General features: G+C 44.9%; 1 protein-coding gene across 3 annotated transcripts; it reads left to right on the top strand.

The window, feature by feature from the left end:
• The first annotated feature begins 40,468 nt into the window (after positions 1-40,468).
• Positions 40,469-115,450, top strand: LOC143766451 (oocyte zinc finger protein XlCOF8.4-like). 3 transcript variants are annotated; one of them, XM_077254160.1, is made up of 8 exons: positions 40,779-40,995; positions 62,264-62,347; positions 66,533-66,682; positions 66,812-66,991; positions 67,080-67,203; positions 67,286-67,380; positions 67,579-67,669; positions 114,202-115,447. In XM_077254160.1, exons 3-8 carry the CDS (start codon positions 66,605-66,607, stop codon positions 115,134-115,136), a joined length of 1,503 nt encoding a protein of 500 aa, XP_077110275.1. In that variant the 5' UTR covers positions 40,779-40,995; positions 62,264-62,347; positions 66,533-66,604; the 3' UTR covers positions 115,137-115,447. The 3 variants fall into 3 exon arrangements, with proteins under 3 accessions (XP_077110273.1, XP_077110275.1, XP_077110276.1); XM_077254158.1 differs by lacking the exon at positions 62,264-62,347 and having other exon boundaries at positions 40,469-40,995; XM_077254161.1 differs by lacking the exons at positions 40,779-40,995; positions 62,264-62,347 and adding an exon at positions 42,396-42,564 and having other exon boundaries at positions 114,202-115,450.
• Positions 115,451-144,179: the final 28,729 nt, after the last annotated feature.

Below are 144,179 nucleotides of genomic sequence, written 5' to 3'. Positions count from 1 at the left end.
ATACTCAGCCCCGTTTGTATCGCACTCCAGAGCAGGCACGCTGCAGATGTTAAAAATATCATCTGAGAGGTCCCTGACAAGTTCATCTTAAACAAGAAAGAATAAAAACAATATAAATATAATATACATAACAGCACTTACTTAGAATGGTACACTAACATGCATTTATATAAAGCTTGAAACATACCCAATATCGTTTCCTCAAGTAGGCCGGAAAAAGCCGAAAAATTTTGGGATTCCATCTAAAAATAAATTATCCGTGTAAATTTTTGTACTGTCTATATTAATTTGACACCACAAATATTGTCTATACTAACCAAACATAAGTGATAAGTACGCGCTGAATACGCTAGTTAGGATGTATTAACAGCTATTAACTACTGTATTACACAAATTATTAAACAAGTAACAACCTTAATTATGTTTTAGAGATGCATAGTTAAATATAATTAAGCATTTGCGAATAATAAGACAACTGTCTTATATACTTACATTTCCGAATAGCTCAGAGATTAGACTGCATCTGACTTCTGGTGGCTGTAGAGGACTACAGACAGCTGTATTTATTCTGCGGGTCAGAAAGCAAGCCGAGTGTTAACACCCAGAAACACACCCCAGTTACGCCCCGTCACAAGCCTTTATACCGACGATAAATACAGATTTAACTATATAACAAAATTATACTATATATGAATTAGTGCTGACAAAAATTACCTAACAAGGTATGAAGTGACACATTAGTAAATAAAAGTAAAAATATCTTTATTGACATATTATTTTAAAAATTACATATCTTTAAAAGACAGGGTGTTGGAAGAAATAGGACCTCCAACGCCTCTTTAGAAGAACCGCATGTCAGTCTTATATCTGATTGAAGGGTATAACTAAAAACAGGCAATCGGAAGTATAAATATATACACGGCAATGCCCTCACATCAAAAATGGCTTTGGTGATGGTGTTGATAGATTCTATAATGGCACAAATGTGGGAATAATAATTGCTGCTAAGCAAGAGAGAGATAGTAAAATACTGAAGTTAAAGAGATGGCCACTAGATGACCGTGTGATACCGCAGAAGGAAACTTAAATTCCTAAGGCAGACGGCCCATGAAAAAGACAGAAAAACACTGATCACAGAGCCGTGAGGTATTTACCTGAAGCTGAGTGGGGACGGGTAGAGATGAACGTGGGAAGGCAGGTCACCTCCTGTGCCCGACAAGTGCTGTTTCGCTTTTCGGATTCTTCAAACAAGAGGCAACAACTATATATGAATTAGAAAGATTCAGTGTATAACTATCGCAGATATATATTGTACATGAATTATAAAAAAAAAAGATAAATATAACTAACTAGACATTGCAGCGCCAGATATATATTGTACATGAATTATAAAAAAAAGGATAAATATAACTAACTAGACATTGCAGCGATAGATATATACTGTACATGAATTATAATTTAAAAAAAAAGATAAATATAACTAACTAGACATTGCAGCGATAGATATATACTGTACATGAATTATAATAAAAAAAAAAAGATAAATATAACTAACTAGACATTGCAGCACCCCGATATATACTGTACATGAATTATAATATCGGGGCACAAATAAATCAGTTAGCACTTACCTTTTAAAATAACAGCTATTCAGGCTCGCAGAAAAGGTGTCTTCTGTGCCAAAGCTGTAGCAGTCTGACCTGTATTTAAAGAGAAAACAACGTGTCTGTGTCCGCCTCTTCAGCGTTTTCAACCAGGCAGTATCGGATTACACTAATGACTCGCAGCTGTTGTGTTAAAATCTAAATAACATCTTGGACTGGAATATTTGGGGTAAATACAGCGTTTAATATGAAATTTTATACAGTTGAATTTCTGTAAGAAGCAGACGGATATTGTTCATTGGGACACAATCGTTTTATTCAATCATGGCTTCTAATTCTTATGAAATATATTATTTAGGGCTGGAATGTTTGGTATAAATACAGCGTTTAATATGAAATTTTATACAACTGAATTTCTGAAAGCAGGAGGCTGCTGATTATCGAGACACAATCATTTTATTCAGCCATGGGTTCTAATACCCGGGATCACATATTAGAAAAACAATATTTTACAGCTAGCAATTCCGGATCGTTCGGAGGAATTGACAAATTATTTAGAGCGACAAGAGACCGCGGAATAAAGAAATCTGACGTGACTGAGTGGCTGGATAGACAAGACGCTTATACGCTGCACAAGCCTATTAGAAAACGTTTTTTGACAAATAAAGTTTACGTATCGAACATTGATGCGCAATGGCAGGCGGATCTCGTAAGTTTAATCGACTATTCAAGGGAAAATGATAATGTCAAATACATCCTGACGGTGATTGATACTCTATCGAGATACGCGTGGTGTGTGGCTTTGTCAAACAAAACGGGCGCTAGTGTGGCTAGATCGTTCGAATTAATATTTGAAAATAAGCGCATTCCGAAGAAATTGCAGACGGATCGCGGCAAACAATTTATAAATTCGTCAGTCAAGCAACTATGTAATTTACATAATATTCACCACTTTATTACCAACAACGCTGTGAAAGCAGCTATGGTAGAGCGCTTTAATCGCACATTAAAAACTCGCATATGGCGCTATCTCACGAAGAATAATACCTTTAGGTATATTGATATTTTACCGGATTTGGTGCATAGCTACAATCATACTTATCATTCTACCATACGCTGTACTCCCGCTGAAGTGACTGAAGTGAATCTGGCGCAATATTTACAGTTCTACTATTACTAATAAACCGATTAAACCGACTTTAAAGGTCGGGGATCATGTCAGGATATCGACCTATAAAGGTACATTCTGTAAGGGGTATGAGAAAACGTACAGCGAAGAGATTTTTTTAATTGCCGGTGTCTCCGTTAAATTTCATAAACCTCTTTATAAAATTAGTGATTTAGCCAGGGACCCTGTAGAGGGTTCATTTTATAAGGAAGAACTGCAAAAAATACCTGCGGATGAGAATCACGTCTACAGAGTGGAAAAGATTTTGAGAAAAAAAACGTGTCGGGGGTGTAAGTCACTGCCTCGTCAAATGGCTGGGGTACCCCGAAAAATTCAATAGTTGGATCCCGGCTTCGGAGTTGTCAGATATATAGCTATGGAAGCGCGCTCCTTTTTCATGACCCTGCCCAGTAATTCGTCAATTAATATCTACCCCGATAACACCATATCCAATTACAACACCAAGTTAGCGAGGTCCGTTCATCTTTCAGACGCTTATGAAGTGGCATTAACGGAAATACAGTACCCCCATACGTGGAACACGTTTGTGGCTTTTGAAGGGAACTTCTACGCCGCGAAACATGGCGAATCGTTAGAACATTATCACATAAAATCAGGGTTTTACTCGAACATTCATAAGCTGGTTACCGCGGTCAATGCCCGAATAGAAGCGCTGAATTTATCCGCGCCTGCCTACAGAATACGGTATGATGAGCTACGCTGAGAGGTGATCCTGCCCGACCCGGCCCCTATACAGTTTGCTCTGGGTACTAAGCTAAAATTTATCTTCGGCCTACAGACCGTCGATGACTCCCCCGTTGCTTTAATGCCATGGAATCAACGCTTTTACCCCGATTCAAAGGCTGGTTTTTATTCGCTTTTTGTATACACCGATATAATTCAGCACCAGCTTGTAGGCGACAGTTACATTCAACTGTTACGAACCGTAGAAGTTAGCGGCGATGATAATGATATTGTCACGGTGCGCTACACGCGGCCCGATTACATACCGCTGTGCAAACAACACTTTGACTCCATAAACATTACAGTCATGTCGGACCAGGCTACGCCTGTTAAATTCAGATACGGAAAGTGTATAGTGCGATTACATTTCAGACCGCGACAGTATTGACACGATAAAATGGTGTCCCAAAGGGTGTATGGAGATCCCGCTGTTTATACCCGCTACTATACTGCACCGTCGGGGCACGGGCTAGAGGGATTCCGCGGGAGCGAGTACATGTATGGCTCCGGCCTGGCCGGGATATTTAAAGGATTATTTCAACGCGCCATACCGCTTTTCAGAAAAGGCTTAGAATTAGTAAAACCGCACATAAAGACGGCGGTCCGGAACATCGCGATGGACGCCGTCACGACCGCCTCAACGGCCCTTATGAAACGGATAAATACACAACCGCAGCAAGACGGGTCTGGGTTAATTTATGTCGCTAAAAAAGCGCAAAAAAGAAAGAGGCGCGCTTGCCCGCCTTTACCGCCGATGCTCATGAATAAAACTACCGCCAAGAGACGTCACCGTCAGAAACGCGTAAGACGCTCTGCGGATGACATCTTCTAATCAGTTATCATGGCTTTCCTGCATGACGCTTCTGTAGAGTGCGCAAAATCTGAACTGGATATTTTTGACGTACCCCCGACACAAACAAGTATAGAGAAATCTCTATTTGTAGAAGTACAGCCGGTTGTGGCTCTGTCAGACAACGGACCGTTGGAATTTTTCATATCTGGGAGCGGCGATTATTATTATGATCTGAACAATACTCTGTTGTACGTAAGCTGTTGCATCGTGAAGCAAGATAACACGGCTATTGGCGATGGTGCCCGGGTGGCTCTCATAAATTTTCCTCTAGCCACCCTTTTTAACCAGGTCGATATTACTCTGGGAGACCGACTTATCTCGCAATCGGACAATCTCTACAGCTATAGAGCGTACATAGAGACCCTTTTAAATTACAGCTCGCAGACGTTGGCATCACAATTTACAGCCGGTTTGTTCTATAAAGACACTGCGGGCCATCATAATGACCGGAGCTTGGATGGCGCAAATGCGGGGTTTATCAAAAGAGCCGATGCAGCTTCTCGCTCAAAACCCATCGAACTCTTGGGGCCCATCTTTGGGGATATATTTAATCAGCCAAAGTTAATATTGAACGGGCTTGACCTTAAGGTTAAGCTAACAAGAAATAAGGATGCTTTCTGCCTCATGTCCGCAGAAGCCGAGCCGCTGAAGGTGCAAATCTCGCAAGCGGCTCTCTACGTGAAAAGAGTGCAGGTGTCTCCGGCTGTCCGAATCGGCCACAGCCAGGCCCTCCTATCCGCAACCGCCAAGTACGCTATTGACCGAACATGTCTGAAAGTGTACAGCATCACCGCAGGGACACGGATCACGAACCACGAGAACCTCTTCCTAGGCCAGATCCCAAAGACTGTTATATTGGGCTTTGTGGATAATGAATCGTTCAGTGGGGCTTATGCAAAAAATCCCCTTCAATTCCACCACTACCACATCAACCACGCTGCCTTATATCTGGACGGTCAGCAGATACCCGCGAGGCCTTATAATCCTAATTTTAATGATGGATTAGCCATCAGAGAGTATATGGCGCTTGCCCATATATCTGGTAAGCAAAAGGCTGATTGTGCCATGGCGATAGATCGTGAAGAATTTATGGATGGATTCACTCTGTTTGCTTTTGATTTATCGCCTGATCATGAGCCTGGAGGACATTTCTCGCTCATTAAAACAGGTAACCTACGTGCTGAAGTCCGCTTTGCGCTAGCGACACCCCACACGATAAATATGATTGTTTTTGCAGTCAACCACACCATTCTGGAAATTAATAGGAGAGAGATCTTGTACGATTTTAATTAACGATGGACAGTCTGCAGCTTACAACGATACTGAAGTCTGATAATTATACAGACCGCATATTCGCCGGCGTGTTTCCGTGTGATTTGCTTCCGGAGGAAAGAGTGACTCAGAGACCCGCGGCATATATCGTGAATACAGACCCGGCGAATCAAGCTGGACGTCACTGGGTATTAATCGTACTCTGCGATGATATTTTTTGATAGTTACGGCCTTACCCCTGAAAATATAATCTTCCCACGCGATTTTGTGACATTCCTGAACAAGAATTGTGACACGTATTGTTATCAAGATGCCCAAATCCAAGATATGTATAGTCACACATGCGGACATTACTGCTTGTATGTATTGCACCATTTAGCGCGGGGATTACCATTCAAGAATGTTTTACAACGTTTCAGTTCTGATGTACAAAGAAACGATAGAACCGTAACAGATTTTATTTCATCAACATTTTCAAATTTAACTCGTTCTAATTGTAATTATCAATTTAATCAAAAATGCACTTGCTATTACCAGCTTCGATGATCTAAATAATTGTCCAGGTCCTAGTTAGAAGGCCTTCAAGGGTGACAGCTGCTAGCAGTTAGCTCTGTTATGCTTTACTTCACACAAAAGATTTTAAACCATTCTGTGTTTGCTCAGCTAACTGGGATACCAGAGAAACAGCTGTTGGGACCCCCCCAAAAAAAAACATCGGTGGGAAGCAAATGCAGCCAGTTTTTGCTGTACTGATTGATGAACCATGTGGCTGATGATGTTTTGTGAATGCATGTTCTGTGTGTGTGAACAGGCTTTGCAGCCATATCCCAAGCATCATGATCACAGCTGCTTATGTGATTATGTAGGAGCCAGCTCCTGCTTGTCGTTTCTGCAATATTCACTATAGAATGTGTTCATTGTAAGAAGTGTAATGCTGTATATTCAAGCGATACTATTTATTTTTGTAAGAAGTGTAATGATGTATAATCATCGTGCTATTTATTTTGTACGATGCAGCATTGATATTTATTTTGTAAGAAGTGTGTTGCTGTATATTCAAGCGATACTATTTATTTTGTATGATGCAGCAGCGAAATGTCTTTGAGATGTGTTCATTTTACAATAAAAATCTTTTACATTTTTACAATACCGTGTCTTTGCTTTTTATAAACGTATAAAACACCACGCTTCATACTTGCGGGTGTTGTAATATGGCCGCATACATAATGTGCCCATTATAAATCACATATAAATGAGAATACCACTAGCCGATAATACTGCAGAAACACAGCCTCACTCTCCCTATCATCGGATTATCAAATAAGAGTAATCTTAATACAGCATATAAACAGCTAATATAAAACAATTACCGGGATAACATTCACTGCATCAAATACTGTGATAATAATATTAAACTATATCAAAAGGGGACAGCCAGACAAGGAGGGACAGCTGGCTGACAGGGAGGGGAGGGGTTACACACTTTGATACATTTTGATAGGGGCGGGTCCACCTGTCAAATTGAGTTTGACGAAAGGTCCCTATGCTCTACTACTCATTCAGATTGATCGGCGCCTGTGTGAGCACAAGGTGGTGCACCATATGGCAGTGTCCTCTGAGCAGAGTCCTGAGCCTATGCAATGTGATAGGATTTTGACTAGAGCAGAAAGGCAGAAATTCAGACGTCAGAATGGCCTGTGTTTTTACTGTGGTGATTCTGCTCATGCTATTTCTGATTGCCCTAAGCTTACTAAGAGGGTCCCTAGGTCTGTTACCATTAGTACTGTACAGCCTAAATTTCTCTTGTCTGTTACCCTGATTTGCTCATTATCGTCCTTTTCTGTTATGGCATTTGTGGATTCTGACGCTGCCCTGAACTTAATGGACTTAGAATTTGCCAAGCACTGTGGTTTTTCCTTGGAGCCTTTGCAGAGTCCTATTCCCTTAAGGGGGATTGATGCTACGGCATTGGCCAAGAATAAACCTCAGTACTGGACACAGTTAACCATGTACATGGCTCCAGCACATCAGGAAAATATTCGCTTTTTGGTGTTGCATAATTTGCATGATGTTGTTGTGCTGGGTTTTCCATGGTTACAGGTACATAATCCAGTGCTGGATTGGAAATCTATGTCTGTAACTGGTTGGGGTTGTCAGGGGATACATAGTGATATTCCTTTGATGTCCATTTCCTCGTCCCCTTCTTCTGAAGTTCCTGAGTTTTTGTCGGATTTCCAGGATATATTTGATGAGCCCAAGTCCAGTTCCCTGCCTCCTCATAGGGACTGCGATTGTGCCATTAATTTGATTACTGGCAATAAGTTCCCTAAGGGCCGACTTTTCAATCTGTCTGTGCCAGAGCATGCCGCTATGCGGAGTTATGTAAAGGAATCCTTGGAGAAGGGGCATATTCGCCCGTCTTCATCACCGCTGGGAGCGGGATTTTTTTTGTTGCCAAGAATGATGGCTCCTTGAGGCCCTGTATAGATTATCGCCTTCTCAATAAGATCACGGTCAAATTCCAGTACCCTTTACCTTTACTTTCTGATTTGTTTGCTCGGATTAAGGGTGCCAGTTGGTTTACTAAAATCGACCTTCGAGGGGCGTCTAATCTCGTGCGTATTAAACAAGGTGATGAATGGAAAACAGCATTTAATACGCCCGAAGGCCACTTTGAATATCTTGTGATGCCATTCGGGCTCTCTAATGCTCCATCGGTATTTCAGTCCTTTATGCATGATATCTTCCGGAATTATCTGGATAAATTCATGATTGTGTATTTGGATGATATTTTGGTGTTTTCCGATGATTGGGAGTCTCATGTGAAGCAGGTTAGGATGGTATTTCAGGTCCTTCATGCTAATGCGTTGTTTGTGAAGGGGTCTAAGTGCCTCTTTGGAGTTCAGAAGGTTTCTTTTTTGGGTTTCATTTTTTCTCCCTCGGCTATTGAAATGGACCCTGTTAAAGTCCAGGCCATTCATGATTGGACTCAACCCACATCTGTAAAGAGCCTTCAGAAATTTTTGGGCTTTGCTAATTTTTATCGCCGCTTTATTGCTAATTTTTCTAGTGTAGTGAAGCCTCTGACCGATTTGACGAGGAAGGGCGCTGATGTGATGAATTGGTCCTCTGCGGCTGTTGAGGCCTTTCAGGAGCTTAAACGTCGTTTTACTTCTGCCCCTGTGTTGCGTCAGCCAGATGTTTCTCTCCCTTTTCAGGTTGAGGTTGATGCTTCTGAGATTGGGGCAGGGGCCGTTTTGTCTCAGAGAAATTCTGATGGCTCTTTGATGAAACCATGTGCTTTCTTCTCCAGAAAGTTTTCGCCTGCTGAGCGTAATTATGATGTCGGCAATCGGGAGTTGTTGGCTATGAAGTGGGCATTTGAGGAGTGGCAACATTGGCTTGAGGGAGCCAAGCATCGCGTGGTGGTCTTGACTGATCATAAGAATCTGATTTACCTCGAGTCTGCTAAGCGGTTGAATCCTAGACAAGCTCGGTGGTCTCTGTTTTTATCCCGTTTTGATTTTGTGGTCTCGTATATTCCGGGATCTAAGAATGTAAAGGCTGATACCCTTTCTAGGAGTTTTTTGCCTGATTCTCCGGGAGTTCTTGAGCCGGCTGGGATCCTCAAGGAGGGGGTGATTCTTTCTGCCATCTCTCCTGATTTGCGGCGGGTACTTCAGGAGTTTCAGGCTGATAAACCTGACCGCTGTCCAGTGGGGAAACTGTTTGTTCCTGATAGATGGACTAGCAGGGTAATTTCTGAGGTTCATTGTTCGGTGTTGGCTGGTCACCCTGGGATTTTCGGTACCAGAGATTTGGTGGCTAGGTCCTTTTGGTGGCCTTCCTTGTCGCGGGATGTGCGTTCGTTTGTGCAGTCCTGTGGGACCTGTGCTCAGGCTAAGCCTTGCTGTTCCCGTGCCAGTGGGTTGCTTTTGCCTTTGCCTATTCCTGAGAGGCCCTGGATGCATATTTCCATGGATTTTATTTCTGATCTTCCTGTTTCTCAGAATATGTCTGTCATCTGGGTGGTTTGTGACCGGTTTTCTAAGATGGTCCATTTGGTACCGTTGCCTAAGTTGCCTTCCTCCTCTGATTTGGTTCCATTATTTTTTCAGCATGTGGTTCGTTTGCATGGTATTCCGGAGAATATTGTGTCTGACAGAGGTTCCCAGTTCATTTCTAGGTTTTGGCGGTCCTTTTGTGCTAGAATGGGCATTGATGTCTTTTTCTTCAGCATTCCATCCTCAGACAAATGGCCAAACGGAGCGAACCAATCAGACCTTGGAAACCTATTTGAGATGCTTCGTGTCTGCTGATCAGGATGATTGGGTGACCTTTTTGCCGTTGGCCGAGTTTGCCCTTAATAATCGGGCTAGTTCGGCTACCTTGGTTTCGCCTTTCTTTTGTAACTTTGGTTTTCATCCTCGTTTTTCTTCGGGGCAGCTTGAGCCTTCTGACTGTCCTGGTGTGGATTCTGTGGTGGACAGGTTGCAGCAAATTTGGACTCATGTGGTGGACAATTTGACGTTGTCTCAGGAAAAGGCTCAACATTTTGCTAACCGTCGTCGGTGTGTTGGTCCCCGGCTTCGTGTTGGGGATTTGGTCTGGTTGTCCTCTCGTCATGTTCCTATGAAGGTTTCTTCCCCTAAGTTCAAGCCTCGCTTTATTGGGCCTTATAAGATTTCTGAAATGATCAATCCGGTGTCTTTTCGTTTGGCCCTTCCAGCTTCTTTTTCCATTCATAATGTGTTCCATAGATCCTTGTTGCGGAGATATGTGGTACCTATGGTTCCCTCCGTTGATCCTCCTGCTCCGGTGTTGGTTGAGGGGGAATTGGACTATATGGTGGAGAAGATTTTGGATTCTCGTTTTTCGAGGCGGAAGCTTCAGTATCTGGTCAAGTGGAAGGGTTATGGCCAGGAGGATAATTCTTGGGTTGTTGCCTCCGATGTTCATGTTGCCGATTTGGTTCGTGCTTTCCATTTGGCTCGTCCTGATCAGCATGGGAGCTCTGGTGAGGGTTCGGTGACCCCTCCTCAAGGGGGGGGGTACTGTTGTGAATTCCGTTCTGGAGCTCCCTCCTGTGGTTGCTAATGGTATTTTTGTGAGTTCTGCCCTTGGGCTCCCTCTGGTGGTTTCGAGTGGAACTGCTGCTCCTTTAGGTGGCTGTAGCAGCTGCCTTCACTAATCGCCTTGCCTGGGTTTGTTATTTAAACCTGCTCTGGGCTTTAGTTCATGCCAGCTGTCAATGTTCTTGGTTGTATTTGGTTCTCTCCTTGGATTTCTCATATGGCCTGTCCTTGTCAGCAAAAGATAAGTTTTTGCTAGTTCTTGTTTGTCCATTTGTTTTGGACTTTATTGCTTTGCAAATATGTCTCTTTTTGTCCAGCTTGTCACTATGTCATATTCAGGCTAGCTGGAAGATGTGGGAAAGCAGATTTGCCCCTCTACACCGTGAGTCGGTGTGGAGTTCATTTTTGTAAACTCTGCGTGGATTTTGTAGTTTTTAATACTGACCGCACAGTATCCTTTTCTCTCTGTCTATCAAGTTTAGTATTGGCCTCCTTTGCTGAAACCTGATTTCATTTCTGTGTACGTCATTTCCCTCTCCACTCACAGTCAATATTTGTGGGGGGCTATCTTTCCTTTTCGGGTTTTCTCTGAGGCAAGATAGCTTTCTATTTCCTTCTTTAGGGGTAGTTAGTTCTTAGGCTGTGAAGAGGTGTCTAGGGAGAGTCAGGAACATCCAACGGCTATTACTAGTGTTGTTGTTAGGATTAGGGACTGCGGTCAGTAGAGATACCACCTTCTCAGCTCGTCCCATGTTGCGTTTTAGCCACCAGGTCATATCAGTGCGGCCTCTTAACCACCAGGTCATAACACATAAGGACCCAAAAACACCCCCAGGTAGGCCCATAGTTTCAGGGATTAATAATACTTCTGATCCCATCTCCAAACTAGTTGATTTTTAATTAAAATCATTGGTGGAAACTTTGCCCTCCTTTCTCAGGGGTACAACCGATACCTTGAGGAAAATTGACGGCATTCAATTGGAGGAAAATATGGTCCTCGTCACTTGTGATGTCGAATCGTTATATACTTCGATTCGCCATGAGGATGGCTTGAAAGCAGCTATGTTCTACGTGGGCTTGATGAAAACCTATGTGTTTTTCTCATCAAAGCTTTGAAATTTGTCCTGACGCATAATTTTTTTATGTACCATGAATCGTTTTACCTTCAGGTACAGGGTACTGCTATGGGGGCGTTTTGTGCGCCCTCATATGCAAACTTATTTCTTGGACTCTGGGAATGGGAAATTTTTCAAACTGGTGGAGGTACATTGATGACATCCTAATGATTTGGCAAGAAACTCAGAGCGAACGAGAAATTTTTTAGTGTCTTGAATGATAATTCAAAAAACATCAAACTAACATATAAACAGGATGCTAAGAAGATTGAGTTTTTGGATATTTCCATCATGGTAGACGAAGAAGGATTTCTATAAACAGATCTGTGTCGTAAGAGCACGTCCGTTAATTCACTGTTACATGCCTCCTCACAACACCTCCGACATCTTATTAGGAACATCCCAATGGGGCAATTCCTTCGCGCTAGGAGGATCTGTTCAAATAATGATTTTTTAAAAAAACAGGCAACGGATCTTCATAAGCGCTTCAAGGATTGAGGCTGAGGGAGGAAAACAATCTGTCGGTCCTATCAGTGTGCCTTTAGAAGCCATAGAACTGAATTGCTGCAAAAACAGGAAACTGAAGAATATCAAGATCATGTACAGTGCATCCTGGATTATAGTTCCAGGAGTAGTGAAATTAGGGATGCAATTACTAAACATTGGCACATTTTACAATTGGATGACACTATTTCCAAATTTATTACTAAGACCCCTATGATCACATTCAGGAGGTCTCAAAGTCTTAGAGATCAATTAGTCCCCAGCTACCATAAAGGGGAAAGCTTGGGATTCATTTTTGGATCAAAAGGCCCAAAATGGGGCTGCACTAGATGTGGTAAATGTATAGCATGCAAAAATGTCTGTGACACCACCAGCTTACTACTTGTCACCATGTACTTTGTTAAGGGACTGAGCCCGTGTTTTACTAAAATGTACACATATGTACTGTTAATTCATTATTAGATATTTTTTCATAATGTATACTTATTAAATATGCACTTGGCACTTTATATTTATACCTATGGGTGTGCACGGCTGTTGTCATATGTCTTGCACGCACATATATATATGTTGCTGTTGCATTATCATGATTGAATGCATTGACCCTTTGTAATCGACATTATGCAAGTTTCTTCCCTGGGGTTATTTTATTGCCTGTTTCTGGATGTCACTATGTTATTTATAAAGGGATTAAGCTTGTGTTCTTATTATAATGTACACTTATGTATTTAGTATTGTTACCATGCCATACCATATGGACAGGGAATGAGGATGTCGAGTCCATATGGGTCGAAATTCATGGAGGGAAAAATGGTAACAAAATTCTCATTGGGGTCTGTTACAAACCCCCAAATATAACAGAAATCATGGAAAGTCTACTTCTAAAGCAGATAGATGAAGCTGCAACCCATAATGAGGTCCTGGTTATGGGGGACTTTAACTATCCGGATATTAACTGGGAAACAGAAACCTGTGAAACCCATAAAGGCAACAGGTTTCTGCTAATAACCAAGAAAAATTATCTTTCACAATTGGTGCAGAATCCAACCAGAGGAGCAGCACTTTTAGACCTAATACTATCTAATAAACCTGACAGAATAACAAATCTGCAGGTGGTCAGGCATCTAGGAATCAGCGACCACAATATTGTACAGTTTCACCTGTCTTTCACTAGGGGGACTTGTCAGGGAGTCACAAAAACACTGAACTTTAGGAAGGCAAAGTTTGACCAGCTTAGAGATGCCCTTAATCTGGTAGACTGGGACAATATCCTCAGAAATAAGATTACAGATAATAAATGGAAAATGTTTAAGAACATCCTAAATAGGCACTGTAAGCGGTTTATACCTTGTGGGAATAAAAGGACTAGAAATAGGAAAAACCCAATGTGGCTAAACAAAGAAGACAGGCAATTAACAGTAAAAAGAAAGCATTTGCACTACTAAAGCAGGATGGCACCATTGAAGCTCTAAAAAACTATAGGGAGAAAAATACTTTATCTAAAAAACTAATTAAAGCTGCCAAAAAGGAAACAGAGAAGCACATTGCTAAGGAGAGTAAAACTAATCCCAAACTGTTCTTCAACTATATCAATAGTAAAAGAATAAAAACTGAAAATGTAGGCCCCTTAAAAAATAGTGAGGAAAGAATGGTTGTAGATGACGAGGAAAAGGCTAACATATTAAACACCTTCTTCTCCACGGTATTCACGGTGGAAAATGACATGCTAGGTGAAATCCCAAGAAACCATGAAAACCCTATATTAAGGGTCACCAATCTAACCCAAGAAGAGGTGCGAAACCGGCTAAATAAGATTAAAATAGATAAATCTCCGGGTCCGGATGGCATACACCCACGAGTACTAAGAGAACTAAGTAATGTAATAGATAAACTATTATTTCTTATTTTTAGGGACTCTATAGCGACGGGGTCTGTTCCGCAGGACTGGCGCATAGCAAATGTGGTGCCAATATTCAAAAAGGGCTCTAAAAGTGAACCTGGAAATTATAGGCCAGTAAGTCTAACCTCTACTGTTGGTAAAATATTTGAAGGGTTTCTGAAGGATGTTATTCTGGATTATCTCAATGAGAATAACTGTTTAACTCCATATCAGCATGGGTTTATGAGAAATCGCTCATGTCAAACCAATCTAATCAGTTTTTATGAAGAGGTAAGCTATAGGCTGGACCACGGTGAGTCATTGGACGTGGTATATCTCGATTTTTCCAAAGCGTTTGATACCGTGCCGCACAAGAGGTTGGTACACAAAATGAGAATGCTTGGTCTGGGGGAAAATGTGTGTAAATGGGTTAGTAACTGGCTTAGTGATAGAAAGCAGAGGGTGGTTATAAATGGTATAGTCTCTAACTGGGTCGCTGTGACCAGTGGGGTACTGCAGGGGTCGGTATTGGGACCTGTTCTCTTCAACATATTCATTAATGATCTGGTAGAAGGTTTGCACAGTAAAATATTGATATTTGCAGATGATACAAAACTATGTAAAGCAGTTAATACAAGAGAAGATAGTATTCTGCTACAGATGGATCTGGATAAGTTGGAAACTTGGGCTGAAAGATGGCAGATGAGGTTTAACAATGATAAATGTAAGGTTATACACATGGGAAGAAGGAATCAATATCACCATTACACACTGAACGGGAAACCACTGGGTAAATCTGACAGGGAGAAGGACTTGGGGATCCTAGTTAATGATAAACTTACCTGGAGCAGCCAGTGCCAGGCAGCAGCTGCCAAGGCAAACAGGATCATGGGGTGCATTAAAAGAGGTCTGGATACACATGATGAGAGCATTATACTGCCTCTGTACAAATCCCTAGTTAGACCGCACATGGAGTACTGTGTCCAGTTTTGGGCACCGGTGCTCAGGAAGGATATAATGGAACTAGAGAGAGTACAAAGGAGGGCAACAAAGTTAATAAAGGGCATGGGAGAACTACAATACCCAGATAGATTAGCGAAATTAGGATTATTTAGTCTAGAAAAAAGACGACTGAGGGGCGATCTAATAACCATGTATAAGTATATAAGGGGACAATACAAATATCTCGCTGAGGATCTGTTTATACCAAGAAGGTGACGGGCACAAGGGGGCATTCTTTGCGTCTGGAGGAGAGAAGGTTTTTCCACCAACATAGAAGAGGATTCTTTACTGTTAGGGCAGTGAGAATCTGGAATTGCTTGCCTGAGGAGGTGGTGATGGCGAACTCAGTCGAGGTGTTCAAGAGAGGCCTGGATGTCTTCCTGGAGCAGAACAATATTGTATCATACAATTATTAGGTTCTATAGAAGGACGTAGATCTGGGGATTTATTATGATGGAATATAGGAATATAGGCTGAACTGGATGGACAAATGTCTTTTTTCGGCCTTACTAACTATGTTACTACAGTGGGGCAAAAAAGTATTTAGTCAGTCAGCAATAGTGCAAGTTCCACCACTTAAAAAGATGAGAGGCGTCTGTAATTTACATCATAGGTAGACCTCAACTATGGGAGACAAACTGAGAAAAAAAATCCAGAAAATCACATTGTCTGTTTTTTTAACATTTTATTTGCATATTATGGTGGAAAATAAGTATTTGGTCAGAAACAAAATTTCATCTCAATACTTTGTAATATATCCTTTGTTGGCAATGACAGAGGTCAAACGTTTTCTGTAAGTCTTCACAAGGTTGCCACACACTGTTGTTGGTATGTTGGCCCATTCCTCCATGCAGATCTCCTCTAGAGCAGTGATGTTTTTGGCTTTTCGCTTGGCAACACGGACTTTCAACTCCCTCCAAAGGTTTTCTATAGGGTTGAGATCTGGAGACTGGCTAGGCCACTCCAGGACCTTGAAATGCTTCTTACGAAGCCACTCCTTCGTTGCACTGGCGGTGTGCTTTGGATCATTGTCATGTTGAAAGACCCAGCCACGTTTCATCTTCAATGCCCTTGCTGATGGAAGGAGGTTTGCACTCAAAATCTCACAATACATGGCCCCATTCATTCTTTCATGTACCCGGATCAGTCGTCCTGGCCCCTTTGCAGAGAAACAGCCCCAAAGCATGATGTTTCCACCACCATGCTTTACAGTAGGTATGGTGTTTGATGGATGCAACTCAGTATTCTTTTTCCTCCAAACACGACAAGTTGTGTTTCTACCAAACAGTTCCAGTTTGGTTTCATCAGACCATAGGACATTCTCCCAAAACTCCTCTGGATCATCCAAATGCTCTCTAGCAAACTTCAGACGGGCCCGGACATGTACTGGCTTAAGCAGTGGGACACGTCTGGCACTGCAGGATCTGAGTCCATGGTGGCGTAGTGTGTTACTTATGGTAGGCCTTGTTACATTGGTCCCAGCTCTCTGCAGTTCATTCACTAGGTCCCCCCGCGTGGTTCTGGGATTTTTGCTCACCGTTCTTGTGATCATTCTGACCCCACGGGGTGGGATTTTGCGTGGAGCCCCAGATCGAGGGAGATTATCAGTGGTCTTGTATGTCTTCCATTTTCTAATTATTGCTCCCACTGTTGATTTCTTCACTCCAAGCTGGTTGGCTATTGCAGATTCAGTCTTCCCAGCCTGGTGCAGGGCTACAATTTTGTTTCTGGTGTCCTTTGACAGCTCTTTGGTCTTCACCATAGTGGAGTTTGGAGTCAGACTGTTTGAGGGTGTGCACAGGTGTCTTTTTATACTGATAACAAGTTTAAACAGGTGCCATTACTACAGGTAATGAGGGGAGGAAAGAGGAGACTCTTAAAGAAGAAGTTACACGTCTGTGAGAGCCAGAAATCTTGATTGTTTGTTTCTGACCAAATACTTATTTTCCACCATAATATGCAAATAAAATGATAAAAAAACAGACAATGTGATTTTCTGGATTTTTTTTTCTCAGTTTGTCTCCCATAGTTGAGGTCTACCTATGATGTAAATTACAGACACCTCTCATCTTTTTAAGTGGTGGAACTTGCACTATTGCTGACTGACTAAATACTTTTTTGCCCCACTGTATGTTACCATATTGCGCTAAATTGCACATGTTGCACAATAGTTATATTCACTATTATGTACCTGGCACTTTTAATATTTTTAACTATTGTCGTTCCTGGTTTGTTGCATTTTTAACACATACCGTATATATGTATACTTATATGTGTTTATATTTATGTTGTATTTTCCTTTCACAGGTTATCACTAATAGGGTATTTATATTCCCTGGAGCTCATCCATGGATAACGGACCGTTGTTTCTTTTTAGGGTTTTTTCCTTTTTTTCGGTTTTATTGTCCGTTCACTCATTCATTTTTTACATAGTTAATGGCATTATATATTTGCCAATCTTTATTCCTTCTTTTTTCACCTATCTTGGGTGTGTATTTTGTCCTCCCTGGGCTGTTAAATAACCCTGGTGAATGCGGGAAGTAACTGACTTGGCGCATATCTTTTATCTTTGTTATGACTACGTTCATGTCGGGTTTGGACCTTGTGCCGGGCTTCCTGGGGCCTTTGTTGCCTTAGTGACACATTATGTACTTGCAGGAAGTGACGTTACGGGCTAATGATCGAACTTAGTATCCGGAGTCCAATCGCTGCTACTGCTATGGTAACATATATCACGCCCTTACATCGGGCATATGCGCATGCGCCAGTTCCGCGATGCCAGGAAGAACTTTGTCTACTACCGGGTGAGCACTGATCTCTCGCTGATAACTGAATAAATAGGGATCTGACGTCAGTACCGCAGCGGCCTTTATCCAACCAATGTATTCCAGGACAGGTTAATGGGAGGGTGACAATTGTTTCTGCCTTTGCTATTGGTCATGACTCATAAAACTCTATCTGGCCAGTACCCAACCACCCCTGGACGAAGCATTTCAGTCTGAAACGCGCGTCGGGTGTGGTGGGTCCCCGGGTACGTCTTCTGGTAACTATGCCTTATTTACATCTACACAGTCTTTTTACATTTATGTGCATGTTGGTAGTTTAAGTTGGATAGTGTCTACTTTTTACTATTTGTCTCCTTAGTGCAAATACGGATGCGATTGTACCCTTGATTGTCTGATATATCTCTGTTATCACTAGATTTTCATCTACTTTTATACTGTTACTATGCATCCTGATATGCATTTTCAGACAAATTACTTTATATATTTCCTGTAATACTGCCATATTTGACATTTATATTGTTTTTATACTTTATGGTGTACTTTAATTGTGTTGGGGGCATTCCTGTTGGTGTCCCACCATTTCATCTGTACATGTGGTATTTGTCCTGTTTGTATGGTTATTTGTAGTTTAATAAAGATATATACTTTTTTTTAACACAATTTGGCCTTATGTGAAGGATTGTTCTTTTTGGTTTTCATTCTCTTGATGAGCTTCAAGAGGTAGTCACTTGGAATGGTTTTCACTTCACAGGTGTGCCCTGTCAGGTTTAATAAGTGTGATTTCTTGCCTTATAAATGGGGTTGTTTCCATCAGTTGTGTTGTGCAGAAGTCTGGTGGATACACAGCTGATAGTCCTACTGAATAGACTGTTAGAATTTGTATTATGGCAAGAAAAAAGCAGCTAAGTAAAGAAAAACATGTGGCCATCATTACTTTAAGAAATGAAGGTCAGTCAGTCCGAAAAATTGGGAAAACTTTGAAAGAGTCCCCAAGTGCAGGGGCAAAAACCATCAAGTGCTACAAAAGAAACTGGCTCACATGAGGACCACCCCAGGATAGGAAGACCAAGAGTCACCTCTGCTTCTGAGGATAAATTTATCCGAGTTACCAGCCTCAGAAATCGCAGGTTAGCAGCAGCTCAGATTAGAGACCAGGTCAATGCCACACAGAGTTCTAGCAGCAGACATATCTCTACAACAATTGTTAAGAGGAGACTTTGCAGCAGGCCTTCATGGTAAAATATCTGCTAGGAAACGACTGCTAAGGACAGGCAAAAAGCAGAAGAGACTTGTTTGTGCTAAAGAACACAAGGAATGGACATTAGACCAGTGGAAATCTGTGTTTTGGTCTGATGATTCCAAATTTGAGATATTTGGTTCCAACCACCGTGGCTTTGTGCGACGCAGAAAGGGTGAACGGATGGACTCTATATGCCTGGTTCCCACCGTGAAGCATGGAGGAGGAGGTGTGATGGTGTGGGGTTGCTATGCTGGTTCCACTGTTGGGGATTTATTCAAAATTGAAGACATACTGAACCAGCATGGCTACCACAGCATCTTGCAGCGGCATGCTATTCCATCCGGTTTGCATTTAGTTGGACCATCATTTATTTTTCAACAGGGCAATGACCCCAAACACACCTCCAGTCTGTGTAAGGGCAATTTGACCAAACAGGAGAGTGATGCGGTGCTACGCCAGATGACCTGGCCTCCACAGTCACCAGACCTGAACCCAATCGAGATGGTTTGGAGTGAGCTGGACCGCAGAGTGAAGGCATAAGGGCCAACAAGTGCTAAGCATCTCTGGGAACTCCTTCAAGAGTGTTGGAAGACTATTTCCGGTGACTAACTCTTGAAGCTCATCAAGAGAATGCCAAGAGTGTGCAAAGCAGTCAGCAAAGCAAAAGGTGGCTACTTTGAAGAACATAGAATATAAGACATAATTTCAGTTGTTTCACATTTTTTTAAGTACCATATTTTCCGGCGTATAAGATGACTTTTTAACCCCTGAAAATCATCTCAAAAGTAGGGGTTCGTCTTATACGCCGGGTACGGCGTGTGCAGGGAGCGGTCCTGTATGGTTCCCAGGATTTGGAGGAGAGGAGACTCTCCTTCAGGCCCTGGGATCCATATTCATGTAAAAAAAAGAATAAAAAAAAAAAAAGGGATATACTTACCCTCCGACGGACCGCGGCTCTCAGCGGTGCAAGCGGCGGCCTCCGTTCCTAAGAATGCATTGAGCGAAGGACCTTCGATGATGTCAGTCATTTATCACTCTCTCACATAATGGTAGTTCTGCTTCACATCACCTGTCTTATCTAGATTTTGTGTTATTGTATGCCTGATAAAGAGACCTAAGTAGTCTCGAAAGCTTGCAATTTGTTACCATCTTTTCAGTTAGGGCTCATACTCACTTGCGAGCAAAACGGACGAGTTCAATCTGATAAAAAATTGGATTGCACTCAGACCAATGTTATTCAATAGGTGACATCTCATTTGCGATTTTTTTTCTCAGCCGAAATCTGACTGAGAAAAAAAATCGCAGCATGCTGCGATTTGCTGTGAGTCTCGGATGAGACTCACCAATGAAAGTCAATGGGTGTGAGAAAAAAAACGCACAGCACTCGCACCATGCGAGTGCTGTCCGATTTTTATGCATCGGTGTTCTTTGAAAAGCCAGTAATTCAGTGCGGTGTACAGTAAAATCACACTGACAGGTTAGAATAGAATAGATATACGTATACACACAGAATAGGTACATATACATATATATGTATATATACTAGATGGTGGCCCGATTCTAACGCATCGGGTATTCTAGAATATGCATGTCCACGTAGTATATTGCCCAGCCACGTAGTATATTGCCCAGTCACATAGTATATTGCCCAGTGATGTAGTCTATTGCCCAGTGATGTAGTCTATTGCCCAGCCACGTTGTATATTGCACAGCGACGTAGTATAGAGCACAGAGCCACGTAGTATACAGCACAGACACGTAGTATACTGCCCAGTCACGTAGTATACTGCCCAGTCACGTAGTATATTGCCCAGTCACGTAGTATATTGCTCAGTCACGTAATATATTGGACAGTCATGTTGTATATTGCACAGTTACATTGTATATAGCACAGAGATGTAGTATATAACAGAGCCCACGCAGTATGTAACACAGCCCACGTAGTATATAGCAATGTGGCCACTATATGCGTGGTTAAAAAACACTTAAAATAAAAAATAAACATATACTCACCTTCCGAAGGCCCCTTGAAGTCCTGGCGCCTGTGTGCGGTGCACACGGCAGCTTCCGGTCCCAGGGTTGGTATGAGCGCAGGACCTGTGATGACATCGCGGTCACATGACCGTGACGTCATGGCAGGTCCTTCTCGCATAGCATCCTTGGCACCGGAACCTGCCGCTTGCACTGCAGAGGACAGCCGCGACGTCGGAAGATGAGAATATCCTTTTTTTTATTATTCTTATTTGTAACATTAGATATTTTTACTATTGATGCTGCATATGCAGCATCAATAGTAAAAAGTTGGTCACACAGGGTTAATAGCTGCGTAACCGGAGTGCGTTACACCGCGCTCCGGTAACGCTGGCATTAACCCTGTGTGAGGGCTGACTGGAGGGGAGTATGGAGCGGGCACTAACTGCCGGGAGGAAAGAGCGGCCATTTTGCCGCCGGACTGTGCCCGTCACTGATTGGTCGTGGGCGTTTTGCCAAGACCAATCAGCGACTTGGATTTCCATGACACAGAGGCCGCGACCAATGAATATCCGTGACAGAAGGACAGACAGACGGAAGTAACCCTTAGACAATTATATAGTAGAATATATATATATATATATATATATATATATATATATATATATATATATATATATATATAAAAAATGGAACAGCATCCAGTACTACCTCAATGGTGTGCAAAGCTCTCCCAACCAGCAGTCCAAAAAAGCCTCCAGTAATAAAGACAAAAAAAGAAAAGCAGCACAAAAAATGATAAAGTGGACTTTATTGCCTGAGCGGCGTGGCAACATTATTTTTTGTGCTGCTTTTCTTTTTTTGTCTTTGTGTGTGTGTATGTGTATGTATATGTGTTGTAAGGTTTCTCTTACTGAGAGTGTTGGGGGACACTCACTTGGCCGCGATATTCAAGCACACGGGCACGGGTTTATAAAACAAAGCAGTCCATGCGGTTTATTAAGCGTCATAAACCGGGTTACGCACAGTTCATAACATGAAACACAACAGGCACCAACTGGTGATATTTACTTGCAGCTTCAAACACTTCAGTGTATGGCTTTGTCTCACGGACACTAACGTGCTGGGCCTCTCACTTCGCCCAGTTACCAGGGTGTCCGTACGCCGTACACTTCACCAATGTCCCAAGTCGCAAACAGCACATACGACTCTGGGTCACAGTCTCTTAATCACGCTGGTCCTCCCTTAACCAGTTCCCAAGGGAGACCACGCAGTACATAGAACTTCACAAGCACTACCGGCCTGTATCGTACCTGACGGGAGCTCCGGCTCCACCTGCCGACTCTTCTAACAGCCTTTGGGTAAGCTGCCTAACGGGGATCACCAACTCGCCTGGTCAATACACAGTAGTCAGTCCAGACCTCTCCGAAGGACTCCAGCTTCCCCACACTCTGTTAACACTCTTCCGGGTAAGCTGCCTAACGGGGATCACCAACTTGCCTGGTCAGCACCCAGTAGTCAGTCCAGACCTCACCGAAGGACTCCAGCTTCCCCACACAGTAACAGTCCCTGGCCCCGCAGATCCCGGTCCTCACCTCGTGCTATTCAGGGATCCGATCCTCGTCGCAGGACCTCCCAACACCCAGGTAGCCAGGACCCTGCCTGGTGGCCTAGTCCGGCTATTCTTCAGGACGTCCTTCCCCAGCCGGGAACGTCCAATACCCAGGCCACCCGAAGCCAAGTCTCAAGGTCTCAGGTGCTTGCAGGACCCTGGTCATTCCCAGAACAGTCCAGCACCGACCATCTCAGGTGCTTGCAGGACCCTGGTCATTCCCAGAACAGTCCAGCACCAACCATCTCAGGTGCTTGCAGGACCCTAGTCATTCCTAGGACGATCCAGCACCTTCATTGGTCAGGTCCATACACAGGTTCCACACAGGAACCACACAGGACCTACAGGACACACCTCTGAGCTCCACACACAGGGAGCTCACATCCAACACTGACCCACACCCTGGTCACGTTACATACTGGTAACCACTCCCCTGGGTGGGAGTGTATGTGTGGCTAGTCTGACCCTCCCATCTCTCATGACTAGCCTAGTAAGTCACCCAAACTTAACTATACACATTACACAAACTCTTGAGGGACTACAGGTCCCAGCATAATCACAATACATCAGACTTACCACGCAGACTCCCTCTGCGACACATATCGGCCATTCACAACACTGCCGATTACAGGTTCACCACTATTACCACAACAGATACGCCTCCATGCATCTCACAGAGCGCACAGAGCGCCCCCTAGCTGCCACAGGGGTCACTACACCACATATCCTCCCCCTCTGTTCACACCTGTAGGGTTGAACACCTGTCAAACACCTGGAATCTCGAGACAGGTCACACACACTCCCTTGCCCTACCAGTCGAGAAGACCGTCTCAGTCGGTTTTGGACAACACTCATAATCATACCCATGTTGGTTTACCCCGCTCCCAGCGGTCAACACGTAGGCCTTGAGCTTTGGCCCTTAAGTCACAGTCTGCCTGTGTCACCAAACCTTTAGTCACCACATTTTTCTACCAGGTCTCCCACCTAAGTCACTCACCACTGTTTCGTCTCTAGTGCCTAATGCACACTACACGCTTCTACTGCCTTTTGAAGGCTTCATGCACACCCTCAACGGTACATGCATCTTGCGCCTCTTCGGGTACATCTATCACACACTTGACGAGTGGATTCTCACTTTCTTCAGGAACGGATGGCCCTTGTTTTGCCATCGACCTTTCCGACAAGACATCTGCCACAACCGGGTGACTATCTAGTTCGGCTCTTTTATATCTTCGGCGACGGGAGGAAGTTTTTCTCCTTATACCAGAGTCAGTCTTACTGCCCTCTTTACCGCCTTCGTCACCGTCTGATTGGGAGTCACCACTATTACCACAACAGATACGCCTCCATGCATATCTCACAGAGCGCACAGAGCGCCCCCTAGCTGCCACAGGGGTCACTACACCACAGTGTGTGTGTGTATGTATATATATATATATATATATATATATTTTCATACAGAGCTAGATATTATAAAAGCCAGTAATTTAATTGCCGGCTTTTGCTATCTCCTTATCAAACCCGACAGGATATGAGACATGGTTACATACAGTAAACCATTTCATATCTCTTATTTTTTTACATATTCCTCACTAATAATGTTCCAAGTGTATGTGTGGAAAATTTGGGAGTTGTAGCTGTTAAAAGGTTAATTCACGGAAAAAACTGGCGTGGGCTCCCGTGCAATTTTCTCCGCCTGAGAGGGAAAGCCAGTGACTGAGGGCAGATATTAATAGCCTAGAGAGGGACCATGGTTATTGGTCCCCCCTGGCTGGAAACATCTGCCCCCAGGCATGCCAGAAATGGCAATTCTGTAAGATGCGCCTATTCTGGCACTTAGCCTCTCTCTTCCCACTCCCGAGTAGCGGTGGGATATGGGGTAATAAAGGGTTAATGTCACCTTGCTATTGTAAGGTCACATTAAGCCAGATTAATAATGGAGAGGCGTCAATAAGACACCTATCCATTATTAATACAATATTAAGAAAGGGTTAAAAAAAAACACATACACACATTGGGAAAAAAGTATTTTAATGAAATAAATACACAGGGTGTTGCAATATGTTTATTATACGCTCAATCCAAATGACGACCCATGTCTTCTGTAAAAAAGGTAAAAAAAACAACAATATCCCATACCTCTCTGCCGCTTCAGTCATGTCCCACGATGTAAATCCATCAGAAGGGGTTAAATAATGTTACAACCAGGAGCTCTGCTAATGCAGCTGTCACTCCTGGCTGTAAAACTGGGGAATGAATGGAAAGCAGGAGAACGTAGCTACCTAGATTTGTGGTGCTGCGCCCCCTGCTGGCATAACCTCATATGAACTCGAGCGTGAGAAAATATTCTCAAAAATCCCCACGCTCGAGTTCATATGAGGTTATGCCAGCAGGGGGCGCAGCACCGCAAATATATGTGTGTTTTTAACAATATTTCGTTGTAAAACAATGTGTAAATGTTAGAGAACTGCTGTATGTAAAAGCTCATGTTAAAATCGAATTGCACACAGATTGCATATGGATGTAATACGGATGTCAATTCTAACAATTCTAAATATTTTTCTACTTCAGTGTATCACTGTGACAGTGTCCTTCCTGATCACTGAGAGAACTGATCTCTCTTCTTCAGCCCCACACTTATCTAATTGATTGGTGCAGAGCAGGAGAGGAAAGTACCGGGTGCTGCACAGAGGCTGCATGTCCTGAGTGAGCTGCTGAAGGACCTTCCACTCTACTAGCTCAAGGACCTTTCAGATCATATACTCAATCACCTTACCTGGAAGGAACTGCAACATGGGGTAATGTATGTACTATGTATGTGTATGTCAATGTGCATATGTAGCAGACATGTCTGTATTCAAATACACAGCGCTCTGCTGCATATGCATATGTAAATATTTGTTTGTACCAGAGCTGTGTGTGAATATAAATGTGCTAATGTAGCAAAGATGTGTGTGTGGAAATGTGCATATGTAGTAGAACTGAGAGTGTGTGCACTGTCTATGCAGCAGCATTGTGTATGTATATACAGGTGCTTCTCAAAAAATTATTATCAAAACTATAATTTATTTCAGTTCTTCCATACAAAAAGTGAAACCCAATCAGACCCAAAGAGTGGTCGTAAATGGCTGCACATCCAGTTGGAAGAATGTCTCAAGTGGGGTACCACAGGGTTCTGTCCTGGGCCCTGTATTGTTCAACATCTTTATCAATGATTTAGATGAAGGAATTGAGGGTACACTGATTAAATTTGCTGATGACACAAAGCTAGGAGGGATAGCTAATACTAGAGAAGAGAGAGAGGATTCAAACAGATAACCTGGAGCAGTGGGCAGCAACTAACAGAATGGGTTTTAACAGGGAAAAATGCAAAGTACTACATCTGGGCAATAAAAATGAAAAAAGGGAGGAATAGGGCTAAGCAACAGCACATGTGAAAAAGACTTGGGTATACTAATGGACCATAAACTGAACATGAGTCAACAGTGTGATGCAGCAGCAAAAAGGGCAAATACAATTCTGGGATGTATGTAGAAGCATACAGTCTAGATCACGTGAAGTCATTATTGCCCTCTACTCCTCTTTGGTCAGACCTCATCTGGAATACTGTGTCCAGTTTTGGGCACCACATTTTTAAAAAATACATCAACAAACTGGAGCAAGTTCAGAGAAAAGCGACCAGAATGGTGACCGGTCTGCAAACCATGTCCTATGAGGAACGGTTACAGGATTTGAGAATGTTTAGTTTGCAAAAAAGAAGACTGAGAGGAGACTTAATAGCTGTTTACAAATATCTCAAGGGCTGTCACATTGTAGAAGGATCATCTTTATTCTCATTTGCACAAGACTAGAAGTAATGGGATGAAACCGAATGGGAGGAGACACAGATTAGATAGAAAAAATTTTTGACGGTAAGGCCGGCCTCACACTCAGCGTATAAAAATACGGTCCGTTTTTTACGGCCGTAATGCGCAGAAAAGTCCCCAAAATAGTGGTCCGTATGTCATCCGTAGGCAGGGTGTGTCAGCGCATTTTGCGCATGGCATCCTCCGTATGTAATCCGTATGGCATCCGTACTGCGATATTCTCTCGCAGGCTTGCAAAACCGACATCTAATGGATTTATGTGCTCAAATGTTCGTTAAAACGTGTATATATATATATATATATATATATATATATATATATATATATATATGTCATTGAGACACATATATATATATATTCTGAATTTATATTTAATTCAGCGCGATATATGTGAAAAGCCGGTAATTCAATTGCCGACTTTTCATTTCTCCTTCACAAACCCGACAGGATATGAGACATGGTTTACATACAGTAAACCATCTCATATCCCCCTTTTTTTTTTGCATATTCCACACTACTAATGTTAGTAGTGTGTATGTGCAAAATTTGGGCGCTGTAGCTGCTAAAATAAAGGGTTAAATGGCGGAAAAAATTGGCGTGGGCAATTTTCTCCGCCAGAGTGGTAAAGCCAGTGACTGAGGGCAGATATTAATAGCCTAGAGAGGATCCATGGTTATTGGCCCCCCTGGCTACAAACATCTGCCCCCAGCCACCCCAGAAAAGGCACATCTGGAAGATGCGTCTATTCTGGCACTTGGCCACTCTCTTCCCACTCCCGTGTAGCGGTGGGATATGGGGTAATGAAGGGTTAATGTCACCTTGCTATTGTAAGGTGACATTAAGCCAGATTAATAATGGAGAGGCGTCAATTATGTCACCTATCCATTATTAATCCTATTGCATGAAAGGGTTGAAAAACACACACACATTATTAAAAATTATTTTAATGAAATAAACACACAGGTTGTTTTAATATTTTATTGCTCTCTCAATCCACCTGAAGACCCTCGCTTGGCAAAATAATAAACCAACAATATACATACCTTCTGATGAACTGTCACGTCCCACGAAGTAAATCCATCTGAAGGGGTTAAATCAATTTACAGGCAGGAGCTGTGCTAAAGCACTCGCTCGTACCTGTAAACCCCGGGTGCTGAAAGGAAAGCTGGATGATCTGTACTTACATTGAGTCACGGTGAGGCGCCCTCTGCAGGATGAACTCACATGAACTCGAGCGTGGGAACTTTTCCAAGGCTGCAGTTCATGAGAACATCCAGCAGAGGGCGCTGGATGTTAATTGGTTAATTGATTTAACCCCTTCAGATGGATTTACAATAGCAAGGTGACATTAACCCTTCATTACCCCATATCCCACCGCTACACGGGAGTGGGAAGAGAGTGGCCAAGTGCCAGAATAGGCGCATCTTCCAGATGTGCCTTTTCTGGGGTGGCTGGGGGCAGATGTTTGTAGCCAGGGGGGGGCAATAACCATGGACCCTCTCTAGGCTATTAATATCTGCCCTCAGTCACTGGCTTTAGCACTCTGGCGGAGAAAATTGCGCGGGAGCCCACGCAAATTTTTTCCGCCATTTAACCCTTTATTTTAACAGCTACGGCGCCCAAATTTTGCACATACACACTACTAACATTAGTAGTGTGGAATATGCAACAAAAAGGGGGATATGAGATGGTTTACTTTATGTAAACCATGTCTCATATCATGTCGGGTTTGTGAAGGAGAAATGAAAAGCCGGCAATTGAATTACCGGCTTTTCACTAAGGCTACGTTCACATTTGCGTTGTGCGCCGCAGCGTCGGCACCGCAACGCACAACGCAAACAAAAAACACAGCAAAACGCATGCACAACGCTGCGTTTTGCGCCGCATGCGTCCTTTTTTTATTGATTTTGGACGCAGCAAAAATGCAACTTGCTGCGTCCTCTGCGCCCGGACGCGGGCGCCGCAGGGACGCATGCGGCGCAAAACGCTGCGGCGCACACCGCAAATGTGAACGTAGCCTAACACCGCTGCGTATTTCTCGCAAGTCACACTGCTGGTCCGTGTGGAATCCGTATTTTTCTCGCCCCCATAGACTTTCATTGACGATTTTTTTGCGCAATACGGTGACAAATGCAGCATGCTGCGATTTTCTACGGCCGTACAAGACCGTATATTACGGAAGCGTAATATACGGCAGATAGGAGCTGGGACAGAGATTCATTGGGCCGTGTGTAATGCGAATTTTACGGACGTAGTTTATGCGCTCATACGTCCGTAAAACTCGCTAGTGTGAGGCCGGCCTTAGAGTGATCAATGAGTGGAACAGGCTGCCAAGAGAGGTGGTGAGTTCTCATTCAATGGAAGTCTTAAAATAGAGGCTGGACAGACATCTGTCTGGAATGATTTAGTGAACCCTGCTTTGAGCAGGGGGTTGGACCAGATGACCCAGGAGGTCCCTTCCAACTCTACCATTCTATGATTCTATGTAGAGTTATTACAAACAGGATAACTCCCAGCAATTGGCTGGAAGCCATTTTACAGTTGTAGTAATTATACTAAATAGCTCTGAACAACAAGCTGAGGGCATTTAGCATATGCTTGCGCTGCCCCTTTAAGAATGGAGAAGTGTGTGCATGTGCATACTAGGTGCGCCACTGGGTGCTGCAGAGCTCACACAACCAGGAGAATGCAGATGATTGCGCCAAGTATCTGGGGCAGTGAGTAATGCATGCTCCTCCTGCATGGAGGGGGAAGGGGACACCATGCAGGGACAGCAGTAGGAGCGCTACAAACACACTATGCCATCATGGATTAAAATCTTTCAGGGCATGCAAGGTCCTGCTGCTCATGCCAGCACATGTCAAGTAGTTCACCAATGGCCATCTGGATGATCCAGAGGAGGCAACGGAGAAGGTCATGTGGTCAGATGAGACAAAAATAGAACTTTTTGCGATCAACTCCTCTCGCCATATTTGGAGGAAGAAGAAGGATGAGTGCAACTCCAAGAACAGTGTTCCAACCATGAAGCATGGTGGGGGAAACCTCATTCTTTGAGGGTGCTTTTCTGCAAAGCAGACAGGACGACTTCACTGTATAGAAGGGAGGATGGATGGGTCATGGATCGCGAGATTTTGGCCAACAACCTCGTTTCAGTAGGAGCATTGAAGATGGGTCGTGGCTGGGTCTTCTAGCATGGCAATGACCCGAAACACACAGCAAGAGCAACTAAGGAGTGGCTCCATAAGAAACATTCAAGGTGCTTGAGTGGCCTTGCCGGTCCCCAGACCTGAAACCAAAAGAAAATCTTTGGAGAGAGATGAATATCAATGTTACACAGCGACAGCCTTGATGTATTAATTATAGGGGATAACTCGGGAGACTCTTTGCGTGGAACAAGACAACTACAGGACACAGTTTTATAAGTGGTAAAGTCTATATTATCACACGGTGATTCAAACAGGTGCAGAGAGAAACTCAAGTCCACAACACTTGGAGTAAATATTAAATGCAGCTTAGCAGTCTATAGGAAACTTCAGAGGAAAATGCAATTACGCAGTAAGTCTATGAAGCACAATTATTCTTGAGGATACTTGACACGAATAAGTCCTTGCTTAGTCCAAAACACAGATAGATATGCTTATAAGGCAGTTCAAATAATATCTTAGCTCAACCAGGGAGGCCTGGGTAATGGTCTCAGGTTCTTGCAGAGCAGCAACAGCTTACATGTCCAGCAAATGCAGAAGGAAGTAAACACGAGCAGCAGATGAAGGAGGATTACTGGAACTGGTGTATGCAGCAGGAACTCAGAGCAGAGTAGCAGGATAACCCCACAGGTTCACAGGAGCAGGTATATAGCCAGGGAGTAACCAGAGGTCAGGATCTGGATGCAAGGCAGAATACTCTAGCACAGACTGAAGGCTGGGGTGGAGTTTTATAGCAGGAAGACACAGTGCACATGAGACCAAAGAAGCCATCTTGGAAAAGGGCAGTAATGCACAAAAAGTAATAAAAAATGTTAAGAGTCCTGACACTTGAAACCTGAAAGATTTGGAGAAGATCTGTATGGAGGAGTGGGTCAAAATCCCTGCTGCAGTGTGTGCAAACTAAGTCAAGAATTACAGGAAATGTCTGACCTCTGTGATTTCAAACAAAGGTTTCTGTACCAATTATTAAAAAAGCTATCCACTACCCTAATTTTTCATTTTTTATTCACTAATCTAGTATGTGCCAGTAAATCATCCATACTCTTATTATAGATATATACCTTTATCATGCAGATAGCATCACTTGTGTCTGCCAGATGCAACTCTGATGTTTATCAATGACTTCTTGTCCCCAGGCATACTGTGTTCTAATACTACAAGCTCCATCATGCGTTGCAGTGGCCCGTGAGCCAGCACTTATCACGGCTTCTCCATTTTCCACACAAACTCCTCCCTGCCTCATCACCATATATATATGTGTATACGTAGACATTTGCACACACATTTCCTATTGTTTTGCATGTTTGTCACACTCACATGTGTCAGATCACCAAACAAAATTAAATATTAGACAAAGATAACACAAAATACAGTTTTTAAATGAAGGTCTTTATTATTACAGGAAAAATAAATCCAAACCTACAGGGCCCTGTGTGAAAAAGTGATTGCCCCTAAACCTAATAACTTGTTGGGCCGCCCTTAGCAGCAACAACTGCAATCAAGCGTTTGCGATAACTGGCAATGAGTTTCTGGAGTTCTTTTGGCCACTCATCTTTGTAGAATTTCCAAGCATGAACCACCTTTTTAAGCTCATGACACAGCATCTCAATCGCGTAGCTCCCAACCGGTCTGGATTCAGCTGGACTGTCCTGTCACATCTCAGCTGTTCTCCCAATTTCTATACTCACCTCTCCGACGTTTTCATTGCTTCCATAGGTCCTCCTCGGAGGGAGGGGCTGCTTCTCTCTGCTGAGTGCATAAATTAAATGTAATATTCACTTCCTCTCCATCCAGTGATTGGTCTCCCCAGGACTATGAACTTCCATCTCAGTGTCTGCAGGCTGTTGCTTTACCAGTGAGCCAAAGCTCACAATGCTGGAGATGGGAGAATTTGGTCATATTGACCGCTATATTGCCGGCAATGCACTCAGAAGAAGAGTATACACATCCATAGCAATACATTGTGTATACAGTTGTACTCAAAAGTTTACATACCCCCGCAGAATTTTTGCTTTCTTGGCCTTTTATCAGAGAACATGAATGATAACACCAAAACCTTTTCTCCACTCATGGTTAGTTTTTGGGTGAAGCCATTTATTGTCAAACTATTGTGTTTTCTCTTTTTAAATCATAATGACAACCCAAAATATCCAAATGACCCTGATCAAAAGTTCACATACCCTGGTGATTTTGGCCTATAACATGCACTGAAGTTGACACGAATGGGTTTGAATGGCTACTAAAGGTAACATCTTCACCTGTGACCTGTGACAAATGCCAGGAAAATTGTTTGGGATGCAAAGAAATACCCACAAATAACATCAACTGAAATACAGGACTCTGAAAACAAGCGGTGTGGTTGTTTCAAGATGCACAATAAGGAGGCACTTGAAGAAAAATGGGCTGCATGGTCGAGTCGCCAGAAGAAAGCCATTCTCGCCTATAATACGCATAACAGCCCAGAGACAAGCCTGAAAACTTCTGGAACAAGGTAACTAGGACTGATGAGACCGAAATTGAACTTTTTGGCCACAACCATACAGTAGGAACACCATTCCTACTGTAAGGCCGGGGTCACACTAGACCGTAATACGGACGAGTGCTATGCGATAAAAAATCGCATAGCACTCGGCCCAATGTTAATCTATGGGGCAGCTCCCATCATCCGATATTTTATCCGCCGTATTCAGGATCCGAGTGAAATCGCAGCATTCTGCGATTGTCAGCGTATCTCGACCGAGAATCGCCAATGCAAGTCTATGGGTGCGATAAAAAAATCAGATTACACACGGACCATGCGTGTGCATTGCGAGAAATACGGAAGTCTTTCCCAGGTGACAGGAAATTGAATCATCCATTATCAGGAAGCTTTGGCATGCTAATTTCTGGGCCACGCTGGATTGCAAAGCAGGAAGCACGCCTCCACGGAGTGTACTGTGTAGCAGCATGGCCAGGCATAAAAATGTGGAGATGCTGATTGCTCTAGACCAGAATTTTGGGACCAACGCGATGCACATTATGCGGACCGTGCACGTAAAGACGCAGCATGGAGGGCAATCTGTCGCCACATGTTCCCCGATTTTGATGATCGACCTCCTGATGTTCAGCAAGAAATTTGTAAGTACCATCCTTTATCAAAATTGTGTTTAAAATTGGGTTTGTGAGACAAATAACCATGAACATATCATATGTGGTGTGTTTATGAGTGATGTAAATGTTCAAAGCTCTTGGTTGCGGATGCCAAATCAGCAACATGACACACAAATATGGTTGAAATGTACTAGCTATAGCCCTTTAATATAGGCCAAAGGGATTTTTATGTTCCCCTAGGCTCCAGGGCCCGTGTGTGATTGCAAACCCTGTACCTGTTGGAGTTATGTGCTTGATATTAAACCTAAATCTTGTGTTTCTTTGCAGTGAATGATGTCACTAGACGCTGGCGGAGTTGCCGGGACCAATACCGGCGTGAACGTCAACTTTCTGGGCGGAGTGGTGATGCAGCAACCAAGAAACGAAAATATATTTATTTTGATCGGATTAATTTTCTTGCATCGGTGATGGAGCTCAGACCGTAAGTGCATGCATGTCACAAAATTTAAACACATCTTATAACGTGAATATGTGTTAATTTTTTTTTAAACATCCATTTTAAAATACAGAACAGAGTCTAATCTGACCGAACGGGAGACTGCATCTGACTCTGAGGTGGTGATTGACCCCGTTGGTGAAGGTGGCGAAATGGCTGGACCATCTGGCCAACCAACAAGCAGCAACCAACCACCACCACCACCAGCAGCAGCATCTTCGGCCACACAGGAGGCCAATCCAGAGGTGGAGGAAGAAGCCCAGAGCAGCAGTCCAACCTTGGCTCTGGATACATCACCACAGCCTAATACAAGACCAAACCGTGGTCGGCACAGAAGGGTGGCTTCTACCACTGGCACAAGGAGGCAAGTGGATACAGGGGTGTTGGACTATTTGTCCAGGGCTGCCCATGACGATGGGGAGGAAGCGTACTTTCGCAGTCTTGCACGCTATTTACGGACCATTCCGCGCTCGCTCAGGCTGCGGACCAGAGGTTGTATCCAAATTGTGATAGATGCGGCAACACCCCCAAACAACCCAACTCATCTGTTTAACTATGTCGAACGGTGGCAAATGTCATCTACAAACCTTCTGGCGGTGCAAGACCTTTCACCGGAACAAACCCAAACAGTCGCAGCACCACCCCCACCACATATCTCCACAAAAACAGCCTGGCCAAAGCAACCAACAACCACAACTTAGGCCAATTTATGATTATCCAGCAACTGCCCAATCTGACCACTTGAACAGACACACGTTTGGAGGCTGGTCCCATCATGTGTCTGCTCGACATGGCCATATTGGGGGTATGACCAAATGGGACAATCCAGTACACAGGACTTGATGCACTTCTACCCTCAACATCAAGTTTTACCTCAGACACAGGATAGATCCATGCAACAACACCCTTTATATATATCTGGCATACCACAGGTTGCCAGTCTGGTTGGTCAGCCACCTAGGCCAAGTTCCGCACATGCTGGACACCCGCCATCACCATCGCCACCCCCAACCTACCAGAACCTGTAATTTCTACAAACCAGTTTTTGGCCTGTCAGTTATGCTGTGTTATGTGTTCAGTTATTTGCAACCTTGGCATGTTATGCTTTCTTTTTGGCTCTGGATTATATGCCAACAATGACATATGATGTTAATATGTTTTGGCATACAAGATATATGCTTTGCGCAGTAAAAATGTTTGACCAAATATATGTGTTATATATTGTTCTGACTACATACATGATGTGACAACGTTAAATAATTTTTTTTTAATGACAAACATACTACACAATTCAAACAGGAACATTATGCTATTTATGAAGTTACAATATAACTAAAGATTAAACCAAAACAGCATTGTCTTGCCAGACAGTCGCTCCCTCTGGTGACACAAAATTATTAGTTAAGACATCACGAACTTTTAGGCCCGAGGGCTGATGACGTGAAGGAAGAATACATGTATTAGACAAGACAGTATTTGCATAATCAACTTCATCATCAGCAGATGATGAGCAATCATGGCTTCTTGTAAAGTTGTGAAGAACAACACATGCTTTGATCACGCCATTGACATTGCCTTCACTCAGTTGAATTGCGGACAGAAGTACCCGCCATTTTGCAGTGAGAATGCCGAATGAACACTCTCGACCAGACGACGGGCACGGGAAAGACGTAAATTAAAAATTAGCCGCCGGTAGTCCTGGCCTCTCCGTGGATATGGCCTCATGACGTTCCTTGATAATTGAAACGCCTCATCTGCTACCATCATGTAAGGCACCGCATCCAAATTAGCCCCTGGTATGTGACTTGGGGGTGGGAGATCCAAATCATTGTTGCGCAGCCGCCGACCCATAATGGAAGAACTGAAGACTCTAGAGTCTCCAGTTCTCCCATAGGACCCAATATCTACAATTATAAACCTGTAGTTGCTGTCAACCAGGGCCAACAGCACTACAGAGAAAAACTGTTTATAATTATAGAATTGGGTCCCTGAGCCCGGCGACTTACGCACACGGATGTGCTTTCCGTCCAGAGCCCCAATACAGTGCGGAAACTGGCACGTGTCCTGAAATCCTTGTGCAATACGTAACCAGTCTGACATTTTAGGCTCAGGCATCAACTCTTGATGGAGTCTGGTCCAGATTTCAGTGCATGTATCCTGCACAATTCCAGAAATTGTTGATTTGCCCAGTAAAAACTCTAAATGCAGTGCCGCATATGAAAGGCCAGTGGCAAGGAAGCTAAAAGAAAAGAGTATGTTTAAAATAAAATAAAAAAAAAAACAGTGTTATATTGACAAAAACTAAGATTAGATAACTAAGATGCCATGTTTAATCAAACATTAAAGGGGTTGTCCACTACTTTCAATTAACCCCCCAATGTATCCCCCCGGGGCCCCTGATGATTTGTGTAAATACCTTCTTTAGCCGTTTTCGCCTGTGAGCGGCGCTATGCTAGTGGCTGAGTCCGGGCCACGTGACCCCCAGGCTTCAGCCACCGCTCATTTCCGCCGACGTCACGTCAATTTCCAGACTCTGGAAATTGACGTGACGTCAGTAGCAGGCGTGTCCCCAGGCTCCACAGACAGCAGTCACTCATAAAGAGTGACTGGGCTGTGGGCGGGGCTGAGGCTGACTGCGGGGCTGTGCTGGGGGCGGGCGGGGCTAGGCAGGGATGTGCGTGCGGTCCCGGGCGCCAGCGCTGTGCGGTCCCCGGCACCGGTGCTGTGCGGTCCCCGGTGCCGTGCGGTCCCGGGCGCTGGCGCCATGCGGTCCCGGGCGCCGGCGCTGTGCGGTCGCCGGCGCTGTGCGGACCGGCGCCGGTATGTGCTGGGGGGTGGGGTGTGTGTGTGTGTGTGTCTGCAGGCATCGTCCGATAGGACAACAAGTCCCATCGGGCTCTGCCTGCTACAGTGGCAGTGAGTGACACATTAGCCGATGATGGGACAGTAGTAGTCCCATCATCCGGCTAATGTGTTGAATGTAATAAAAAAAAAATAAAAAAAATACACATATACATATACAGTACGTACGTACATACATACATACATACATACAACACACACCATGCGACGACACTCACCATGCGGCGCCATGCAATGACATGCGCCATGCGACGACATGCGCCATGCGCTGACATGCGACAACATGCGACATGCAGCATACGACGACATGCACCATGCGACGACATGCGCCATGTGACAACATGCGACAACATGCAACATACAGCATGTGACGACATGCGCCATGCGACGACATGCGCCATGCAACACCATGTGACAACATGCGCCATGCGACGACATGCGCCATGCGACAACATGCGACATGCACCACGCGACGACATGCACCATGCGACGACATGCACCATGCGACGACATGCGCCATGCAACACCATGTGACAACATGCGCCATGCGACGACATGCGCCATGCGACAACATGCGACATGCACCACGCGACGACATGCACCATGCGACGACATGCACCATGCGACGACATGCGCCATGCGACATGCCACGACATGCGACATGCAACGACATGCAACTACATGCGCCATGCGACAACATGCGACATGCAGCATGCGACGACATGCGCCATGCGACGACATGCAGCATGCAACGACATGCGCCATGCAACGACATGCGCCATGCAACGACATGCGCCATGTGCCAACATGCGACGACATGCACCATGCGACGACATGCACCATGCGGCGACATGCACCATGCAACGACACTCACCATGCGGCGACATGTGCCATGCGACAACATGCAGCATGCGACGGCATGCAGCATGCGACATGCACCATGCGACGACATGCGACGACATGTGCCATGTGACAACATGCAGCATGCGACAACATGCGACATGCCGCATACAGTACATACATACATACAGTACAGACATACAGTACAGACATACAACATACATATAGACATACAGTACATATAACATAGAGTACATACTCACCATCACTTGTCACTTTGCCATTGTCATCTGTAAAAAATATTAAAATAATAAACAAACACTATACTCCCTGATCCGCAGAAATCCAATAAAAACGAGTGTTCCTCGACGATCTCCCGTGGAGAGCAGCAGCATCAGATAATGCAACCACTCTCCAGGGGCCCCAGGAACACAATGAGGGGAGGAAGGTATCCTTCCACAATGTATTCCCCACAATGTATTCCTACGCCCCTGTGAGAAAATAGTCCCTAGTCTCACTTTATGGCATTGCTGTTGAGAAATTTTCCCACACAGCTTTTTGCCATAAAGTAAGACTTTGAACCTTAGTAACCTCAGTGATGCACTGCAGGAGCCATTGTCTCCTGTCAGTGTGTCACTGAGGGTCCTATAGAGCAGTGACATCACCCGATGTCACTGTTCTATAGGGGAGATCGTCGTGGGACACTCGTTATTAATTGGACTACGGCGGACAGGTAGTATACGGTTTACTATTTTACGTTTATTGCAGGCGCTGAAGTATGGTAAAATGAAGAATAATAAAATACTTTTTTCCTAATGTGTGTGTGTTTTATTAACCCTTTATTAATATTGGATTAGTAATGGATAGGCGTCTTATTGACGCCTCTCCGTTATTAACCCGGCTTAATGTCACCTTACAATAGCAAGGTGACATTAACCCCTTATTACCCCATATCCCACCGCTACACGGGAGTGGGAAGAGAGGGGCTAAGTGCCGGAATTGGCGCATCTTACAGATGCGCCATTTCCGGGGCGGCTGCGGACTGGTATTTGTAGCCGGGGGGGGGACCAATATCCATGGCCCCTCTCTAGGCTATGAATATCAGCCGGCAGCTGTCTGCGTAGCCCTTCTGGCTATAAAATATAGGGGGACCCCACGTCATTTTTTTTTTTTGGGGGGGGTCCCCCTATTTTAATAGCCAGTAAAGGCTATGCAGACAGCTGTGGGCTGATATTCATAGCAGGCTACAAATATTGGCCCCCGGCCGTCGGCTTTCCCCCTCTGGTGCAGAAAATTGCGCGGGAGCCCACGCCGTTTTTTTTTTTAAATTACATAACCATAGTGTTTATTAACCCCTTTCTGCCAGCTGACGGAATAGTACGTCAGCTGGCAGTATCCCCCACTTTGAGGTGGGCTTCGCGGTAAGCCCACTTCAAAGCCGCAACATGTCAGCTGTTTTCAATACAAAAATAAAAAATGTACTTCATCGCTAAACGGCATAGCGAGAAAAAAAAAACAAAAGCCAAAATTATGTTTTTTTGGTCTCCGCGACATTGCATTAAAATGCAATAATGGGCGATCAAAAGAACGTATCTGCACAAAAGTAGTATCATTAAAAACGTCAGCTCGGCACGCAAAAAATTAGCCCTCACCCGACCCGATATCTCAGAACATATAGACGCTACATGTATCAGAAAATGGCGCAATTATTTTATTTCTTTTTAGCAAAGTTTTGAAATTTTTTTTACCACTTAGAGAAAAAATAACCTAGATGTGTTTGGTGTCTATGAACTCATAATGACCTGGAGAATCATAATGGCAGGTCAGTTTTATGCTGTATGCACACGTTGCATCCTGGTGTCCTTCTTGGTGATCCCTGGTTGCAAAATCTCCAACAAAATATCAAACATTTGTATCCTCATCCGACAATAGTGGAAGAACTTGTCTGGATTTGTCCTCAGAGCAGCATACAGATGGTTGAAATGGCCTTTATTGATCCGTTGCTTCAAAAGTGGATGTTCCCACATCCGTCTCCGCCTCCTCGGAGCTACAATAACTGGGTATGGCTCCCCAAAACGTTGGGAAAGTACCCAGTTGTAAAGCACACGCTCTGTGGTGTTAAAAGTTGGTAGATAAGACATGTTGCTCAACAAGTACAAATGTACCAACACACGCAGGGACTCTACTGCATAGATTGGTGGCTGCCACCTGTTTTCTGGCCATTAAATAGTGTTATTGTTGATGATTGAATTTTTTTTAGGTGAAAAAACCATTATATGTCCATTTTGCAAGCCTGCGAGAAAATCTCGGCATACGGATGCCATACAGATGTCACACAGATGTCAAAAGGATCATTTGATGCGAGAAAATTGCATCCTCGCACTGCACACGGATCACTGTTTTGGAAACATTTGTGCGATTCTCGTCTATGAATAACGGACCGTTTTTTTATACGTTGTGTGTGTCCCCGGCCTAAAGCACAGAGGTGAATCGCTGATATTTTGAGGATGTGTGAGCTACAAAGACACAGGAAATTTGGTTAAAGTTGAAGGAAAGATGAATGCAGCACGTTATCAGCAAATACTGGAGGCAAATTTGCAATCATCAGCCTGGAAGCTGCGCATGGGAAGTACTTGGACGTTCTAACATGACAATGACCCAAAACACAAGGCCAAGTTGACCTGTCATTGGCTACAGCAGAACAAAGTGAAGGTTCTGGAGTGGCCATCTCAGTCTCCTGATCTCAATATCATTGAGCCACTCTGGGGAGATCTCAAGCACGCAGTTCATGCTACACAGCCCAGGAATTTACAGGAACTGGAGGCTTTTAGCCAAGAAAAGTGGGCAGCTTTACCATCTGAGGAAATAAAGAACCTCATCCACAACTACCCCAAAAGACTTCAGGCTGTCATTGATGTTAGAGGGGGCAATACATGGTATTAAAAAATGAAGTATGTGAACTTTTGATCAGGGTCATTTGGCTTTCTTCTGGCGACTTGAGCATGCTGCCCATTTTTCTTCAAGCACCTCCTTATTGTGCATCTTGAAACAGCCACACCGCTTGTTTTCAGAGAGTCCAGTATTTCAGCTGATGTTTTTGTGGGTTTTTCTTTGTATCCTGAACAATTTTCCCTGCATTTGTCACAGGTGAGGATGTTACCTTTAGTAGCCATTCAAACTCATTTGTGTCAACTTCTGTGCATGTTATCAGGCCAAAATCACCAGGGTATGTGAACTTTTGATTAGGTAATTTGGATGTTTTGTGTTGTCATTATGGTGAATGGGCATGGATTGGGGTGTGGCCCAAATTTGTTGCTATGCGCACTGCATGATCTGTGCTTCAAAAGTTATGAGGTGTGCATAGTTACTTGGTGTAACACTGGTGGATGTGGACCCCCTGCACCACGGGCCGGGCTTTCCCTGGAGGGGCGTAACAAGGTGTCCACCAGGTCTTCACTAGAGCTACTGGTGGAGAGGATAGGCTGGACAGACGGTAGCACCAGGTACTACTCCAAGGTAATCAAGACTGGAGCAGCTGATTGGGGGTCAGAGACACAAGTGTGAGGTACAACAGGCAACACAACCCAACCACTAAAAGCATGAACTGCCTAGGAACCAACATTCAGCAGAGTTGTGGAGCTGCCTAATATAGGACCTGCCGCCACTGGATAGGCTGGAGACCTAATCTCTGAAGGACACAGCAGGGTTATATTCCTGTAGAGACTGGCCAAACCTGCCATAAGGCCAAATGGAAGCAACATGCTGAGAAGCCGTGTGGTGACCATAGTGAGTAGGGAGACGCTGAGAGGGCAGGTAAGGTAACACCGTGACACCTTTTTAGGAGCCCACTCAGATGTTTCCCCCCTGAGCTGAACCCCTTGCTGCACCTCAGAACAAATGTAATATTATCTTCACAACCAAGTGAAAAAGAAACCAGTGACACCTGTGGGATAAAAATGCCCATTACACCCTGAGATGACTTCCCTGGTGGGTACAGTGTCCGAAATGGGGTCACTTTAGGGGGTTGTATGTCTTCACACACCTCGGGGGCTTTGCAGTTGGCCCCCACAAGTGAGGATTGCCAAATTACTGCTCCAAAAGCAAAGCAGTGACTCTCCCCATTGGAGCCCGGCCGTGTGCAGTCATTTCTGACCTCAGGTTTGGGGAGAAATTTCTGTATAAATTGTGGCTCCATTTTACTCTGTGAAGCTGAAAAATTTGGACCCAAAACAACACTTTAGTGGAAAAAATGACGACCAGAAATATAAAGATCTATGATGCAATTATGGGTTCAACATGCCCCCCACACCCAGATGGATTCCCTGAGGACTGTCGATCTGAAATGGGGTCACTTTGGGGGTGGAGGGAGGGGGTCGCTGTTCTGGCAGCTGCACATTATTCCAGACAAATGTACAATCCAGAAACCAAACAGTGATTCTTCCCTCCGGAGCCGCGGAAGCGAGATCTCCTGCCACATTCTGGGGGTCGCCTCATTCTCCAGAAATTGCTTTATAAATTGTGCAGCATCCTATAAGATATTCCTGCCCACAACGCCCCCATCCAGCGAGTGTCTGAGAAAGGTCATTACACCGAAACGTCACGATGTTCAGATCCAGGGAGCACGATCACATTTATCATTGCTGCGCACTGTGTACGGCAGCAATGGTGTGTACACCTTGTACACACGCGGCTCCGCTCCGTACACCTTGTACACACACGGCTCTGCTCCATACAGCTCGTACACACGCGGCTCCGCACATCTCATACACACATGGCTCCACTCCGTACACCTCATACACACACGACTCCACTCTGTACACCTCGTACGCACGCGCCTCTGCTCCGTACACCTCGCACGCACGTGGCTCTGCTCCATACACCTCGCACGCAGTCGGCTCTGCTCCGTACACCTCGCACGCACGTGGCTCTGCTCCATACACCTCGCACGCAGTCGGCTCTGCTCCGTACACCTCGCATGCATGTGGCTCTGCTCCATACACCTCGCACGCACTCGGCTCTGCTCCGTACACCTCGCACGCACGCGGCTCTGCTCCATAGACCTCGCACGCACGCGGCCCTGCTCTGTACACCTCGCACGCACGCGGCTCTGCTCCATAGACCTCGCACGCACGCGGCCCTGCTCTGTACACCTTGTACACACGGCTCTGCTACATCCACACTATAAACCCATCCTGACCCCACACATAAACTTCCCCTCATCCAGCACCATGACAACCAGCACAGCAGAGTCCTGCATACACTGAGGCCCCTGATCATGTGACCCCTGACTCCTCCCCTCCTGTGACCTCATCACAGGTCCTGTGCGCACAGTGCAGCCATTCAGCTCCTCTGCTGGTGTTGCAACTTGCCCTTTAAGATCAGGTAAGGTTTGGCAGAAATCTAGTCTGTTGTGTGGCGCAGGTCTCCTGGCAGTGTGCTCTGGGCGCGCTCCGGCCTATCACAGGGGCAGCACCTGCACGTCTGCAAACATCCTCAGCCAATAGTTGGGAGACAGATGTGTCAGGGGCTGCAGACCGTTACACTGCATCCACTGCAGAAGGTCTCAGTAGTTTGATTTGCAGACGAGTGGCCACCTCCCCGCTGCTAATGGCCACGCCTGGACCTGAGTGTTGATATACTTGCTGCTGGCAAGCGTGGGTGATATTTTCTATTTGCACGTCCCTGGTGAGTCCTGGAGCTGCAGCAGTCACCTAGCGTCCTCTGCGGAGTTTGAAGGATGAGGGTGTTTCTCTGAGTCTACTCAAGCTAGGTTTCCCCTTGTTTTGTGTATCCTAGCTGTCTTTAGCGGTAGTGGGATTGTCTAGCGCTCATCCTGTCCTTCCCGCTGCAGCGATTATCGCCAGGGTCAGGCAGGGATTATGTATCCCGCTCGGTGATAGGTGCGGAACCTATGTAGGTAAGATAGGGCAGACAGGGTGACATTAGATCTGTCTAGGGGTCTCCACTCCCCCCTTCCCTAGTGTTTGGTTCCCTTTTCCTTATCCCTTCGTGTTGCACATAGCCTTTCCTTCTTGTTACATGATGGAGATGTTTGATATTTAAAGCACCCTCCATTATTGGGAGGAACTTTAGCAACTTTAGTAATCAGTGTGTTTTCTGCTACTTAGTTGTAAGGTCCCTGTACCTGTGCTCCCTTATCCTGATCCTGTCCATCATGCTTGCCCTGTTTGAACCTGATCATGTGCATCCTTCTGTAACCTACTCCTCAGCCCATCCTGCTTCTACCAGAACCTGATATATCTTGTACGCACCTATACCGCTACCCTCACCAGTGCAGTCTGAACCTGCACCTGTGTGATTCTGTACCTGAGTCCGTCCTGTTCCTGACCGTATCGTGTCTGTTTCCTATCCAGTACCCGTCCTTTTACCAGCCATACAGTCCTGATCCAGAACGTATTCTGTCTTTATGTGGTGCTCTGCTTAGATATTCATACTGATGGCTTCTGACAGGTCACTGATCCCTCACTGACCTGCCCCCTATTTTACATACTGAATATAATGTTTTGAAGAAAAATAATTTCACATTCAGCAGGCAGGCGCTGGTGGCGATGCCTGCGCTGTAGCATGATTACATCTATAATACCCATTTCATTATTTTATTTGGTGATATAAACTTATTAAAAAAAAAAAATTCTCTCTCAAAATGGCCCCAGCTGCGCCTGTGCAGTGGCATCTATTGGCGATCTGATCTTGGTGGAGTCAATTTTTTTTCCTCAAACAAAATGGCACGGTCAGCGCCTGTGTAGTAGCATCCTTCGGATCGCCGATAGATGTTACTGCACAGGCGCTGCCGGCGCAATTTTGAGAATTCTTTTTTTCTCTGAACAAGTTTATATCACAAAATAAAATAATTAAATGGACATTATAGATGTGATCATGCTATGGCACAGGCACCGGCACGTGCCTGCTGAATGTTATTTTTTTTCTTTCAAAACATATGATATTCAGTATATAAAGTGGGGGACATGTCAGTGAGGGATCAGTGACCTATCAGTAGCCATACAGATGAATATGTAAGCAGAGCACCACATAGAGCCCCGCTCACAGGCCGCCCCGGAGCACGAGAATCTCATTACCTGAAAATTGTAAATAAAGATTAAACCACAACCACAAGACGGATTTCATCACCAGGTATCAATGTTATCAGTATAATGGCGCCTGTGTGTAGGTTAACTGTGCACAATCCTGCTGACAGGTTCCCTTTAAATCATGTTGATCAGAGGGGCACTGACCATTCAGAAGCTCTTCCCTTATCTCTGGCCAAGTTGGATTACACGTAACTGTAATAAACAAATCTGGACCATCAGATATCCGAACATGTGTCATGGCGTCCTGAGCGTACTCGTGCATATGTCTGGGACTTCCTGTAAATGTAGCTAGTAAGATAGCCATTCCCCCAATGTCCACCACGTTGCCGTAATTGGCGATAGCATTTCTTATATTAATGTATTCATACACTCTAAATATTTAAGAAAAAGAGTAAAAAACACACCCAGAGGATTTAGAGAGTGTGCGTCGAAAGCTGCTGGTGCCTAGACAGCTACTGTGCTGGGTCTGTCATGTGTTAAAAGGAAAAATAGTAAGCGAATTAGGTCACCGGAATTAGGTCACCGCTCTAACAGGATAAAAGAATGTTCACTGAATAAGTTTGAACCTTGGGGTGCTGGTATACATGCACTTGCAAGACAAACCTAGATAGATGAATTAATAATGCACTGGCTGGCGGCCACCTGTAGTAGTGACAGCCAGTGCTGTAATGTGTGACTGATCTAAAATTGTTTAAGCGTGATATAGCAGCCACTAATGATACTGGACTTGTACCAGAATGGGACAAAAGAGTGCCAGATAACAATAAACCACTTCCTGGTAATGCAAACAGTTCCTGGAGAGGAATTAAAGCAAACACTTACTGCTGTGGTATGGCTGTAGTGTCGGTGCAGCGTCTGTATCGCAGTGCTGGTAGGTCGGAAGAGAAAGAAGTGACCTGCGGCCTGTGTGTCCGGAGCTTAGGGGTAGAGACGGCGGTGTGGGGCGGCAGAGCTATGGGGAGCGTCCTCCCCTGCTAGTGTCCGGCCGCCACGTGCACCTGGAGCACCGCTAAGCGGCAAGCCTCGGCTGAAGGCGCCGCTAGATGGAAGCGGTGTATATGGGGGCGTGGTCTGGGTGACGTCACCTAGAGTGAAAAGCAAAGAGCGGGGGACGGGTGCCGAGCTGGACCAAATTGCCTACGCGTTTCGAAGGTCACCGAACCTTCTTCGTCAGGGCTGAAGGTCCCAGCTGTCTCCTGCTCTTTATATAGGATCACTTGCCCGCTGTTAGAAAAAAACACACAAGCTGCATGGAAACCTCAGGCACAGAGGCTGGAGGACTTGTTACAATCTAAATGAATATGCATAAGTGTGCGGTAGATCAAATATAAGCGTTGTTATATCCCACTATGTCCTATAAAAATACACGTGCTGTGCACATGAGTACAAAACAATTTTTATTAGGTTAAAAAACCTTTTTTTTTTATTATGATAAGAAAAGAGGGAATTAGAGAAAACTAGTTAGATAAAAACTGAGTTTGATTAATAAACTAATCAGGTTAAAAATATGAGTGTTATTTAACCCTTAAATATAGTAGAAATTAGGGGACCCGATGCACACAAGGTCCAACTGGGAGTGAAGGAGAAAAAAAGGGAAAGAAAAACTTTCATATTCCGTTTTTCCTTTCCTTTGCAAGGCTGCAGTGCTATCCACTGAGCCACCGTGCTGCCCAATGCAGATATACCATATATACTCAAGTATAAGCCTACCCAAGTATAAGCCGAGACACCTAATTTTGCCAAGGAAAACTGGGTAAGCTTATTGACTCAATTATAAGCCGGGTATGCATTGTCCCCTCATCCATGTCCTGCTCTGTGTGGCTCCCCCCATCCTGTCCTGCTATGTGTGGCTCCCCCCATCCTGTCCTGCTATGTGTGGCTCCCCCCATCCTGTCCTGCTCTGTGTGGCTCCCCCCATCCTGTCCTGCTATGTGTGGCTCCCCCCATCCTGTCCTGCTCTGTGTGGCTCCCCCCATCCTGTCCTGCTCTGTGTGGCTCCCCATGTCTTGTCCTGTCCTGTGTGTCTCCTCCCCCCATCCTGTGTGTCTCCTCCCCCGTCCTGTGTGTCTCCTCCCCCCGTCCTGTCCTGTGTGTCTCCCCCCCGTCCTGTCCTGTGTGTCTCCCCCCTGTCCTGCTCTGTGTGGCTCCCATTGTCCTGTTCTGTGTGGCTCCCTCTGTCCTGTCCTGCTCTGTGTGGCTCCCCATGTCTTGTCCAGTCCTATGTGGCTTCCCCCGTCCTGTCCTGTGTGGCTCCCCCGTCTTGTCCTGCTCTGTGTGGCTCCCCACGTCTTGTCCTGCTCTGTGTGGCTCCCCCGTCTTGTCCTGCTCTGTGTGGCTCCCCCGTCTTATCCTGTTCTGTGTGGTTCCCACCATCCTGTCCTGTTCTGTGTGGCTCCCCCCGCCCTGTTCTGTGTGGTTCACCCCGTCCTGTCCTGCTCTGTGTTGCTCCACCCGACCTGTTCTGTGTGGCTCTTCCTGTCCTGTTCTGTGTGGCTCACCCTGTCCTGTCCTGCTCTGTGTGGCTCCCCCTGTCCTGCTCTGCGTGGCTCCCTCTGTTGTATGCATGGATCCCCCGGTCCCACATCCCATCTTGTATGCATGGCTCCGCTCGGATCTCCCGTGCTCCCCTCTCTGTTGTCCCAGCGCGGCAGCTCTTCCTGAGCTCAGCGGTCACGTGCTACCACTCATTAAGGTAATGAATATACGCTTGACTCCTTTGAGAGTGGAGATACTTGCATATTCATTACCTTAATGAGCGGTGCCACATGACCGCTCAGCACAGGGGAGCTGCCGACGTCGGGATAACCGAGATGCAGCGCCGATCAGCAAGGGCCCGAGGAGGGTGTGTATGATGTCACAACTGCCGCTCTTCCACCAGCTTTTTGGACAATGACTTGTGTATAAGCCGAGGGGGGTATTTTCAGAACAAAAAATGTGCTGAAAATCTCGGCTTATACCCGAGTATATACGGTACCTTACCGGCCACAGTGGAGCACGGTCATAGGGTCGCTGCAGGCCGCAGGCTGGGATGAGGGGGTGTTCCGATGTGCGGCACGCCGCTGCTGGGGTCTCCGGTGCTGCTGCGTCGGTCTCCGGTTCTGCTGCGGGGGTCTCCGTGCTTCTGCGGGGACCTGCTGGGGCTCTGTTGACATTTTGTAAGAGGTCAGAGCCCCCGCAGTTCCATGGTTTCCTATGTAGTGGACGCCGAGAAAATGGCTGCCGGGGATGGCGCATGCGCAGATGGAGATTGTCATGATCTCAATGGCAAGAGATCATAGCATCAGCATATATAGGAACTAGCTCTTGGAAGATGGAAACTGAGCTGACCATGAACTAAACCTAACGCACAACTAGCAGTGGCCGGGTAGCATGCCTACGTTGATTCTAGATGCCCAGCACCAGCCGGAGGACTAAATAAAGCTAGCAGAGGAAAATATTAGTCCTAGCTCACCTCTAGAGAAATACCCCGAAAGGAGACAGAGGCCCCCCACATGTATTGGCGGTGAATCAAGATGAAATAACAAACGTAGTATGAAAATAGGTTTAGCAAATTTGAGGTCCACTTACTACATAGCAGAAGACAGAAAGGACACTTTCATGGTCAGCTAAAAACCCTATCAAAACACCATCCAGAAATTACTTTAAAACTCTGGCATTAACTCATAACACCAGAGTGGCAATTCCTGTTCACAAGAGCTTTCCAGACACAGTAACGAAACTACAGCTGTGAACTGGAACAAAAATGCAAAAACAAACATGGACAAGAGTCCAACTTATCTAGTAGTTGTCTAGGAGCAGGAACAAGCACAGAGAGGCTTCTGATAACATTGTTGACCGGCAAGCAACTAACAGAGCAGCAAGGTTATATAGCGACTCCCACATCTTGATGGGAACAGGTGAACAGAGAAGATGAAGACACCAGTTCAATTCCACCAGTAGCCACCGGGGGAGCCCAGAATCCAAATTCACAACAGGAGATCTCGGCACCAAGATCTCGGGAGATGAGATCTCGGCGCTGAAATCTCATCTCTGAGATATTGGTGCCGAGATCTCAATCTGCGCATGCGCCGCCCCCTGGCAGCCATTTTCCCAGAGTCCACCTCATAGGAAACCATGGAACTTCGGGGGCTCTAGCCTTTCACAAAATGTTGGAAGAGTCCCGGCAGCAGCACTAGAGACCCCCGCAGCAGTATCGGAGGCACCCACAGTGGCGCGCCAAACATCGGAACCCCCCCCCTTCCCATCCCGACCTGCGCCACTCCTGCCTCCTCCAGGAGCGACCCTGGGACCCCACTTCATTGCAGCCTACACCCCCGGTAAGCAATAAGATGCATGGATTATAAGAAGCTCCATTTTATTAAACAAAAAAAGTTTTTTCCCTATTTTTCTGCTCAAAATTTGGGGTGCGTCTTGTAATCCGGTGCATCTTATAATACTGTATATCTTGGCTTAGAAAGTCCTGTCCAACCATGACAATAGCTACTTCGTTGACACTGGGAGAATTAAATCTCCTTCTGCGCTCACCAACCGGAGTCTCGTCTGCTCTTATTACACCCTGATATTCCGCACTTGGCATACTTTTTCTAAGTCTGTTTTAACCCCTTCACCCCCAAGGGTGGTTTGCACGTTAATGACCGGGCCAATTTTTACAATTCTGACCACTGTCCCTTTATGAGGTTATAACTCTGGAACGCTTCAACGGATCTTGGCGATTCTGACATTGTTTTCTCGTGACATATTGTACTTCATGATAGTGGTAAAATTTCTTTGATATTACCTGCGTTTATTTGCAGAAAAAATGGAAATTTGGCGAAAATTTTGAAAATTTTGCAATTTTCCAACTTTGAATTTTTATGCCCTTAAATCACAGAGATATGTCATGCAAAATACTTAATAAGTAACATTTCCCACATGCCTACTTTACATCAGCACAATTTTGGAACCAAAATTTTTTTTTGTTAGGGAGTTATAAGGGTTAAAAGTTGACCAGCAATTTCTCATTTTTACAACACCATTTTTTTTTAGGGACCACATCTCATTTGAAGTCATTTTGAGGGGTCTATATGATAGAAAATACCCATGTGTGACACCATTCTAAAAACTGCACCCCTCAAGGTGCTCAAAACCATATTCAAGAAGTTTATTAACCCTTCTGGTGCTTCACAGGAATTTTTGGAATGTTTAAATAAAAATGAACATTTAACTTTTTTTCACAAAAAATTTACTTCAGCTCCAATTTGTTTTATTTTACCAAGGGTAACAGGAGAAAATGGACCCCAAAATTTGTTGTACAATTTGTCCTGAGTACGCCGATACCCCATATGTGGGGGTAAACCACTGTTTGGGCGCATGGGAGAGCTCGGAAGGGAAGTAGCACCGTTTGACTTTTCAATGCAAAATTGACTGGAATTGAGATGGGACGCCATGTTGCGTTTGGGGAGCCCCTGATGTGCCTAAACATTGAAACCCCCCACAAGTGACACCATTTTGGAAAGTAGACCCCCTAAGGAACTTATCTAGAGGTGTGGTGAGCACTTTGACCCACCAAGTACTTCACAGAAGTTTATAATGCAGAACCGTAAAAATAAAAAATCATATTTTTTCACAAAAATTATTTTTCGCCCCCAATTTTTTATTTTCCCAAGGGTAAGAGAAGAAATTGGACCCCAACAGTTGTTGCACAATTTGTCCTGAGTACGCTGATACCCCATATGTGGCGATAAACCACTGTTTGGGCGCATGGGAGAGCTCGGAAGGGAAGTAGCACCGTTTGACTTTTCAATGCAAAATTGACAGGAATTGAGATGGGACGCCATGTTGCGTTTGGAGAGCCACTGATGTGCCTAAACATTGAAACCCCCCACAAGTGACACCATTTTGGAAAGTAGACCCCCTAAGGAACTTATCTAGATGTGTTTTGAGTGCTTTGACCCACCAAGGGCTTCACAGAAGTTAATAATGCAGAGCCGTAAAAATAAAACAAAAATTTTTTCCCACAAAAATTATTTTTTTAGCCCACAGTTTTGTATTTTCCCGAGGGTAGCAGGAGAAATTGGACCCCAAAATCTGTTGTCCAAGTTGTCCTGAATGCGATGATATACCATATGTGGGGAGAACCACTGTTTGGGCGCATGGGAGGGCTCGGAAAGGAAGGAGCGCCATTTGGAATGCAGACTTAGATGGAATGGTCTGCAGGCGTCACATTGCGTTTGCAGAGCCCCTAATGTACCTAAACAGTAGAAACCCCCCACAAGTGACACCATGTTGGAAAGTAGACCCCCTAAGGAACTTATCTAGATGTGTGATGAGCGCTTTGACCCACCAAGGGCTTCACAGAAGTTTATAATGCAGAGCCGTAAAAATAAAACAAAAATTTTTTCCCACAAAAATTATTTTTCAGCCCCCAGTTTTGTATTTTCCCGAGGGTAACAGGAGAAATTGGACCCCAAAAGTTGTTGTCCAATTTGTCCTGAGTGCGCTGATACCCCATATGTGGGGGGAAACCACCGTTTGGACGCATGGAAGGGCTCGGAAGTGAAGGAGCGCCATTTGGAATGCAGACTTAGATGGAATGGTCTGCAGGCGTCACATTGCGTTTGCAGAGCCCCTAATGTACCTAAACAGTAGAAACCCCCCACAAGTGACACCATGTTGGAAAGTAGACCCCCTAAGGAACTTATCTAGATGTGTGGTGAGCGCTTTGACCCACCAAGGGCTTCACAGAAGTTTATAATGCAGAGCCGTAAAAATAAAACAAAAATTTTTTCCCACAAAAATTATTTTTCAGCCCCCAGTTTTGTATTTTCCCGAGGGTAACAGGAGAAATTGGACCCTAAAAGTTGTTGTCCAATTTGTCCTGAGTGCGCTGATACCCCATATGTGGGGGGAACCACCGTTTGGATGCATGGGAGGGCTCGGAAGGGAAGGAGCGCCATTTGGAATGCAGACTTAGATGGAATGGTCTGCAGGCGTCACATTGCGTTTGCAGAGCCCCTAATGTACCTATACAGTAGATGCCCCGCACAAGTGACCCCATTTTGGAAACTAGACCCCCCCAAGGAACTTATCTAGATGTGTTGTAAGAACTTTGAACCCCCAAGTGTTTCACTACAGTTTATAACGCAGAGCCGTGAAAATAAAAAATCCTTTTTTTTCCCACAAAAATTATTTTTTAGCCCCCAGTTTTGTATTTTCCTAGGGGTAACAGGAGAAATTGGACCCCAAAGGTTGTTGTTCTATTTGTCCTGAGTACGCTGATACCCCATATGTTGGGGTAAACCCCTGTTTGGGCACACGGGAGAGCTCGGAAGGGAAGGAGCACTGTTTTACTTTTTCAACGCAGAATTGGCTGGAATTGAGATCGGACGCCATGTCGCGTTTGGAGAGCCCCTGATGTGCCGAAACAGTGGAAACCCCCCAATTATAACTGAAACCCTAATCCAAACACACCCCTAACCCTAATCCCAACAGTAACCCTAACCACACCTCTAACCCTGACACACCCCTAACCCTAATCCCAACCCTATTCCCAACCGTAAATGTAATCTAAACCCTAACCGTAACTTTAGCCCCAACCCTAACCCTAACTTTAGCCCCAACCCTAACTGTAGCCTTAACCCTAGCCCCAACCCTAGCCCTAACCCTAGCCCTAATGGGAAAATGGAAATAAATACTTTTTTTTTATTTTTCCCTAACTAAGGGGGTGATGAAGGGGGGTTTGATTTACTTTTATAGCGGGTTTTTTAGCGGATTTTTATGATTGGCAGCCGTCACACACTGAAAGACGCTTTTTATTGCAAAAAATATTTTTTGCATTACCACATTTTGAGAGCTATAAATTTTCCATATTTTGGTCCACAGAGTCATGTGAGGTCTTGTTTTTTGCGGGACGAGTTGACGTTTTTATTGGTAACATTTTTGGGCACGTCACATTTTTTGATCGCTTTTTATTCCGATTTTTGTGAGGCAGAATGACCAAAAACCAGCTATTCATGAATTTCTTTTGGGGGAGGCGTTTATACCGTTCCGCGTTTGGTAAAATTGATAAAGCAGTTTTATTCTTCGGGTCAGTACGATTACAGCGATATCTCATTTATATTATTTTTTTTATGTTTTGGCGCTTTTATACGATAAAAACTATTTTATGGAAAAAATAATTATTTTTGCATCGCTTTATTCTCAGGACTATAACTTTTTTATTTTTCTGCTGATGATGCTGTATGGTGGCTCGTTATTTGCGGGACAAGATGACGCTTTCAGCGGTACCATGGTTATTTATATCTGTCTTTTTGATCGCGTGTTATTCCACTTTTTGTTCGGCGGTATGATAATAAAGCGTTGTTTTTTGCCTCGTTTTTTTTTTTTTTTTCTTACGGTGTTTACTGAAGGGGTTAACGAGTGGGCCAGTTTTATAGGTCGGGTCGTTACGGACGCGGTGATACTAAATATGTGTACTTTTATTGTTTTGTTTTTTTTATATTTAGGTAAAGAAATGTATTTATGGGAATAATATATTTTTTTTTTTTCATTATTTTGGAATATTTTTTTTTATTTTTTTTTACACATTTGGAAATTTTTTTTTTTACTTTTTTACTTTGCCCCAGGGGGGGACAATACAGATCGGTGATCTGCCAGTTTGCATAGCACTCTGACAGCTCACCGATCTGATTGAAGTGCAGGCTGCTTCACAGTGCCTGCTCTGAGCAGGCTTCTGTGAAGCCACCTCCCTCCCTGCAGGACCCGGATCCGCGGCCATCTTGGATCCGGGTCTGGAGCAGGCAGGGAGGGAGGTAAGACCCTTGCAGCAACGCGATCACATCGCGTTGCTGCGGGGGGCTCAGGGAAGCCCGCAGGGAGCCCCCTCCCTGCGCGATGCTTCCCTGCATCGCCGGCACATCGCGATCATGTTTGATCGCGGTGTGCCGGGGGTTAATGTGCCGGGGGCGGTCCGTGACCGCTCCTGGCACATAGTGCCGGATGTCAGCTGCGATATGCAGCTGACACCCGGCCGCGATCGGCCGCGCTCCCCCCGTGAGCGCGGCCGATCGGCTATGACGTACTATCCCGTCAAGGGTCAGATAGGCCCAGGTCACCTCGACGGGATAGTACGTCAAAGGTCACAGAGGGGTTAAAAAGGATTACTAACTGATTGTGTTGATGGAAAAATCTTTGCAAATTCAAAACAATGTCTTTTTTTTGTCTCCGGTATAGCTTCACAAAGTCTATCAGCTTGTATCTGTTCATCTCCCAAACAGTAAATTTGTAAAAATGTTGGGTCTTGATTTACTACAGGAAGCATCAAACCTATTTTGTGATATACCGTATATACTCGAGTATAAGCTGAGACCCTTAATTTTGCCACAAAAAACTGGGAAAATGTAATGACTCGAGTATAAGCCTAGGGTGGAAAATGCAGCAGCTACTGGTAAATTTCAAAATTAAAAATAGATACCAATAAAAGTAAAATTAATTGAGACATCAGTAGGTTAAGTGTTTTTGAATATCCATATTGAATCAGAAGCCCCATATAATGCTCCATAAAGTTCATGATTGGCCCCATAAGATGCTCCATAATAAAATATACCCCATATAATGCTCCATAAAGTTTATGATGAGCCCCATAAGATGCTTCATAGAAAAATATGCCCTATATAATGCTGCACAAAGGTTGATTATGGCCCCTGTTATGATCCCAGTGGCAAGGATCGCAGGACTGACAAGCTAAGTACTAACGAGAACTAGCTCTGGGGAAGTGGTAGCTAGATTGATCGCAACCTGATCCTATCCGCACCAACTAAAAGTAGCCGTGGAACGTTACCTAAAAAATTCCTAGACGTCTCGTCACAGCCGGAGAAACTGACTAATCCTAGGGGGAAAGAAAGTCCTCGCTTGCCTCAGTGAAATGACCCCAAAGAGATAGAATAGCCCCCCACAAATATTAACGGTTAGTTAAGGGGAAGGCACAAACGCAGAGATGAAATTAGATTTAGCAAACGAGGCCCGCTAAAACTAGATAGCAGAAAATAGGAAGGGGACTGAGCGGTCAATACAAAACCCTATTCAAAATATCCACGCAGAGATTGCTCGAGCCCCCGCACCGACTAACGGTGCGGGGGAAGCAACTCCGACCCAGAGCTTACCAGCAAAAAGGAAATCAAATATTAGCAAGCTGGACTAGACTCATCATACATAGAAATCATATTGCAGGCAGATGAGCAAAAAATATACAAACAGAACTTAGCTTATCCTGAAGAGGCAGAAATCGAGATGAACAAGAGCAAACAGAATAGCACTGAATGCATTGACAGCCGGCGACAAGTGGAGGCGAAGCCGAGCTAAATTGGAGCCTCCCTGGTGGATAACGAGACAGCTGATCAGCCAGACCCACAGGAAAATAAACCAAACCACCAGGGGGAGCCCAAAAACCAAAGTCACACAATACCATCTGTGACCACAAGAGGGAGCCCGAAAACGGAGCTCACAACAGTACCCCCCCTTGAGGAGGGGTCACCGAACCCTCAACAAAACCCCCAGGGCGATCAGGGTGAGCCGCATGGAAGGCACGAACCAAATCGGCTGCATGAACATCAGAGGCGACAACCCAGGAATTATCCTCCTGACCATAGCCTTTCCACTTAACCAAATACTGAAGCCTCCGTCTAGAAACACGAGAATCCAAGATCTTCTCCACCACGTATTCCAATTCTCCCTCAACCAGCACAGGGGCAGGAGGCTCAACCGAAGGAACCACAGGCACCACATACCTCCGCAACAATGACCGATGGAACACATTATGAATAGCAAACGATGCCGGGAGGTCCAAACGAAAAGACACAGGGTTAAGGACTTCCAAAATCTTATAAGGACCGATAAACCGAGGCTTAAACTTAGGAGAGGAGACCTTCATAGGAACAAAGCGAGAAGACAACCACACCAAGTCCCCAACACGAAGTCGGGGACCCACACAGCGACGGCGGTTGGCAAAGCGCTGAGCCTTCTCTTGTGACAGCTTCAAATTGTCCACCACATGATTCCAAATCTGATGCAACCTATCCAACACAACATCCACTCCAGGACAGTCAGAAGGCTCCACCTGACCCGAGGAAAAACGAGGATGAAACCCTGAATTACAAAAAAAAGGCGAAACCAAAGTAGCAGAACTAGCCCGATTATTAAGGGCAAACTCGGCCAATGGCAAAAAAGTCACCCAGTCGTCCTGATCAGCAGAAACAAAACATCTTAAATAGGTTTCCAAAGTCTGATTAGTACGCTCGGTTTGGCCATTCGTCTGAGGATGGAAGGCCGACGAAAAAGACAAATTAAAGCCCATCTTAGCACAGAAGGTCCGCCAAAATCTAGACACAAACTGGGATCCTCTGTCGGAAACAATATTTTCAGGGATCCCGTGCAAACGAACCACATTTTGAAAAAACAAAGGAACCAACTCGGAGGAGGAAGGCAACTTAGGCAAGGGCACCAAATGGACCATCTTAGAAAACGAATCACCTCCTGATGAGCAGGAGTCATGCACATGGTCACTTGTGTCCAGTACTGAGGTTTATTCGTAGCCAATGGTGTAGCATCAATTCCCCTTAGTGGGATAGGGAATTTTAAAGGCTCCAAAACAAAACCACAGCGCCTGGCAAATGACAAATCCATCAGACTCAGGGCAGCACCTGAATCCACAAAAGCCATAACCGGGTAAGATGACAGAGAACAAATCAGGGTAACAGACAAAATAAACTTAGGCTGTAAAGTACCGATGGTGACCGACTTATCAATCCTTTTTGTGCGTTTAGAGCATGCTGAGATAACATGAGCTGAATCACCACAGTAAAAGCATAACCCATTTTGCCGTCTATAATTTTGCCGTTCACTTCTGGTCAGAATTCTATCACATTGCATAGACTCAGGTGTCTGTTCAGAAGACACCGCCAAATGGTGCGCAGGTTTGCGCTCCCGCAAACGCCGATCAATCTGAATGGCCAGAGTCATTGACTCATTCAGACCTGCAGGCGTAGGGAACCCCACCATGACGTTCTTAATGGCTTCAGAACACTGGCGGACACATACAGAAAAGGGCCCCTGTGCAAGAACAATATATGGGCACTTTCAAGACCAAAAGCTCCTAAGTATGCAAAATTACAATTGCTTTGGAAGTAGAAATGGGCCCTCTTACCTCTTGGGCCCCTGTGCGGCCGCACAGGTTGCACCAATGATATGTCCGCCCCTGCTTCAGAAAGACCTTTTCTGAAATTTGCAGCCAGGGCACACTCATTCCATTGAGTAAGCACTGACCATTTACGAAATTTCTGGCAGTACACCTCTGCATCATCTTGCCCCTGAGAGAGGGCCAATAATGCTTTTTCAGCCTGATTCTCAAGATTAGGTTCCTCATAGAGCAATCCAAGGGCCAGAAAAAACGCATCCACACTAAGCAATGCAGGATCCCCTGGAGCCAATGCGAAAGCCCAATCTTGCGGATCGCCACGCAAGAAAGAAATAACAATCTTTACTTGCTGAACAGAATCCCCAGAGGAACGAGGTTTCAAAGAAAAAAACAATTTGCAATTGTTCTTAAAATTCAGGAACCTAGATCTATCTCCAGAAAACAACTCCGGAATAGGTATCCTAGGCTCAGACATAGGACTGTGCACGACAAAATCCTGAATACTTTGTACCCTTGCAGCAAGATGATCTACACTGGAGGCTAAACTCTGGATATCCATATCAGCAGCTGAACTCAGAGCCACACCAAGATTAAGAGGAGGATAGAAGCCAGACACACAGCAACTAGACACACGGCAGCAAAGAGAGAGAGAAAAAAAAAATTTCTCCAGGCTTCTTTTCTCCTGCTTCAGCCATGCAATTAACACCTTAAGGGCCGGCTGTACTGTTATGATCCCAGTGGCAAGGATCGCAGGACTGACAAGCTAAGTACTAACGAGAACTAGCTCTGGGGAAGTGGTAGCTAGATTGACCGCAACCTGATCCTATCCGCACCAACTAAAAGTAGCCGTGGAACGTTACCTAAAAAATTCCTAGACGTCTCGTCACAGCCGGAGAAACTGACTAATCCTAGAGGGAAAGAAAGTCCTCGCTTGCCTTAGTGAAATGACCCCAAAGAGATAGAATAGCCCCCCACAAATATTAACGGTTAGTTAAGGGGAAGGCACAAACGCAGAGATGAAATTAGATTTAGCAAACGAGGCCCGCTAAAACTAGATAGCAGAAAATAGGAAGGGGACTGAGCGGTCAATACAAAACCCTATTCAAAATATCCACGCAGAGATTGCTAGATTGCTTGAGCCCCTGCACCGACTAACGGTGCGGGGGAAGCAACTCCGACCCAGAGCTTACCAGCAAAAAGGAAATCAAATATTAGCAAGCTGGACTAGACTCATCATAAATAGAAATCATATTGCAGGCAGATGAGCAAAAAATATACAAACAGAACTTAGCTTATCCTGAAGAGGCAGAAACCGAGATGAACAAGAGCAAACAGAATAGCACTGAATACATTGACAGCCGGCGACAAGTGGAGGCGAAGCCGAGCTAAATAGGAGCCTCCCTGGTGGATATCGAGACAGCTGATCAGCCAGACCCGCAGGAAACTAAACCAAACCACCAGGGGGAGCCCAAAAACCAAAGTCACACAATACCATCTGTGACCACAAGAGGGAGCCCGAAAACAGAGCTCACAACAGGCCCCATAAGATGCTCCATAGAAACATTTGCCCCATATAATGCTGCACAAAGGTTGATTGTTGCCCCATAAGATGCTCCATAGAAACATTTACCCCATATAATTCTGCATAAAGGTTGATTATGGCCCCATAAGATGCTCTATAGAAACACTTGCCTCATATGCTGCTGCTGCTATAAAAAAATAACTGACATACTAACCTCTTGTCCTGAGCAGGCGGGGACACCCTCACTTGCGATATTCACCTGTCCTCGTTCCACCGCCGCATGCCACTCTGTCTTTCGGCTCTCTGCAGTGACTGTTCAGACAGTGGGCGGCGCACACACTAACCACGTCATCGCGCCCTCTGACCTGAACGTCACAGCCAGAGGACGCGTAAGACTCAGCCCGGCGGTGGAACGGGGACAGGTGAATATCGGAATGCTCACGCTCCCCCGTTATGCTCACCTGCTCCCGGCGCGGTCGCTGGCAGCTTCTCACTGACAGATGTTCTCCGGGCGTCAGCAGCTTCTTCCTATGTTCAGCGGTCACATCGTACCGCTCATTAAAGTAATGAACATGTCCTCCACCCCTATCCATCGCATCCATATTCATTACTTTAATGAGCGGCACCACGTGACCGCTGAACATAGGAAGAAGCTGCCGGCGCCCGGAGAAGCAGAGACGTGTCGGGAGCAGGTGAGTATGATGTGACAGCTGCAGCTCCCCCTCCCCCACCAACCCACTAGGACAATGACTCGAGTATAAGCCGAGAGGGGCACTTTCAGCCTAAAATAATGGGCTGAAAATCTCAGCTTATACTCGAGTATACACTGCTTGCAGAATTATTAGGCAACTTGTATTTTAGAGGATTATTTTTATTATTGATCAACAACTATGTTCTCATTCAACCCAAAAGACTCGTAAATATCAAAGCTCAATATTTTTGGAAGTTGGAGTGGGTTATTTTTAAATTTTGCTATCTTAGGAGGATATCTGTTTGTGCAGGTAGCTATTACTGTGCAGAATTATTAGGCAACTTAATAAAAACCAAATATATTCCAATCTCACTTGTTTATTTTCACCAGGTAAACCAATATAACTGCACAAAATTTAGAAATAAACATTTCTAACATGCAAAAACAAACCCCCCCAAAAATGAGTGACCAATATAGCCACCTTTCTTTATGATGACTCTAACAGCCTTCCATCCATAGATTCTGTCAGTTGCTTGATCTGTTTAAGATCAACATCGCGTGCAGCAGCCACCACAGCCTCCCAGACACTGTTCCGAGAGGTGTACTGTTTTCCCTCCCTGTAGATCCCACATTTTATGAGGGACCACAGGTTCTGTATGGGGTTCAGACAGGGCCGCCATCAGGGCATTACAGCCATTACTACAGTATTGGGCGCGGAGGTCAGAGGCAAAAAGGGGAGCCCGAACACGCTGGCAGCTCACTCCACTCGGTCCCCCCTCTCTTTGTTTCTGTTCATCGGACCCCTGGACATTTTCTTCTATTCTGCCGAACTCCCGATGCATAACAACACTGTGGTGATTTAAAGATAAACCTACAGGGTTGTTAATGCATCGGACAGATGAAAATGGGCACTGTACCTTTAAGTTGCTGCCAGCCGGGGTGCATCATTGTCCTGACGTCACGCTGCTCGTGCTCGCACTTCCTCATTCCAAGCAGAGCAGCGTGCAATGTGTCGGTGGGCGGACAAAGTAGGCTGAGGAGGAGGCGGCGGGCAGTCAGGCAGAGTAAAGTGAGGAGACTGCGTCCTGTCTCTGAGTCTGTTGAGCAGAAGAGGCTTCAGGTGGCTGCGCCTGGCAGCGTGTGGCTGATGAGGGAAGGCGAGTGGTGACTGGAGGCTGCATCCAACAGGGTTCAGGGGAAGGATAGTGGGAACTGCCAGACCCCACTAGCCTCCCCCTGGACCCTGCAGCCCCCACTAGCCTCCCCCTGGGACCTGCAGCCCCAAGTCCTCACTAGCCTTCCCCTGGGCCCTGCAGCCCCCAGTCCCCACTAGCCCCCCCTGGACCCTGCAGCCCCCACTAGCCTCCCCCTGGGCCCTGCAGCCCCCAGTCCCCACTTGCCTCCCCTGGACCCTGCAGTCCCCACTAGCCTCCCCCCTGGACCCTGCAGCCCCCACTAGTCTCCCCCTGGGCCCTGTTGGGGCCGCGTCCAAAGGTGAGGGGAGGCTAGTAGGGGAAGGGTGCTAAGGGGAGTATGCATCCAGCAGGTGGAGATTGCTAGAGCGAATCTGCGTTCTGCAGGTGGAATCTGCAGCGGGGAGGCTGAGGAGATAGCGAGGTCAACCAGGGCTAGTCGACGATTGTGTTTCAAGAGGGTGCCAACCTTTGCGAACAGGTAGCAAACAAGAATAGTTGACAAGTGTAAAGAGTTGTGGAATTAATGGTGCTATAAAAGTGAGTAATATAATAATAATAATAATAATAATAATAATATTAAATAATAATTTTATTTATATATAGCGCCAACATATTCCACAGCGCTTTACAAATTTATAGAGGGATTTGTACAGACAATAGACATTACAGCATAACAGAAATCACAGTTGAAAACAGATACCAGGAGGAATGAGGGCCCTGCTCGCAAGCTTACAGACTATGAGGAAAAGGGGAGACACGAGAGGTGGATGGTAACAATTGCTTTAGTTATTTGGACCAGCCATAGTGTAAGGCTCAGGTGTTCATGTAAAGCTGCATGAACCAGTTAACAGCCTAAATATGTAGCAGTACAGACACAGAGGCTATTAACTGCATGTATCATGTAAGAGAACATGATGCGAGGAACCTGATTATGGTTTAAGTTTTGTGAATGGGCCACCAAGGAATAGTTAGGTAAAGGTCCTCGCCCCTCTGTATCAGTCTGTCATTGTTAGTTTGTTTACTGTAAGTGATTTCTGTAATTTGTATGTAACCCCTTGTCATGTACAGCACCATGGAATCAATGGTGCTATATAAATAAACTAGATGTTTCCAGCCAGCTAAAGCTCGGCATGTGGTGGGGGGCGGGATTATGTGTGGTAGGCGGGATTATGTGTGGTGATGTGGTGGGGGCGGGATTATGTGTGGTGGTGGGTTAGGGGGGCGGGATTATGTGTGGTAATGTGGTGGGGGGCGGGATTGTGTGGTAATGAGGTGGGGGGTGGGATTATCTGTAGTAATGTGGTGGGGGTGGGATTGTGTGGTAATGTGGTGGGGGGGCAGGATTGTGTAGTAATGTTGTGGGGGTCGGGATTGTGTGTGATAATGGACGCCCTCCCTTTGTCGAGTACAAGGGGGGTCGCATGATAACACAGCCCCCTTCCCTCCTGTGAGGGTTTAGCTGTATGTGGTATTTATGCATCAAGAAGTTAAGTTTGCGAAGGGTTAATACTTTTAGTAAGCTGTGCTAACGCATGAGCAGGTTCTTTCTGGTTTTATCTGGTTGTTTTCCCGCACTTTTTGTTTAATTTGATTGGTTGAGGTGAAAAGTGCGGGAAGAAATTCCTCTATAAAAATCAGCTGTTTTGACGGCTTGTTACCAGTCATCTGATGAAGATTGAAGACCCCTCCCTCCCTCCCTTAAGTTATGGTTATATTTTATTTAAGCCTGTCGTGGCGTTTATTTGTGGGAAAATCGCCCGTTATTTTCGGGTGGATTTGGTAATGTGATTTGATTTAAGTCAGTTTATGAGTATTCAAATGGTTTATTCTTTTATTCTTGGATTAAAATGCAATTTTATATGTAACTCAAAATAAACGCCACGGCCATTTTATTCCAAAAAGATTCTTGTGTCACGTGTGTTTTATTGGGGATTTTGGTGGGGCTTGTGTTACCATGTGGTGGGGGGCGGGATTGTGTGTGGTGATTTGTGTGGTAATGTGGTGCTGGGCGGGATTGTGTGTGGTGATGTGGTGGGGGGGCGGAGATACTTGCAGGGGGCGGGATTAGCGAGTAATCACGATGCCTCTTATATATAGATAATAATAATGCATTGAGGCGGTAGGCCAGTCTGAACAAATGCGTTTTTAGGGAACGCTTAAAACTGTGGGGATTAATTGTATTACCCAGGGTAGTAAATAAATGGGGTGATCACTCCTTTACTGTTGACTACTTTTTATTTTTTATATGATCACTTTGAGTTAAGTTTTGAGGTGTATTTATGTTCTAGAATTTATAGATTTTTAATAAATACCAATAAAGATATTTTTTAGTTTTGCATAATTGGTGATTATATATACAATAATATACACTGTTTCCATTTATTTGGTGGGCAGGCTGAGGCAGCAGCGGTGGGCAGGCTGAGGCGACCATTAGATTCTTCTTGACTGGGTAGTGGGCGCGGTGGCAACATCGGCTGTGTGAGTAAATAACAAGTCCATGTATTTGTTTGTCCACCATTTCAGTTTTATTGATGCAATTGTTGATGCAAGTGAGTATATATGACTGGGAAGCATCTTTATTATTATGGCAGAGTAATTTTTGAAATGGGGAAATCGGTCTGCGCTCACACAGCAGTGCATGGACTGGGCGCCGATCTCCTGACCAGCATCCTCATACATGCTGTGAGGCTGCCGAGTTCAGGTCAGGAGACCCGCGGCCGGTCCATGCACTGCAGTCCAGGTGCAGACCGATATTCACCAGCGGTTCCTCTAGTCAGATTCCTCTAGTTAGATCAAGAGTCTACCTTGTCGTGGTGGCAGGCTTAAAAAATCTTTTGGTCAAAACAAAAGCTGATGGCTATATATGTGATATGGTGTATGTGTGATTGGTGAGGACGTGGTGCAGAAGTGGAGTTTTTCCAAGAGAGGGCAGAGGGACTGTGGAAGGTTTGAAGGGTGGAGGCAGAGCTAGGGTGGAGGCGGAACTGGGGGGTGGAGCCTGGGTGGAGTTTCAAGGGGGCCCCGAAATTTTGACAGCATGGGGCCCTGAAATTCCTAGTGGCAGCCCTGGGTTCAGATCAGGTGAACAAGGGGGGCCATATCATTATTTTTTCTTCTTTGAGACCTTTACTAGTCAGCCACTCTGTGAAGTAGTTGGAGGCATCTGATGGAGCATTGTCCTGCATGAAAATCATTTTTTTATTGAACGATACCGACTTATTCCTGTACCACTACTTGAAGAAGTTGTCTTCCAGAAACTGGCAGTAGGTCTGGGAGTTGAGCTTCACTCCATCCCCAACCTGAAAAGGTCCCACAAGTTCATCTTTGATACCAGCCCATGCCAGTCCCCCACCTCCACCTTGCTGGCGTCTGAGTCGGAATGGAGCTCTCTGCCCTTTACTGATCCAGCCTCTGGCCCATCAAGAGTCACTCTCATTTCATCAGTCCATAAAACCTTTGAAAAGTCAGTCTTAAGATATTTCTTAGCCCAGTCTTGACATTTTATCTTATGTTTCTTGTTCAAAGGTGGTCGTTTTTCAGCCTTCCTTACCTTGGCCATGTCCCTTAGTATCGCTCACCTTGTGCTTTTTGTTACTCCAGTAACTTTGCAGCTCTGAAATATGGCACAACTGGTGGCAAATGGCATCTTGGCAGCTTCACGTGTCATGGTTCTCAATGGCAAGAGACCGTAGTAAAGCATACAAAAGGACTAGCTCTTGGAAGATGGGAACTCGAGCTGACTGTGAGCTAAACCTACCGCACAACTAACAGTGGCCGGGTAGCGTGCCTACGTTTTATCCCTAGACGCCCAGCGCCAGCCGGAGGACTGACTGACCCTAGCAGAGGAAAATACAGACCTGGCTTACCTCTAGAGAAATTTTCCCCAAAAGGCAGACAGTAGCCCCCACATATATTGTCGGTGATTTTAGAGGAAAATGACATACGAAGTATGAAGATAGGTTTAGCAAATTGAGGTCCGCTTACTAGATAGTAGGAAGACAGAAAAGGGAACTTCACAGTCAGCTGAAAACCCTTTTAATACACCATCCTGAAATTACTTTAAGACTCTAATATCAACTCATGACACCAGAGTGGCAATTTCAGCTCACAAGAGCTTCCAGCCTCAGAAATATTCAAAAACAGAGAACTGGAACAAAAATGCAAAACAATCTTAGGACTACAAGTCCAACTTAGCTGATAGTAGTCTAGGAGCAGGAACATGCAACAGAAAGGCTTCTGGTAACATTGTTGGCCGGCATAGAAATGACTGAGGAGCAAGGCTAAATAGAAACTCCCACATCCTGATGGAAACAGGTGAACAGAGGAGATGAAGCACACAAGTTCAGTACCACCAGAAACCACCGGGGGAGCCCAGAAACCAAATTCACAACATTCACGCTTGATTTTCCTCAATTCATGGCCAGTCATTTTGCGCCTTTTTTGCCCAACACGCTTCTTGTGACCTTGTTGGCTATTTGCCATGAAACACTTGATTGTTCGGTGATCACTCTTCAAAAGTTTGGCAATTTCAAGACTGCTGCATCCCTCTGCAAGACCTCTCCCAATTTTGGACTTTTCAGAGCCCATAAAATCTCTCTTCTGACCCATTTTGCCAAAGGAAAGGAAGTTGCCTAATAATTAAGCACACCTTATATAGGGTTTTGATGTCATTAGACAACACCCCTCCTCATTACAGAGATGCACATCACCTGATTTCCTTATTTGTAGTTGGCTCTCAAGCCTGAACAGCTTGGAGTAGGACAACATGTATAAAAAGGATCATGTGATCCAAAAAACAATTTGCCTAATAATTCTGCACGCAGTGTATACAGTATTTGATCCTGGACTTTAAGGCTATGTGCACACGTTCAGGAATTTTCGTGTTTTTTTTTTTTCTCGCTAAAACTGTGAAAAAAACGCACACATTAAGCATCCTATTATTAGAATGCATTCCGCATTTTTTGTGAACATGCTGCATTTTTTTTTCCGCGGCAGAATCACATTCTGGAAAAAAATGCAGCATGTTCATTCTTTGTGCGGGGATTCCGCACACATAGGAATACATTGATCCCTTTACTTTCCGCATGTGGCTATGCCTACCATGCAGGAAGTAAGCGGATCATGTGCGGTTGGTACCCAGGGTGGAGGAGAGGAGACTCTCCTTCAGGCCCTTGGAACCATATAATTGTTAAAAAAAAAAATAAAATAAAAAATCATGATATTATGACCTTCCGGCGTCCCCGGCAGTCTTCCCGCGCCTCGCGATGCTCGCGTTCCCAAGGATGCTTTGCGGCAATGACCTGTGATGACGTGCGGTGCTACGTCATCTGGGGTCATTGCCGCTAGGCCATTACTGGGAACGCGAGGCATTGAGAGAAGCTTGAAGGCTGCGAGGGATGCCGGAAGGTGAGAATATCATGATTTTTTATTTTTTTTAATTATTTTTAACATTCTATCTTTTTACTATTGATGCTGCATAGGCAGCATCAAAAGTACAAAGTTGCTCACACTTGTCAACCACTGTTTGACAAGTGTGACCAACCTGTCAATCAGTTTTCCAAGCGATGCTACAGATTGCTTGGAAAACGCTAGCATTCTGCAAGCTAATTACACTTGTAAAACGCTAGTGTTTAGCAGGAAAATGCATGCCAATTCTGCATGCCTTTTTCCCGTGGCAGGGAACACATAGCCTGAAAGTTGGCATAATTCCTGCTTCAAGTCACGCTGTCTTACAATTTATCTTTCCAGGTGACATCCTTTGGTATCTCCTAATTTAATTTGTAGTAAATGCTTAGACTCATGAGTTGTTCCCAACATGTATGAATAAAGTGGTTCGGGAGGTAGTTAAAGCCGGGGTCACACTAGCGATGAATACGGACGAGTGCTATGTGATAAAACATAGCACTCGGACCAGTATTCATCTATGCGGGAGCTCCCATCGGCGTTTTTTTTTTTTTTTTTTCTCGACCGTCTTCAACGTGCGAGTGAAATCGCAGCATGCTGCAATTGTCACAGACACTCGTCCAAGTCTCGGTTCACTCGCACCCATATAAGTCTATGGGTACGAGTGAGACAACGCACATCCCTCAGATATCATCCGAGTGATGTGCGTTATATGCTGACCCCGGCAATGGAGGAGATGGAAAAATCAATTTCTCCGCCTCCTCCTCAGCTGTGCTCCCATTGTCTCTGTGCGAGAGGCTCGGACCACAGTAGCATGACTTTTGGCTCCCACTTGCAGCAGAGCAGGAACAGAGGGGTCATTAGCACATCGCATCAGATGCCATACGCTAGTCTGACACCGGCCTAAAGGTGACAAACTGACATTACTATTTGACCACCACTCACCAGGCGATTTAAAGTTAAACTTTTGTTTAACAATGTTTTCATATTACGTCCATTTTGCCTATTATGATTTTCAGATGTTACCTATAATCCTAAATTGAGTTGTAGTGAAACACTTCCAAACTCAGGTCAGCCTGCCTACATCATTTTGATTATGTTCACCCTTTTGTTCAGATGTTCCCTCATTCCTTGAATCAGCATGTCTTTTATTTTACACTAATAAATAAATCTTATTATCTTACTTCCCTTATTATCTCCAGTAATTGTATTATTACACAGGATTTTTATGATGTTACATCGGCTCATCTTCTCATTCAGGTCTCTACAATATCGGATCCTCTCAGTGAAGATCTTCCATATAAAATCATTTTTCTGATTTACCCATCAAAGATGGATATGGACAGAGACAAGATGGCAGAGAGGATATTACACCTCACCCTAGAGATCCTCTTCCGGCTTACTGGAGAGGTGAGAGATTCTGATGACGTCACATTACATCATTCTTATCTATGGAAATAACAGATGGACAGAACTGGAGAGGTGAGGACTCTAGAAATGTCTGTAGTGAGATTTATTAATATGTCTCTCCATAACCAGGATTACACAGTAGTAAAGAAGACCTCTAGTGATCGCTGTCAGGACCCTGTGTCTGAGGGATGGGGAAGACCCCTGAGCCCAATCATGAGGCTTCCACCTCACTCCCTGATACATGAGGACATCAATGACCAGAAGATCCTAGAACTCACATACAAGATGATTGAGCTGCTGACTGGAGAGGTGACACTGCTGGGAATGCTGGGACATTATACAGTAACGCTATGAAGGGATCAGATCTGGGGTATGATGGTCTTATTGTATGTGTCAGGTTCCTATAAGGTGTCAAGATGTCACCATCTATTTCTCCATGGAAGAGTGGGAGTATTTAGAAGAACACAAAAATCTGTACAAGGACATCATGATGGAAGTTCCCAAGCCCCTCACATCACCAGGTAATACACAGGACTAAATACACACTGCCTATAATTATCTGTATGCAAAGAATGATTTAGTCCCTGTATGTGTTTCCTCCAGATCTATCCAGTAAGAGGACAACACCAGAGAGATGTCCCCGTTTTCTTCCACAGGACTGTAAACAAGAAGATCCCAATGTTCCTCAGGATCATCAGGTAGATGGAGAGAAGGTGTCATGAGATCTCCCCTATGATGTGTAGACGGCTGTGATGGTCTTGTGTTCAGTCTTGTTTTATCCACGAGTATTATATCTTTTACACTTGTTTAATGATAACGGTGGAGATGGCAGGTTCAGAGCTCATCATAGATGTGACTTCTTCACCTGTCTGTGACTTGTACAATATATGTTTCAGGGTGAAGATCTGACCCATATTAATACTACAGAGACATATGTGAGGGGTGATGAGCGGTGTAAAGAGGAGATTCCTACATATGACTACCCAGGTGAGTAATAATGATAAGCAATTTTTTTCAGAAAACGATCGCCAAGCATCAATTCACACATTCAGATTCGTGATCGGAAACGCGAGCAAAATTTTATAAGATAGGGAAAAATCAGAAACATTTTGTTGAAAAATGCGGGGAAATTTGTAGATTTCCACCAAAGTATTTTCAACTCTTTTGCAACCATAATGGTGGTGTATCATGAGCGTGGGGCACGTGTTTGAGGGGAGGGGGTTTGCAGAGCTCAGAGGCGTGGCGTGCTTGTAAAAAGTATTTTTCTCAGTCCCCATGACGGCACCATGGAGAGAGGGGATCCGCCCTTCAGGGAGAGTAAACCTATAGATAAAAGGGCGGTACCTCTCCCTCAAATCAGTTGGTTTCTTGTTCCTGACGGGGAACCTTCAGTGCGGTACCTGGATGAAGATGCCATCTGAAGATATGGAACGGGGCCGGTCAGTCGAAATCTCGCAACGAGGACGATCCTGTCGCGGCTGGCCCCAGTTTCCGAGGCCGCCACGGCTGGAACCAATGGGTTCTTCAGGGTGAGTGGGGGGAGCACTGCCACCGCTCCAAAAGGGAGATAAGGGGCTTTCTGGACTCTGGGGAGCTCTTGTCTATCAGCACTCATTCCGGAAGGTGCACAAAGATGGCTGCCGCTCCGGTAGTAGAACGGAGCTTCCGGGTCCCTGAGGCACGCGCACGCACAATAAGAACGTTCCTCACTGACGCGGCGCAGGAAGAGGCAGCCGGAAACGCACACACTCTTGCTGCACTCAGTCCCCTATGAGCCATAGAGGACAGCGACATCCAGCAAGAACTGGAACAGCAGCCTAGGCCACAGCACCAGCGCCACCACACGCAGCAGCTGGAGATTACTAAATACAAAGACAGGAGAAGTGGGTCCAGCAGCCACTCTACACAGCGCAGCAGATCTGCTGCAGTGAGCAACCCACCATCTTTGAATCTTCCTCCTATCCCCCCTCCAGAACCGGTACCTGCGTCCACATGAATGGTGAATGATCATCGTGAAAGATCACTATTATAATGGGGTTCATTCTCTTCCCTTACTAGGGAAAGAAGAGATAGGGGGGAAAAATGAAAAATAGGTGATGTCCTACCTATAACAAAGCTTTGCCGGTATCCTGGAGCAAAAACTTTGTAATGCCTGCATTCAACAATTATTATGTGAGGAAATCCCGGATTTAGCCTCTGAACTGAAGTCTGTAATCAGATCAGAAGTGCCTTTGCATTTCTTAGGTGGGAAAAATAAGCAAAAAGGAGGCAGTATACTCTCAATCTGACCCTTCTACCTTGGAAGACGCTGACCCTGATAGAACCAATTTCTCTTCATCTTCCTCAGATGAAGAATCGGATCACCACTGCTTTCCCTTAGATGAAGTAGAAACTCTAGTGAAAGCTGTGAGATCTACTATGGGAGTAGAGGACCTCGTCCTGATAGAACTGCACAGGATATAATGTTTGGGACAGAAAAAACGGAGAGCCTTTCCCTTAAACCTGAATGCCCAAACCCTAATGAAAAAGGAATGGGAAAAACCAGACAGAAGAAATTCCTCAGTACCTTCTCTTAAAAGGAAATATCCTTTCGAAGAAGTGTCCACATCCTGGGACAAAGCTCCTAAACTGGATGTTGACGTAGCCAAAGCCTCAAAAAAATTTGCCCTCCCCTTTGAGGATATGGGTACACTTAAAGACCCCTTAGATAAAAAGGCTGACACCTTTCTTAAAGGGGCTTGGGAATGAGCAGGGGGTAATTTGAGACCAGCTGTAGCAGCGACGTGTACCTCCACATCCCTAATGGTATGGGTAGACCAGTTGGAGAAACAGATTAAAGACGGCACACCCAGAAACAAAATACTAGAATCTATTCCTGTATTAAGGGGGTGCGACAGCTTTTCTAGTGGACTCATCAGCGGATTCTGTTGACTTATCATCTAAGTCAGCAGCCCTCTCTAATGCAGCGAGGAGAACCCAATGGCTTAAATGCTGGCCAGGTGACCTTCAAACAAAACTTAAATTATGTTCCATTACCTGCAAGGGAAAATTCTTGTTTGGTGAAACCCTGGATAATATACTCTAGAAAGAGGGAGATAAGAAAAGGGGTTCCCGAACCTGGGACCAATGCCATTCAAACAGTTCTTTCGGAACAAAAAATTCTTCCGCAGAAGAGCCCCCAGAGAGCAAAGTAGATGGGATGAAGGAAAGACAGGGGATTCCTTTTTGGTAACTTCCCGTGATAGCTTACAAATAGAGAAATAACCCCCATAAAATGGAATACTTTATTAAATATTGTACTAAAAAATCCCTATCTAATAATTCGGTATAATGGGGCAGGTAACCCCAACATATATAAACACACGCCCTATACTGAAAATATACCAACAATAAGCATCATAACATGTCCTACTTAGGTGATATAACACAAGTGGTATAAAATATACCTAGAGAGTGTAAAGATATATGTGCACTACCCCTAATAATAATACAGACCTGTAATGTATCCCTACCTAGATGCGGGGGTTGGCACCCTAAGAAAATACGAGAACGGCGCCCCCGCTCGTACGTTGACTATCCCTGGTCTCCTAGGGATTCCCTATAAGGGATAGAATATGAAACAGAAGGCCAGTTGGCTGTATATAACTTGTCAGAATATGTGATATCATTAACACAGCATGTCAGGCCCACATCCCACAATGTGCTGTAAGATAGGGATAGAGGTAGAAGCTAAATCTCACCAGTTACAGGACAATAAATAGAAAAATGCAAAATATATACAGCATACTAAGGGACCGATACCATGAAATATATTAATGCCATAAAAAGAAATAACTAAGGCAAGCCCCCACCACATAAACCTGGAAATGGGCAGATTAATGCACTCAGTTCAATGGGGAATGCAGCAAGTGATAAAAATACATATAAATGATAATTATTATATACTCATCCGCTGCAAAAATCAACCCCAGCCAAACGTCCATCCAGCAGTGGTGGCTCCTACGATAGATTAGGACACACCAAATTCACAGAAGACCTCTCGACGCGTTTCCCCCAGACCATGGGTTCATCAGGAGAGTTAGAACATCAACATGGCAGTAAATGATATATATAGATGCATAAAAAGATAGGGCTGCCTTTTTATGCATCTATATATATCATTTACTGCCATGTTGATGTTCTAACTCTCCTGATGAACCCATGGTCTGGGGGAAACGCGTCGAGAGGTCTTCTGTGAATTTGGTGTGTCCTAATCTATCGTAGGAGCCACCACTGCTGGATGGACGTTTGGCTGGGGTTGATTTTTGCAGCGGATGAGTATATAATAATTATCATTTATATGTATTTTTATCACTTGCTGCATTCCCCATTGAACTGAGTGCATTAATCTGCCCATTTCCAGGTTTATGTGGTGGGGGCTTGCCTTAGTTATTTCTTTTTATGGCATTAATATATTTCATGGTATCGGTCCCTTAGTATGCTGTATATATTTTGCATTTTTCTATTTATTGTCCTGTAACTGGTGAGATTTAGCTTCTACCTCTATCCCTATCTTACAGCACATTGTGGGATGTGGGCCTGACATGCTGTGTTAATGATATCACATATTCTGACAAGTTATATACAGCCAACTGGCCTTCTGTTTCATATTCTATCCCTTATAGGGAATCCCTAGGAGACCAGGGATAGTCAACGTACGAGCGGGGGCGCCGTTCTCGTATTTTCTTAGGGTGCCAACCCCCGCATCTAGGTAGGGATACATTACAGGTCTGTATTATTATTAGGGGTAGTGCACATATATCTTTACACTCTCTAGGTATATTTTATACCACTTGTGTTATATCACCTAAGTAGGACATGTTATGATGCTTATTGTTGGTATATTTTCAGTATAGGGCGTGTGTTTATATATGTTGGGGTTACCTGCCCCATTATACCGAATTATTAGATAGGGATTTTTTAGTACAATATTTAATAAAGTATTCCATTTTATGGGGGTTATTTCTCTATTTGTAAGCTATTTTTGGTTTTCCCTCCTAAACAAATATTTTTTCATTAGTAAGTAACTTCCCGTGATAAAAAAAACCCCTCTAAATTACATTCTCCCCAGGGTGGGGTGACTAACTTCGTTCCTTCCAGCCTGTGAAAAAATATCAAACAACTCATGGATTCTAAATCTAATAAAGTCCGGGCTGAGAATAGATTTTTTCTCTCTCCCCCCCCCCCCCCCCTTCAAAAAAGATTACGTGGTAACCAAACCAAGATCCTCAGTGACAGGACAGAAAGAAAAAGAAATCCTAACCCTGCTACAGAAATCAGTAATACAGGAAATTTCCCCCCAAGAAGCAGGGAGGGGATTCTACTCCCCATTATTTCTAGTGTCAAAACCAGATGGCACCTATCGAACAATAATAAATCTACGGAATTGAAACAAATATGTCAATAAACAAAAATTCAAGATGGAAACAATAAGATCCACCATAAAAATCCTATTTCCGAACTGCTTCATGATCGTGTTAGATCTCAGCGATGCATAATACCACGTTCCTATCCACATACAATCCCTGAGATTTCTTAGATTAGCAGTCTCCATAAATGGACAAATACAAGAATTACAGTACAAATCCCTCCCCTTTGGCATATCGATAGCTCCCCAGGTGTTCACAAAGATGGTGGCAGAAATGATGGCTCATCTAAGAGAGCAAAACATATTAATAATCCCTTACTTAGACGATTTTCTTATAGCAAGCGACTCAGCCCAAAGCTGCAGAGGGACAGAGTAATAAGTACCTTGACAAAATTGGGCTGGCTTATAAACATAAAAAAGTCAAGGTTAGAGCCCTCAAGATCCAAGAATTTATGGGACTATCATTGGCCTCTCACATCCAGGAGTGCCGGCTTTCAGTCCACAAAAAAAGAGAACATTATGCGTATGGTAGCAAGAACTCTACACAATCCCTCCGTGACATTAACAAAAGCAATGTCGCTATTGGGCTCACTCTCATCATGCCTACCAGCAGTACACTGAGCACAATTGCACACGAGAGCTTCAATGGGATTTACTAGAAAAGCAATTTATACTAAAAGATCATCTAGACTCTAGATGGCCACATAACTCTAAATTCCTCCTCTACTCATTCCCTACTCTGGTGGGAAAAACACAACAACCTATCCAGAGGGATCCCCTGGGTGACAAAAATATCCCACATAATAACAACCAATGCAAGTCCCACAGAGTGGGGAGCTCACATTGGGAACAAAGTTGCTCAGGGGGATTGGGGAAGTCAGGAACCTAGCAGCTTCCTCAAACCAGAAAGAGCTTTGGGCTGTGGGTCAAGCTCTTTTATTTTTTTTCTGCCTTACATACGCGGACATTATGTCCGTATACTTTTGGACAACTTAACAGTGGCATATAAAAAAACCATCAGGGGGGAACCAGGTCTCGAACTCTGATGGATTCTTCCTCCAGGATCCTCAGCTTTGCAGAGAAAAACTTACTATCCCTCTCTGCACTACATATTCTAGGGTCACAGAACCAGAAAACAGACTATCTGAGCCGTACTCAGCTGAAACAGGGCTAGTGGACTCTAAATCAGTCTGTCTTCGACCAAATTACTAAAATGTGGGGAACTCCTGGCTATAGATTTATTCGCCAATTTCAAAAACAGAAAAGTAAGGGTATTCTGCTCCCTAAACACCCAAGGGGAATCCTCAGGCACTAGATGCTTTCCTAATTCCATGGACTCACAACCTAACATATGCTTTTCCCCCGATTATCCTGATTCCGGCAGTTATACGGAAAGTCAAAGGCGGCAAAGCGAAAATGATACTTATAGCCTCGTTTTGGCCAAAAAGAACCTGGTTTTCCTAGCTAAGGATACTATCGATCTCCGACCCATGGATCCTACCGGACCTTCTATACCAGGGACAGGTATTCCATCCTCACACAGCAAATCTCCATTTAACAGCATGGAATTTGAACGGGGGCTGTGGAGAGAAAGAGGTTTTTTGGAGAATTTAGTGTCTACATTATTAACCCCTTTACCCCCAAGGGTGGTTTGCACGTTATGGACAGGGCCAATTTTTACAATTCTGACCACTGTCCCTTTATAAGGTTATAACCTTGGAAAACCCTTGTTTTCTCGTGACATATTGTACTTCATGATAGTGGTAAAATTTCTTTGATATTACCTGCGTTTATTTGTGAAAAAAACGGAAATTTGGCAAAAATTTTGAAAATTTCGCCATTTTCCAACTTTGAATTTTTATGCAATTAAATCACAGAGATATGTGACACAAAATACTTAAGTAACATTTTACACATGTCTACTTTACATCAGCACAATTTTGGAACCAAAATTTTTTTTGTTAGGGAGTTATAAGGGTTAAAAGTTGACCAGCAATTTCTCATTTTTACAACACCATTTTTTTTAGGGACCACATCTCATTTGAAGTCATTTTGAGGGGTCTATATGATAGAAAATACCCAAATGTGACACCATTCTAAAAACTGCACCCCTCAAGGTGCTCAAAACCACATTCAAGAAGCTTATTAACCCTTCAGGTGTTTCACAGGAATTTTTGGAATGTTTAAATAAAAATGAACATTTAACTTTTTTTAACAAAAAATATACTTCTGCTCCAATTTGTTTTATTTTACCAAGGGTAACAGGAGAAAATGGACCCCAAACGTTGTTGTGCAATTTGTCCTGAGTACGCCGATACCCCACATGTGGGGGTAAACCACTGTTTGGGCGCATGGCAGAGCTCGGAAGGGAAGGAGCGCCGTTTGACTTTTCAATGCAAAATTGACAGGAATTGAGATGGGACGCCATGTTGCGTTTGGAGAGCCACTGATGTGCCTAAACATTAAAACCCCCCACAAGTGACACCATTTTGGAAAGTAGACCCCCTAAGGAACTTATCTAGATATGTGGTGAGCACTTTGACCCACCAAGGGCTTCACAGAAGTTTATAATGCAGAGCCGTAAAAATAAAACAAGCATTTTTCCCACAAAAAATATTTTTAGCCCCCAGTTTTGTATTTTTCCAAGGGCAACAGGAGAAATTGGACCCCAAAAGTTGTTCTCCAATTTGTCCTGAGTACGCTGATACCCTATATGTGGGGAGGAACCACCGTTTGGGCGCATGGGAGAGCTCGGAAGGGAAGGAGCGCCATTTGGAATGCAGACTTAGATGGAATGGTCTGCAGGCATCACATTGCGTTTGCAGAGCCCCTAATGTACCTAAACAGTAGAAACCCCCCACAAGTGACCCCATATTGGAAACTAGACCCCCCAAGGAACTTATATAGATGTGTTGTGAGAACTTTGAGCCCCCAAGTGTTTCACTACAGTTTATAACGCAGAGCCGTGAAAATAAAAAAAATCCTTTTTTTTTTCCGCAAAAATTATTTTTTAGCCTTCAGTTTTGTATTTTCCCAAGGGTAACAGGAGAAATTGGACACCAAACGTTGTTGTGCAATTTGTCCTGAGCACGCCGATACCCCATATGTGGGGGTAAACCACTGTTTGGGCGCATGGCAGAGCTCGGAAGGGAAGGAGCGCTGTTTGACTTTTCAATGCAAAATTGACAGGAATTGAGATGGGACGCCATGTTGCATTTGGAGAGCCCCTGATGTGCCTAAACAGTGGAAACCCCCCAATTATAACTGAAACCTTAATGCAAACACACCTCTAACCCTAATCCCAACGGTAACCCTAACCACACCTCTAACCCAGACACACCCCCTAACCCTAATCCCAACCCTATTCCCAACCGTAAATGTAATCCAAACTCTAACCATAACTTTAGCCCCAACCCTAACTGTAGCCTTAACCCCAACCCTAACCCTAGCCCCAACCCTAACCCTAACCCTAGCCCTAACACTAGCCCTAATGGGAAAATGGAAATAAATACGTTTCTTTAATTTTTCCCTAACTAAGTGGGTGATGAAGGGGGGTTTGATTTACTTTTATAGCGGGTTTTTTAGCGGATTTTTATGATTGGCAGCCGTCACACACTGAAAGATGCTTTTTATTGCAAAAAATATTTTTTGCATTAACACATTTTGAGAGCTATAATTTTTCCATATTTGAGTCCACAGAGTCATGTGAGGTCTTGTTTTTTGCGGGACAAGTTGACGTTTTTATTGGTAACATTTTCGGGCACGTGACATTTTTGATCGCTTTTTATTCTGATTTTTGTGAGGCAGAATGACCAAAAACCAGCTATTCATGAATTTCTTTTGGGGGAGGCGTTTATACCGTTCCGCGTTTGGTAAAATTGATAAAGCAGTTTTATTCTTCGGGTCAGTACGATTACAGCGATACCTCATTTTATAAAAAAAAATTTATGTTTTGGCGCTTTTATACGATAAAAACTATTTTATACAAAAAATAAATATTTTTGCATCGCTTTATTCTGATGACTTTTTTTATTTTTTTGCTGATGATGCTGTATGGTGGCTCGTTTTTTGCGGGACAAAATGACGCTTTCAGCGGTACCATGGTTATTTATATCTGTCTTTCTGATCGCGTTTTCTTCCACTTTTTGTTCGGCGGTATGATAATAAAGCGTTGTTTTTTGCCTCGTTTTTTTTTTTTCTCTTACGGTGTTCACTGAAGGGGTTAACTAGTGGGACAGTTTTATAGGTGGGGTCTTTACGGATGCGGCGATACTAAATATGTGTACTTTTATTGTTTTTTTATTATTATTTAGATAAAGAAATGTATTTATGGGATTAATTTTTTTTTTTTTACTTTATTTAGGAATTTTTTTTTTTCTAAACTTTTTTACTTAGTCCCAGGGGGGGACATCACAGATCGCTGATCTGACAGTTTGCACAGCACTCTGTCAGATCACCGATCTGACTTGGAGCACTGCAGGCTTACCAGCGCCTGCTCTGAGCAGGCACTTGGTAAGCCACCTCCCTCCCTGCAGAACCCGGATGCCGCGGCCATCTTGGATCCGGGACCTGCAGCGAGGAAGGAGGTAGGAGACCCTCGGAGCAACGTGATCACATCGCGTTGCTGCGGGGGTCTCAGGGAAGCCCGCAGGGAGCCCCCTCCCTGCGCGATGCTTCCCTATACCGCCGTCACACCGCGATCATGTTTGATTGCGGTGTGCTGGGGGTTAATGTGCCGGGGGCGGTCCGTGACCGCTCCTGGCACATAGCGCCGGATGTTAGCTGCGATAGGCAGCTGATACTCGGCCGCGCTCCCCCCGTGAGCACGGCCGATCGCGCTGGACGTACTATTCCATCCTTGGGAAGTAGGGCCCACCCCACATGGACGGAATAGTACATCCAATGACAGAAAGGGGTTAAAAAGTAGAAAACCAGTTACTACTAAGGCCAGCATCACACTTGGCGTAGGGAAATACGGTCCGTTTTTTTGCGGCTGTAATACGCAGAAAAGCTCCTGAACATTGAATATGGATCAATGCGAGGATGTGATTTTTATTTCTCCAAAAATTATCTGTGTTATCCGTATGGCATCCGTACGGCGAGATTTTCTCGCCGGCTTACAAAATGGACATACAATGGATCCATGGGCTCAAATATTTGTGAAAACATATATACAGTGTGTGTATATGTATATATATGTGTGTGTGTGTATGTGTATATATATCTCTATATCATTGAGATATATATCTATATTTAATACAGCGCTAGATAGCATAGATAGCAGAAAAGCCGGTAATTCAATTGCTGGCTTTTGCTATCTCCTTCCCAAACCCGACAGGATATGAGACATTTTACATATTCCTCAATACTAACGTTAGAAGTGTATGCGTGCAAAATTTTGTGGCTCTAGCTGTTAAAATGAAGGGTTAAATCACAGAAAAAATTGGCGTGGGCTCCCGCGCAATTTTCTCCGCCAGAGTGGGGAAGCCAGTGACTGAGGGCAGATATTAATAGCCTAGAGAGGGACCATGGATATTGCCCCCCCCCCCCCCGGCTAAAAACATCTGCCCCCAGCCACCCCAGAAAAGGTACATCTGTAAGATACCCCTGTTCTGGCACTTAGCCTCTCCTCCCACTCCCCTGTAGCGGTGGGATATGGGGTAATAAAGGGTTAATGTCACCTTGCTATAGTAGGGTGACATTAAGCCAGGTTAATAATCGAGAAATGTCAATAAGACACCTATCCATTATTAATCCAATATTAATAAAGTGCCTGCTAATGCAGCTGTTGCCCCTGCCTGTAAAAACTGGTGAATGAATGGAATGCAGGGGAACATAGCTTTGTAGACTTGTTGGTGCTGCGCCCCCTGCTGGCATAACCTCATATCGCAAGTCACACTGATGGTCTGTGTGTAACCCATATTTTTCTCGCCCCCATAGACCTTAATTGGCGGACTTTTTGCGCAATACGCTGACAAACGCAGCATGCTGCGATTTTCTACGCCCGTAGAATACAGCTGAGAAATATACTGCAGATAGGAGCTGCCCCATAGAGAAACATTGCTCCGTGTGCAATGTGTAGTTTTTGCGCCTCCCATACGTCCGTAAAACTCTCTAGTGTGATGCAGGCCTAAAGCTTATGGTAAAACCTGGATAAAGTTCCTTCTATCTCCAAAATAAAAGTGCAGGATGGGGCTTCAATTAGTAAAATACTTGAATTCCTACAAAAAGGTCTGGAACAAGGCTTAGCAGTCAGTACTTTAAAGGTACAGGTGGCGGCCTTAGGTGCACTATACAATCAGGACATTGCAGGCAACCCATGGATAACAAGGTCCATTAAAGCTGCAGCAAGATCTAAACCTCTAGTCTCACAAAAGCTACCTTCATGGGATCTCAATCTAGTCCTGTCCGCCCTAACAGGTTCTCAATTTGAGCCCATAGAGACAATTCCACTTAAGATCTTATCCTTAAAAACCATTCTCCTGGTAGCTATAACACCTGCATGAAGAGTAAGCAACATTGAAGCCCTATCTGCAACCCCTCCCCCTTTAAAAAAGATCTTAGATAATAGGGTCATCCTTAAACCCAACCCGGCCTATTTACCCAAGGTAGCATCTGATTTTCACAGATGTCAAAAGGTATCCCTTCCATCTTTTTGCCCAAATCCAAAAAATGAGAAAGAGAAAAAAAATTCCATACCTTAGATGTTAAAAGATGTCTGGTTCAATACCTAGAATCTACCCAGGGGTATAGGAAGGAAGGCTCTCTGTTTGTCTGCTTCCAGGGACCCAGGAAGGGATTCAAAGCATCAAAGGGTACCTTGGCGAGGTGGATAAGGGATGCGATAGCCTTGGCATATTCATCCACGGGGAATACCATCCCGGATGGCTTAAAAGCTCATTCCACAAGGGCCATAGCAACCTCATGGGCTGAGAGGTCAGAGGTATCAATAGAACAAATCTGTAAAGCTGCCACCTTGTCATCACAATTAACCTTCTTCAAATACTATAGATTAAATCTAGCCTCTGTTTCTGACGACCTTCAGGAGAAGGGTTCTTCAGGCCGTGGTCCCTCCCTAAGCTTATAGTCTCTGCAAATCTCACCATGGTGCTGTCATGGGGGACTGAGAAAGTCATAGTTACTCACCGATAACGGTGTTTCTGAGAGACCATGACAGCACCCGCTTATTCCCTCCCGTCACGTGTGTGGTTAGCACCTCTTATTTTTTGAGTTGTGTATATTTTGCTAAACAAATATGATGTGCATATAATTTTCCTGTTGTCATTAACCTGGAGGTCCTCCGATGCTCTGTAAACCAACTGATGCGAGGGAGAGGAACTGCTCTTTTATCTGTAAGTTTCCTGTTCCTGAAGGGCAGATCCCCTCTCTCCGTGGTGCTGTCATGGACTCTGAGAAACACCATTATCGGTGCGTAACTATGACTTTTTTCCCCTAACTTTGTGTGCACATTGCAGCTAGCCAATCAGGGCACAGAAAACATCCACAATGTCCTGACACAACGACTTGTGTCATTAGCTGCTGAAGTCATATGTCCCTCTCCATTTAAAAAGCAGACATCCTGTTTTAGTGGCATTTTGACACTGTAGCAGAGAAGAGAGGCTGCTCCTGACGCTGGCAGTGTTAGCAGCTAATTTTTAGCCAGTTAGCTAGGTGGTTGTTTCTTACTCCTAGTATAGCTCGGTAGTGTCCTGTACGGCTGTGAAATCGAAAATATATATATTTTCACAGCAGGTTGTGTGTTGTGCACTGCTTCTATTGTGCTCCCTACACAAGTTTGATTCTAAATCTTATTTTTTTCACTAGCTAAATGTGAAACAGCATGCTATATCTCACCTGGTCATTTAGTGCTGTGGTGATATTGTTCTTTGATTTGAGCTGTTGTGTATGAAGAAATATTATTTTTGGGCTGTTGCTAGTGTGATTCACCATGCCATATCTCACCTTATGTGGTGGCGGTGAAGTTCCACAGTGTGCATATTATTAATTTATAATATTATTTTTTTTCTATTGCTAAATGTGATACAACCCGCTGTATTCCACATTGTCATTTTGTGGCGGTGATATGAAGCTGTCTGCAGACCTCACGCACATTAAAATATATATATATATTTTTTCTGTTGCTAAACTTGATACAGCTAGCTTTATTCAACCTTTTCATTTAGTGGCGTTGAAAATCTTCTGTGTGCAGAGATGTTGCACATTATTTTTTTTTTTTATTTTGCAAACGAGATACAGCAGCAGAGATCTGAGTTTGAAATTAGTTTTGAGTCTATCTTCATATTTGGCAACTAATTTCTCACGGGCATCTTTTTGCCTAGCTTGAGACGCACATCTGTTACACATATCTTCTGACGAGCATCAAATGCTCTCTGGTAATTGGTGATGGGTAAACAAATATTCTTTGTAGGATGGATCCTGGATCTCATACCACCCATAGCCACCATGTTATTGATCCTGTTTATCCTGTCGTACATTCCTGCCACCGTCATGCCCCTTTTCCTGGTCAGTTCATCTAACGACACGTCAGCCATATTTCTCAAGCAAACTTTCCAGCAGGAACTGTAGGAAAGAAGGTGTTCCAACGCCATTGACAATCCTCTAGATTATACAGGCCTCATCCACACTAAAAATATATTTTTTTATGTTACTAACGAGATACAGAAAGCTGTTCTTCTGTAGTAATATCTGTTTGTTCCTCCATTATGGGAAAAGGACTGTGGCTTTCCATCTCGAACATACTGAATATGAAATGCTCTTCTAGCTGCTGTTCACCTTCATTATTCTCATTCATCATTTTATTTCTACTTATGTTTGAAGCATTATCAGTTACAATAGGAAGAACCTGTTCTTTTTTGAGTTCATAATCTTGCAGAACATTTTCCACTAAGGTCTGGAGAAACTGGTTGCTATGATAAGCTTTAGTATCTTTTACTGCCAGCGTCTTAGTAACAATTTTTCTGTTGTCACAAACATATCGATTGTTGATAGCAAAATAGTTCACTGTGACATGTGCAGGCATCCATTTTAAGAAGGACAAAGCATCTCTAAAGTCTTTTTATGAACTTCCTTTTGGTTAAGGGTGTTAGGGCGACCATCTAGTACCCAACCCCCAAGCGCGGTTTCACGTTTTTGTGTATAGCATTATCCAGATTTGTATACAGGATAGGCACAGATCCTGTTTTTGATTCCAGCCGCTAGGGGTATTGTATGTCCCTTATCCTCTCCTGACTCAGGCACTTGCCCGCACTTAGGCCATGTGCACACGTTCAGGATTTTTAGCGTTTTTTTCGCGTTTTTTCGCTATAAAAACATGATAAAAACGCGAAAAAAACGCTAACCTATGCCTCCTATTATTTACAAGGTATTCCGCATTTTTTGTGCAAATGTTGCGATTTTTTCCGCGAAAAAATCGCATAGCGGAAAAAAAAGCAACATGTTCATTAAAAATGCGGAATTGCAGGGATTCCGCACACCTAGGGGTCCATTGATCTGCTTACTTCCCGCACGGGGCTGTGCACACCATGCGGGAAGTAAGCAGATTATGTGCGGTTGGTACCCAGGGTGGAGGAGAGGAGACTCTCCTCCACGCACTGGGCACCATATAAGTGGTCAAAAAATAAGAAATAAAATAAAAAATAGCGATATACTCACCCTCGATGTCCCGCGCAGTGGTCCCGCCTCCACTGCACGCTGCCGTTCGGTTCCTGTAGCTGATGTGCGGCGAAGGACCTCGCCGATGACGTCACTGTCCTGTGATTGGTCGTGAGCGGTCATGTGACCGCTCACGTGACCGTGACGTCACGGAAGGTCCTGCGCGCACACACCAGCTATAGGAAGACGAACGGATGCCGCTGATGAGATGTCTGGGTGAGTATAAGCATTTTTTTATTTTTTTTATTTTTTTTAAACATTCTATCTTTTACTATAGATGCTGCATAAGCTGCATCTATAGTAAAAAGTTGGTCACACTTGTCAAACAGTATGTTTGACAAGTGTGACCAACTTGTCAGTCAGTTTTCCAAGCGATGCTACAGATCGCTTGGAAAACTTTAGCATTCTGCAAGCTAATTACGCTCGCAGAATGCTAAAAAAACGCGAAAAAAACGGAAAAAAAACGCAAAAAAAAAATGCGGATTTCTTGCAGAAAATTTCCGGTTTTCTTCAGGAAATTTCTGCAAGAAATCCTGAACGTGTGCACATACCCTTAGGTGAGGCGCCAGTGTGTTTTTCTCTTTCATTCAATGATTAAAAGCCTTATGTTACCATTTTACTACAGTAAATTTATCACTTAAACATGAGTCATGTATGAGGTAGTGGTAGTCGTGGAATTTGAGAAGTCGGAGTTGGAGTCGGATGTTTGATTTACTGACTCCACAGCCCTGGTGTATACACAACTAAATTGGTTTATTATAACCTTGTTTAAACACCTTTATCTCCCTTGAATGATGCGATTGGGCAACGATCATCCCAGGAGGCTGCAAGCTGTTCACAGTAATTAGTTCTCTGAAAGTAATAGTGAGCTTACGGCTTATCCACCTCCAGATTAGAACACATGGAATATGTGTATATTCCCCTGTACGATGACTTGTAACTCCACAACAACTACCCTCGCTGCCAACAACAATCCTGTTTTTAACTAAATAAATGCAGTCCAATTGGACACCATTCTTCTTTTGAGGTTCACACCTTCAGGGTCTTCCAAAACTCAGAGTAGCAGTCATAAATCGGTCCCCAGGCTCACCCATCAACTTCCTTGATCACTTTTATACGTTGCTGCCACACTTCATAAATATAGCTCAAAAAGGGAATTTAGAGATCCTCCAAAAATTTAAAAAATACTTGCAAAAAGGCAGGGATGCTTACCTGCTCAGGCCTTCAAACAAATGCATTGGACCCATGAAGTTAAGATGGTGGCAACACAGGTACAGAAATACCAATGAAGCAACCACTCACAACTTACCAATCCCAATGAAGGGGGTGGCTGCTTGGTAAATTACTGCACAAAAAAGACTTGTATTTGGCGATGTTCACACAATGGAAATGTACAGCATCCAGGTTAACAGCCTATTAGTGACACCCTTCTATTAGATCAGGCGTGCTGTCCAGCGCTATCCAAATACATCCCATATGAACAGACATCACAGATTACAAGACCAAATGGGCCCAACTGCACCGTGAAAAAAAGTGCAAAAAACACATAGAAAAATATGTGAGGTATGTGTTATGACCCCAATGGCAGAGGGTCTCAGGAATAATGCTAAGTCTGTAAATATAGAAAACCAGCTCATAGGGCAGTGGTAACTGGGCTGACCATATAACTAATCCTAGCACCACAACTACCAGCAGCCGGGGAACGTTCCTACGTTGATCCTAGACGTCTCGCGCCAGCCGGAGAGCTAACTACCCCTAGAAGGAAAAAGAAAGACCTTTCTTGCCTCCAGAGGAAATACCCCAAAAGTTGGATAGAAGCCCCCCACAAATAATAACGGTGAGGTAAGAGGAAAAGACGAACATAAGAATGAGCTAGGTATTTAGCAAAGAGAGGCCCACTAACTAATAGCAGAATATAGAAAGATAACTTATATGGTCAGCAAAAAATCCTATCAAAAATATCCACACTGGAAATTCAAGAACCCCCGAACCGTCTAACGGTCCGGGGGGAGAACACCAGCCCCCTAGAGCTTCCAGCAAGGTCAGGAATCACATTTAGTACAAGCTGGACAAAAATGATAGCAAACAAATAACCCAAAAAACAAAGAAGCAAGACTTAGCTTAATTTAGCACGAACCAGGACCAGCAAACAGGAGCAAACAGAATGTGTCTGATAACACCGATGCCAGGCACTGAACTAAGGCTCCAGGAGGTTTATATAGCAACACCCCTGAAGTAACGACCCAGCTGGGTGCAAACTGAGGGAAGGAAATCCCAGAGTCATATCACTAGTAACCACAAGAGGGAGCCAAAAAAGTCTAATTCACAACAGTACCCCCCCCCTTAAGGAGGGGTCACCGAACCCTCACCAAGACCACCAGGGCGATCAGGATGAGCAGCGTGAAAGGCACGAACTAAATCGGCCGCATGCACATCAGAGGCAACCACCCAGGAATTATCCTCCTGACCATAACCCTTCCACTTGACCAAATACTGAAGCCTCCGCCTGGAGAGACGAGAATCCAAGATCTTCTCCGTACTCGAGATCTTCTCACGTACTCCAACTCGCCCTCAACCAACACCGGAGCAGGAGGCTCAGCAGAAGGAACCACAGGCACAACGTAGCGTCGTAACAAAGACCTATGGAACACGTTGTGAATGGCAAACGAAACCGGAAGATCCAAGCGAAAGGACACTGGATTAAGGATTTCCAATATCTTGTAAGGACCGATGAAGCGAGGCTTAAATTTAGGAGAGGAGACCTTCATAGGAACAAATCGAGAAGACAGCCACACCAAATCCCCAACACGAAGTCGGGGACCCACACCGCGGCGGCGGTTGGCAAAACGCTGAGCCTTCTCCTGTGACAATTTTAAGTTGTCCACCACATGATTCCAGATCTGCTGCAACCTATCCACCACAGAATCTACTCCAGGACAGTCAGAAGGCTCCACATGTCCCGAGGAAAAACGAGGATGGAAACCAGAGTTGCAGAAAAATGGCGAAACCAAAGTAGCGGAACTAGCCCGATTATTTAGGGCAAACTCAGCCAACGGCAAGAAGGTCACCCAATCATCCTGATCTGCCGAAACAAAACACCTCAAGTAAGCCTCCAGAGTCTGATTAGTTCGCTCAGTTTGTCCATTAGTCTGAGGATGAAAGGCAGACGAGAACGATAAATCAATGCCCATCCTAGCACAAAAGGATCGCCAGAACCTGGAAACAAACTGGGATCCTCTGTCAGACACAATATTCTCAGGAATGCCGTGTAAACGAACCACATTCTGAAGGAACACAGGAACCAGATCGGAAGAGGAAGGCAGCTTAGGCAAAGGCACCAAATGGACCATTTTTGAAAAGCGATCACATACCACCCAGATGACAGACATACCCCGAGACACCGGGAGATCAGAAATGAAATCCATGGAAATATGTGTCCAAGGCCTCTTCGGGACAGGCAAGGGCAAGAGCAACCCGCTGGCACGGGAACAGCAAGGCTTAGCTCGAGCACAAGTCCCACAGGACTGCACAAATGACCGTACATCCCGTGACAAGGAAGGCCACCAAAATGACCTAGCCACCAGATCTCTGGTGCCAAAAATTCCCGGATGACCTGCCAACACCGAGGAATGAACCTCGGAAATGACTCTGCTGGTCCACTTATCAGGGACAAACAGTCTGTCAGGTGGACAAGAGTCAGGTCTACCAGCTTGAAATCTCTGCAACACACGTCGCAAATCAGGAGAAATGGCTGACAAAATAACTCCTTCTTTAAGAATACCAACAGGTTCTGTGACTCCAGGAGAGTCAGGCACAAAGCTCCTTGAAAGAGCATCAGCTTTCACATTCTTTGAACCTGGTAAATACGAGACCACAAAGTCAAAACGGGAGAAAAACAATGACCAGCGGGCCTGTCTAGGATTCAAGCGTTTAGCAGACTCGAGATACATCACATTTTTGTGATCAGTCAAGACCACCACACGATGCTTAGCATCCTCGAGCCAATGACGCCACTCCTCAAATGCCCACTTCATGGCCAGTAATTCCCGATTGCCAACATCATAATTTCGCTCAGCAGGCGAAAACTTCCTAGAGAAGAAAGCACATGGTCTCATTACCGAGCAACCAGGGCCTCTCTGTGACAAAACGGCCCCTGCCCCAATCTCAGAAGCATCCACCTCGACCTGAAAGGGAAGTGAGACATCAGGCTGGCACAAAACAGGCGCCGAAGTAAACCGGCGCTTCAACTCCTGGAACGCCTCCACGGCTGCAGGAGCCCAGTTAGCAACATCAGAACCTTTCTTGGTCATATCCATCAAAGGTTTAACAACGCTAGAAAAATTAGCGATAAAACGACGGTAGAAGTTAGCAATACCCAAGAACTTCTGAAGACTCTTAACTGACGTGGGTTGAGTCCACTCATGAATAGCCCGGACCTTGACTGGGTCCATCTCCACAGCAGAAGGGGAAAAAATAAACCCCAAAAAGGGAACTTTCTGTACTCCAAAGAGACACTTTGAGCCTTTAACAAACAAGGCATTCTCACGCAAAACCTGAAACACCATCCTGTCCTGCTCCACATGTGAGTCCCAATCTTCAGAGAAAACCAGAATATCGTCCAGATAAACAATCATAAATTTATCCAGATACTTCCGGAAAATATCATGCATAAAGGACTGAAATACTGAGGGAGCATTAGAAAGCCCAAAAGGCATCACCAAGTACTCAAAATGACCTTCGGGCGTATTAAATGCAGTCTTCCATTCATCACCTTGCTTAATGCGCACAAGGTTGTACGCACCACGAAGATCTATCTTGGTGAACCACTTGGCACCCTTAATCCGGGCAAACAAGTCCGACAAGAGAGGCAAAGGATACTGAAATTTTACAGTGATTTTATTCAGTAGCCGATAGTCAATACAAGGTCTCAAAGATCCGTCCTTCTTGGCCATAAAAAAGAATCCCGCACCAAGAGGGGAAGAGGATGGACGTATATTCCCCCTCTCCAGAGACTCCTTGATATATGAACGCATTGCGGCATGCTCAGGTACTGACAGATTAAATAATCTTCCCTTAGGAAATTTACTACCTGGAATCAAATCTATGGCGCAGTCACAGTCCCTATGAGGAGGCAGAGCACTGGATCTGGACTCACTGAATACATCCTGATAATCAGACAAATACTCAGGAACTTCCGAAGGAGTAGAGGAAGCAATAGACACCGGCGGGGAATCAGCATGAATTCCCTGACAGCCCCAACTTGACACAGACATTGCCTTCCAATCCAAGACTGGATTGTGGGTCTGTAACCATGGCAGACCCAAAACGACCAAATCATGCATTTTATGCAGAACAAGAAAACGAATCACCTCCCGATGTTCAGGAGTCATGCACATGGTCACCTGCGTCCAAAACTGCGGTTTATTTTCCGCCAATGGTGTAGCATCAATACCTCTAAGAGGAATAGGATTTACTAACGGTTCAAGAACAAAACCACAGCGCTTGGCAAATGACAGATCCATAAGACTCAGGGCAGCACCTGAATCCACAAACGCCATAACAGGGTAAGAAGACAAAGAGCAAATTAAAGTCACAGACAAAATAAATTTAGGTTGCAAATTACCAATGGCGACAGGACTAACAACCCTTGTTAGGCGTTTAGAGCATGCTGATATAACATGTGTAGAATCACCACAGTAAAAACACAACCCATTCTGACGTCTATGATTTTTCCGTTCATTTCTAGTCTGAATTCTATCACATTGCATTAAATCAGGTGTTTGTTCAGACAACACCACCAGAGGATTAGCGGTTTTGCGCTCCCGCAAACGCCGGTCAATTTGAATAGCAAGCGCCATAGAATCATTCAGACTTGTAGGAATGGAGAAACCCACCATCACATTCTTAATGGCTTCAGAAAGGCCATTTCTGAAATTTGCGGCCAGAGCACACTCATTCCACTGAGTAAGCACGGACCATTTCCGAAATTTTTGGCAATACACTTCAGCTTCATCCTGACCCTGAGAAATAGCCAGCAAGGCTTTTTCTGCCTGAATTTCAAGATTGGGTTCCTCGTAAAGCAATCCGAGCGCCAGAAAAAACGCATCAATATTCGCCAATGCCGGATCTCCTGGCGCTAGCGAGAAAGCCCAATCCTGAGGGTCGCCCCGCAAAAAAGAAATAACAATTTTAACTTGCTGAGCTGAATCTCCAGATGAACGGGGTCTCAGAGAAAGAAACAATTTACAATTATTCTTGAAATTCCTAAACCTAAATCGATCTCCAGAAAACAATTCCGGAATAGGTATTTTAGGTTCAGACATAGGACTACTGGTAACAAAATCTTGTATACCCTGCACACGAGCTGCCAGCTGGCCAACACTTGTAATCAAGGTCTGGACATTCATGTCTGCAGCAAGCACAAGCCACTCAAAGGTAAAGGGGAGGAAGAGAAGGAAAGGAAAAAAAAAAAAAACTCAGAATTTCCTTTCTTATTATCCCACTTCTGCAATGCTTTAAACATTCAATGTCGGCCTGGCATACTGTTATGATCCCAATGGCAGAGGGTCTCAGGAATAATGCTAAGTCTGTAAATATAGAAAACCAGCTCATAGGGCAGTGGTAACTGGGCTGACCATAGAACTAATCCTAGCACCACAACTACCAGCAGCCGGGGAACGTTCCTACGTTGATCCTAGACGTCTCGCGCCAGCCGGAGAGCTAACTACCCCTAGAAGGGAAAAGAAAGACCTTTCTTGCCTCCAGAGGAAATACCCCAAAAGTTGGATAGAAGCCCCCCACAAATAATAACGGTGAGGTAAGAGGAAAAGACGAACATAAGAATGAGCTAGGTATTTAGCAAAGAGAGGCCCACTAACTAATAGCAGAATATAGAAAGATAACTTATATGGTCAGCAAAAAATCCTATCAAAAATATCCACACTGGAAATTCAAGAACCCCCGAACCGTCTAACGGTCCGGGGGGAGAACACCAGCCCCCTAGAGCTTCCAGCAAGGTCAGGAATCACATTTAGTACAAGCTGGACAAAAATGATAGCAAACAAATAACCCAAAAAACAAAGAAGCAAGACTTTGCTTAATTTAGCACGAACCAGGACCAGCAAACAGGAGCAAACAGAATATGTCTGATAACACCGATGCCAGGCACTGAACTAAGGCTCCAGGAGGTTTATATAGCAACACCCCTGAAGTAACGACCCAGCTGGGTGCAAACTGAGGGAAGGAAATCCCAGAGTCATATCACTAGTAACCACAAGAGGGAGCCAAAAAAGTCTAATTCACAACAGGTATGTAGTTAATATTTTGGCCAAAATACGCCAGATTGTAACCCACGTCAAGGGTCCCCATGCTTAGGAGTCCTAGCACTAGACAAATAAAGCAGAAAAAGGGGATTTGGAGATCCTCCAAAAATTCTAAAAGTACTAGCAAAAAGGCAGAGATGCTTACCTGTTCAGGCCTCCAAACAAATGCAGTGTACCCATTAGTTAAGATGGTGGCAACACAGGTGCAGAAATACCGATGAGGCAACCACTCACAACTTACCAATCCCAATGGAGGGCCAAAAGTCTTTTTTGTGCAGTAATATATCCAACAGCCACCCCCTCCATTGGGATTGGTAAGTTGTGAGTGGTTGCCTCATCGGTATTTCTGCACCTGTGTTGCCGCCATCTTAACTACATGGGCATTTGTTTTGAGGCCTGATCAGGTAAGCATCTCTGCCTTTTTGCTAGTATTTTTTGCCACACTTCATATCCTCAAAATTGCCAACTCTTATCCTGGGAGACTTCAACAGCCCCACCTCCCCAACTGCATTCCAGCTTCTATCTCTAGCCACTTATCGTGACTTCTCACAACTTTCAACCTCTGAGACACACAAAGACAGTAACACCCCTGATCTGGACTTTGTCCGGCTCAGACCAATCTCCTGCCTAGATAACTCACCTCTTGCCCTTTGTCTCTTATGAAATTAGGAGTATCACCACAATTTCGACATTTTTAGGCACTCCCTAAAACACATCTGTTTAGGGCGGCCTATCACGTTCCCTAATCAAAGTCCTTTGTATATATATTTAGCCTATTCTCTTCTTTTTCTATCATAATTCACCATCAAACTCATCTGTACCCAAAAGCTTCATTAGCATTTATCTACCCCCCCATTTCCTCTAGATGGTTGTACCATCATTGTAAATAAGCACCTGTAATTTGTCACCACCACTTCATTGTAGATTGTAAGCTCTGAAGAGCAGTCATCACTTTTGTTTAAATTGTTTATCTTAAACTTGGTAACATTTGACTGTTTTATATGAACTGCTGACTTGTAAAACTATGAGAAATATGTTTGCGATATATAAATAAAGGTTATTATTAGTAGATTGAAGGTGGTGACATTCAAGCTCATTGCCATGTGTAGGAGGAAACAATCTTTTATGTGAGCACAACTGCACAAATGAGGGCTCACTGCTGTGCTGACACATGGTGGAATAGGGTGAACACAACAAGCCGCTGGACTGTGAAAGAGGTGCAGGCAGAGATGTTATGGTGCATAGAGAAAGACTGGGTGTGCTTGGTATCTAAGATCAGTCAAAATTAGCATGTGTCACGCTCACGCCCTGACTGGTGGGCATGAGCTCGGAGGGTTTGTGGCCCCACTGTGCCATAAACCAGACTACTCTGGAAGGGGCGTGACTATGACAGCGCCCTGGCTTTTCACTGGAGCCTCTGATGGTGAGGTCAGGCTTGTGCAGCAGGCAGCTGCCAGGTGCTACTCCAGGGTGGTGTCTGACTTTGGCTGCTGATCCCACTTGGAGAACAGGAACACTAGGACAGGTGTGGGCATCAGGCAGGACTGGCAGAAGAGCATGGCTGAAACTCAGACGAGTAGGCTGGCACTGCTGAGACACAGGGCTGGCAGAGACACGGCAGAGAACAGGGCTGGCAGGCAAGGCCGAGAACACAGGGCTGGCAGGCACAGCAGAGAACACAGGGCTGGCAGGCACAGCAGCGAACACAGGGCAGGCAGGAACGACAGAGACACAGGGCTGGTTGGTGTGGTGTATGAAGGAACAGGTAGGGACCTGTTCACACTGGAGGTGCAGGTAAAGAAACAAGCAGAAAGGAAAGAAGTATGAAGGAACAGGTTGGGACCTGTTCACACAGGAGATGCAGGTACAGAAACAAGCCAGAAGGAAAGGAGAATGAAGGAACAGGTTGGGACCTGTTCACACAGGAAGAGAAGTGCAAGACTGCAGATAGGAGCGGAAGAGCAGCAAGAGATAGCACAGCAACAAAAGCTAAGCAAAGCAGAACCGCAAGGAATGCGGAGAGGAGCTGCAGCAAGAGATTTCTGCAGAAGCTAAGAGCGGAGCCACAAGGAATGTGGAGAGGAGCTGCAGCAAGAGATTACTGCAGAAGCTAAGCAGAGCGGAGCCACAAGGAATGTGGAGAGGAGCTGCAGCAAGAGATTACTGCAGAAGCTTAGCAGAGTAGAACGGAGCAGAACCGCAGGAGTGTGGAGCAGAGGTAAAGCCACAAAGGTACAGAGCAGGCAGAGCCGCAAGAGTGCCGAGCAGAGGTAAAGCCACAAAGGTACAGAGCAGGCAGAGCCGCAAGAGTGCGGAGCATAAGCAGACTGAGAACACAAGGAAGGACACAACAGGGAAGGAAGCCACAGACAAGGAGACCGAGATAAGACTAAGTTCAGACAAGAAAATGGAACAAGACAAGAAACAAGAACAAAGACACAGGGACCAGGATATTCTGCCTCCTGGAGGGCGGAAAACAAGATCAAGGCAAGGCAAGGAGAAAAGCCTCTAGAGAGGCCTGGCAAACTCAGAAGCTAAGCTCAAACTGAGCTAATACATTGCACAGGCCCAGTCCACTGGGTAGAGCTGAACTAAGTACTTTAGGCCACTTGGTAATTGGTCAGGAACAGATTAGACAGGTGCACCTGATTCCTATAAGAACCAGAGAGTTCAGGCACCGCCCCCCTATGCACACAGCCAGGAAGCATGCAGAGAGCAGAGGAACCGAATATGGAGCTGGCAAGAAACAGAAACCACATCATGGCCTGGAGCAGTGGGTAAGATAGTGTGAGAGATGAGAGGCCATGCCGTGATGCCAGCAGAGTTGTTGCAGCATGCATGTCCACTTCCATGGACTTTAGCTGACAGGCTCTGTCACCCCATCTGTAGGAGATAAAAGGAATGGCAGCTAAAGACTACTCATCCCTGTCTCAAAACCCTAAACAGCTATTCAGCACTTTCAGTTCTCTCCACCAGCTCCCCCTCCCTTTCCTCTCAGCTGAAGACTCCGTCTCACCACCTGTGAACAATAACGTCCCACCTCATTCCAAACCTTACCACATTATTCATCCCAAGCCTAACCCACCTCTTCAACCTGTCAATAACTGGTGTATTCCCTCATTATTGAAACCTATCTTGATCACACCCATCCTCAAAAGCCCACCCTTAACCCATCCTCTTAGTCCAGCTATTGCCCCATATCATTTCTCCCCTATGCCTCCAGACTACTGGAACAACACATCCAATTTGAACTGTCCTTCCACCTCTCCTCTTGCTCCATCTTTGATGGCTTACAATCTGGCTTCAGACCTCAGCATTCCACTGAAACTGCCCTGACTAAAGTCACCAACAACCTACTAACTCTAAATAAAAGCGACACGAGTTTGTCCTGCTCCTTCTCCCGGACCTGGCATCTGCCCTTGAAACAGCGGACCATTCCCTCTTAGGCTGTGTGCACACGATGCGGATTTGCTGCGGATCCGCAGCGGATTTCTCCGCACAGAAACGCTGCAGATCCGCACTGTGATGTACAGTACAATGTAAATCAATGGGTAAAAAAAAAGTTGTGCGGAAAAATCAGTGCGGAATTGCTGCGGATTTAAAAGAAGTGCATGTCACTTCTTTTGTGCGGATCTGCAGCGTTTCTGCACCCCTCCATGATAGAAATCTGCAGTGGAAAAAACTGCATAAATTCCGCTGCAAATCTGCAGAAAAACTGAGGCAAATCTGCAGCTGCTGATTCTGCCAGGAGATGCGGATTTTGTGCAGAAAATTCTGCACCACATTTCCTACGTGTGCACATAGCCTTAGGCTACTTTCACACATCCGGTTTTCGCCATCAGGCACAATCCGGCAAATTTCGAAAAAAAATTACGATCCGGCAAAAGTTGCCACCAGATCGGTTTTTTTCTCACAGACTTGTATTAGCGCCAGATTGTGACGGATGGCCTCACGTTTCATCCGTTCATTGCCGGAACCGTCATATTAGCCGGATTAAATGTGAAGTGAAATGATGAATACGGTTTTTCATGCATTTTTCCATTCAAATGATGCATTTTCCATTTCTTTCTCTCTCCTCTTCTCTCTCTCTCTCGCTCTCTCTCTCTCGCTCTCTCTCTCTCGCTCTCTCTCTCTCGCTCTCTCTCGCTCTCTCTCTCGCGCTCTCTCTCGCGCTCTCTCTCGCGCTCTCTCTCTCTCTCCAGACTTTGTGATCTGTTGACATTACAGGCATGGCCCTTTGTTGGATCTCCTCGTACCTAACAGACAGGACATTCAATGTCTCCCATTCACACACCACCTCCTTATCTTGCCCGCTATGTGTCCGTGTCCACCAAGGTTCAGTTGTAGGGCCGGGCACTATGCTTAGGGCGTGCATGCGCTCCCTCTTAAAGGGACCGACCGCCCGTGTCAACCTGAGGTGTCTCCCTATAGCTGGGTGACACCTTCTATTTAAGGCTTCTCCTCCAAAATGGGAGTTGCCTGAGCTCTGAACTACAATGTTAGTTTGCCTTGCATTCTTGCTAGTTGTCAGGTTTCCCAGGTTCCCTCATATGCTTGTCTAACCTGTACCCATCTGCTCGTACCTTTCTGTGCCCTTATGTCCATCAGCTGGTCCAGGCCGCCCCTGCCAGTGCTTTTCTGTTCCTCAGCTGGTCCCATCTGCACCCGTGGTTTCAGTGTCCCTATAGTGCCTGCCAGCATTCTTCATCCCTCCTTCCGGCAGTAGCAGACTACCCGCTGTAGGGAGTCAACTGCCAATTTTTGTAGGTCAGCCATGGAGTAGCACCTGGTGCCACCTCCTTTTCCATCCTTGGGTCTCAGTTTTCACCTGCTGCCATTTATCTGAGTTGGGATTTGGTAGGTCACCTAGTTAGGCCCCTCCAGGCTTTCAGAGGGATATGGCACAGTGCTTTCACCACCTTGCCTGTTAGTGTATATCTGCAGGGTTGGGTGTAGTGGAAGAGGTGTCGGTCCCCGCTATACTAGTTCTACTCTATTGCAATTGATGCCACTTTGTTGGTGCCTGCCACTAATTTTTGTAAATATGTAGAATACTGGTTGGGTCTTGCGTGTTGCCTGTAGCAGTAGGCCTTCAAGACCGTCAGGCCTCCACTTCATTGAAGTCACCTACCTGTGTTACTACTTTCCTTACATTTTTCTGACAATGGTATTCAACAAAAGTGATGTTTGTGCCACCAGAGCGTGGCTGAGCATGAAAGCAGGTTGAGCTGTTGTATGTGGTATCAGGGCTCCCAGCAAAGGAGGCCTACATGGATCCCTCACCCACCTCATTTTACTTTTATGTTCAATTGAAAGCTGTAAATGCTGGCCCAGACCATGATACCTCATGCATGGTTGATTGCTGCAGTGCCATGCTACAATTTGCAGTGTGGGTGAATTGAGGCCACTTTCCTGGTGTCTGCCCCTCATTTGATGTGTTTTGGCAGCTTTTGGGTCCGTTAAAAGGTGCTGTGCATATGTTTGTTTTTGCCTCACATTGACTTGAATGGCATTTGGCTTTGTTCGGCGAATATAGGACAAATAAAACTGTGAATATTGCAAATTTGGTGATCGTAATCCGGACCAAACATTATTATTATTTTTTTATATAGCACCATTAATTCCATGGTGCTGTATATGTGAAAAAGGGGTTACTTACAGTGTTATAGATATTGTTAACATTAAACAAATTTACAATGACGGACTGGTACAGAGGGGAGAGGACCCTGTCCTTGCAGGCTTACATTCTTCGGGATAATGGGGAAGAGCCAGGAGGTCGGTGTGCTGCAGCTCTGGTGGTTGGTGAGGCGGCAGCTCGGGTGGTTGGTGAGGCGGCAGCTCTGGTGGTGGCTACGCGGCAGCTCCGGTGGTTGGTGACGTGGCAGCTGCTCGGGTGGTTGGTGGGGGGCGGCAGCTCGGGTGGTTATTGAGGTGGCAGGTTGGGTGGTTGGTGAGGCGGCAGCTCGGGTGGTTGGTGAGGCGGCAGAATGGTTATTGCAGGCTGTAGGCTTTCCTGAAGAGATGGGTTTTCAGTTTCCGTCTGAAGGATCCGAGGGTGGTGGATAAGGGACAATCGGACGTGTTGAGGAGTGGAATTCCAGAGGATGGGGGATATTTGGGAGAAATCTTGGAGGCGGTTGTGTGATGAACGAATAAATGTGGAGGAGTGTTGTGAATTCTGTTCTTGGGCTCCCTCCGGTGGTTGTGAATGGCACTTTTGTGAATTCTGCCCTTGGGCTCCCTCTGGTGGTTTTGAGTGGAACTGCTGCTCCTTGGGTTTAGTATTAGCAGCTGCTTCCACTGATCATCTCTCTTGGCTCTGCTATTTAACCTGGCTCTGGGCTTCAGCCAGTGCCAGCTGTCAATGTTTCTTGGTTGGATTCAGATCTCTCCTTGGATTTCTCTGATTGCCGGTCCATTTCAGCAAAGCTAAGTCCTTGCTTGTTCTTTTGTTGTCCACCTGCTGTGGACTTAATCGCTCAGCTCATGTTATGTTTTTTCTTGTCCAGCTTTTCAGTATGATATATTCAACTTAGCTGGAAGCTCTGAGTAAGCAGATTTGCCCTCCATACCGTGAGTCGGTGTGGAGATTATTTTTGTAAACTCTGCGTGGAATTTTTTAGCTTTTAATACTGACCGCACAGTATCCTTTTCTGTTCTGTCTATTTAGGTAGTTTTGGCCTCCTGTCATGATCTCAATGGCAAGAGAACATAGCATAAGCATATATAGGAACTAGCTCTTGGAAGATGGGAACTGAGCTGACCATGAACTAAACCTAACGCACAACTAGCAGTGGCCGGGTAGCATGCCTACGTTGATTCTAGATGCCCAGCACCAGCCGGAGGACTAAATAATGCTAGCAGAGGAAAATATCAGTCCTAGCTCACCTCTAGAGAAATACCCCGAAAGGAGACAGAGGCCCCCCACATGTATTGGCGGTGAATAAAGATGAAATAACAAACGTAGTATGAAAATAGGTTTAGCAAATTTGAGGTCCACTTACTACATAGCAGAAGACAGAAAGGACACTTTCATGGTCAGCTGAAAACCCTATCAAAACACCATCCAGAAATTACTTTAAAACTCTGGCATTAACTCATAACACCAGAGTGGCAATTCCTGTTCACAAGAGCTTTCCAGACACAGTAACGAAACTACAGCTGTGAACTGGAACAAAAATGCAAAAACAAACATGGACAAGAGTCCAACTTATCTAGTAGTTGTCTAGGAGCAGGAACAAGCACAGAGAGGCTTCTGATAACATTGTTGACCGGCAAGCAACTAACAGAGCAGCAAGGTTATATAGCGACTCCCACATCTTGATGGGAACAGGTGAACAGAGAAGATGAAGACACCAGTTCAATTCCACCAGTAGCCACCGGGGGAGCCCAGAATCCAAATTCACAACAGTACCCCCCCCTCAAGGAGGGGGCACCGAACCCTCACCAGAACCACCAGGGCGATCAGGATGGGCCCTATGAAAGGCACGAACCAGATCAGAGGCATGAACATCAGATGCATTCACCCAAGAATTATCCTCCTGGCCGTATCCCTTCCACTTGACCAGATACTGGAGTCTCCGTCTGGAAACACGAGAGTCCAAGATTTTCTCCACAACGTACTCCAACTCACCCTCAACCAACACCGGAGCAGGAGGCTCAACGGAAGGCACAACCGGTACCTCATACCTGCGCAATAATGACCGATGAAAAACGTTATGAATAGAAAAGGATGCAGGGAGGTCCAAACGGAAGGAAACAGGGTTAAGAATCTCCAATATCTTATACGGGCCGATGAACCGAGGCTTAAACTTAGGAGAAGAGACCCTCATAGGGACAAAACGAGAAGACAACCACACCAAATCCCCAACACAAAGCCGAGGACCAACACGACGGTGGCGGTTGGCAAAAAGCTGAGTCTTCTCCTGGGACAACCTCAAATTGTCCACCACCTGCCCCCAGATCTGATGCAATCTCTCCACCACAGCATCCACTCCAGGACAATCCGAAGATTCCACCTGACCAGAGGAAAATCGAGGATGAAACCCCGAATTACAGAAAAACGGGGACACCAAAGTGGCAGAGCTGGCCCGATTATTGAGAGCGAACTCCGCCAGTGGCAAAAAAGCAACCCAATCATCCTGGTCAGCAGACACAAAACACCTCAGATATGTCTCCAGGGTCTGATTAATCCGCTCGGTCTGGCCATTCGTCTGAGGATGGAAAGCGGACGAAAAAGATAAATCTATGCCCATCCTAGCACAGAATGCCCGCCAAAATCTAGACACGAATTGGGTCCCTCTGTCAGAAACGATATTCTCAGGAATACCATGCAAACGAACAACATTTTGAAAAAACAGAGGAACCAACTCGGAAGAAGAAGGCAACTTGGGCAGAGGAACCAAATGGACCATCTTAGAGAAACGGTCACACACCACCCAGATGACAGACATCTTCTGAGAAACAGGCAGATCTGAAATAAAATCCATCGAGATGTGCGTCCAAGGCCTCTTAGGAATAGGCAAGGGCAACAATAATCCACTAGCCCGAGAACAACAAGGCTTGGCCCGAGCACAAACGTCACAAGACTGCACAAAGCCTCGCACATCTCGTGACAGGGAAGGCCACCAGAAGGACCTTGCCACCAAATCCCTGGTACCAAAAATGCCAGGATGACCTGCCAACGCAGAAGAATGAACCTCAGAGATGACTCTACTGGTCCAATCATCAGGAACAAACAGTTTATCAGGTGGGCAACGATCAGGTCTATCCGCCTGAAACTCCTGCAAGGCCCGCCGCAGGTCTGGAGAAACGGCTGACAATACCACTCCATCCTTAAGGATACCTGTGGGCTCAGAGTTACCAGGCGAGTCAGGCTCAAAACTCCTAGAAAGGGCATCCGCCTTAACATTCTTAGAACCCGGTAGGTATGACACCACAAAATTAAACCGAGAGAAAAATAATGACCAGCGCGCCTGTCTAGGATTCAGGCGCCTGGCGGTCTCAAGATAAATCAAATTTTTGTGGTCAGTCAATACCACCACCTGATGTCTGGCCCCCTCAAGCCAATGGCGCCACTCCTCAAAAGCCCACTTCATGGCCAAAAGCTCCCGATTCCCAACATCATAATTCCGCTCAGCGGGCGAAAATTTACGGGAAAAGAAGGCACAAGGCCTCATCACGGAGCAGTCAGAACTTTTCTGCGACAACACTGCCCCAGCTCCGATCTCAGAAGCGTCGACCTCAACCTGAAAAGGTAGAGCAACATCAGGCTGACGCAACACAGGGGCAGAGGAAAAACGGCGCTTAAGCTCCCGAAAGGCCTCCACAGCATCAGGGGACCAATCAGCAACATCAGCACCCTTCTTAGTCAAATCGGTCAATGGCTTAGCAATATCCGAAAAACCAGCAATAAATCGACGATAAAAGTTAGCAAAGCCCAAAAATTTCTGAAGACTCTTAAGAGAAGAGGGCTGCGTCCAATCACAAATAGCTTGAACCTTGACAGGATCCATTTCTATGGAAGAGGGGGAAAAAATATATCCCAAAAAGGAAATCCTCTGTACCCCAAAAACACACTTAGAACCCTTCACACACAAAGAATTAGACCGCAAAACCTGAAAAACCCTCCTGACTTGCTGGACATGAGAGTCCCAGTCATCCAAAAAAATCAGAATATCATCCAGATACACAATCATAAATTTATCCAAATAATCACGAAAAATATCATGCATAAAGGACTGGAAAACTGACGGAGCATTTGAAAGACCAAAAGGCATCACTAAGTACTCAAAGTGGCCCTCGGGCGTATTAAATGCGGTTTTCCACTCATCCCCCTGCCTGATTCGCACCAAATTATACGCCCCACGAAGGTCAATCTTAGAGAACCACTTGGCCCCCTTTATGCGAGCAAACAAATCAGTCAGCAACGGCAATGGGTATTGGTATTTAACAGTGATTTTATTCAAAAGCCGATAATCAATACATGGTCTCAAAGAGCCGTCTTTTTTTGACACAAAGAAAAAACCGGCTCCTAAGGGAGATGACGATGGACGAATATGTCCCTTTTCCAAGGACTCCTTTATATATTCTCGCATAGCAGCATGTTCAGGCACAGACAGATTAAATAAACGACCCTTTGGGTATTTACTACCCGGGATTAAATCTATGGCACAATCGCACTCTCGGTGCGGAGGTAACAAACCAAGCTTGGATTCTTCAAAGACGTCACGATAGTCAGACAGGAACTCAGGAATTTCAGAGGGAATAGATGATGAAATGGAAACCACAGGTACATCCCCATGAGCCCCCTTACATCCCCAGCTCAACACAGACATAGCTCTCCAGTCGAGGACTGGGTTGTGAGATTGCAGCCAAGGCAATCCTAGCACCAAATCATCATGTAGATTATACAGCACCAGAAAGCGAATAATCTCCTGGTGATCCGGATTAATACGCATAGTTACTTGTGTCCAGTATTGTGGTTTTTTATTAGCCAATGGGGTGGAGTCAATCCCCTTCAGAGGAATAGGAGTCTCCAAAGGCTCTAAATCATACCCACAGCGTTTGGCAAAGGACCAATCCATAAGACTCAAAGCGGCGCCAGAGTCGACATAGGCGTCCGTGGTAATAGATGACAAAGAGCAAATCAGGGTCACAGATAGAATAAACTTAGACGGTAAGGTGCAAATGGAAACAGATTTACCAAGCTTTTTAGTGCGCTTAGAGCATGCTGATATAACATGAGTAGAATCACCACAATAGAAACACAACCCATTTTTCCGTCTAAAATTCTGCCGCTCGCTTCGGGACAGAATTCTATCACACTGCATACTCTCTGGCGACTTCTCAGTGGACACCGCCAGATGGTGCACTGGTTTGCGCTCCCGCAAACGCCTATCGATCTGAATAGCCATTGTCATGGACTCATTCAGACCCGCAGGCACAGGGAACCCCACCATAACATCCTTAATGGCATCAGAGAGACCCTCTCTGAAAGTCGCCGCCAGGGCGCACTCATTCCACTGAGTAAGCACAGACCATTTACGGAATCTTTGGCAGTAAATTTCCGCTTCATCTTGCCCCTGAGATAGGGACATCAAAGTTTTTTCTGCCTGAAGCTCCAAATGAGGTTCGTCATAAAGCAACCCCAAGGCCAGAAAAAACGCATCCACATTGAGCAACGCAGGATCCCCTGGTGTCAATGAAAAAGCCCAGTCTTGAGGGTCGCCCCGGTGCAAGGAAATCACAATCCTGACCTGCTGTGCAGGGTCTCCGGCAGAGCGAGATTTCAGGGACAAAAATAATTTGCAATTATTTCGAAAATTCTGAAACCCAGATCTATTCCCCGAGAAAAATTCCGGCAAAGGAATTCTCGGCTCAGATACAGGTGCATGACAAACAAAATCTTGCAAATTTTGTACCTTCGTGGCGAGATTATTCAAACCTGCAGTTACACTCTGAAGATCCATTACAAACAGGTGGACACAGAGCCATTCAAAGATTAGAAGGAGAGAAAAAAAAAAAAAAAAAAATTTCAGCAGACTACTTATTTCTCTCCTTTCTCAGCCAAGGATTTTAACCCTTTAGGTGTCCGGTCAAACTGTCATGATCTCAATGGCAAGAGAACATAGCATAAGCATATATAGGAACTAGCTCTTGGAAGATGGGAACTGAGCTGACCATGAACTAAACCTAACGCACAACTAGCAGTGGCCGGGTAGCATGCCTACGTTGATTCTAGATGCCCAGCACCAGCCGGAGGACTAAATAATGCTAGCAGAGGAAAATATCAGTCCTAGCTCACCTCTAGAGAAATACCCCGAAAGGAGACAGAGGCCCCCCACATGTATTGGCGGTGAATAAAGATGAAATAACAAACGTAGTATGAAAATAGGTTTAGCAAATTTGAGGTCCACTTACTACATAGCAGAAGACAGAAAGGACACTTTCATGGTCAGCTGAAAACCCTATCAAAACACCATCCAGAAATTACTTTAAAACTCTGGCATTAACTCATAACACCAGAGTGGCAATTCCTGTTCACAAGAGCTTTCCAGACACAGTAACGAAACTACAGCTGTGAACTGGAACAAAAATGCAAAAACAAACATGGACAAGAGTCCAACTTATCTAGTAGTTGTCTAGGAGCAGGAACAAGCACAGAGAGGCTTCTGATAACATTGTTGACCGGCAAGCAACTAACAGAGCAGCAAGGTTATATAGCGACTCCCACATCTTGATGGGAACAGGTGAACAGAGAAGATGAAGACACCAGTTCAATTCCACCAGTAGCCACCGGGGGAGCCCAGAATCCAAATTCACAACAGCCTCCTTTGCTAAATCCTGTTTTCATTCTGTGTATGTCATTTCCCTCTCCACTCACAGTCAATATTTGTGGGGGGCTATCTTTCCTTTTGGGGGTTTTCTCTGAGGCAAGATAGCTTTCTGTTTCCATCTTTAGGGGTAGTTAGTTCTCAGGCTGTGACGAGGTGTCTAGGGAGTGACAGGAACATCCCACGGCTACTTCTAGTGTTGGTGTTAGGATTAGGAACTGCGGTCAGTACAGATACCACCTCCTCAGAGCTTGTCCCATGTTGCTTCTTAACCACCAGGTCATAACAGAGGAGAGTAGGGAGGTCTTGGGAGGATCGAAGATTACGTGAGGGAAAATAGTGGGAGGTTAGTTCAGAGATATAGGGAGGGGACAGGTTGTGGATGGCTTTGTAGAATAGTGTTAGTAGTTTGAACTGGATTCGTTGGGGAATTGGGAGCCAGTGGAGGGATTTTACAGAGGGGTGAAGCAGGGGAGGAGAGAGGTGGATTAGCCGAACAAGAGTTGAGGACAGACTGGAGTGGTGCAAGGGAGTTAGCAGGGAGGCCACACATTGAAATATTCTCTCATCTCTGCCCTGGTTACATTTGCTAGATATAAGGACAAGGATATAATGAATAGTTAAAAAAGCTGATTAAAATGATTATACTGCCAGAAACAATTAGATTGATCACATAAGGTACTATTAACTTTTTACTCTTCAGGAACACTTTAAACAAAGGAGTGCAGTAAGCACGGTGTTTACCTGAAGATGTTGCAGGTCCGGTCTGTAAAGTGCTCTGGTGCTTACGATAGGGGTAATCACACAAAAGCTGCTCCAATCGTAAGCACCAGAGCACTTTACAGACCGGACATGCAACATCTTCAGGTAAACACTGTGCTTGCTGCACTCGTTTGTTTAAAGTGTTCCTGAAGAGTAAAAAGATAATTGATCTCATAAGGTACTATCTAATTGTTTCTGGCAGTATAATCATTTTAGTCTGTTTTTTTAACTATTCATTACATCCTAGTTCTTACAGTTGTGGCCAAAAGTATTGACACCCCTGCAATTCTGTCAGAAAATACTCAGTTTCTTCCTGAAAATGATTGCAAACACAAATTTTTGGTATTATTATCTTCAATTAATTTGTCTTAAATGAAAAAAAAACACAAAAAGAATTGTCCTAAAGCCAAATTGGATATAATTCCACACCAAACATAAAAAAGGGGTGGACAAAAGTATTGGCACTGTTCGAAAAATCACGTGATGCTTCTCTAATTTGTGTAATTAACAGCACCTGTAACTTACCTGTGGCACCTAACAGATGTTGGCAATAACTAAATCACACTTGCAGCCAGTTGACATGGATCAAAGTTGACTCAACCTCTGTCCTGTGTCCTTGTGTGTACCACATTGAATATGGAGAAAAGAAAGAAGACCAAAGAACTGTTTGAGGACTCGAGAAACCAAATTGTGAGGAAGCATGAACAATCTCAAGGCTACAAGTCCATCTTCAAAGACCTGAATGTTCCTGTGTCTACCGTGCGCAGTGTCATCAAGAAGTTTAAAGCCCATGGCACTGTGGCTAACCTCCCTCCCACTGTGGCTAAACCTCAAGATTGTGCGGATGTTGGATAAAGAACCTTGACTAACATCCAAACAAGTTCAAGCTGCCCTGCAGTCCGAGGGTACAACAGTGTCAACCCGTACTATCCTTCGGCATCTGAATGAAAAGGGACTGTATGGTAGGAGACCCAGGAAGACCCCACTTCTTACCCCGAGACATAAAAAAGTCAGGCTGGAGTTTGCCAAAACTTACCTGAAAAAGCCTAAAATGTTTTGGAAGAATGTTCTCTGGTCAGATGAGACAAAAGTAGAGCTTTTTCGGCAAAGGCATCAACATAGAGTTTACAGGAGAAAAAAAGTCATTCAAAGAAAAGAACACAGTCCCTACAGTCAAACATGGCAGAGGTTCCCTGATGTTTTGGGGTTGCTTTGTTGCCTCTGGCACTGGACTGCTTGAGCGGGGGAATGGCATTATGAAGTCTGAAGACTACCAACAAATTTTGCACCATAATGTAGGGCCCAGTGTGAGAAAGCTGGGTCTCCCTCAGAGGTCATGGGTCTTCCAGCAGGACAATGACCCAAAACACACTTCAAAAAGCACTAGAAAATTGTTTGAGAGAAAGCACTGGAGACTTCTAAGGTGGCCAGCAATGAGTCCAGACCTGAATCCCATAGAACACCTGTGGAGAGATCTAAAAATGGCAGTTTGGAGAAGGCACCCTTCAAATATCAGGGTATTTGCCAAAGACGAATGGTCTAAAATTCCTGCAGAGCATTGTAAGAAACTCAGCGATGGTTACCGGAAGCGGTTGGTCGCAGTTATTTTGGCTAAAGGTTGTGCAACCAAGTATTAGGCTGAGGGTGACAATACTTTTGTCTGGCCCATTTTTGGAGTTTTGTGTGAAATGATCAATGTTTTGCTTTTTGCTTCATTCTCTTTTGTGGTTTTTCATTTAAGACAAATTAAATGAAGATAATAATACCAAAGAATTTGTGATTGCAATCATTTTCAGGAAGAAACTGAGTATTATCTGACAGAATTGCAGGGGTGTCAATACTTTTGGCCACAACTGTATATCTAGCACATGTAACAGCACAATCTTTTTATTTTTATGCATGATCCTATTTGGTCTATTTGGTTTTAGACCCTAATTTGCAGCAGTTTACTAAGTGCATATACAAGTACCACTATATGTTCATATTCACATATTCTCTCATCTGAGTAGTAACCACTAAATGCAAAGAAGTCACAGATTCTTCTCAGTCATCGGCTGTGGCTGCTTTATCGGTCGTTTAGTCTGGCCGTATCACAATAGTGTGATCACCCTTTTGCAACAACCCAAAAGTGTTCAAATGACATTAGGCATTGAAAGCCATTTTCTGTAGAACTTAAAACCTGGTAGATCCAACTACCTACTGAAATGAAAAGAAGATGCTGACCGTCACCTGCCCAGATCTGTAAACTACAAATCCAAATGACAGCGTACATAGAATGTGCTGACAAGTTAGAAAATCACTTGAAGAAAAGTATTAGGGTATGTTTCCACGTTAAGGAAACGCTGCGTGTTTGACGCTGCATAGAGCCGCAGCGTCAAACACGCAGCGTCCAGATGTTACAGCATAGTGGAAGGGATTTCATGAAATCCCGTCTCCACTATGCGGTAAAACATGCAGGCGGCAGACCCGCGTAAACTGACATGTTGCGCGTCTTTTCAGAACGCAGCATGTCTCTTTACAAAGCGGCGACGCTCCATCACCGCGCCATAAATTTACCATAGACTATCGACTATCTTTAGATGCGATAAAATCGCATCTAATGATTAGTCACATGCGTAGAAACTGCATACACGCAGCTTACTACGCATGTCTGCCAGCTCACCTGTCCCGCTGCCGGAAGTCCCTCATCCACTGCAGTTCTCATGATAACTTATGTTATTGCGAGAACTGCCATGCACATGACCGGGACTTTTCTCCGGGCACTAGTCTGGTTCTCGCAAACAGCTGATCAGCTGTTTGTGAGAACGCTGTAGTGTACGTGATCGCTGGAGAGTTCTCTCCGGCGATCATCTACAGGCTCTGCTACATCTGGATGTCTGGCATCCAGATGTAGCAGAGCCGGACTCATCTAGACTGTGTGCACATACAACACACAACATTCACCATACAACATGCGGCGACATCCAACACAACAAAACAATGGAGTAACCATAGAATCTCAGAAATCATTATAAAAAATACTCAGTTTATTACATAAATATCACAGAACAGTTCAATCATATAAATAAGATATACAAAATGCAGAGACAATCCAAGAAGGAAACTAGTGGTACAACAGAAAGTTCGCAGGAGCACTGACCACTACAGTATTAGACCATGGTGCGAGCCCAGTATGTATACCAGTGTGCACAATATGGGAGGTACAGCATGTCATCAAGTGAGTCATTGCATGGTGTTAGTTACACTGCCGCCACCCACAAAGTACATTGGTGTAATTATCAGCGCTTACCCAGGGAGAATGATCAGTCCCACAAACTCCCTGACACATCTAGACTGTGTGCACATACAACACACAACATTCACCATACAACATGCGGCGACATGCAGCAAGATGCGACATGCAACATGTGACAACATGCGACGACATGTAACATTCGACAACATGTGACATGCGACAACATGCGTCATGCAACATGCGCCGACATGCAACATGCGGCAACATGCGACAAGCAACATGCGACATACAACATGCATCATGTGGCATGCGGCAACATGCGACATGCTACAGCATGTGACATGCGACGTCATGCAACTTGCGACATGCACCATGCGACATGCACCATACAACATGCAACATACACCATACAACACATACATACAGTACATACATACAATACATACATATGGACATACAGTACATATAACAGAGTACATACTCACCATCACTTGTCACTTTGATCCCAGAAGCCATTGTCACCTGTAAAAAATATTAAAATAATAAACAAACACTATACTCCCTGATCCGCAGAAATCCAATTAAAACGAGTGTCCCACGACGATCTCATGTGGAGAGCTGCCACATCAGCTGATGTGACTGCTCTCCAGGGGCTCCAGGAATACAATGATGGAAGGTATCCTTCCACAATGTATTCCTCACAATGTATTCCTACGCCCCTGTGAGAAAATAGTCCCTAGTCTTACTTTTGGCATTGCTGTGTGAGAAAGTTCCCACGCAACAATTGCCATGAAGTGAGACGAGTGAACTGCAGTAACCTCTCAGTGATGCACTGCAGGAGCCATTGTCTCCTGTCAGTGTGTCACTGGAGGTCTATAGAGCAGTGACATCACCCGATGTCACTGTTCTATAGGGGAGATCATCGTGGGACACTCGTTATTAATTGGACTGCGTCGGACAGGGAATATACGGTTTATTTTACGTTTTTTGCAGGCGATCGAGTATGGTAAGTATGGTTAAATTAAGAATAATAAAATACTTTTTTCTGGCTGTGTCTTTATTTCTTTTTTAACTCTTTCACTACTCTAGGATTAATAATGGATAGGCTTCTTATTGACGCCTCTCCATTATTAACCTGGCTTAATGTCACCTTACAATAGCAAGGTGACATTAGCCCCTTATTACCCCATATCCTACCGCTACACGGGAGTGGGAAGAGAGGGGCTAAGTGCCGGAATTGGCTCATCTTATAGATGCGCCATTTCTGGGGCAGCTGGGGGCTGGTATTTGTAGCCGGGGGCCCATATCCATGGCCCCTCTCTAGGCTATGAATATCAGCCTGCAGCTGTCTGCATAGCCTTTCTGGCTATAAATTATAGGGGGACCCCACGTCATTTATTTATTTATTTTTTTGGGTCCCCCTATTTTAATAGCCAGTAAAGGCTACGCCAGCTGCGGGCTGATATTCATAGCCTGGGAGGGGCCATGGGTATTACCCCCTTCCCAGGCTACAAATATTGGCCCCCGTCCGTCGGCTTTCCCCCTCTGGCTCAGAAAATTGCGCGGGAGCAAACGCCATTTTTTTTCCCTTTTTTTTTTTAAACGTTCATTCATAAACATCGGCCTTGCTATTATATATCTACTAGATGGTGACCCGATTCTAATGCATCGGGTATTCTAGAATATGTATTTAGTTTATTTATGAAGTGGTGTTTAAATCCCGCTGCAATATCGCTGATTGGTCGTGCCCGGCCGGCCGCGACCAATCAGCGAAGCGTGGTTTAAATCACGCGCCAATTCACGACCTGACTGCACCTGTCGCTGATTGGTCGCGGGGGATTTCCGTTACAGACAAACAGACCCTTAGACGAATATATATATATATATATATATATATATATATATATATATATATATATACACTAAATGGTGGCTCGATTCTAACGCATTGGGTATTCTAGAGTATGTATGTATGTACGTTGCGCTGAGAGTGGGGGTTAAATTCCGCGCCAATATCGCTGATTGGTCGCGGCCGGCCGCGTAGTATATAGCACGGCCATGTAGTATATAGCACAGTCATGTAGTATATAACACAGCCACATAGTATATAACACAGCCCACGCAGTGGATAGCACAGCCACGTAGTAGATAGCACAGACACGTAGTATATAGCACAGCGATGTAGTATATAACACAGCCCACGTAGTATATAGCACAGCCAACACAGATAGCGCAGCCACTTAGTATATAGTAGCCACGTAGTATATAGCAGCCACATAGTATATTGCCCAGCCACGTAGTATATTGCCCAGACACGTAATATATTGCACAGCCACGTAGTATATAGCACAGCGATGTAGTATATAACACAGCCCACTTAGTATATAGCACAGCCAACACAGTACAGCCACGTAGTATATATCAGCCATGTAGTGTATTGCACAGCCACGTAGTATATTGCACAGCCATGTAGTATATAGCACAGAGACGTAGTATATAACACTGCCCATGCAGTATATAACACAGGCCACGTAGTATAGAGCACAGCGATGTAGTATATTGCCCAGCCACATAGTATATACCACAGCCACGTAGTATATAGCACAGCCCACATAGTATATAGCACAGAGATGTAGTATATACAGTAACACAGCCAACGCAGTATCTAACACAGCCCACGTAGTATATAGCAATCTGGACACCATATCACTGTTAAAAAAAGAATTAAAATAAAAAATATATATACTTATATACTCACCCTCCATCGACCCCCAGATCCAGGTGAGGCGTTTACCGATGCTCCTTGCGACGCTCCGGTCCCAAGAGTGCATTGCAGTCTCGCGAGATGATGACGCAGCGGTCTCGCGAGACCGCTACATCATCATCTCGCGAGACCGCTACATCATCATCTCGCGAGACCGCAATGCATGGACCGGTCACCGGAGCATTGCGAGGAGCAGGAAAGGCCTCGGCTGGATCCAGGGGCTGACGGAGGGTGAGTATGTAATGATTTTTTTTCTTCTTATTATTATTATTTATAACATTAGATCTTTTTACTTTTGATGCTGCATAGGCAGCATCAATAGTAAAAAGTTGGTCACACAGGGTTAATAGCAGCGTTAACGGAGTGCATTACACCGCGGCATAGCGCGGTCCGTTATCGCTGCCATTAACCCTGTGTGAGCGCTGACTGGAAGGGGCACTGACTGCAGGGCAGTAGGGAGCGGCCGGACTGTGCCCGTCGCTGATTGGCCGTTTTGCAGCGACCAATCAGCGACTAGGTATTTCCGTGACAGACAGACGGACAGAATAAAGACGGAAGTGACCCTTAGATTATCCATCTACTACATAATTGTCTATCTATAGATATATTTATAGATAGATATATCGATAGATACATACAGTAGATATACTAAACATCAGGCTTGGTGTTTATCTATCTATCGTATCTATTATCTATATATCGATATATCTATCTAGCTATCTATAGATATATCGATAGATATATTTATAGATAATTGATAGATACGATAGATACAATAGATAGATACGATAGATCTATCTATTTATCTATTATCTATCTATCGATCTATCTGTTATCTATCATCTATCTGTCTGTGTGTAAACATTATTCTTCAATGGACTATGTAAATGAAGAGGTTGGACAAGAAATGACATCACCCTTTTTTTTGGTATCTTTATTGAGCTTACAAAAACACACATCCGCATGAAAAAAACGCGTCAAAAAACGCATTAAAAACGCTGGTAACCTGCCAGTGACCTCAGGGGCAGATTTGGTGCAGATTTTACCTGCGTCAAATCCTGATCAAATCCTGATGCAATCCTGAACGTGGACACATACCCTTATGATGGACCTGTAAGAGAAAGTGGAGAGTAATGATGCTGTTGGATTCCTACCACCCTGATATCTTATTGGATGAATCTACCGTCTCTCCCTTCTGCACTGCTGAATGTGCTCATATGGTCCGTACAAGACCAGGTCCTGTCTTTTGGGCCAAAATTCACTTTTATGATCGACGACATTGAATGTGCAGTGAGGGCCAAGTGTGAATTTCTGTACAATAGTAGCAGAGTATCCTTTATCCTGACCCTGAAACATATGTTGCTAAAGATGCAACATAGAATAAAAAATGTCTTTCCCAGGACGTCCCTCATGACAGCACGTTAGGAGGTAGTCCCTTATATCCTCTAGGGACCAGAAACACACAAGAGACTAAAAGCCCCCCCTTCCACCCCAACCCCAGTGTTTTTCCTGTCCCTAGCAGGACAGAGCGTGCAAGAGGATCGCAGGAGCGCGATACTTACCGGAGCTCAGTAGGATCGGAGGGGACTGGATCTCTTTCCTTCCTGCTGTAAAGAGGCTCCATCGCTGATACCTCACTGGGCGGGAGTCACTCAACGTGTCGGTGGAGCAGGGGAACTTCCGCTTACTTCCGGTCACATGGTGAACATAGGTTCCATCGGGGAACGTGATTCCGGCCGGATGGAATTCGAGGATGCACAGTTCCGGTTTAGAGGGACACTTCCATTCGGGACGGCGCAGCGTGGGTTCCAATCAGGAACACATGAGAGAGCTATGAGGGTAATCTGGAGGCCATCTGGACAAGGTAAGACCCTTTAAAAAGGTACTCACGAGACGGGTGATGTGCACAGTCTAAACCATGGAGGTTAATCCATCTCGCTCAGAAGTACCAGCCGAGCAGTCCTTTGCCAGCGTAAGTGCCCCCATAGCGCCTGCTTTGTCTCATGTTAGTAGTCACTTAGTTAAAGGGGAAATGTTCCATTTTGTGTGTTAGGATAAAGATCCAGCTCTTCTTCCCGGAAAAGGATGTGGAGATGCCCGACATGCAACACTAAATTAGTGGACTCATACACAAACCAATTATGTCCAGAGTGTGTTGCAAAATTCCTAAAAGAGGAACAGGCGTCCTTCCTGATGGGTATGCGGGCCATTATCAGGGAAGAAGTCCAGAACACCGTTGCTAATCTCATGCTGCCACAGCCAGATCCGAGCACCTCCCGTCACAAGAGAGCCCGATGGGAGATGGAGGAATCCTCAGAGGAAGCGTACCTTTACTCGAACTACTCAGAGGAAGAAGCTGAAGCCGAGGAAGAATGTTTATCCCAAAGGCCATCCAAGGAGAGGAAAAAGTATTTTTTCTTATCCGAAGATACGGACATCTTATTGAAAGCGGTGAGAGCAACCATGAAGATTGAAGAAACAGTGGTCGCACGGTTCAGGACGAGATGTTCGGCGGTCTCAGAACACCAAGAAATAGTGTTTCCAGTCAACCAGCATATTAGAGCCATGATTCTGGAAGAATGGGAAGATACGGAGAAGCGCCTGGTCATCCCTTGTGACTTTAAAGCCCGTCTTCCTTTTGATCCTTCAGAAATCAAACAATGGGAAGAAATCCCTAAGATGGAAAGGTGGATATTCCTATCACCAGAGTGACAAGAAAGACCGCTATACCATTTGAGGACTCTTCCTGCCTTCGGCAGTACCCCGAAACAGTGTCTGCAAATTGAGATTCTGGTTTGGCTATTATCCTAAGTCATGTGACAAGGCTCGTTAAAGGGTCGACATTGACTGTTAGGATTGCTACTTCCAATAGGTGGCACTAGAGTTCTAGTCCTCAGAGTGGGAACTGAACCCAGAGGTATTCCACCAGCTGACCTGGAGATGGGGAACACCGCGTGTAGACCTGTTTGCAACCCGGAAGAACGCGAAGGTGGCAAGATTCTTCTCCATAAATCCAGCAGCCGACAGCCCAGAAGGCATAGATGCCCTATCTCAGAGTTGGGAAGAAGGTCTTCTGTACGCATTCTCTCCTTTTCCCCTCATACAGAGAATACTGAGAAAAATCAAAGAAGATCAGGCCACAGTGATATTGGTAGCTCCCTTCAGGCCGAAGAGGATTTGGTTTCCAATGTTGCACCGCATGACTCTGTTAGATCCAGTTCCACTTCCAGACAGACCCTATCTGCTGTTGCAAGGTCCCCTCTGGCGCCAACACCCTTGTCTTCTGTGCCTGAAGGCCTGGATCCTGAACGGAAGATCCTAAGTTCCAGGGGATTGTCAGACAGGGTGATAGCTACTATGCAGGCGAGTAGGAAACCAATAACATCAGCGATCTATTCCAAGATGTGGAAGAGGTTTTGTTCTTATGTTGGCGAATCTACTTCGAGCACAGTCCGTCCAGACATTCCCAGAATTTTGGACTTCCTCCAGGAGGGATTTGAGATGGGCTTAAAGTCTACCACACTGAAGGTGCCGATCTCTGCCCTTAATGCCTTCATGGACTTTCTTTAGCGGACCACCCTTGGGTCTAATTTGTATTTTTTTTTTTTTACAGTTTCATTCTGTATGATAGTTTGATTGTGGTGGGATCGGCCTTCCTCACTTATGTGAGTTTTCAATTCCCTGGTATCTTTAAATAAGTTCTCCATTTCCTCTGCCAAATACCAGAGATCAGACACCTTAGCTCTGCACTATTATAAAAAGTTATCTTTAAATGTCTAATATTTCTTCATGATATTCCTCTGACAGAAAATATTGTCATTTACAATAGTTTAGATTGCCAAGAGCCACCGAGCCCCAAACTGTAATTACCCCAGAGAGGTTTCATGTTTACTAATTTCTTACTAATGAAGACTGTTGAGTTTGATCATCTCAGTAGATGTGTTGTTGTATATAATCAGTTTTTGACTACAGTAGTTAGTGTTCAAAATAGTGTTTAAGCCCCTTAACCCCCGGAGCTTTTTTCGGTTTTGCTTTTTCGTTTTTCGCTCACCTCCTTCCCAGAGCCATAACTTTTTTATTGTTCCATCAGTATGGCCATGTGAGGGCTTATTTTTTTGCGGGACGAGTTGTACTTTTGAACGACACCATTGGTTTTACCATGTCATGTACTAGAAAACAGAAAAAAAATTCCAAGTGCGGTGAAATTGCAAAAAAAGTGCAATCCCACACTTGTTTTTTGTTTGGCTTTTTTCCTAGGTTCACTAAATGCGAAAACTGACCTGCCATTATGATTCCCCAGGTCATTTACAAGTTCATAGACACCAAACATGTCTAGGTTATTTTTTATCTAAGTGGTAAAAAAAAAATCCAAACTTTGCTAAAGAAAAAAAAATTGTGCAGTTTTCCGAGACCCGTAACGTCTCCATTTTTCGTGATCTGGGGTTGGGTGAGGGCTTATTTTTTTGCATGCCAAACTTACGTCTTTAATTATACTATTTTGGTGCAGATACGTATTTTTGATCGCCCGTTACTGCATTTTAATGCAATGTTGCGGCGACCAACAAAACGTAATTCTGGCATTAAGTTTTTTCTCGCTACGCCATTTAGTGATCAGGTTAATCCCTTTTGTTATTGATAGATCAGGTGATTCTGAACGTGGCTATACCAATTAAGTGTAGGTTTTTTTTGTTTGTTTTTTTATTTTGAATGGTGCGAAAGGGGGGTGATTTGAACTTTTTATATTTTTTATTTTTTTCATATTTTTAAAAACTTTTTTAACTTTTGCCATGCTTCAATAGCCTCCATGGAAGGCTTTAAGCTGGCATAGCCTGATCGGCTCTGCTACATAGGGGAGATGCTCAGATTGCCCCTATGTAGCTGAATTCCAGCATTGCTATGAGCGCCGACCACAGGATGGCGCTCACAGCAATCTGGCATCAACAACCATAGAGGTCTTTAGGAGACCTCTGGTTCTTATGCCGACGTACCGCTGATGTACTCTTCTGTCCGATGGCAGAAAGGGGTTAACCTTGTCCCCCAGCCAGTTTTGTGTTCCTAATCAGGGCCCTGACATGTGTCCCTTTATGAGGTGATAATTTTGGAATTCTTCACAAAGTATAATAGGAAACAAGTGGACCTTGCAAATTATTTTCAAAATTCTCTTGAATTTCCTGGTTTCCATGTCTCTTCCATTACCAGCGCTGCCTGCAGAATGAATAAGGCGACTCCTGGTGACAGAAGCAGACGTTGCAGGAACAGATCACATAGGAGATGGGACACGCTATGTGCAGAAGGCCTAATGCGACAAACGTGCAGATAAATAATAAAATAAATAAAACATTGAATGAATTAATCATTAGGAGTAGGGAATATTTTGGCTTCAAAGACACTTTGCTAATATCTGTAATCAGTGGATGTTGGAGAGTGAAAATTGCACATTTGCCTTTTTTATTAACCAACACATAGTGCCCAGATTGTACTTCAGGAGAAACACACCATAAATTAAGTGGGTTCTTCTCACTATAGAAATGACAAATACATGAATGCTAAATCTGATTTGGGCACAATTCAAGGACCTGAAGCGAGGGGGAGATTTGACTTTGGAAGAGCGGATATTGCTGGATTGGTTTATGGAAGCCATGTTGCTTTTCAAGAGCCTTTGAGCCACTAATATGGTGGAAACCTCTGTTTTACCACTGACAGATGATGGACCTGAGTGGGTGACTTGTTTTTGTGAGATGAGTAGAAGTTTTTATTAGTATTATTTTAGTCTACATAACATTGTTTGGTGCCTTTTTATTCCATATTTGGGAGGCAGAATGAACAAACATATGAACACCACGCTCTACTGGTTCATCCTATGAGGTTTTCTATTAAACTGTTAACTGTCATTGCCTTGGTGAATATTTCAAAATGTTTACATAACTTGCTATTTTTACTGTCAGTTTAATTGGAACTTTTCAAAAATATCAAATTTAAGGGTATTTTATTCAAAAATAAATATTGTTTTTTTTCTTGCCAGATGACTGTACCAGGAGATCAGAGGGACAGCTGACATCTTCAATTTTTAAATCAGATGATCTTGAGATCCCACAGGATACAACTGAAGTGAGTGCCATTACTCCAGATATACCATCATCACTTCAGAGCAAAGATCTGTCATCTGATCCTTTGAAACAGGTCCTGTCTTCTGATTCATTACCAACTACTAAGGAAAGTCAAAGTTACAAAATAAGAGTTCAAAAACAAACTGCTCCTAAAGCAAAAAACACATTTTCAGTTTCAGAATGTGGAAATAGTTTTCCCATTGAAAAGTCTTTTCTTAAACAAAAACAAAAATTCACACAGCGAAGAATAACTTTTCTTGTTCCAAGTGTGGGAAATGGTTTAATCAGAAAGCGCAACTTGGTAGCCACTGGAGAACTCACACGGGAGAAGCCTTTTTCATGTTCAGAATGTGGGAAATGTTTTCGAGATAAATCAGCTCTTTTTAAACATCAAAGAACTCACACAGGGGAGAAGCCTTTTTCATGTTCAGAATGTGGGAAATGTTTTCGAGATAAATCAGCTCTTTTTAAACATCAAAGAACTCACACAGGGGAGAAGCCTTTTTCATGTTCAGAATGTGGGAAATGTTTTCGAGATAAATCAGCTCTTTTTAAACATCAAAGAACTCACACAGGGGAGAAGCCTTTTTCATGTTCAGAATGTGGGAAATGTTTTCGAGATAAATCAGCTCTTTCTAAACATCAAAGAACTCACACAGGGGAGAAGCCTTTTTCATGTTCAGAATGTGGGAAATATTTTTACCAAAAAGTGGACCTTGTTAGGCACGTGAGAACCCACACAGGGGAGAAGCCTTTTTCATGTTCAGAATGTGGGAAATGTTTTACCACGAAAGCGCATCTTGATAGGCATGTGAGAACCCACACAAGGGAAAAAATTTTTTCATGTTAAGAATATGGGAAATGTTTTAATTAGAAATCAGAACATGTTAGTCACGAGACAATTCATGCAGGTTAGAAGTCTTTTTTCTGTTCACAATATGGGAAATGTTTTAACCAGAAATCAAATTTTGTTAAGCACCAAAGAACACACACAGGAGAGAAGCCTTTTTAGTGTTCAGAATGTGATAAATGTTTTATTAAGAAATCATCTCTTCTTAGTCACCAAATAATTCACATAGGGGATAAGTCTTTTTTCTGTTCACAATGTGGGAAATTATTTTCATAGATATCAACTTTTAATAAACTTCTGAAAGGTTACACAGGAGAGAAGCCTTTTTCATGTTCAGAATGTTGGAAAAGTTAACTGAAAATTGTATTTCTTAAAGGTATTATCCACTAGTAGGATAACCCCTTGTCATTCCACGTTAAAACAAAAACACATACTCTCGTTCCTTTATGGCTGTGTTCCAGCGGTGTCGGGACTCGCATTCTGTGTCACAGCTCACTGACCAGGTACAGTGATTAGAGGATGATGTCATATAAGGTATGGGCCATCATAATTCTCATAAACAAACACTGGAGTTTCACAGCCAGCAGATAAACAGTCTGTTTAATATAGTTGAAGACCAATAAAATCACAATAATTTCCAAATAAGGTGTATACCTGAATGCATCAATACACAAGCGCTTATGCCAACACTGCAGACATTATTCAATAATATCCTTGGTGATCCTATTGATAAGGAGCTGGAGATCGACAGGGTGCACCGTACACTAGGCAATCATGGTCCATGTTAATTTCAATGGAAAACGCATACAATTAATTGCCAACAGATCTATCTGGAATGACACTTGCTAAAGGAAGGGTGTTGAAACCACTACTTGATGCCCTTTAGGAAAATGGCATTGTTTACTTTGAAAGATCCAAGCAACATGAGACCATTCTGTGATGTTCTGAATATTCCCAGAATCCAAATATCTGACTGGTCATCTGCTCCAATAATGCCACAGAGATTTCCAGAACATCGCAGAAGGCGTTCTATGGATCAAGAACTTAATGATGATGCACCTAGGCTGCAAAGGAGCCTGCCAAGCATGTGAGCACCTGAAATGAATCTGGTCTTCCCTGAAGAGATAGACAGTTTGCAGATGCTTACTTATTTCTTTAAGCATATAATTAGATTTAGCTACAAAGAGTTTCCAGGTCATCCCTACTGACATTACTATGGAGGTCGTCCTTCTTATCCTTGCTGGGACAGGAAACAACGAGAGGTTAATAGGACCCTCCCATCTCCACCCCTCAGTGTTGTTCCTGTCCCAGTGAGAATAGGAATGATGAGAGAAGAGCTCCGGCATATCCCTCCTGGCTATACCTGGCACACCCAGAGCGGATCAGGGGGCCCAGCCTCTCTCTTCCCTCTGTTAAGCGGTCTGTGTCCGACACCCCCTGATGGGTGTTCCTCAGACAACGTGGTGAGCGCTGCTCCCAGGCTGTGAGCTAATTCCTCCTGCCAGGAGGCTTTCTGCTCCAGCATCTGGCTCCAGCACACAGAATCTCCTGCGGGCCGAGTTGAGCACTTCTGGGTCGCGGTCAGTGTGTGTTCCATTTTGGAACGCACAAAGTATGCAGACGAAGCAAGGATCCTAGTGGCACCTCGTCTTTTGGTTGTTATGTAAATAGGGTTCTAAATGTCTGTAGGCTGCCCTATTGTATGCTTGGACATGGAGGAATCTGCCAAAGGTGAGGTTACTTATAAACAAGGCCAGGGCACATGAATAGATTGTTAATGAGAAGCCCACTGTCAGCCCCTTACCCCACACATAGAAACACCTGGCATATACTGTGTATTCTAGGGGAGAAAATCCCCTAGACAACACCTAAAAGGGACGGCAAGAAAGCAGGGAAGTCTAGAAGATGTGCTCTCTGCAATACTAAGCTGCCAGACACCTGGCAAAAACATCTAAGCAAACCTTGCACCTCAATGGTCATCAGGGAGGAGCACTATGCAGGTGGAGGAAACCCAGATTCCTCAATCTATACAGGACGAGAGGTTCTGTGGTTTAAGATCCCAGAGTAACAGAGTCTTACTGGTTAACAGCCACATCTGCTCGATGATCATGAAGGAGTGGGAAGACGCCAAGAAAAGGCTGGTTATTTCCAGAGACTTTAAGCTTCGCCTGCCCTTCGAGCCAGAGGACATCTCAAATATCGATGTGCCCATAGCCAAGGTGGCAAAGAGGATTTCAATCCTATTTGGGGACTCCTCTAACATTAAAGAGCCGATGGATCGGAAGGCGGATTGTCTCCTTAAGAGAACCTGGGAGATGTTGGTCATAATTCGAGCCTACATCACAGCAAGCTTGGTCCATACACCTATGGGTCGACGACCTGGAGAATACCTAAAGTCTAAAACCCCCAGGGACGCTATCCTGAAATCCCTTCCCCTCCTAAAGCTAGCTACCGGGTTCATGGCTGATGCATCTACAGAATTTGTTAGATTTGCAGCCAGGAATGAAGCCTTAGCTAATGCTGCCCGGCGAGCTATTTGGCTAAAAACATGGTCTAGGGACACACAGTCCAAAACAAACTATGTTCCATTCCTTTCTCGGGTGATAGTGTTTGGCCCTGTTCTAGATGACTTTCTGGAAAAAGCATCAGATAAAAAGAAATTCCCTGAGGATAAATCAAAAAAGTATTAGGCCTTTCGTATACCCCAACCCAACCGGATGTCAGGCTATAGGGGAAGTCAGGCAGATGGACCTACCCCAAAGGAGGTAGGGGTAAGGACTTTCTCTTCTGTTCAGGAAGAAAATGAGCTTGGGGGAACGGCTAGGACAGTATCTTGAAAGTTGGCAAGAGATCTCAGAAAATCAGTGGGTGTTGGGGATAATCTCTTCAGGTTACAGAATAGAGTTTACCCAGACCCCGCCAGGGAGGTTCATAATAACAAGCTCCTGCCTCCAGTCTGCTGCTTACCCCATGTGGTCAGATGTTCAGGATCTCCTAAAGATCGGAGCAATAGTACCTGTGCCCAAGGAAGAAAGGTGCAAAGGCCATTATTCCAGTCTCTTCTCGGTCAAAAAACCCTGGGGAGAGAGCCGCATAATAATAAACCTGAAACCTCTAAACCGTTGCGTAAAGTCCAAAATATTCAAAATGGAGTACATCAGGGCCACAGTCGTCCTGATAGAAAAAAAATGCGGTGATATGTACCCTAGACCTAAAAAATGCGTACCACGTTCCCATCCATGCTTCCTTCCAGCGGTACTTAAGGTTTGCTTGAAAGGTGCAGGGGAGGGATTTTCACTACCAGTTCCATTGCCTTCCCTTCAGTCTAGTCTCAGCCCCCAGAGTGTTCACCAAGCTAGTGGCGGAAGTAGTCGCCTATCTAAGAAAGTTAGATATTATCAGAGTCCTCTACCTGGACGACTTGCTTATCAAAGACAGATCCAGGGAAGAACTCAAGAAGCACTGTCGGATCTCAGTCTGCATGCTACAAAGGCTGGGATGGGTGATAAACTGGAAGAAGTCAGATCTCTCTCCAGAGTCCAGAAAGAGGTTCCTGGGGATTCTCCTAGATTATCCTTTAACAACCTCTTTCTTGCCAGTAGAGAAGCAGACCTCAATAGGGGACAGGATCTGTCAATTCTCATGAAGCTGTTGTTCCATCAGAGAGGCAATAAGGATCCTGGGACTTACTTCCTGCATCCCTTGTGTTCAGTGGAGTCAGTTCCACTCACAGGGGCCGTTCTGGCTGCTTGGGTCAAACGCCAACTGTCCCTGGATGCTGTGATGCCCCTCTCCTCCTTAGTCAGGAGATCTCTATGCTGGTGGACCATTCCAGAAAACCTCCAGATGCAATTCCCCTGGGTTCTCTCTCCCTGCTCAGTGATCACCACTGATGCAAGTCAACTAGGCTGGGGTGATCGCGTGGAAGGGAGATACTTCCAAAGACCTTGGACTCCAGAAATCCAAGCCAGGTCCTCAATTTATAGGGAACTGTGCAGTGTGGGAGATCCTGCTTCAAGTCCAGTCAGTAGTCAGGGGCAAACATGTGAGAATCGTATTGGACAACACGACCGTGGCGTTTTTACGCTATGAGGAAGTTCCAAGACCTCCCTCTCTGCAACATCTAGCAGAGAAGGTCTTTCAGTGGGAGGAGGGGATGGTGCTATCCATTTCAGCAGTTCACCTAAAGGGGTCCAAAAACCAGATGGCAGACTTCCTAAGCAGGCAGAGGATACTTCCGACAGAGTGGGAGCTGAACGAGGTGTTCTACATGCTGTCAGTGTAGGGGGTTTGATATATTACTTTTATACCCTTGACTTTTCCTCTCGTCCCATTGCCGTAGATTATCAGTGTTGGATTAATTGTTAACGTATGTTAGCAAGAGAAGGTAGAGGGCACCATAGGACAATAATTGAGGGGATCCACCCAGGGCCCAAATATTCACAGTATATGCACAAGAAAGAAAGGCTGAGGCCACTAAATGGGTGATCACTAGGGTTGAGCGACTTTCACTTTTTTAGGATCGAGTCGGGTTTCGCGAAACCCGACTTTGTCAAAAGTCGAGTCGAGTGTAATCGTCCGATTATCGCCAAAAGTCGGGGATCGACCGAAACACGAAACACAATGCAAGTCAATGGGGAAGCATAGTCGGCAGTGAGTGGAGGCCAGAAAAACACCTACAGTGCCCATTGTAATGGTAAAAACATCCATTCTTGTTACTGAAGCTTGTCAATCTAAATTTACTTTATAATAGTTAGGCATTGGAAATTGGGGGTCATTTGGCTAAAGTTGTGGGGGGTAGGGCTGGTTCAAGTTTTTAGTGGGCCCAGGAAATGTGGACTACGTCACGGCGGTGGAGCAGTGAGAGGTAAGTATTTCAAGTTTGCAAGTGCTGTGATCCTGAGCAAGCAGGGGGGGCCCACTCGTTCGCATTGGCACTGGCACAGGGTCCCTCAAAGTACAGCGGTGTGTTTGCACGGCGGGGGCGCCTCCCACCGGCAGCGACACTTTTGCGTACTCGGAGGGGCCCTGTGCCAGTGATGTCGCCAGCGAGTATCCCCCCCACCTGATGAAGGAACCTGCACTTTCATCTGCACCTTCCTCTTTGTCACCGTGTAAGGTGGTATAGTAAGCGGGAAGGAGAACCTGACTTTCAGCAGGGTCAGATTGTGGCTGTGTAGCGTGCAAGGGGAATGTAGTGGTCTGGGTCAATGTACCACAAGACTCATCTAGCACTGGCTGGGCAATAGGCAGGATGAGGAGGAAACACAGATATAGGCCCAAATTATAAAGTGGGCTAAATGCAGTTCAAAATTGGTAACAGGACTAACCAGGTGGCATTGCTTTGTTCAGAGGAGTAGAAAACCCAGGAGCGGCAGACACCGTTAGTAGGGCCCTAACCACACTAGTAGGCCAAATGCAGTTTAATATTTAAAATGTAGGCCGAAAGCCTGAAGATTGAAGCTCAAGAAAACCAAACAGGAGAAAACCGAGGAGCTGCAGACACCGTTAGTAGGGCCCAACCAAGGTAGTAGTAGGCCAAATGCAGTGTTATCTTACCAACTACTTAATGAGAGCCTGAAAATTGAAGCTCTGCTTTGTTCAGTGGAGGACAACACCAGGGAGTGGCAGACACCATTAGTAGGCCCAATCCAACTAGTATCCCAAATCCAGTTTCATATTTCAAATATAGGCCGAAAGCCTGAAGATTGAAGCTCAGGCAAGTAAACCTGGAGAACACCTTGGAGCGGCAGACACCGTTAGTAGGCCCCAACCAAAATAATAGGCCAACTGCAGTGTTATATAAACAACTACTTAATGAGAGCCTGAAGATTGAAGCTCAGGCAAGTAAATCTGGAGAACACCTTGGAGCGGCAGACACCGTTAGTAGGCCCCAACCACACTAGTAGGCCAACTGCAGTGTTATATTAACAACAACAACTTAATGAGAGCCTGAAGATTGAAGCTCAGGCAAGTAAACCTGGAGAACACCTTGGAGCGGCAGACACCGTTAGTAGGCCCCAACCAATATAGTAGGCCAACTGCAGTGTTATATAAACAACTACTTAATGAGAGCCTGAAGATTGAAGCTCAGGCAAGTAAACCTGGAGAACACCTTGGAGCGGCAGACGCCGTTAGTAGGCCCCTACTGTTGAGAATTCTGTTCTTGGGCTCCCTCCGGTGGTTATAATTGGTAGCGCTGCTGTCTGTCCTTCACAGCAGTTATCAGGTGTGTCTCCTCTGGACTGGGCTATTTAGTCTGACTTCACCCTTTAGTCAGTGCCAGTTGTCCATTGTTTCTGGAGGATTCACATCTCTTCATGGTCTCTCCTGCTTCCTGGTCTTTTCACTAAGATAAGTCCTGCTTGTTTTGCAGCCCACATTTTGTGGGCCTTATTGTTCAGTGCATTTCATGTTTTTTCTTGTCCAGCTTAATCTGTGTAAGGATTTATGCAGTCAAGCTGGAATCTCTGGAGAGGCAGATATACCCTCCATGTCTTTAGTTAGATGTGGAGTTTTTGTATTTTCTGTGGTGGATATTTCTTAGTATTTTAATACTGACCGCATAGTTCTCTGTCCTATCTTTCCTATTTTAGCTAGATTGGCCTCCTTTGCTAAATCCTGTTTTCAGCCTGTGTATGTTTTTTCCTCTCCTCTCACAGTCAATATTTGTGGGGGGCTGCCTATCCTTTGGGAATTTTCTCTGAGGCGAGATAGCTTTCCCTTTTCTATCTATAGGGTTAATTAGTCCTCCGGCTGTGTCGAGGTGTCTAGGATCAGTAGGTACATCCCACGGCTACTTCTAGTTGCGGTGTTAAGTTCAGGGTCCGCGGTCAGTATAGATACCACCTTCTCCAGAGCACGTCTCTTGCTGCTCCTAGGCCACCAGATCATAACATATTATAAACTAGAGAACATGGAGTACAAAAACACTAGCAAATTAAAGAAGTAAAACCAATAATTTTATTGCTGCATTTAAAAGTATACACAATACAAAAATAGCCCAATCACTGGGCGATAGATAAATAAGAGGAGCTATACTGGGAACCTGCTAGCACAGCAGGTTTGAATGGACCAAAAATAATACAAAATAAGGGCTGATGTGGCTGCACCAGATAAGTGGGAAGGAGAACATGAATAAATATAAATATAATGTCCAACAACCAGGCTCTGTACACTAGCCTCTATGGCTGTTACCATACATCCAAGGCTCCCAAACCCCCTACACAAAAATAGATTGCCATCACTCACCCATAGTTATACATGTGCTAGGTCCGCCTGCTGAGACCCCTTGACGCGCGTTTCGCGTAAGTGCTTCTTGAAGAAGCACTTACGCGAAACGCGCGTCAAGGGGTCTCAGCAGGCGGACCTAGCACATGTATAACTATGGGTGAGTGATGGCAATCTATTTTTGTGTAGGGGGTTTGGGAGCCTTGGATGTATGGTAACAGCCATAGAGGCTAGTGTACAGAGCCTGGTTGTTGGACATTATATTTATATTTATTCATGTTCTCCTTCCCACTTATCTGGTGCAGCCACATCAGCCCTTATTTTGTATTATTTTTGGTCCATTCAAACCTGCTGTGCTAGCAGGTTCCCAGTATAGCTCCTCTTATTTATCTATCGCCCAGTGATTGGGCTATTTTTGTATTGTGTATACTTTTAAATGCAGCAATAAAATTATTGGTTTTACTTCTTTAATTTGCTAGTGTTTTTGTACTCCATGTTCTCTAGTTTATAATATGTTTCTAGGAGTAATACACATTTGATTAGTGTAGGTTTATTTATGTATATACAGAGAGAGCAGGGCTTCGGCCCCTCTCGGTCTGGACATTTTGTTATATTTATTGTGATTTTTGTTCTACACCAGATCATAACAGTACAACTGGCCAACAATGAGTTAGCCGCATCTCAGAAGAAGGGAAAGAAAGTGCTGAGCCATTTTTTTTGTATACTCTGTTGTGTTTTTTTTCCCTCTTTACCTCTGGGTGGCTCAGGAGTTTGGCTGTTATGAACTATACTTTTGGGCTCCCTCTTGTGGTCACTCGCGGTATGGCTCTTGGATTCTCTTTCCTCAGCTTGGTAGTCACCTGTTCGTTAAGACTCTGGGTGTTTCTATTTAAACTTCCTGGAGTCTTAGTCCTTTGCCTGGCATCCATGTAATCAGTCCTTGTCTGGTTGCTCTTGTCTACTGGTCCTGATTTTTGCAACATAAGCTAAGTCCTGCTTTCTTGTTTTTTGTTTATTTGTATTATTCTGTTTTTTGTCCAGCTTGTTCATAATGTGATTCCTGATTTTGCTGGAAGCTCTTAGTGGGCTGATATTCTCCCCCCATACCGTTAGTCGGTATGGGGGTCCTTGGATATTCAGCGTGGATATTTTAGTAGGGTTTTTCGCTGACCACATAAGTCCGCTTTCTATATTTCTGCTATTATTTAGTGGGCCTCTCTTTGCTGAATCTAGTTCATACTTACGTTTGTCTTTTCCTCTTACCTCACCGTTATTATTTGTTGGGGGCTTGTATCTACTTTGGGGTATTTCTCTGGAGGCAAGTGAGGTCTGTATTTTCTCTGAAAGGGTTAGTTAGATCTCCGGCTGGCGCGAGACGTCTAGAACCAACGTAGGCACGTTCCCCGGCTGCTATTATTTGTGGGCTAGGATCAGGTATGTGGTCAGCTCAGTTACCACCTCCCTAAGAGCTAGTTTTTATGTTTGCAGACTTTGCTAAAGACCCTGAGATCCTCTGCCATTAGGATCACAACAGTATGCCAGGCCACTGAATAGTTAATGCATTGCAGAAGTGGGATAAAAAGAAAAAAAAAGAAGTTCTGAGTTTTGTTTTTTTTTTTCCTTCCTTCCCCTTTACCTCTGAATGGCTTGAAACTCTGCTGCAGACATGAAAGTGCAAACTCTGATTACTGGTGTGGATCAGCTTGCTGCTCGTGTGCAGAGCATTCAGGATTTTGTTATTGGCAGTCCTATGTCAGAGCCTAAGATTCCTATTCCTGAGCTGTTCTCAGGAGATCGATTTAAATTTAGGAATTTTAGGAATAATTGTAAATTGTTTCTATCTTTGAGACCTCGTTCGTCTGGAGACTCAGCTCAGCAAGTCAAAATTGTTATCTCCTTCTTGCGGGGCGACCCTCAGGATTGGGCTTTCTCATTGGCGCCAGGAGATCCGGCATTGGCGAATATTGATGCGTTTTTTCTGGCGCTCGGATTGCTTTATGAGGAGCCCAATCTTTAAATTCAGGCAGAGAAGGCTTTGCTGGCTATTTCTCAGGGCCAGGATGAAGCCGAAGTGTATTGCCAAAAATTTCGGAAATGGTCCGTGCTTACTCAGTGGAATGAGTGTGCTCTGGCCGCAAATTTAAGAAATGGCCTTTCTGAAACTATTAAGAATGTGATGGTGGGCTTTCCCATTCCTACAAGTCTGAATGATTCTATGACGCTGGCCATTCAGATTGATCGGCGTTTGCGGGAGCGCAAATCCGCTAATCCTTTGGCGGTGTTGTCTGAACAGACGCCTGATTTAATGCAATGTGATAGAATTCAGACTAGAACTGAACGGCAAAATCATAGACGTCAGAATGGGTTGTGTTTTTACTGTGGTGATTCTACACATGTTATATCAGCATGCTCTAAACGCCTAACAAAGTTTGTTAGTCCTGTCGCCGTTGGTAACCTGCAGCCTAAATTTATTTTGTCTGTGACTTTAATTTGCTCATTGTCTTCCTACCCTGTTATGGCGTTTGTGGATTCAGGTGCTGCCCTGAGTCTTATGGACTTGTCGTTTGCCAGGCGCTGTGGTTTTGTCCTGGAGCCTTTGGAAAATCCTATTCCTCTTAGAGGAATTGATGCTACGCCATTGGCGGAGAATAAACCGCAGTATTGGACACAAGTGACCATGCGCATGACTCCTGAACATCGGGATGTGATTCGTTTTCTTGTTCTGCATAAAATGCATGATTTGGTCGTTTTGGGTCTGCCATGGTTACAGGCTCATAATTCTGTTCTGGATTGGAGGTCTATGTCTGTGTCAAGTTGGGGTTGTCAGGGTATTCATTGCGATTCCCCGTCGGTGTCTATTGCTTCCTCCACTCCTTCAGAAGTTCCTGAGTTTTTGCTTGACTATCAGGATGTGTTCAGTGAGTCCAGGTCCAGTGCTCTTCCTCCTCATAGGGACTGTGACTGCGCTATAGATTTGATTCCTAGTAGCAAGTTTCCTAAGGGACGATTATTTAATCTGTCGGTACCTGAGCATGCCGCGATGCGTTCTTATATAAAGGAGTCTTTGGAGAAAGGACATATTCGTCCATCCTCTTCCCCTCTTGGTGCGGGATTCTTTTTTGTGGCCAAGAAAGACGGATCTTTGAGACCTTGTATAGACTATCGGCTTCTGAATAAAATCACGGTTAAATTTCAGTATCCTCTGCCACTATTGTCGGACTTGTTTGCTCGGATTAAGGGTGCCTGTTGGTTCACCAAGATAGATCTTCGTGGTGCGTACAACCTTGTGCGCATTAGGCAGGGAGATGAATGGAAAACTGCATTTAATACGCCCGAAGGTCATTTTGAGTACTTGGTGATGCCTTTTGGGCCCTTCAATGCTCCTTCAGTGTTTCAGTCCTTTATGCATGACATCTTCCGGAAGTATCTAGATAAATTTGTGATTGTTTATCTGGATGACATTTTAGTTTTTTCTGATGATTGGGATTCTCATGTAAAGCAGGTCAGGATGGTGTTTCAGGTTTTGCGTGATAATGCTTTGTTTGTGAAGGGCTCAAAGTGTCTCTTTGGAGTGCAGAAGGTTTCCTTTTTGGGTTTTATCTTTTCCCCTTCTGCTGTGGAGATGGACCCAGTCAAGGTCCGAGCTATTCATGATTGGACTCAACCCACGTCTGTTAGGAGTCTTCAGAAGTTTTTGGGGTTTGCTAATTTCTACCGTCGTTTTATTGCTAACTTTTCTAGCGTTGTTAAACCTCTGACGGATATGACCAAGAAAGGTTCTGATGTCGCTAATTGGGCTCCTGCGGCCATTGAGGCCTTCCGGGAGCTGAAGCGCCGGTTTACTTCGGCGCCTGTTTTGTGCCAGCCTGATGTCTCACTTCCCTTTCAGGTTGAAGTGGATGCTTCTGAGATTGGTGCAGGAGCTGTTTTGTCGCAGAGAGGCTCTGGTTGCTCTGTGATGAAACCATGTGCTTTCTTTTCCAGGAAGTTTTCGCCGGCTGAGCGGAATTATGATGTTGGTAATCAGGAGTTGTTGGCCATGAAGTGGGCATTTGAGGAGTGGCGTCATTGGCTCGAGGGAGCTAAGCATCGTGTGGTGGTCTTGACTGATCACAAGAACCTGATGTATCTCGAGTCTGCTAAACGCTTGAATCCTAGACAGGCTCGTTGGTCATTGTTTTTCTCCCGTTTTGACTTTGTGGTCTCATACCTGCCTGGTTCGAAAAATGTGAAGGCTGATGCTCTCTCTAGGAGCTTTGTGCCTGAGTCTCCTGGAGTCTCAGAGCCGGCTGGTATTCTTAAAGAGGGAGTGATTTTGTCGGCCATTTCTCCTGATTTGCGACGTGTGTTGCAGAGATTTCAGGCTGGTAGACCTGACTCTTGTCCACCTGATAGACTGTTTGTTCCTGATAAATGGACCAGCAGAGTTATTTCCGAGGTTCATTTCTCGGTGTTGGCGGGGCATCCTGGGATTTTTGGTACCAGAGATTTGGTGGCTAGGTCCTTTTGGTGGCCTTCCTTGTCACGGGATGTGCGTGCTTTTGTGCAGTCCTGTGGGACTTGTGCTCGGGCTAAGCCTTGCTGTTCTCGTGCCAGTGGGTTGCTTTTGCCCTTGCCCGTCCCGAAGAGGCCTTGGACACACATTTCCATGGATTTCATTTCAGATCTTCCGGTGTCTCAGGGAATGTCTGTCATCTGGGTGGTGTGTGATCGTTTTTCCAAGATGGTCCATTTGGTGCCCTTGCCTAAGTTGCCTTCCTCTTCCAATCTGGTTCCTTTGTTTTTTCAGAATGTGGTTCGTTTGCACGGCATTCCTGAGAATATCGTGTCTGACAGAGGATCCCAGTTTGTGTCCAGATTCTGGCGATCTTTTTGTGCTAAGATGGGCATTGATCTGTCGTTCTCGTCTGCCTTTCATCCTCAGACTAATGGCCAAACGGAGCGAACTAATCAGACGCTGGAGGCTTATTTGAGATGTTTTGTTTCTGCGGATCAGGATGATTGGGTGACCTTCTTGCCATTGGCTGAGTTTGCCCTCAATAATCGGGCTAGTTCCGCTACTTTGGTTTCGCCATTTTTCTGCAACTCTGGTTTTCATCCTCGTTTCTCCTCGGGTCATGTTGAGCCTTCTGACTGTCCTGGGGTGGATTCTGTGGTTGATAGGTTGCAGCGGACTTGGAATCATGTGGTGGACAACTTGAAGTTGTCACAGGAGAAGGCTCAGCGTTTTGCCAACCGCCGCCGCGGTGTGGGTCCCCGACTTCGTGTTGGGGATTTGGTTTGGTTGTCTTCTCGGTTTGTCCCTCTGAAGGTTTCCTCTCCTAAGTTTAAGCCTCGCTTTATTGGTCCTTATAGAATTTTGGAGGTCCTTAATCCGGTGTCTTTTCGTTTGGATCTTCCTGTGTCGTTTGCCATTCACAATGTGTTCCATAGGTCTTTGTTGCGGCGGTACATTGTGCCTGTGGTTCCTGCTGTTGACCCTCCTGCTCCGGTCTTGGTTGAGGGCGAGTTGGAGTATGTGGTGGAGAAGATCTTAGATTCTCGTCTCTCTAGACGGAGGCTTCAGTATCTGGTCAAATGGAAGGGCTATGGTCAGGAGGATAATTCCTGGGTGGTCGCCTCTGATGTTCATGCGGCCGATTTGGTTCGTGCTTTTCACGCTGCCCATCCTGATCGCCCTGGTGGTCGTGGTGAGGGTTCGGTGACCCCTCCTTAAAGGGGGGGTACTGTTATGAACTATACTTTTGGGCTCCCTCTTGTGGTCACTCGCGGTATGGCTCTTGGATTCTCTTTCCTCAGCTTGGTAGTCACCTGTTCGTTAAGACTCTGGGTGTTTCTATTTAAACTTCCTGGAGTCTTAGTCTTTTGCCTGGCATCCATGTAATCAGTCCTTGTCTGGTTGCTCTTGTCTACTGGTCCTGATTTTTGCAACATAAGCTAAGTCCTGCTTTCTTGTTTTTTGTTTATTTGTATTATTCTGTTTTTTGTCCAGCTTGTTCATAATGTGATTCCTGATTTTGCTGGAAGCTCTTAGGGGGCTGATATTCTCCCCCCATACCGTTAGTCGGTATGGGGGTCCTTGGATATTCAGCGTGGATATTTTAGTAGGGTTTTTCGCTGACCACATAAGTCCGCTTTCTATATTTCTGCTATTATTTAGTGGGCCTCTCTTTGCTGAATCTAGTTCATACTTACGTTTGTCCTTTCCTCTTACCTCACCGTTATTATTTGTTGGGGGCTTGTATCTACTTTGGGGTATTTCTCTGGAGGCAAGTGAGGTCTGTATTTTCTCTGAAAGGGTTAGTTAGATCTCCGGCTGGCGCGAGACGTCTAGAACCAACGTAGGCACGTTCCCCGGCTGCTATTATTTGTGGGCTAGGATCAGGTATGTGGTCAGCTCAGTTACCACCTCCCTAAGAGCTAGTTTTTATGTTTGCAGACTTTGCTAAAGACCCTGAGATCCTCTGCCATTAGGATCACAACATTTGGCGCTGACATGGATGTTCAGGGACTTGCTTCTCGTGTGGATCAACTTGCTGCTAGAGTGCAGGGTATTTCTGATTATATCGTTCAGACTCCGGTTTTAGAGCCCAGAATTCCAACTCCTGATCTGTTTTTTGGGGACAGGTCAAAATTTTTGAGCTTTAAAAATAACTGTAAACTGTTTTTTGCTCTGAAGCCCCGTTCCTCTGGTGATCCCATCCAGCAGGTTAAAATTGTCATATCTCTGTTGCGTGGTGACCCCCAGGATTGGGCATTTGCCCTGGAACCTGGGAATCCAGTGTTGCTTAATGTAGACACCTTTTTTTCAGGCGCTTGGGTTATTGTATGATTAACCTAATTCAGTGGATCATGCTGAGAAAACCTTGTTGGCCCTGTGTCAGGGTCAAGAAGCGGCAGAATCATATTGCCAGAAATTTAGAAAATGGTTTCTGTTGACTAAATGAAATGAGGATGCCTTGGCGGCAATTTTCAGAAAGGGTCTTTCTGAACCCGTTAAAGATGTTATGGTGGGGTTCCCCACGCCTGCTGGTCTGAGTGATTCTATGTCTCTGGCCATTCTAATTGATCGGCGCTTGCGTGAGCGCAGAGCTGTGCACACTATGGCGTTGTCTTCCGAGCGGAGTCCTGAGCCTATGCAATGTGATAGGATTATGTCTAGAGCTGAACAACAAGGAGTCAGATGTCAGAATAGGTTGTGTTTTTACTGCGGCGATTCTGCTCATGTTATTTCTGATTGCCCTAAGCGTGCCAAGAGAATCGCTAGTTCCGTTACCATCAGTACTGTACAACTTAAATTTCTGTTATCTGTGACCCTGATCTGCTCATTATCGTCATTTTCTGTCATGGCATTTGTGGATTCAGGCGCCGCTTTAAATTTAATGGACTTAGAATTTGCCAGATGCTGTGGGTTTCCCTTACAGCCTTTGCAGAGTCCTATCCCTTTGAGGGGCATTGATGCTACACCATTGGCTAAAAATAAACCTCAGTTTTGGACACAGCTAACCATGTGCATGGCGCCAGCCCATCAGGAAGATTGTCGTTTTCTGGTGTTGCATAATCTGCATGATGCTATTGTGCTGGGGTTTGCATGGTTACAGGTGCATAGTCCGGTGTTGGATGGGAAATCTATGTCTGTGACTAGTTGGGGTTGTCAGGGGGTTCATGATGACATTTCTTTGATGTCAATTTCCTCCTCTCCCTCTTCTGAAGTTCCTGAGTTTTTGTCAGATTTCCAGGATGTTTTTGATGAGCCCAAGTCCAGTTCCCTTCCACCGCATATGGACTGTGATTGTTCTATTGACTTGATTCCAGGCTGTAAGTTCCCTAAGGGCCGACTTTTCAACCTGTCTGTGCCAGAACATGCCGCCATGCGGAGTTATGTTAAGGAGTCTTTGGAGAAGGGGCATATTCGGCCATCTTCTTCACCATTGGGAGCAGGTTTCTTTTTTGTTGCCAAAAAGGATGGTTCCTTGAGACCCTGTATTGATTATCGCCTCTTGAATAAGATCACGGTCAAATTCCAATACCCTTTGCCTTTGCTCTCTGATTTGTTTGCCAGGATTAAGGGGGCTAGTTGGTTTACTAAGATTGACCTTCGAGGGGCATATAATCTTGTTCGTATTAAGCAGGGCGACGAATGGAAAACTGCGTTTAATACGCCCGAGGGCCATTTTGAATATCTTGTGATGCCATTCGGACTCTCTAATGCTCCATCTGTGTTTCAGTCCTTCATGCATGATATATTTCGGAATTATCTTGATAAATTCATGATTGTATATTTGGATGATATTTTGATTTTTTCGGATGATTGGGAGTCTCATGTGAAACAAGTCAGGATGGTATTTCAAATCCTTCGTGATAATGCCTTGTTTGTGAAGGGGTCTAAGTGCCTCTTTGGAGTACAGAAGGTTTCTTTTTTGGGCTTCATTTTTTCTCCCTCATCTATAGAAATGGATCCGGTTAAGGTTCAGGCCATTCATGATTGGATCCAGCCCACATCTGTGAAGAGCCTTCAGAAATTTTTGGGCTTTGCTAATTTTTATCGCCGTTTCATTGCCAACTTCTCCAGTGTGGTTAAACCTCTGACCGATTTGACGAAGAAAGGCGCTGATGTGATGAATTGATCCTCTGCGGCCGTTTCTGCCTTTCAGGAGCTTAAATGCCGATTTACTTCTGCCCCTGTGTTGCGTCAGCCGGATGTTTCTCTTCCTTTTCAGGTTGAGGTTGACGCTTCTGAGATTGGGGCAGGGGTCGTTTTGTCTCAGAGGAATTCTGATGGTTCCGTGATGAAACCGTGTGCCTTCGTCTCTCGAAAGTTTTCACCTGCGGAACGCAATTATGATGTCGGTAATCGTGAGTTGTTGGCTATGAAGTGGGCATTTGAGGAGTGGCAACATTGGCTTGAGGGGGCTAAGCACCGTATTGTGGTCTTGACCGATCATAAGAATCTGATTTACCTCGAGTCTGCCAAACGGCTGAATCCTAGACAGGCCCGATGGTCCCTGTTTTTCTCCCGTTTTGATTTTGTTGTCGCGTATCTTCCGGGTTCTAAGAATGTTAAGGCTGATGCCCTCTCTAGGAGTTTTTTGCCTGATTCCCCTGGGGTCCTTGAGCCAGTCGGTATTCTGAAGGAGTGGATGATTCTTTCTGCCATCTCCCCTGATTTACGACGGGTTCTTCAGGAATTTCAGGCTGATAAACCTGACCGCTGTCCAGTGGGGAAACTGTTTGTTCCTGATAGATGGACTAGCAAAGTGATTTCTGAGGTTCACTGTTCTGTGTTGGCTGGTCATCCTGGGATTTTTGGTACAAGAGATTTGGTTAGTAGGTCATTTTGGTGGCCTTCTTTGTCACGGGATGTGCGTTCCTTTGTGCAGTCCTGTGGGACTTGTGCACGGGCTAAACCTTGCTGCTCATGCGCTAGTGGGTTGCTTTTGCCTTTGCCGGTCCCTGAGAGGCCTTGGACGCATATTTCTATGGATTTTATTTCGGATCTTCCGGTGTCCCAGAGGATGTCGGTTATCTGGGTGGTTTGTGACCGGTTTTCTAAGATGGTTCATTTGGTACCTTTGCCTAAATTTCCTTCCTCTTCTGAGTTGGTTCCGTTGTTCTTTCAGCATGTGGTTCGTTTGCATGGCATTCCGGAGAATATTGTATCCGACAGAGGTTCCCAGTTTGTTTCCAGGTTTTGGCGGGCCTTTTGTGCTAGGCTGGGCATTGATTTGTCTTTTTCTTCCTCATTTCATCCTCAGACAAATGGCCAAACTGAGAGAACTAACCAGACTTTGGAAACTTATTTGAGATGCTTTGTGTCTGCCGATCAGGATGATAATGTGGCTTTCTTGCCATTGGCCGAGTTTGCCCTTAATAATCGGGCTAGTTCTGCTACCTTGGTTTCACCTTTCTTTTGTAATTCTGCGTTTCATACTCGTTTTTCTTCAGGGCAGGTTGAGCCTTCTGATTGTCCTGGGGTGGACTCTGTGGTTGACAGGTTGCAGCAAATTTGGGCTCATGTTGTGGACAAGTTGGTGTTGTCTCAGGAGGAGGCTCAGCGTTTTGCTAACCATCGGCGGCGTGTGGGTTCTCGGCTTCGGGTTGGGGATTTGGTCTGGTTGTCTTCTCGTCATGTTCCTATGAAGGTTTCTTCCCCTAAGTTCAAGCCTCGGTTTATTGGTCCTTATAGGATTTCTGAGATTATCAATCCAGTGTCTTTTCGTTTGGCCCTTCCAGCCTCTTTTTCCATCCACAATGTTTTTCATAGATCTTTGTTGCGGAAATATGTGGTACCCGTCGTTCCCTCTGTTGATCCTCCTGCCCCGGTGTTGATTGATGGAGAGTTGGAGTATGTTGTTGAGAAGATCTTGGATTCTCGTTTTTCAAGGCGGAGGCTTCAGTATTTTGTCAAGTGGAAGGGTTATGGCCAGGAGGATAATTCTTGGGTTGTTGCCTCTGATGTTCATGCTGATGATTTGGTTCGTGCCTTCCATTTGGCTAGTCCTGATCGGCCTGGGGGCTCTGGTGAGGGTTCGTTGACCCCTCCTCAAGGGGGGGGTACTGTTGTGAATTCTGTTCTTGGGCTCCCTCCGGTGGTTATAAGTGGTAGCGCTGCTGTCTGTCCTTCACAGCAGTTATCAGGTGTGTCTACTCTGGACTGGGCTATTTAGTCTGACTTCACCCTTTAGTCAGTGCCAGTTGTCCATTGTTTCTGGAGGATTCACATCTCTTCATGGTCTCTCCTGCTTCCTGATCTTTTCACCAAGATAAGTCCTGCTTGTTTGGCAGCCCACATTTTGTGGGCCTTATTGTTCAGTGCATTTCATGTTTTTTCTTGTCCAGCTTAATCTGTGTAAGGATTTATGCAGTCAAGCTGGAATCTCTGGAGAGGCAGATATACCCTCCATGTCTTTAGTTAGATGTGGAGTTTTTGTATTTTCTGTGGTGGATATTTCTTAGTATTTTAATACTGACCGCATAGTTCTCTGTCCTATCTTTCCTATTTTAGCTAGATTGGCCTCCTTTGCTAAATCCTGTTTTCAGCCTGTGTATGTTTTTTCCTCTCCTCTCACAGTCAATATTTGGGCGAGATAGCTTTCCCTTTTCTATCTATAGGGTTAATTAGTCCTCCGGCTGTGTCGAGGTGTCTAGGATCAGTAGGTACATCCCAGGGCTACTTCTAGTTGCGGTGTTAAGTTCAGGGTTCGCGGTCAGTATAGATACCACCTTCTCCAGAGTACGTCTCATGCTGCTCCTAGGCCACCAGATCATAACACCCAACCACACTAGTAGGCCAACTGCAGTGTTATATTAACAACAACAACTTAATGAGAGCCTGAAGATTGAAGCTCAGGCAAGTAAACCTGGAGAACACCTTGGAGCGGCAGACACCGTTAGTAGGCCCCAACCACACTAGTAGGCCAACTGCAGTGTTATATTAACAACATCAACTTAATGAGAGCCTGAAGATTGAAGCTCAGTCAAGTAAACCTGGAGAACACCTTGGAGCGGCAGACACCGTTAGTAGGCCCCAACCAAAATAGTAGGCCAACTGCAGTGTTATATTAACAACTACTTAATGAGAGCCTGAAGATTGAAGCCCAAGAAAACCAAACAGGAGAAAACCCAGGAGCGGCAGACACCGTTAGTAGGGCCCAACCAGACAAGTAGGCCAAATGCAGTTTAATATCTGATAATATAGGCCGAAAGCCTGAAGATTGAAGCTCAGCTTTATTCAGTGGAGGACAACTGTAATGGGAGACAGACACAATAAGTAGGCCTAAATAAGTAATTAGGCAAAATGCAGTTCAAAATTGGTTCACTGGTTCAGTGGAGTAGAAAACCCAGGAGTGGCAGACACCGTTAGTAGGGCCCTAACCACACTATCAACACTAAAAAAACGGAGCAAAAACGTCCACATCAACATATTTATAAAAATATCCAAAAACGTTTATTAAAGTCACCTTATTATACAGATCACAAAAATACAGAAATATAAAGTACAGAAATGTGCGTGCTGTCAGCACAGACATATAGCAGGAGGCACTACAAGGAGAACATGACAGTAGCCAAGTTTAGAGGGGGAGTACAGAGATGTACCCCTCTGGTTGCAGCATTAATCCTTATTTAATACATGGCCATATCTATACATAACACTGGATCCAATACTATCCATATAACGGCCACCACATAAAAAAGTCACACAATTAGATACAATAGCTGCTTACCCATTGGTAGTCAGGGTTCGTACCCCCACCTCACTTGGCACCCCGGACGCGCGTTTCGCGTGGCTTTTTCAACAGGGTATGTGTGTAGCACAGCTCATTGTGCTTTAAATGTGCTTAAAACCGGAAATGAACGCCGGTAATTCCGGCGCATGCGCAGTGGCGTCCAGAGTCTCACCAATCAAAAAGGAGCCATCACTGCTGGGCGTGTGTCAGGACGGAGCTCCGTCGTCTGACCAAGAGTGAAAACAACGCCCAGCTATAGCAGACAGCCCTATCAGAAGGTGAAAGTAGTGGACGGCACCGGGCATGCGCACTACCGACGTCCATTTTCTAAAAGACCATGGCAGCGGCCATCTTTGCAGTGGCAGGTAGAATCAGATTACCACAATAGAACACAGATATGGAGCACTACGTGAACAAAACAAGAAAAGTGATGATTGTGTGGATTTGTGTGTATGTAGTGAAAAGGAATCGCCACTCTCCTATGTAAAGGGCGATACCAAGCACCATGCACGACTAAGTCGTCCCAAAGTACAATTAACCCCATATCTCAAAGGGCTTGACGAATAAAAAGGTGATATGAATATGAATGAGGATAAAAAGTGAACCACACCATTATTACCAGTGAAATGCATTAAGACCATACATACTCCATACATATTAACTATACATACAACCAAAATCAATTTGGTACATATAAATAGCACCCCTACGGGTGATTTGTGCATTAGAAAAATATATATATATATACACATAAAAAAATATATATATGTACAGGTCCTTCTCAAAAAATTAGCATATAGTGTTAAATTTCATTATTTACCTTAATGTAATGATTACAATTAAACTTTCATATATTATAGATTCATTATCCACCAACTGAAATTTGTCAGGTCTTTTATTGTTTTAATACTGATGATTTTGGCCTACAACTCCTGATAACCCAAAAAACCTGTCTCAATAAATTAGCATATTTCAACCGTCCAATCAAATAAAAGTGTTTTTTAATAACAAACAAAAAAACCATCAAATAATAATGTTCAGTTATGCACTCAATACTTGGTCGGGAATCCTTTGGCAGAAATGACTGCTTCAATGCGGCGTGGCATGGAGGCAATCAGCCTGTGACACTGCTGAGATGTTATGGAGGCCCAGGATGCTTCAATAGCGGCCTTAAGCTCATCCAGAGTGTTGGGTCTTGCGTCTCTCAACTTTCTCTTCACAATATCCCACAGATTCTCTATGGGGTTCAGGTCAGGAGAGTTGGCAGGCCAATTGAGCACAGTAATACCATGGTCAGTAAACCTTTTACCAGTGGTTTTGGCACTGTGAGCAGGTGCCAGGTCGTGCTGAAAAATGAAATCTTCATCTCCATAAAGCATTTCAGCCGATGGAAGCATGAAGTGCTCCAAAATCTCCTGATAGCTAGCTGCATTGACCCTGCCCTTGATGAAACACAGTGGACCAACACCAGCAGCTGACATGGCACCCCACACCATCACTGACTGTGGGTACTTGACACTGGACTTCAGGCATTTTGGCATTTCCTTCTCCCCAGTCTTCCTCCAGACTCTTGATTTCCGAATGACATGCAAAATTTGCTTTCATCAGAAAAAAGTACTTGGGACCACTTAGCAACAGTCCAGTGCTGCTTCTCTGTAGCCCAGGTCAGGCGCTTCTGCCGCTGTTTATGGTTCAAAAGTGGCCTTACCTGGGGAATGCGGCACCTGTAGCCCATTTCCTGCACACGCCTGTGCACGGTGGCTCTGGATGTTTCCACACCAGACTCAGTCCACTGCTTCCTCAGGTTCCCCAAGGTCTGGAATCGGTCCTTCTCCACAATCTTCCTCAGGGTCCGGTCACCTCTTCTCGTTGTACAGCGTTTTCTGCCACATTGTTTCCTTCCAACAGACTTACCATTGAGGTGCCTTGATACAGCACTCTGGGAACAGCCTATTTGTTGAGAAATTTCTTTCTGGGTCTTACCCTCTTGCTTGAGGGTGTCAATGATGGCCTTCTTGACATCTGTCAGGTCGCTAGTCTTACCCATGATGGGGGTTTTGAGTAATGAACCAGGCAGGGAGTTTTTAAAAGCCTCAGGTATCTTTTGCATGTGTTTAGAGTTAATTAGTTGATTCAGAAGATTAGGGTAATAGGTCGTTTAGAGAACCTTTTCTTGATATGCTAATTTATTGAGACAGGTTTTTTTGGTTTTCAGGAGTTGTATGCCAAAATCATCAGTATTAAAACAATAAAAGACCTGACAAATTTCAGTTGGTGGATAATGAATCTATAATATATGAAAGTTTAATTGTAATCATTACATTATTGTAAATAATGAAATTTAACACTATATGCTAATTTTTTGAGAAGGACCTGTATACACACTAGTGAAATGTTATTATTATCAAAAATAATTTTTTTCTTTTTTTCTCTTGAGCTCCATATAGGTGGGCAGAGGGAATCCAATATAATACCGTGTCAAATCTGTGGCCATGGACGTTACTTTAACACTTACTAAAAGGAAAAACACAACAAAGACAGTCAATACAACAAATTAAAATGAATGGCAGCTATTCACATGGGAGAGAATAGCCAGGCCCGAAGTCCAAGAAATATATACATATATATAGTAATCACATATACTACTGCACATTAATAGAGCAGAACTAGGGCCGTAAGTAGGAAACACGGTTAGAGGAATCATACAGGGCAATATAAGAGTCACAAAAATGGGGCGAAACTTAATTGTTCATTTAATCCCCTAGGGGTGAGGGTGTCAAGGGTGACAATCCACTTGCACTCATATTGTGCAAGTATTTTTGTCATATTGCCGCCCCTGACCCCTCCATGTATTCTATCAATACCTCTCACTTTTAAACCCCTAGGGTCTGATCCGTGGAACATCCGAAAATGTCTTGGTATAGTCTTCAAGCCCGACGGATCCGGCACTTCTTTGGCAGCCAGAATATCTCTAACGTGTTTGCGCGTCCGAACTTTTAGTTTCCTCGATGTGAGACCAATGTAGATTAAGGAGCAGGGACAAGTAGCGTAGTATACCACAAATGTGGTGCTACATGAGATGTATTCCCTTATCTTAAATTCCCTGCTCCCATCGGAGTTCTTGAAGGTCCCACATCTAAGGATGTTCGGACACGCGACACAAGAACCACATGGAAAACACCCTTGTCTGGGTCTACTCATATCAAGAAACGTTCTGTTTCTCGCTATGTGGTGACTCCTTACCAGTGTGTCTTTTAAGTTTTTGCCCCTTCGTTGTGTCATAAGGGGGGATTCCGTCAGGCATGAAGCCAAGACACTGTCAGTTTGTAGCACAGACCAGTGTTTGTTAAGCACCTCGCGAATACGGTGCCACTGACAATTAGAGGTGGAAATAAATCTAACTGTAGACTCATTGTCCGCTCCAGATTTGTTAGACTGCCTAAGTAGATCCTCTCTCCACGTTGCTTTTGCCCATCCATACCTTGCCCTGATGCTACGGCGGCTATAACCGCGTGCCCTAAAGCGCTCAGTGAGGGTGGCGGACTGACTCTCGAAGCGGGCTTCTGTAGAGCACACCCGCCTGTTCCTCAGGAATTGCCCAACTGGGATGGCTTTGATAACGGAATAATTGTGTGCCGAGGAGGCATGTAGCAAGGAGTTTACCGATGACTCCTTGCGGTACAAATCGGTTTCAATAGAGCCATCCTCGGCAACAATTAAGGTAATATCCAAAAAATTGATTTTGTTGGAGTTCCATGTATAAGTGAATTTTAAATTAAAATCGTTAGTGTTCAAAGTCTGCATGAATTTTGATAGGCTGGTCTCGCTACCCTTCCAGTCTGTAGTCAGGGTTCGTACCACCACCTCACTTGGCACCCCGGACGCGCGTTTCGCGTGGCTTTTTCAACAGGTTTTTTTATGTGGTGGCCGTTATATGGATAGTATTGGATCCAGTGTTATGTATAGATATGACCATGTATTAAATAAGGATTAATGCTGCAACCAGAGGGGTACATCTCTGTACTCCCCCTCTAAACTTGGCTACTGTCATGTTCTCCTTGTAGTGCCTCCTGCTATATGTCTGTGCTGACAGCACGCACATTTCTGTACTTTATATTTCTGTATTTTTGTGATCTGTATAATAAGGTGACTTTAATAAACGTTTTTGGATATTTTTATAAATATGTTGATGTGGACATTTTTGCTCCGTTTTTTAGTGTTGATTGTAATTTGGAGTAGTCCTAAGTGGGCATCCTTTGGGTGCTTTGGGAGAGTCAGGATTACCTGCTCACCATCATTGGAACTATTGGTGCTTCATGATTCTAGTAATAAAAAAAAACCCTAACCACACTAGTAGGCCAAACGCAGTTTAATATTTAAAATGTAGGCCGAAAGCCTGAAGATTGAAGCTCTAGGAAACCAAACAGGAGAAAACCGAGGAGCTGCAGACACCGTTAGTAGGGCCCAACCAAAGTAGTAGGCTAAATGCAGTGTTATCTTACCAACTACTTAATGAGAGCCTGAAAATTGAAGTTCAGCTTTGTTCAGTGGAGGACAACACCAGGGAGCGGCAGACACCGTTAGTAGGCCCAATCCAACTAGTATCCCAAATCCAGTTTCATATTTCAAATATAGGCCAAAAGCCTGAAGATTGAAGCTCAGGCAAGTAAACCTGGAGAATACCTTGGAGCGGCAGACACCGTTAGTAGGCCCCAACCAAAATAATAGGCCAACTGCAGTGTTATATAAACAACTACTTAATGAGAGCCTGAAGATTGAAGCTCAGGCAAGTAAATCTGGAGAACACCTTGGAGCGGCAGACGCCGTTAGTAGGCCACAACCACACTAGTAGGCCAACTGCAGTGTTATATTAACAACAACAACAACTTAATGAGAGCCTGAAGATTGAAGCTCAGGCAAGTTAACCTGGAGAACACCTTGGAGCGGCAGACACCGTTAGTAGGCCCCAAACAAAATAGTAGGCCAACTGCAGTGTTATATTAACAACTACTTAATGAGAGCCTGAAGATTGAAGCTCAAGAAAACCAAACAGGAGAAAACCCAGGAGCGGCAGACACCGTTAGTAGGGCCCAACCAGACAAGTAGGCCAAATGCAGTTTAATATCTGATAATATAGGCTGAAAGCCTGAAGATTGAAGCTCAGCTTTATTCAGTGGAGGACAACTGTAATGGGAGACAGACACAATAAGTAGGCCTAAATAAGTAATTAGGCAAAATGCAGTTCAAAATTGGTAAGTGGAGTACACAGGCGGCATAGCGTGGTTCAGCGGAGGAGGGCATGTGTAATTAGTGGCTCTGACACACTAAGTAGACCTAAGATAAAAATGAAGGCTATATTTAGTTCAAAATTGGTAAAAGGAGTACACAGGTGGCATAGCTGGGTTCAGCGGTGGAGGACAACTGTTGAGAGTCTGACACAGTTACTAGGCCCAAATAAGTAAGTTGGCTAAATGCTGTTCTAAATTGGTAAGAGGTGTACACAGGCCGCCTAGCTTTTTACAGCGGGGGACAGTTGTAAGTGTAATGTGTGGTGCAGACAGACAGAGGCCTACAATAAAAAAAGGTGGCTAAATGCTGTTCAAAACTGCTAGCAGGACAAACCAGGCGGCCTAGCTTGTTTCAGCGGGGGACAGTTGTAATGTGTGGCACAGACAGACAGAGGCCTACAATAAAGAAAGGTGGCTAAATGCAGTTCAAAACTGCTAGCAGGACTAACCAGGCGGCCTAGCTTGTTTCAGCGTGGGAGGACAACTGTTATGAGAGGCTTACACAGTTACTAGGCACAAATAAGTAAGTAGGCTAAATGCAGTTCAAAATTGGTAACAGGAGTACACAGGTGGCATAGCTTTGTTCAGTGGAGGACAACTGTAAGGAGTGGACTGGCTTCGAGACACAGGTAGTAGGCCTACAATAGAAAGTAGGCTCTATGCAGTTTAAAATAGGTTACAGGGGTACACAGGCAGCATTGGCGTGGTCAGCAGAGGACGATTGCAAGGAGGGACCGCAGACAGACTTCCTAGGCCTAAAATAAAAAACAGGCTCTATGCAGTTTAAATTAGGCTACAGGGGTACACAGGCGGCATTGGTGTGGTCAGCGGAGGACGATTGCAAGGAGGGACCGCAGACAGACTTCCTAGGCCTAAAATAAAAAAACAGGCTCTATGCAGTTTAAATTAGGCTACAGGGGTACACAGCCAGCATTGGTGTGGTCAGCGGAGGACGATTGCACCGAGGGGCAGACACAGTTAGTAGGGCCAAAAAAGGAATAGGCAAAATGCAGTTAAAAATCAGCTACAGGAGTACGCAGGCGGCCTAGCTTTGTTCAGTGGAGGACAACTGTAAGGAGCATCTGACACAGTTAGTAGGCCAAAATAATAAAGTGAGGTTAATGTCTGGCAAAAAAAAATTTAAGAAACAAACTGGTGGCATACCTAGGTACAGGGGTGGGCTCCTCTGCTGACTTGCAGACAGTGGTAGTTGGCGCAAAGTATTAACTGGTGTAAATGTAGGACAGGGCCGCCAGAGACACTTCATTGTACTATGAGGGACCCCGTGCCAGTGCCGTCGCCCAAAAGTGGGCACACCCACCTGTTCAGCCAAACGGCACTCGCACGGGTGCTTGCGCCAAGTGGTGCCCACGGCCCCGTGGGGGGAGTCAGACCATTTAGGGAGGTGTAAAAATGGCCCATGCTGGACATACAGCAGCTGCAAATGGAGAAATTGGAGCAGTCATTAAGACGAGTCCAAAAGCAAGATATTTTTACAGGAAAGCTAGGTGTCAGCAGGGGAAGGTGGGGCAAAATAATTAGAAATCCATGATTGGTTAATTTTAATGAAGGTTAGATCATCAACATTTTGGGTAGCCAGACGAGTCCTTTTTTCTGTCAGTATTGAACCTGCAGCACTGAATACTCTTTCTGATAGCACACTAGCAGCTGGGCAAGCGAGCTCCTGTAATGCATATTCTGCCAATTCAGGCCAGGTGTCTATTTTGGATGCCCATTAATCAAATGGGAATGACGTGTGAGGGAGAACATCGATAAGGGAGGAAAAATACTTGGTAACCATACTGGACAAATGTTGTCTCCTGTCATTTTGAATTGATGCTGCAGTACCTGTCGTGTCTGCGGTCATTGCAAAATCACTCCACAACCTGGTCATAAAACCCCTATGTCCAACGCCACTTCTGATTTGTGCCCCTCTAACAGCTCTGCCATGTTGCCCCCTGCAGCTCGCGTGAGAACCATCACCGCCACCGTGTGCTGGGAATGCCTGAACCAAACGGTCTACAAGAGTTGCTTGTTTGGTAGCCAATATATGCTCAAGGTTCTCATGTGGCATGATATTTTGCAATTTCCCTTTATAGCGTGGATCTAGGAGGCAGGCCAACCAGTAATCGTCATCGGTCATCATTTTGATAATGCGGGGGTCCCTTTTTAGGATACGCAAGGCATAATCAGTCATGTGGGCCAATGTTCCAGGTGTCAAATCAATGCTTGTGCTGGGTTGAGGAGCACTTTCTGGCAAATCCCCATCACTTGTCTCCCGCAAAAAACCTGTACCTGACCTTGCACCACCAACACTTTCTATTACCCCCTGAGAAGCTTCCTCCTCCCATAAATAATCATCCCCATCTTCCTCCTCCTCCTCTTCATCCGCAACCATGTCCCCGAGACTTCCCTGAGCAGACAATGGCTGACTGTCATCAAGGCTTCCCTCCTCCTCGGCTGCAGACGCCTGCTCCTTAATGTGCGTCAAACTTTGCATCAGCAAACGCATTAGTGGAATGCTCATGCTTATGATGGCGTCGTCCGCACTGACCAGCCGTGTGCATTCCTCAAAACACTGAAGGACTTGACAGAGGTCTTGGAGCTTCGACCACTGCACAGCAGACAACTCCATGTCTGCCATCCAACTGCCTGCCCGTGTATGTGTATCCTCCCACAAATACATGACAGCACGCCTCTGTTCGTACAGCCTCTGAAGCATGTGCAGTGTACTGTATAGTTCCACCTTGTTGCAATGTCGATTATTACGCGGTGCTGGGGAAGCTTCAACGATCGCTGATGGTTCTGCATATGGCTGGAGTGTACGGGCGACCGGCGGATGTGCGAGCAAAGTCTTCGCACCTTCAGGAGCAGGTCTGGTAACCCCGGATAACTTTTCAGGAAGCACTACACCACCAGGTTCAAGGTGTGAGCCAAGGCAAGGTATGTGTTTTAGTTCTGAAAGGGCTATAGCAGCCATAAAATTCCTCCCGTTATCACTGACTACCTTGCCTGCCTCAAGATGTACACTGCCCAGCCATGACTGAGTTTCTTGCTGCAAGAACTCAGTCAGAACTTCTGCGGTGTGTCTGTTGTCACCCAAGCACTTAATTTCCAACACAGCCTGCTGATGCTTACCACTAGCTGTTCCATAATGGGACACCTCATGTGCATCACTGGCAGCTGCGGATGCAGTGGTCGTGCAACTGCGCTCTGTGGATGAGCTTTCGCTTCGGATGTAAGAGGAGGAGGAGGAGGGGTGGCGAACGCCTACAGCCAACTGTTTCCTAGACCGTGGGCTAGGCAGAACTGTCCCACTGTGGCTCTCCCCTGTGGACCCTGCATCCACCAAATTAACCCAGTGTGCCATGATGGACACTAGTGTTGAGCGATACCGTCCGATACTTGAAAGTATCGGTATCGGAAAGTATCGGCCGATACCGGCAAAGTATCGGATCCAATCCGATACCGATACCCGATACCAATACAAGTCAATGGGACTCAGGTATCGGACGGTATTCCTGATGGTTCCCAGGGTCTGAAGGAGAGGAAACTCTCCTTCAGGCCCTGGGAACCATATTAATGTGTAAAAGAAAGAATTAAAATAAAAAATATCGCTATACTCACCTGTCCGACGCAGCCGGGACCTCAGCGAGGGAACCGGCAGCGTTGTTTGTTTAAAATTCGCGCTTTTACTTGGTTACGTGAGGTCCCGGCTTGTGATTGGTCAGGGCGGCCATGTTGCCGGGACGCGGACCAATCACAGCAAGCCGTGACGAAATTACGTCACGGCTTGCTGTGATTGGTCCGCGTCCCGGCAACATGGCCGCCATTAACCAATCACAAGCCGTGACGTCACGGGAGGCTGGACATGCGCGTATTTTGAAAAGCGCGCGTGTCCAGCCTCCAGTGACGTCCCGGCTTATGATTGGTCACGGCGCCATGTTGCCGGGACGCGGACCAATCACAGCAAGCCGTGATGAAATTACGTCACGGCTTGCTGTGATTGGTCCGTGTCCCGGCAACATGGCCGCCATTAACCAATCACAAGCCGTGACGTCACGGGAGGCTGGACACGCGCGCTTTTCAAAATACGCGCGTGTCCAGCCTCCCGTGACGTCCCGGCTTGTGATTGGTTAATGGCGGCCATGTTGTCGGGACGTCACTGGAGGCTGGACACGCGCGCTTTTCAAAATACGCGCATGTCCAGCCTCCCGTGACGTCACGGCTTGTGATTGGTTAATGGCGGCCATGTTGCCGGGACGTCACTGGAGGCTGGACACGCGCGCTTTTCAAAA

The sequence above is a fragment of the Ranitomeya variabilis genome, chromosome 4 (genome assembly GCF_051348905.1).
Source record: "Ranitomeya variabilis isolate aRanVar5 chromosome 4, aRanVar5.hap1, whole genome shotgun sequence".
NCBI lineage: Eukaryota > Metazoa > Chordata > Amphibia > Anura > Dendrobatidae > Ranitomeya > Ranitomeya variabilis.
This window is presented reverse-complemented; position numbering and strand designations above follow the sequence as displayed.

What these genes read in the sequence shown, in the direction of transcription:
- LOC143766451 (XM_077254158.1), top strand. Translation starts at nt 40,942, where the DNA reads ATGCTGAGAAGCCGTGTGGTGACCATAGTGAGTAGGGAGACGCTGAGA. An exon ending in TCTTCCGGCTTACTGGAGAG is followed by an intron (nt 66,683 to 66,811) that starts GTGAGAGATTCT and finishes CTCCATAACCAG; the next exon opens with GATTACACAGTAGTAAAGAA. An exon ending in TTGAGCTGCTGACTGGAGAG is followed by an intron (nt 66,992 to 67,079) that starts GTGACACTGCTG and finishes TGTATGTGTCAG; the next exon opens with GTTCCTATAAGGTGTCAAGA.